This window comes from Hemitrygon akajei, chromosome 6, assembly GCF_048418815.1.
Source record: "Hemitrygon akajei chromosome 6, sHemAka1.3, whole genome shotgun sequence".
In the NCBI taxonomy this organism is placed as follows: domain Eukaryota; kingdom Metazoa; phylum Chordata; class Chondrichthyes; order Myliobatiformes; family Dasyatidae; genus Hemitrygon; species Hemitrygon akajei.
In genome coordinates this window covers 91,665,388-91,787,283 of record NC_133129.1, presented here as the reverse complement: position 1 = coordinate 91,787,283, position 121,896 = coordinate 91,665,388, and the positions used below count along the sequence as shown (strand labels likewise).

The 121,896-nt window shown below is 45.3% G+C and overlaps 3 protein-coding genes across 4 annotated transcripts; 2 read left to right on the top strand and 1 right to left on the bottom strand.

The window, feature by feature from the left end:
- Window positions 1–7,780: 7,780 nt before the first annotated feature.
- On the bottom strand, window positions 7,781–28,239 carry LOC140729268 (E3 ubiquitin-protein ligase RNF217-like). Its single transcript, XM_073048849.1, has 4 exons — window positions 28,086–28,239; window positions 16,925–17,007; window positions 14,756–14,905; window positions 7,781–8,921 (listed from the first exon to the last, which is right to left on the bottom strand). Exons 1-4 carry the CDS (start codon window positions 28,123–28,125, stop codon window positions 8,454–8,456), a joined length of 741 nt encoding a protein of 246 aa, XP_072904950.1. The 5' UTR covers window positions 28,126–28,239; the 3' UTR covers window positions 7,781–8,453.
- Window positions 28,240–43,594: 15,355 nt separating this feature from the next.
- Window positions 43,595–84,438, top strand: slc25a11 (solute carrier family 25 member 11). Its single transcript, XM_073048848.1, has 8 exons — window positions 43,595–43,723; window positions 60,008–60,160; window positions 63,250–63,456; window positions 67,002–67,092; window positions 72,135–72,225; window positions 74,084–74,183; window positions 76,396–76,447; window positions 77,018–84,438. Exons 1-8 carry the CDS (start codon window positions 43,659–43,661, stop codon window positions 77,171–77,173), a joined length of 915 nt encoding a protein of 304 aa, XP_072904949.1. The 5' UTR covers window positions 43,595–43,658; the 3' UTR covers window positions 77,174–84,438.
- Window positions 84,439–87,918: 3,480 nt separating this feature from the next.
- LOC140729266 (uncharacterized) lies at window positions 87,919–100,784 on the top strand. 2 transcript variants are annotated; one of them, XM_073048847.1, is made up of 2 exons: window positions 87,919–88,111; window positions 95,026–100,784. In XM_073048847.1, exon 2 carries the CDS (start codon window positions 95,028–95,030, stop codon window positions 98,940–98,942), a length of 3,915 nt encoding a protein of 1,304 aa, XP_072904948.1. In that variant the 5' UTR covers window positions 87,919–88,111; window positions 95,026–95,027; the 3' UTR covers window positions 98,943–100,784. The 2 variants fall into 2 exon arrangements, with proteins under 2 accessions (XP_072904948.1, XP_072904947.1); XM_073048846.1 differs by lacking the exon at window positions 87,919–88,111 and adding an exon at window positions 92,100–92,413.
- Window positions 100,785–121,896: the final 21,112 nt, after the last annotated feature.

The window sequence follows — 121,896 nt, the reverse complement described above, 5'->3', positions numbered from 1 at the left end:
GTTCCTATTGATGATGATGTAAAGATCATAACCAGAGGCTCAGAAATCTCCTCCCTCACTTCCCACTGTAGCCAAGGGTATATCTCATCCGGACCCAGTGACTTACCTAACTTAATGTCTTTCCAAAACCCCAGCACATCCTCTTTCTTACACTCAAGTGTTTCAGTCCTCTGTAATATTTTGAAGTTACAAAACATAACACTCTGTTGTTAAACAGGGAGGTGGTTCTGTACCCACCACCACTCTTCCAACACCGCACGAGGGTTGTTGGCTTAACTTTTAGGTTACAGGAGTTCCAGGAACCAAGAATCTATTTGAGGTGGTGCAAGAAAGCCTCACTGACTGAGAGCTAATACTCATGAAGGGCAAAATCCTATTTATATAAGCACGACTGTAATGTACACTTCCCCAGAGCCTCTCATAGCCTGAATTTTTTCCTCTTGTCATTTTATCCTGTCATCATCATAAGACAGAGTTAGGCCCTTCAGCCCATTGAGTCTGCTCCACTATTCAATCACGGCTGATTTATTTTCCCTCTCAAGTCCGTTGTCCTGTCTTCTCCCTGTAACCTTTGACAGTACATCCTCATCCCTCCCCGACTCCTCAACCCTCCCAGACTGGCGTTTAGGGCAGCAATGGAGTTCCTCCATCTCTGGCGGAGTTCAGGGCTTCCTCTCGGTTTTCACTGTCAGTCATGCAAGTCCCAGGTGGAGACTCAGGAATACCATCACACTCAGCTGTAGGTGATGCACCATCAATAACTCTCTGAGACGTGAGGTGAGATATCGGCTTTTATTGACTGGAAGAAAGAACAAGCAGCAATTGACCACCATGCTACATCCTGGAGACTGAGGGCTGGGCTCAGGCCTCAATCACCTTTATACCGGGGTCAGTGGGAGAAGCCACGGTCAGTGGGAGGAGCCACAGGAGCAGTCAGCGGGGGTGGGGGGAGGGAACGTGTCCAGACAGGTATATGTAGTTCACCACATTCACCCCCCCTTTGTTTTAAAAGAGAGTCCCCATGGGGCGAAGTTTCTTACAAGTATATTTACAGGTTAAGTCTATCAGGTGGTTGAATCTGTCGCTGCGATCTACGTAGCACCGGCTGTGATTGCACAGGTGCCGGTGGTGATTGCACCGGAGACGGTGGTTGTGCTGGTTCCGGCCTAACTGGAGGTGTCAGCCCACTAGGTGTCAGTGATCCCTCATGCGTGTGCGAGGCGCCTGGTATATGCGCGTGCGAGACACCCGGTATAGTAGTGTCGTGAGGAGTCTGTGTAGGGCTCGGTGTGCGTGGTGTCACCTTGGGTACAGGGTTCATAGTTACCGTGGAGTGTTCGGGGTAGTGGTCTGCTGCTCCTGTGGGCGCCAGGTCACGGACGGAGACTGTGTCCTCCCGCCCATCAGGTAAGACCACGTAAGCATGTAGTAGGTGAACCCTGTTGACCAGCGGGGAGTATTTATTGCTCCTCACATGTTTCCGGAGCAGCACTGGCCCCGGGGACGTCAGCCAAGCTGGTAGGGTGGTCCCAGTGACAGACTTCCTGGGAAAAGAGAATAGGCGCTCATGAGGGGTGGCATTGGTGGACGTACATAACAGGGAGCGGATAGAGTGGAGTGCCTCGGGGAGGACCTCCTGCCAGCGAGAGACCGGCAACCCTTTTGACTTAAGGGCTAAAAGTGTGGCCTTCCACACAGTGGCATTCTCCCTCTCCATCTGTCCATTTCCCCGGGGATTATAGCTCGTGGTCCTACTAGTAGCAATGCCCCTAGCCAGCAGGTACTGGCGCAGCTCATCACTCATAAACGAGGACCCTCTATCACTGTGGATATAGCAGGGATATCCGAACAGAGTGAAGAGCTGGCACAGGGCTTTTATGATGGACGTGACAGTGGTGTCGGGGCAGGGGATGGCAAAGGGGAACCGTGAGTACTCGTCGATAATGTTGAGAAAGTAGACATTGCGGTCGGTGGAGGGAAGGGGGCCCTTAAAGTCAACACTCAGTCGCTCAAAGGGGCGGGTGGCATTGATAAGTTGTGCCTTTTCAGGACGGTAGAAGTGCGGTTTGCACTCAGCGCAGACTTGGCAGTCCCTGGTCATCGTCCTGATGTCCTCCAGGGAGTACGGCAGGTTCTGGGCTTTCATGAAATGGTAAAATCGGGTGACCCCTGGGTGGCAAAGATGTGCGTAGAGGGCATATAGCTGGTCGAGCTGTGCGCTGGCACACGCTCCCCGGGATAGGGCATCAGGGGTCTCATTGAGCCTTCCAGGCCGGTACAGGGTGTCATAGTTGTAGGTGGAGAGTTCTATTCTCCACTGCAAAATTTTGTCATTTTTGATTTTGCCCCGCTGTTGGTTGCTGAACATGAACGCAACCGAGCGCTGGTCGGTCAGCAAGGTGAACCTTTTGCCAGCGAGATAGTGCCTCCAGTGCCTAATAGCTTCCACTATGGCCTGGGCTTCTTTCTCCACCGTGGAGTGCCGAATTTCAGGGCCTTGAAGGGTACGAGAGAAGAATGCTACTGGCCTGCCTGCCTGATTGAGGGTAGCAGCCAGCGCGAAGTCGGAGGCGTCACTCTCTACTTGGAAGGGAATGGTCTCGTCCACCGCATGCATCGTTGCTTTGACAATGTCCCCTTTAATGCGGCTGAAGGCTGCGCGGGCCTCGGCAGAGAGGGGAAATGTGGTAGACTTGACCAGGGGGCGGGCCTTGTCTGCGTAATGGGGGACCCATTGGGCATAATAGGAAAAGAAGCCTAGGCACCGTCTGAGGGCTTTGAGGGTGGTGGGAAGAGGGAGCTCTAACAGGGGGCGCATATGGTCGGGATCAGGCCAATGACCCCGTTTTCCACGACATACCCAAGGATAGCGAGTCGGGTGATTCCGAACACACACTTGTCCCTGTTATAAGTAAGGTTCAGGGCTTTGGCCACTTGGAAAAATCGTTGGAGGTTGGTGTTGTGATCCGACCAGTCGTGACCACAGATGGTGATATTATCCAGATAGGGAAATGTGGCCTTCAGTTGGCACTGGTCCACCATCCGGTCCATTTCCCTCTGGAAGACAGAGACACCATTTGTGACACCAAAGGGGACGCGCAGGAAGTGATAGAGCCTGCCGCCCGCCTCGAAGGCGGAGTAGGGGCGGTCCTCCGGGTGGATGGGGAGCTGGTGATAAGCAGATTTCAGATCTATTGTCGAGTACACCTTGTACTAAGCTATCTGGTTGACCATATCCGCGATGCGGGGTAGGGGGTACGCGTCAAGCTGCGTGAACCTATTAATGGTCTGGCTATAGTCCACGACCATCCTATTTTTCTGCCCGGTCCGAACAACAACCACCTGGGCCCTCCAAGGACTTGTGCTTGGCTCAATGATCCCCTCCCTGAGCAGCCGCTGCACCTCTGACTGAATGAAGGCCCTGTCCCCCGCGCTGTACCTCCTGCTTTTAGTTGCCACAGGTTTACAGTCGGGGGTCAGGTTGGCGAACAGCGGTGGGGGAGGGATCTTGAGGGTGGAGTGGCTGCAAGTGGTGTCAGTAGCGCAGCTGTTGGCATGGTGCTGGGTGGGATGTGTGGGTCGGTGTGTGTGTGTGTGGTCAGTAGCGGGGTATGTGACGAAGTCCCACAAAACTGAGGATTCCTGACAGTGAGTGGTGGGAGGGGCCTGTCATATGCCATAGTCACACTTTCGAGGTGGCTCTGGAAGTCCAGCCCCAATAGTACAGGCGCGCACAGTTGAGGCATGACCAGTAGCGCAAAGTTCCGATATTCTGTGCCCTGCACCACCAATGTCGCTACACAACCCACCCGGATGTCTGTGGAATACGACCCAGAAGCCATGGTGACCCTCTGGCTTACTGGCCGTGTCACGAGTCCGCAGCGTTGCACCGTGTCCGGGTCAATAAAACTCTCAGTGCTGCCCGTGTCAAACAGGCAGCTAGTCCTGTGCCCCTCCACCAGGATGTCCATCATTGACCTTGCAAGCTGGTGTGGGGCGCTTTGGTCGAGGGTTACGGAGGCCAGAGTTGAACCGCCGTCTTGGTGCCCGGTAAGCACCGGTGGGTCGGGGGCGGGGCGAGGTGGCGCCAACAAAGATGGCGGCCCCCATGCCTCGCACGAGGCGGGCAGGCAAGATGGCGGCGACCAAGATGGCGGCCCCCATGCCTCACACGCAGCGCTGCCCGACCCCGCTCGTGGTTCAGACTTACAGACCTTGGCGAAATGGCCCTTCTTCCCGCAGCTGGAGCAGGTCGCTTCTCGGGCCGGGCAGCGTTTTCGGGGGTGCTTTTCGAGTCCGCAGAAGTAACATTGCGCGGACTTGCGACTGGCAGCAGCTGTGGTCGGGTTTGGGGAGTTCGTGGAATCACGACTGGCAGTGGCGCTGGCGAATTCGCTCGCGGGAACTGGCGGTGGTGGGGTCTGAGGTGTCCACGGAACCGGCAGGGGGTCGCGCGCCTGGACAGCATCAGCATTGTGCAGAGCAGCCTCCAGCGTGTCAGCAGTCTCGATCGCCAAGCGTAAGGTAAGATCGGCATTTTCCAGCAGTCGCTGGAGCACATACACTGACCTGATCCCCGTAACGAAGGCGTCTCATACTAGCAGCTCCACATGTTGTTCCGCTGTCAGAGCTTTGCAGTCGCAAGTTCGGATGAGTGTCTGAAGGGCTCGGAGAAACGCAGGGCTCGTCTCATCGAGTCGCTGTCACCGCGTCGCTAAGCGATGTCTTGCGTAGACGGTGTTCACCGGCCGCAGGTACTGTCTTTTGAGGGTGTCCAGTGCCCCTTGGTAGGTCGGCAGGTCCCTGATAAGTGAGTAAACTTTCGGGGTGACCCTCGAGAGGAGAATTCTGTGCATAATAGTGGGCTCAGTCGCACGAACCTCCTCCAAGTATGATTGGAAGCATGCAAGCCAGAGTTCAAAGGCAAGAGCTGCTTCTGGAGTTTGGGGGTCCAAATCTAATTTTTCCAGACATAAAATACTTTCCATGTTTTAAAACTTCCAGTCAATAAAATTGATGCACCATCAATAACTCTCTTGAGACGGGAGGTGAGATATCAGCTTTTATTGACTGGAAGAAAGAACAAGCAGCAATTGACCACCACACAACATATAACCATATAACCATATAACAATCACAGCACGGAAACAGGCCATTCCGGCCCTCCTAGTCCGTGCCGAACTCTTAATCTCACCTAGTCCCACCTACCCGCACTCAGCCCATAACCCTCCACTCCTTTCCTATCCATATACCTATCCAATTTTACCTTAAATGACACAACTGAACTGGCCTCTACTACTTCTACAGGAAGCTCATTCCACACAGCTATCACTCTCTGAGTAAAGAAATACCCCCTCGTGTTTCCCTTAAACTTTTGCCCCCTAACTCTCAAATCATGTCCTCTCGTTTGAATCTCCCCTACTCTCAATGGAAACAGCCTATTCACGTCAACTCTATCTATCCCTCTCAACATTTTAAATACCTCGATCAAATCCCCCCTCAACCTTCTACGCTCCAATGAATAGAGACCTAACTTGTTCAACCTTTCTCTGTAACTTAAGTGCTGAAACCCAGGTAACATCCTAGTAAATCGTCTCTGCACTCTCTCTAATTTATTGATATCTTTCCTATAATTCGGTGACCAGAACTGTACACAATATTCCAAATTTGGCCTTACCAATGCCTTGTACAATTTTAACATTACATCCCAACTTCTGTACTCAATGCTCTGATTTATAAAGGCCAGCGTTCCAAAAGCCTTCTTCACCACCCTATCTACATGAGACTCCACCTTCAGGGAACTATGCACTGTTATTCCTAGATCTCTCTGTTCCACTGCATTCCTCAATGCCCTACCATTTACCCTGTATGTTCTATTTGGATTATTCCTGCCAAAATGCCATCCTGGAGTCTGAGGGAGGAGTAGTGTCTCCAATCGCCTTTATACCGGGGTCTGTGGGAGGAGCCACGGTCAGTGGAAGGAGCCACAGGAGCAGTCAGCGGGGTGGGGGGGGGGGGGGGTGTCCAGACAGGTATATGTCGTTCACCACAGAAGGATTCTTCATTGCTGTTTCCAGAACAGTTTTGTTTGACCAGTCAGGGTTGTTAGCACTGAGCTGAACCCCCGAACCTGGAGGACCGGTGGACCACTCTTAGTCTGGCCTCTACCCTTTGACTTGTTTGGCATGGGTGACCCTACCAAGAGCCAAAGCATAAAGCCCTGACTCCTGCCAACATGGCTCTCTGGGTCACTGAGGCACATAAGCTCCCAATCCTTCAACAAGGTGTGGTCCTCTTGGAGGCATGACTTATTGGCTTATTGTTAATACTCTGCACCCACCACAAGCAACACAATCCACTAATCATAAATATATCACTGTGTTACAGTGCAAAGTCCTGATGGAAAATCTGTCAAGTGGAGGTTTGAAGCCAGGAGGATCAAAGAAGAGCGACCGGCAGCAACCTTGTGTTTCAGGTTTATATTCTTTATTTATCGCATGTACATTGCTGTGTCATTGCATTAATAACCAACGCAACCTAAGGATGTGCTGGGGACAGCCGCCAGTGCTGCCACACATCCCAGCACCAACATATCATGTCCACAAGTGCCTTTGAGGAAGACGATTGAGGATTTAGACCCAGTGATCATGAAGGACTAGGAGACCTCGGGTTTCTCAAGCGCTGTAGGCGCAGCCTGGATGGGAATTGACCGCTGCATTCGAGCAGGCTTCATCATCCTGTTACGAACCCCGTAACTGGGTCACTTACCAGCAAAGATAGAGAGGTCCACTGAAGTCTGATGGTACTATTTTTAAATGTTTTTATTTTTAAAGGGGCACAAAAGTAAGGTTAATACAAACATTCAGATAATATACGTCGTTAATACTCAATCTAAAGCGCGGGTATAGTAGTAATCAACAATAAGAAGTAGCTCTATCGTTTGTCTAGGGGTAAAAATATTGTCCGATGGAAATATAAAAGTCTCGCCAGTTCATGGAGGCTTTTAGCCGTTTCAGGGACCGCTGGGTGTTCACGGGTTGGAGAGAGAAAATAAACTGGCCAGCCTTCTGGACTCAAAAGCGTTGAATCGGGAACGTGAGTTCCCCGTTGTCAGTTCGGAATCCTTTTTGGGGTTATCAGCCACGCGTGTCACAAGCTAGGGGAACCGAATCACAAGTGACTCTCGAACAGCTTCCCTTCCTTACGGGAGCGATGAGCGATGGTGTCTCCGTCTGGTGCGTCGCTGGAGTACCGCCTCCTGCAGTCTCCTTTTTATCATGGCTGGCAGATTTGTAAATGTCAATCAAGGTAGGGTGATTCAATCTCCACACCACATTGCTCGAGGGTGTCCATGTCCCTGATAGCTGGCACGTACTATAGAGTTGCAATTCACACAGGTGCCTCTACGAACAATGGTCAAATCCGTTGCATTGTCTCTCATTTCCTGGGTCCAAGACCCGAATTAATAGCGATCTTGCGATTCTCCAGAAGGAGGGGGCTGGTCCCGTACCCTTCGGCCCCTCAGAGCCATGGTACATTCATAACAATCCAAACAGTGTCAAGCTTTCCTCAGTGCAGAGCTCCAGGCAAGTGGACAGTGCTCCTCATCACTACTGATGGTGCCTTGTGGATGGGGAGAAGCTCTGGTTGCTCAGGAGGTGAGTCACTCACTGTGGGACTCCCACCCTCAGACCTGCTCTTCTGGCAACTGGCACATTTGAGTTTCCGATTTCCACCCCCCCCCCCCACACCACTACCCTCACACTGACCCAAACCCCACCCCTCAGCTCCATAAGACAGAGTTAGGCCATTCAGCCCATTGAGTCTGCTCCACTATTCAATCATGGCTGATTTATTTTCCCTCTCATCCATTGTCATGCGTTCTCCCTGTAACCTTTGACGGTACATCCTCATCCCTCACCTCTCTGATTCCTCACCCATCCCAGACTCTTCATCCCACCCCAACTCCTCTCTCCCCAACTCCTCACCTCTTCCCAACTCATCACTCCTCTCCAACTCTTCATCTCAACTCCTCACCTCTCCCAAGCTCATTACCCTTCTGATTCCTCACCCTTCCCTGACTCAGCACCACTCCCAGACTCCTCACCTCTTCCCGACTCCTCACCTCTTTCCAACTCATCACTCCTCTCCAACTCCTCACCCCTCCCCAACTCCTCATCCCTCCCTGACTCTTCACCCTACCCAGGTCATCACCCCAACTGTACCAGTTACCCATCAGTCCAATCTCACACTAGCCAAGTCACACCCTCCACCAGTACCTCTTCACCCCTCTCCCACTCCCATCAGTGATAATCCTATCCCCACACTCACCTGCTCATGGTGCCCCCACTGCCCACCATGGCGTCTGCGCTGGGGATGTGGGGACTGCAGGACCTCGGGTTACAGGAGACATGGGAAGGAAGAGCCGGTGGTGAGGGGGTGCTGAGAAGGGTTCAGTGGATGGGGAGGGGAGATGCATCTGATTCTGAGGCAAACGTCTGCCTTGCTGCCTTGGGCTTGTCACACCTTGCCCGGTGGTACCAGTTGGGCTGGGCGCTGTAGCAGGCATTGAAGCTTTCGAGGCAGCGGAAGCAGAAGCGGTTGGTGCAGTTCCTGCAGGTGACGTACTTGCAGCCTCCGCTGTGTGCTACCAGGGCCTTGCATTGTGGGCAGGCCCGAATGGAGGGGCAGCCGTTCACCGTCAGGGCAGGGTTCAAAATCTCCTCACAGCACTGGAGCAGGGCCACAATGTGGCAAGATTCGTTTGCACAGCTGTCCCCTTGCCACGAGCCTCCCTTCCACTTCCTCAGGCAAGCCCAGCAGAACTGGAAGGCCTCCCCCTTCGTCTCCGAGCAGAATGGACACTTCATGCAGAGGTTCGTCAGGTCCAGCCTCTGCAGTAGGGATTTGCAACCCGGGCACTGTGAGAGCAAGAGATGATGTTGCATAAGAACATGAGATCTAGGAGCAGGAGTCGGCCATTTGGCCCATCAAGCCTGCTCCACCTTTCAATAAGATGGTTCAATGGTTCCATTTTAATATCAGAAAATGTATACAGTATACAACCTGAAATTCTTACTCTTCACAGACATTCATGAAAAAGAAAAAACCCAAAGAATGAATGACAGAAAAACGTTAGAACCCCAGTGGCTGGTCTGGCCACCTACATGCCTTATCCCATAACCATCCATTCCCCCTTTATACAAAAATCTAACTAACTGCATCTTAAATATGTTTAACGAGGAAGCATCCACTCCCTCTCTGGGCAGAGAATTCCACATGTTCACTATTCTTTGGGAAAAGCAGTTCAAGGATCAAGAATCAATCTTATTCACCATCAATTGGGATGGTATTAGGAATTTGCTGTGGTGTGTTGGTGTGAAAGCAACACCATTCAACAATTATAAAGAATTATATAAAAATAAAGTTGGTGGTGTAATGTACAGATTGTAATGTCAAAACAGCAAGCTGTTGGACTCCCCTCTCTGTGGCAGGAGTGATGCTTCTCCCTCCCTCACCAGTGAGGGATATTGAACTGCTGGGGTTTCTGATGGACTCTAAGTGATGGTCTCTTTGCTGTTACTTGCTTGGTGGGTGGTGGTGGGGGGTGCTGAGGCTTTCTGCTGGAATAAGTGGGGAGGTGGGGAGCACTGATGCTTCGCTGCTGCTTGTCCGTGGAAGGAAAGAGGGGCTCTAACACTTTTCTGTCATTCGTTCTTCAGGTCTTTTTCTGCTTTGTGGATAGAAACATAGAAAACCTACAGCACAATACAGGCCCTTCAGCCCTCAAAGCTGTGCTGAACATGAGAAATTACCTCAGGTTACCCATACCCTCTATTTTTCTGAGCTCCATATACCTATCCAAAAGTCTCTTAAAAGACCCTATCGTATCCGCCTCCACCACCGCCGCTGGCAGCCCATTCCACGCACTCACCACTCTCTGAGTAAAGAACTCACCCCTGATATCTCCTCTGCACCTACTTCCATGCATCTTAAAACTGTGCCCTCTCGTGCTAGCCATTTCAGCCCTGGGGAAAAGCCTCTGACTATCCACACGATCAATACCTCTCATCATCTTCTACACCTCTATCAGGTCACCTCTCATCCTCCAAGGAGAAAAGTCCAAGTTCACTCAACTCATTCTCATAAGGCATGCTCCCCAATCCAGGCAACATCCTTGTAAATCTCCTCTGCACCCTTTCTATGGTTTCTACATCCTTCCTGTAGTGAGGCAACCAGAACTGAGCACAGTATTCCAAGTGGGGTCTGACCAGGGTCCTATATAGCTGCAACATTACCTCTCGGCTCCTAAACTCAATCCCATGATTGATGAAGGCTAATGCACCGTATGCTTTTTTAACTACTGAGTCAACCTGCACAGTAGCCTTAATTGTCCTGTGGACTCGGACCCCAATATCCCTCTGATCCTCCACACTGCCAAGAGTCTTACCATTAATACTATATTCTGTCATCATATTTGACCTACCAAAATGAACCACCTCACACTTATCTGGATGGAATGCCATCTGCCACTTCTCAGCCCAGTTCTGCATCCTATCAATGTCCCACTGTAACCTCTGACAGCCCTCCACACTGTCCACAACACCTCCAACCTTTGTGTCATCAGCAAATTTACTAACCCATCCCTCCACTTCTTCATCCAGGTCATCTATAAAAATCACGAAGATTAGGGGTCCCAGAACAGATCCCTGAGGCACTCCACTGGTGACTGAACTGCATGCAGAATATGACCCGTCTACAACCACTCTTTGCCTTCTGTGGGCGAGCCAGTTCTGGATCCACAAAGCAATTTCCCCTTGGATCCCACGCCTCCTTACTTTCTCAATAAGCCTGGCATGGGGTACCTTATCAAATGTCTTGCTGAAATCCATATACACTACATCTATATCTACTGCTCTACCAGATGTCTGTGAAGAGTAAGAATTTCAGGTTGTTTATCATATGTATTCTTTGACATTAAATGGAACCACCGAACCTTTGAAAATATGCATAAATACAAAAATACCAGCAGGTGGGATGAATAAGAGTGAAGGAAATGTCTCCGATGGGTTGAAACCAATAGATTTTTCCTCATCAAAATCTGGTTTATTCTCACTGACATATGTTGTGAACTTTGTTGTTTTTATGCATGTAATACATAAACTATACTACAAGTTATAATAAGATGTTTTTAAGTGTAAGAAGAGAGCAAAATGGTGAGGCAGTATTCATGAGACCATTCAGAAATCTGACACTGGAGGGGAAGAAGCTGTTCCTAAAACATTGAGGTTGGGTCTTGAGGCTCCTGTACCTCCTCACTGGGAGAAGGGCATGTCCTGGGAGGTTCATGTCTTTGGTAATGGATGCTGCCTTTTTGAGGCACTGCTTTCAAAGATGTCCTCGATGTTGGGAGATTAGAGCCCATGATTAAGCTAGCAGAGTCTACAACCCGTAATCTCCATCCTAAATCTACTCCCCTGAACCTTGAGGATATGTCCCATAGTATAGTCTCACCTACCAGTGAAAGCAACTTCTGTAAATGTGTAGTGAAGGGATGCATCACAGCCTGATATGGAAACACCAATCCCTTTGAACGGATAAAAAGTCGTGGTCCAGTACATCGAGAGTAAAGCCCTCCCATCTATTGAGTACATCTATGTGAAACACTGTCACAGGAAAGCAGCATCAATCCCCACCACCCAGGTCATGCTGTTCTCACTGCTGCCATCAGGTAGGATCTTCAGGGCTCACACCACCAGGTTCTAGAACAGTTACTACTCCTCAACCTTCAAGCTCTTGAACAAGTGGGAATAACTGCACTCAACTTCACTTGCCCCATCTTTGTAATGTTCCTACAATCAATGGACTCACTCTCAAGGACCCTTCATCTCATGTTCTCATTATTTATTGCTAATTATTTGGTTGTTGTGTTTGCACTCTGGTTGAACGCCCTAGTTGGGCAGTCTTTCATTGAACCTGTTATAGAATTAGTATTCTATAGATTTGTTGAGTAAGCCCACAAGAAAGTGAATCTCAGGGTTATATGTGGTGACATATATGTTCTTTGATAATAAAATTTACTTTGATCTTAGAACTTCTGAACTTTCCTGCCTCTATCTTATCCATTCCTTCCATAATTTTATTTGTTTCTATAAGATTCCCTTTCATTCTTCTGAATTCCAGTGAGTATAGTACCAGGCAACTCAATCTCTCCTCATGGGCTAATCCCCTCCATCTTCATAATCAACCCGCTAAACCTCCTTTGCACTGCCTCCAAAACCAGTCTATCTTTCCTCAAGTAAGGAGACCAGAACTGGATGCAGTACTCCAGCTGCGGCCTCACCAGTATCCTGTTCAGTTGCATCGTAACCTCCCTGCTCTTTTGATCAATAAAAATACGAGGCTAGAGGCTAAAATCATCAGCCATTGTCTCTTTTTTTGGTTAAGGCAGGTATAATAATGCCATTTAAAAGGAGCTTGGTAGCACAGAGGTTAGCACGATTCTTTATAGTACAGGTGACCCAGGTTCAATTCCTGCTGCTGCCTGTAAGGAGTTTGTATGTTCTTCCCGTGACCATGTGGGTTTCCTCCCACAGTCCAAAAACATATCAGTTGCTAGATTAATTGGTCATAGAATGGCTCAGAGGGATATGGTGAAACACAGGCAAAATGTGCTAGTGTTGACCCTGGTTGGTGTGAACAAGTTGGGCCAAGGAGTCTGTGTCATGCTGCATGACACTTTAACTCTATAAACAGAAAATACTGTAAAACAGTCGGCAAGTTGGGCATCTGTGGAAAGAGAGAAACAGAGATAATGTTCCAAAAGTAATTTGTCTTGACCATAAAGTAAGAAAACAAGTTAGTGGAAATAATTCAGATAATGTATAGCTTGGGTTGAGTTGTTCTCTGATCTTGGCAATTTATTTGCGAACATTTTATCGCCATGCAGAGACACCATCAGTGCTTTGTTGATTGCAATGTGTCCCCCAGATGCTTGGCCTTTATATACTTTTCAATCAGCTGGTTGGACGTCATTCCAGAAACTCAGTTGTGATGTGGGGAGGAAAATCTTGTCACTGATTGACTGTGGCGATCTCTGTTCATTGTGGTCTGGAATTTTGCCCACATCAGCTCATAAACAGTATCGAGGTCAACGTGTTTGTCAACAGAATTGGTCACAGAAAACCACTCTTCTAGGGATTCCCTTGCATGCCACTTGCGCCATGACGTTCACTGATGCACAGACTAACTTATGCCCCTCCCGATCTTCATGGGTAGAGATGAGGGAGAATTGGTCATGCCGCCTTACAGGCAATTGATGTTCATGGATCCTTGTAGATAGTTTTCTGTTAGACAATGTGATCTACAAATTCCAATGTGGGGACCTCAACAAATATTACGTCAGCCAAACTGGGAGAAAACCACCCACAAGGACAGTTGATAGAGAAGTCTATAAAGGCCAAGCATTTGGAAGACACACTACAATCAACAGCGCACTGATGGCGTCTCCTTGCTTGGTGACGAAATGTTTGCAAGTAAATTGTCAAGATCAGAGATCAATTCAACACAAAACAAGTTCGTTTTCAGAGAGGCTCGGGTGGGACAAATAGTACAAAGGAAAATAGGGTGAGACTAAAAGAGTTAATGTAGTTGTTTCTTAGTTTGTATTTGTGTTTCAAATATGGGATCATAGTCTATCTTCTTATTTGTATCCCTCTATTTTCTGGGTGTGTCCCAGCTATTTGCAACACCTAACTCAGACAAGGAGTTCAGCAAAGTTGTATTATATTTAATCTTGTTTGGGTCACGCTGGGGTGAGTTGGTAAGTTTGCAGATGACACGAAGGTTGGAGATAGTGTTAAGGTTGTCATGGGTTACAACAGGATATAAATAGGAAGCAGAGCTGCATGAAGAATTGGCAAGGATCATTTTGCATTTTCCCCTCCCCCTCCTACTTTCAAATCTCTTACTATCTTTCCTTTCAGTTAGTCCTGACGAAGGGTCTCAGCCCGAAACGTTGACAGTGTTTCTCCCTATAGATGCTGCCTAGCCTGCTGCATTCCACCAGCATTTTGTGTGTGTTGCTTGTTAAGAAGGCTTATGGTTAAGAAGGTCTTCATTATTTGGGAGGGCTGTAAGGTAATGTAAATCAGTAAATCTGGTTAGACCACATTTAAAGCAATGTGTTCCGTTGTATTCACCTCATTTTAAGCAGGATGTGGAAGCTTTAGAGAGGGTGCAGAGGAGATTTATCAGAATACTGCCTGGATTAGAGAGTATGTCGTATGAGGATAGGTTGAGTGAGCCAGGGTATTTTTAGCTGGAGTGAAGGAGGATGAGAGGTAATTCGATAAAGGTGTACAAGATGGTAAGAGTGGACAGTTGGCACCTTTTTCGCAAGGAGGCAATGGCTAATATGAGAGGGCGTAATCTTAAGGTGACTGGAGGGAAGTATAGGGGAATGTCAGAGGTAAGTTTTTTCCACAGTGATAAATGCGTCAAATGTGTTGGGGTGACGATAGAGACAGATACATTAGAGGCATTTATGTGACTCTTAGACAGGCATATTATTCAAAGAAGAATGGAAGGCTTGATGGGAAGGAAGAAGTAGATCTCAGAGTAGGTTAGAAGGTCAGCACAACATCGTGCACTGAAGGGTCTGGTACTATGTTCTATGTATGATAAGCCAAATGGCCTATTTCTACACTGTACGTGACAATGTCCCCATTGAACCTGCCTCTCAATGTGCTATTACCTTCTTGTAAGTGTCAGTAATTCTACTCATCATCTGTGAAAGCTTCTTCTCGTAGAGAAGCTGGTCCCTCTTTGTCAGTAAATGAAGAGACCGCACCTCCTGCCATGCCCAGACCTGCCCGCACTTTGGGCAAGTGATGTCGGTTTCTCCCTGCGGAGAGAGAGAGACAGAGTAGTGAGTCTTAGGGGAGTCTCTGATGAGCAAATCCTCGCCCACGGCCACTCCATAGCATCCAACCACAACAACAAAACACTGCATTTGTATAGTGCTTTTAATGCCATGAAACATCTCATGTTCCCTTGCAGAACCTGCCCCTACATTCAGTCAGTCATCATTTATTTATTTATTTGGTTATTTGTTGATTGATTGAGATGCACCGAGGAATAAACCCTCCCTGCCCTTCAAGCTGTGCCGCCCAGCAGTTCTCCGATTGAACCCTGGCCTAATCACGGGACAATTTACAATGACCAAATAATCTACCAGCCGGTAGTGGGAGGAAACTGGATAAAATCCACGCTTACAGGCAGAGGTGGGAGTTAAACCTGTACTGTAAAACACCGTGTAAAACTCCACACTACCATGCCAAAGTTGATGGGGCAGGTGCTCAAAGTGGTGCATTTAAGTGAGGAAGGGAGGTTGAGAGTTTCTAGGAAGGAATTGCTGAGCTCAAGGCCCGGGCAGTGTTGATTAAATTCAGGAGATCCAGAAGAATCTGGAACTGAGGGGTACAGAGATCCCGGGAGGTCTGCAGGGTGTTGGGTAGCTGGAAACGGGGTGGAGGTAGCTGCTGGGCACATACAAGTCAATGGAGAATTTCAAAATTGAGATGATTTTCAACCATGCTTCGGTGATAAAGAAATGGGTGATAGTGAATTTTAAAACCTGTAGATCTGGAAATCTGAAATAAAAACAGAAAATTTTCTAAAACTACTCAGCAGGTCAGAGAACATCTGTGGAGCAAGATACAGGGTGAGAGTTGGGGTTAAGGTTAGAGAAGGATGAATGGGAATTTTAGAAATTTCCCTCTGTAGAGAGAAAATACATAGTTAAGCAACACACACAAAATGCTAGAGGAACAGCAGATCAGACAGCATCTATGGAAATGAATAAACAGTCGATGTTTAAGGCTGAGACCTTTTGTCAGGACTGGAAAGAAAGGGAGAAGTCAGAGTAAGAAGGTGGAGGGATAGGAAGAAGAAGTACAAAGTGGCAGGTGACAGGTGAAAACAGGAGACGGGGAGGGTGTGAAATAAAGAGCTGGGAAGTTGATTGGTGAAAGAGATAACGGGCTGGAGAAGAGGGAATCTGACAGGAGAGGACAGAAGACCATGGAAGAAAGAGAAGGGAGAGGAGAATCTGAGGAAAGTAATAGCCGGGTAAGAAGAGGTGAGAGGAAAACGAGAATGGGGAATAGTGAAGGAGAGGAGGAGAGGCAATTACCAGAAGCTTGAGAAATTAATGTTCACGCCATCAGGTTGGAGGCTACCCTGATGGAATACAAGATGTTGTTTCTCCAACCTGAATGTGGCCTCATCATGGCAGTAGAGGAGGACATGGACTGACGTGTTGGAATGGGAATGGAAAGCATAATTGAAATGTGTGGCCACCAGAACATCCCGCTTTTTGTGGCAGACGGAGCGTAGGTGCTCAGCGAAGCAGTCTCCCAATCTATGTTAGATCTCATGACACAGGAGGCCACACCGGAAGCACCAGATACAGTATATGACCCCAACAGACTCACAGGTGAAATGTTGCATCATCTGGAAGGACCGTTTGGGGCCCTGAATGGTAATGAGGAAGGAGGTGTAGGAGCAGGCGTGGCCCTTATTCTGCTTGCAAGGATAAGCGCGAGGAAGGAAATCGGTGGGGAGGAACGAGTGGACAAGGAAGTTGCATAGGGAGTGATCCCTACAGAAAGCAGAAATGGGGAGGCTGTAGGGAAAGATGTGCTTGGTGGTGGGATGCGGAGGTTACGGATAATTATGTGCTGGATGCGGAGGCCTGTGGGGTGGTAGGTGACCTGGTTAGAGTTGGGTTCGAGTTAGAGATGTGTTGGTAGTTTCCTTTTGGCTTTCATTATTGTCAGTCACGCAAGTCCCAGTAGTGATGTCCAGTCGTGGGGACAATTGCGTACAGAAATTAAAGGACCAGAAATGAGAGATGACCTACCGTTGCCAGACGGCTTTTCACATTTTGCCTTAACTGTCTTGACCAATGGAAGTGTTCACACAGGGTCCTCGTCTGTTGAATGCCTGTCGAACAGAAAACATTTTATATTCCAACATTTTTCTCTCTTTTTGCATTGGGAACATCAAAAGCAACAACTTGCACTTACATAGCATGCACTACGTTGTAAGAACATCCTAGGAGGTAAAGATGGTCATTAAATAGATGACTACCCTAAATCTTGGTCCAAAAAAAAATCAGGTCAGAAAGACACAGGAGGGAGGTTTGGGATAGAGTTCTAGAGCTTGTTCAAGTTCAGGGTTAATTATATTTCAACCATACATAAATACCCATGAATACAGCCAAACAAAACAGCATTACTTTGGGGCCAAGGTGTAAGACATAGTACCAACAGTTACAAACAGCACAAGGACACGTATCATATTTAAGCTAGCAAGCACCTATAAGATATCAGAAAAATCCAGTCACACAGAAATATATAGAGTTCAAGACCCTGAGTCCATGAATGTTTCAGCAGACTGCAGTGGAATACAATACAGCTTATCTTCTGCCAAATGAACCCTAGGGAACAGCACTGACTCCAACTGGGACATCGTACCACAGCACCTCCAGTAGCGTGCACTGACTCTGACGATTCTCTCCTGAGCAGCTGTAAACAGGCGACGCCGCGGTTAGAGGCCTAATTCTCACAAAGACCAAAGCCACACAGCTCCCCTGCCACTCGCCAGTAAATCACTGAATGTGACGTGCAGAATTCCAGATTAACTATGTCCAGCAGGGTCATGCAATCACAAGAAAGCTGACTAAGACGGTCACTCACTGTTTAACTTCATACTGCCTTCACACACCCACCCGTCTGATGCTGCTCTCTTGCAGGCAGCAGCATGATCCACACCAAGTCCAGCTCCTTCAATTTCTCCACCAACGGGCAACTTGCTGGTGGGGTAAACCTGCAGTACTTATAGTTTTTAATGTCCAGCAAGGTCTTGTGATGGTGCCTGTGTACACTCCCTCGGTCGACATCTTCTGAACAGGCCACAGAACTACTTACTTCACTTCTTTTATGTCTTTCACATCTGTTTTTTTTCATCTTGAACGTGCTTTGGGAGCCTGTGATTTGTAGTTTGGAGATTGTCTGAATGATCCATCACTTTGCTGCCTCTGAGAGGATTCCAGGGGGCAATGTTCAACTCCGTTTCACCAACTAAAGCTTCGGTTGCTCGCCGACTAAAGCGACGAGAGAGATTGAAACATCGAGGCGAATGTGGAAGGTGAGCTGGTGGGATTGCTCTGCCGGAGAGGGCAGACTGGATGATCTGCCGCTGAGCCCGGTGGTTGTTACCGAGGCTTTTTCTGTGTTTTCGATATGGATATGGCTGTGGACTATGGACTTCTTTTCAGTCTTATTGTTTTTTTATATTCTGTGTTTTTCACCTGATCTTTCTTGTTTTTTTTTGTATGGGGGTGATTTGAGGATTGAAGATCATGTTGCTGTTCTTTTTTTCTGTCTGGAGAAGAATAGCTTCAGAGTTGTATGCTTTGATAATAAGTGAACTATTTGATCATGAAAACTATATTTAAAAAGGACAATAACACCTTTGGTTAACCCTGTAAAAGGCACTACAATCGATCGCGCCACCATCTTAGCATAGGGATCTAGGCAAGCTCTACAGTCCTCAGGGTTGGTAGCACAACTAGCTCCCGGCCAAGTCAATTTTCAGTTGCATTGTGATGGAATAAACAGTACCATATGATGAAATTTTGAGGGATTGAACTTCAAATACCACTGAGAAAGTCCTCATGGTGCTTCCGAAGTCAGCGGCTCTTCTTTCGTGTTTACTCTTATGTATAGGCAACACTGCAGGCAACTTCTCAAATCTGGGCCACAGTGTCACGAGTGGTGGGAAGCTGCCACTGTGACATAGCGAAATGAAATGGGGAACGTTGACATAGCTGATAAAGGGTAAATGCAAAAGTGAGCAGAGGAAATGTTTCTAGAGAAGTCTAAGGCTCAATATCCTAGTTAAAGACATGGATTCCTATTGTGGAGTGATTGAACTTGAATGTGCCTTGGAGACCAGAAATAATAATAATAAATAAATAAATACCAAGAAAATGAGATGAAGAGTCGTTGAAAGTGGTTGGGGGAACATCTCAGTGATGGGGCAAGTGAAGTTATCCCCTTTGGTTCAAGAGCCTGATAGCTGAGGGGTAATACCTGTTCCTGAACCTGGTGGTGTGAGTCCTGAGGCTTCTGTACCTTCTTCTAGGGACTTAAAGACAGATATGAGACTTTTATTGTTGAGGTGTTGCCCAATTGATAACAGATATTATCATCTGGGGTATTGTGTCACAAACTTCTGCTCTATGAGCATTATTAACTCTTGTCACAATACTTGGAAACACTTTTGTATTTATCATTGTCAGTTGCTATGTCAACATTCCCTATTTAATTTTGCTGTAAGACCATAAGACATTATGGTCTCTGAATTAGGCCATTCAGCCCATCAAGTCTGCTCCAGCATTCCATCATGGCTGATCCCAGATCCCACTCACCTGCCTTCTATCCATATCCTTTGACTCCCTGACTGATCAGGAAACTATCAACTTCCACCATTATATACTCACAGACTTGGCCTCCACCGCAGTCTGTGGCAGAGCATTCCACAGATTCACTACTCTCTGGCTAAAAAAATTCTTTTTTATCCCTGTTCTAAAAGGTCGCCCCTCAGTTTTGAGGCTGTGGCCTCTGGATACCCCCACCATAGGAAACATCCTCCCCACATCCACCCTATCTAGTCCTATCAACATTCCGAAAGGATTCAGCGAGATCTCCACACATTCTTCTAAACTCCAGTGAGTACTGGTCCAGAGTTGCTAAATGCTCATCATATGTTAACCCCTTCATTTCTGGAATCATCCTCATGAACCTCCATTGGACTCTCTCCAATAACAACACATCAGGCCAAAACTGTTGACTATACTCCAAGTGCGGCCTGACTAGTGTCTTATAAATGCCCAGCTTTATCTCCTAGCTTCCTCTGATCCCATGTCACCTCTTTCCAAAGATGTAATTCCATCTCTTACCAACAGAACCACACCACCACCCATGCCTTTGATGTTAAGCTCCCAACTATGGCCTTCTTTCAGCCATAACTCAGTGATACACACAAATGCATACTGGCTAATCTCTAATTGCGCCACGAGTTCATCCACCTTATTCCAAATGCTGTTTGCATTTAAATACAGTACCTTCAGTCCTGCATCCTTCACCCTTTTGAATTTTGCCTCTGTGGCACAATTTAACTCTTTGCTTTGTCTGCATTTGTACCCAATCATTGCCTTGTCCTTCCTTACACCCATGTTACACCCATCATCTAATTGTAAACCTGCTGGCTCATCCTCAGCTCTATCTTACTGTTTGCCATCCCCCTGCCATATTAGTTTAAATCGCTCCCAACAACTCTAGTAAACCTGCCCGCAAGAATATGTCAACTATCACAACGTAGTTGCACTCTCCCGTCATTTGCTGGCACTGTGGGATATAACCTGCAATCAGAGTCAGAATCAGGTTTAAAATCACCGGCATATGTTGTGAAATTTGTTGTCTTTGCAGCAGCAGTACAATGCAATACATAATAATTGGGAAAAACAGAATACAGTAAATATATATCTAACATAGATTATTTAAATAAGCAGTGCAAAAATGAAAATGAAGTAGTGAAGTGGTGTTCATGGGCTCAATGTCCATTCAGAAATCGGATGACAGAGGGGACGAAGCTGTTCCTGAATCATTGAGTGTGTGTCTTCAGGCTCCTGTACCTCCTCCCTGATGGCAGCAATGAGAGAAAGGCACGACCTGGGTGGTGGGGGCCCTTAATGATGGATGTTGCCTTTTTGAGGGATCATTCCTTGAAGATGTCCTGGATACTATGGAGGCTAGTGCCCATGATGGAGCTGACTGAGTTTACAACTCTCTGTAGCCTATTTTGATCCTGCACAGTAGCCGCCACCCCCCATACCAGATGGTGATGCAGCCAGTTAGAACGCTCTCCATGCTATATCAATAGAAATTTTCGAGCTTGTTTTTGGAGACATGCCAAATCTTCTCAAACTCCTAATGAAATATAGCCGCTGTGGTGAAGTCTTTGTAGCTGCACCAATATGTTGGGTCCGCTTACATCCTCAGAGATACTGACACCCAGGAATTTAAAATTGCTCACTCTTGACACTTCTAATCCCTCGATGAGGACTGGTGTGTGTTCCCTCAACTTACCTTTTCTGAAGTCCACAATCAGCTCTTTGGTCTTACTGATGTTGAGTGCAAGGTTGTTGCTATGACACCACTCAACTAGCTGCTGTAGGCCCTCTCGTCACCATCTGAAATTCTGCCAACAATAGCTGTATCGTCAACAAGTTTATAGATGCCACTTGAGCTGTGCCTAGCCACACAGAGAGAGTGGGGAATTGGACTAAACACACTGTTGCCCCATTAAATCTGAACATCAAAGTCTCCGTCGTTACAATGATTGTCAACAACTCTGCAAGAACTGAGCAGCATTTGGAGGCAAATACTTCAGAAATTTAGTCACAGCTTTTTTATTCAATACAGGTACTCCTGCTATAGCATACGTTTCCATCACAACACACTTGATGTATTAGTGAACACTATGCATATTAGGCTGACAGAATTAGTTATAACTTGAATTCCGTGGGAAACTAGAGTTACTTTGGAAATTCAAAATCAGAATCAGGTCTATTTTCACTGACATACGGATGTCATGAAATTTGTTGTTTTGTGGCAGCAGTACGTTATAACACATAAAAATTACTGTAAGTTACAAAAATAAATTGTGCAAAAGACATAAATGAGGTAGTACTCATGGATTCATGGACCATTCAGAAATCTGACGCCTGGGGGGGGGGGGGGGGGGAGGAGAAGTTACCAGCGTGCTTTCTCTGTGATTGCATCAATATTTTGGGCTCAGAATAGATCCTCTGAAATGTTGACACCCAGAATCTTGAAACTGCTCACCATTTCAATCTGCTGACCCCTCCCTGAGGGCTGGTGTGTGTTCTTCCCACTTCCCCTTCTGAAGTCAACATGTAAGAGTGATGAAGATGAGTGCTTGTTACGTCGCTGGCATTTAGGGCAGAGATGAAGGTCCTCCATCTCTGTCCATCTTCTCCAAGGTGTGGTTCAGAGTCCTTATTTCTGCTCCTACGGTATGGCGCAAAGTTACCTAATAGCCTCCTCTCGGTTTTCACTACTGTCAGCCACACAAGTCCCGGGTGGAAATTCAGGAATACAGGTATAGAAAGATTCTTCAGAGTCAGAATCAGAATTAGGTTTATTATCACCGGCATGTGACGTGAAATTTGTCAACTTAGCAGCAGTAGTTCAATGCAAACATAATATAGAAGAGAGAAATCAATCAATCAATCAATTACACTCTACATATATTGAATAGATTAAAAAAGTGCAAAAAACAGAAATATTGTATATTTAAAAAGTGATGCAGTGTCCAAAGGTTCAATGTCCATTTCGGAATCGGATGGCAGAGGGGAAGAAGCTGTTCCTGAATCACTGAGTGTGTGCCTTCAGGCTTCTGTACCTCCTCCCTGATGGTAACAGTGAGAAAAGGGCATGCCCTGGGTGCTGGAGGTCCTTAATAATGGATGCTGCCTTTCTGAGACACGGCTCCCTGAAGATGTCCTGGGTTCTTTGTAGGCTGGTACCTAAGATGGAGCTGACTAGATTTACAACCTCCTGCAGCTTCTTTCAGTCCTGTGCAGTAGCCACACCACCCCCCCCCCCCCCCCACCCACCATACCAGAGTGTGATGCAGCCTGTCAGAATGCTCTACACAGTATACTCTATATCGATATGTTGGGACCAGGTTAGATCCTCAGAGATCTTGACACTCAGGAACTTGAAACTGCTCACTCTCTCCACTTCTGATCCATCCTCGATTTGACCAAACCCCACCCCTCTGTTTATCTCTGAATTTCTTAAGTGACACTAATGTGCCTCTTTCTCAACTACTTCCTCTGACAGTTTGTTCCATTCAGATCACACTGCTGCCTGCAAGGAGTTTGTACGCTCTCCCCGTGACCGTGAGTTTCCTCCAGGAGCTCCAGTTTCCTCCCACAATCCAAAGATGTACTAGTTGGTAGGTTAATTGGTCATTTGTAAATTATTCCATGATTGAGCTAGGATTAAATCGAGGGACTGCTGGGCAGTGCAGCTCAGAGTAGGAAGGGCCCATTCTCTCTATAGAGAAGTTATTTCTCAGGTCCCTTTCAAACCTTTCTCCTCTCACCCTGAAACTTTGCCCCTATCACAGGGAAATGTCTATTACCATCCACCTTATCCCTGCCTATTTTTAGACATTTCTGTAAGTTTGCCCCCTCATTCGTCTACATGCCAAGCAATAAAAACCAACCTCTCTCTTTACTTCAGATTCTCTAGTCCTGGCAACTCATAAATCTTCACAGCAGTCTTGGCAATATCTTCGTCACCACAGAACAACCAGTATGGTACAACTGAAAAACACCTCAATATGGAGTTGATTCCATTCCCAACCATTTCCAGGTCAAGTCATACCAGTTGTGCACTTTAACTGGGTTATCCTATTGTCCTCGGAGCCCTCGCATTATCTTTGCGTCAGTGGCCCACATGATGATATCCCTTAGGAGCATTGCAGGAAATTGTGGAGAGGAATAAACAGTCACCGTTTGGGCTGAGACCCTTCATTAGAGCTGGACAGGAAGTGGGAAGAAGCCAGAGCCTCGTCCACCTTGTACAAGTAGCCAGCTTGTACAACTTCTATTCCTAACCATCCACCCACATTCATACTCTGGCTTCTGCCTTCTTCCTTTCCGGTCCTGATGAAGAATCTCAGCCTGAAACATTGACTGCTTACTCATCTCCATAGATGCTGCCTGACCTCCAACATTTTGTGTATGTTGCTCAAGACTTGAAGATCATTAAGTCCCCATCACCCAGGGCATGCCTCCTTCTCATCAGGGAAGAGGTGCAGGAACCTGAAAACACTCACTCAATGATTCAGCACCAACTCCTTCCCATCTACCATCCGATTCCTCGATGCACAATGAATTCATGAACACTACCTCACTATTTTCCTTATCTTTTTGGCACTAATGTTTTAATTTTTAACAACCTACTTCATATCGTAATTTATATTTTTACTATTATATATTGCAGTGTACTGCTGCTGCGAAGCAATGGATTTCACAACATGTGCCAGTGATATCAAACCTGATTCTGATTCTCCTTCCTGGCCAGAGTCACAGGGAAGTACAGCACAGAAACAGGCCCTTTGGCAAAACCACTTAAACTGCCTGCTCCCATTGAACTACTTCGGGACCTTATCCCGACTGTTCATGTACCTATCCAAACTTCCTTAAACATCAAAATCAAGCTTGCATGCACCACTTGTAGAACACCTCGGAACAGTCGGACAGAGTGAACAGTCCTCCTGACTTGTATACGACAGACTGCTGTCCAACTATCACAATTTCATCATCCCTTATTTCCTGTCAAGAGTAGGAAAACCCCCAGGTGTTTTTTATTTCTCCCACAACCTCTCTCAATGAATATGCCCTTCCTGGTTTAAATGAACTAATCAGGCTTTAAACTTAGTCTCTTCCTGATTACTCAAACACAATAGTTGCATTCCTAAGGATCATCATTATTATGAGTCATATGACATTGAACAATCATGGTATTTCCATGATTATGACGGTTCTTGGCTATTTTTTTCTACAGAAGTGATTTTCCATTGTCTTCTGGGCAGTGTCTTTACAAGACGGGTGACCCCAGCCACTATCAATACTCCTCAGAGATTGGATGCCTGGTGGCAGTGGTCACATAACCAGGACTTATGGTATATACCAGCTACTCATTATTCCATCCACTCATAGGACCATCATGGCTTCACATGAGTCAGGGTGGGGGTGGGGGGCTAAGCAGGTGCTACACCTTGCCTAAGGGTGACCTACAGGCTAGTGGAGGGAAGGAACTTCTTACACCTCCTTTGGTAGAGATGTATCTTTACACTGTCACCTAAATTTCCTAAGAAACCTTGCATGATGGAATTTGATCTGTTTTAACAGATCACGTCTAGTTGACTTCAAAGCACAGATTTGAATAGGATTTCCTAATCATGGTGTGTTATAATCAATAAATTCTATGTTTTGCAAATACAGTCTGCCCTCCTTATCCACGGGGGATTGGTTCCAGGACCTCCACGGATACCAAAAAACGCGGATGCTCAAGTCCCTTATATAAAGTGGCATAGTATTTGCATATAACCTATACACGTCCTCCCGTATACTTTAAACCATCTCTAGATTACTTATAATACCTAATACAATGTAAGTGCTATGTAAATAGTTGTTATACTGTAATGTTTAGGGAATATTGACAAGGAAAAAAACTGTACATGTTCCTCTCGCTCACAACACAAGCAGCAAACGAACAAGACGCGAGGCGAACAATGATCAAACGAGTAAAACTTTTAATCATCTCTAGATTACAGAATTTATAACACCTAATACAATGGAAATGCTACGTAAATAGTTGTTACACTGTCTTGTTTAGGGAATATTGACAAGAAAAAAAACTGCATGTTCCTCTCGCTCACAACACAAGCAGCAAATGAACGAGACGCGAGGCAAACAATGATCAAACAACGAGTAAAACTGGTAATACCTGTAGTTGTTACGCCATCCCTTACTAGCCTTAAACTCTTTTCTCTCGCTCTCATCAACCCCGTCACAGTAGTGCTCATAGGGACTAAGAGCTTTTTCACGTATAATTTGGCCATCGACAGGGATACGCTTCTGCGACATGTCCTGTAGCCACACACGTAATGCTTTCTCAGTCTTCGCAAGCACTTTATCATGAACCAGTGAGACCATTTTTGCCATTGTAGGGGCAGCACTAACACTTCCACGAATTTCAGCTTCTTTCTGCTTTATTGTGCGAATGTTCGATTCGTTCTTACCGACCTTGCGGCCCACCTCGGAAAGCGACATGCCACTTTTCAAAAGATCTAATATTTCTACCTTCTCGGCGAGAGATAGCACTTAACACTCCCTCTTAGCCTTTGAGGAATTGCTTTGACCACCTAATTGCTTGTTAGGAGCCATTAGTTTTTCACAGGAACAAAGTAGCGAACGAATGAGACGCGAGGCGAACAATGCTTGAACAACAAGTGCTGGAAGAGCACTTCCGGGTTTTCTGGATTCGCGGTTGGTTGAATTCGCGCATGCGGAACTCGCGGATAAGGAAGGGCTGACTGTGGTATTCCCTAGTCCAGGGGTGGCAGACCTTTTTGAGAATATGTGCCCAATTTGGTGATAATCTTCTTTAAAAAATCTATGCATTGCCATAATAATTTTCTTTTCTGGAAAAGTGTTCATAACGAAAGGAGCATACTTTAGCCATGATTCTTTCACAAATTCACCATCACCAAGTCATTTGCTGCCTCATTTGGCAGTAAAGATTATCATTATGTATCTTCTATATGATAGGTGAAATTTAAAGAATGGAAGGGTGGCTCTGCATGCTATATTTCAACAAAATTTTTGTGTGTGCCATCTTGGGCTTGCCACCCCTGTCCTAATCCATCAATTGTGCTATAACCACACTGTAATCTGGAAATACAGGACATGACTCAATGGAAGTTTGAAGAACAGCACCTCGTCTTCTGCCTGAGCACATTACAGCCTTCCAGAGTCAATGAATTAAACAACGGTCCTCACGGACTATAGGCTTGTAAAAGCTTTCTCACCACCAGTCTCCTCAAGGGTGACTGAGGATGACGAGCATTAAATCCCCATGTGCTGGTATTGGAATCATCCACAAATGTCTGAAGCTTCTACTTGACCATCCCCCGACAGCAACCAATTGGAGCACAGGTCATTGGAAGCTCACTAACACAACAGAAAGCAATCTCACACACATGAACACGTGAAAGCTCAACACATTTAACCATGGTTACTGTGTTGTTATAAGCACACCCACTAACACGCATGACAGAATGAGTCAATTGCAAACTGATCGTTTTCTCTCCTTACATAAGCACTTACTCTCCACCCACCGGAAAAAGCAGGATATTCTGGTAGCCACTCATTTCAATTCTACTTCCCATTCCAACATGCCAGTCCACGGCCTCCTCTACTGCACTGATGAGGCCACACTCAGGTTTGAGGAGTAACACCTTATTTTCTGTCTGGCTAGTCTCCAACCTGATGGTATGAACATTGATACCTTGAACTTCTGGTAATTTCCCCCTCCCCCACTCTCCTTCACCATGCCCCATCCCTGTTTCCTTTTCTCAGCTTATCTCCTTACCTCCTTAGCTCATCACCTCCCTCGGGTTCTCCTCCACCCTTCCCTTTCTTCCATGGTCTTCTAACCTCTCCTATCAGATTCCACCTTCTCCAGCCCATTTCTGTACCTCTTTCACCAAACTACATCCCAGCTCTTTATTTTATCCCCTCCCCCGGTTTCACCTATCACCTGCCTCCTTGCCCTTCTTCCTCCCCTTCTCCCACCTTCTTACTCTGACTTCTCTTTCTCGATGAAGAGTCTTGGCCCAAAACATCGACTGTTTACTCTTTTCTACAGATGCTGAGTTCCTCCAGCACTTTGTGTGTGTTGCTTTTTCTCCCCTTTCTGTTGACCACTCAAGCAGGAAGTCCAAAGTTAGCTTTAACATGCTCTGAGGCCTGGTGGATTTGGATCAGGGCAGTGATATCCCTCATCAAAGGCAGCCATGACCGGTTATTCATGGATTGAAGGATCTTCCCTGACTCCACACCACAACACTCCCAAGATTTCTGCACTCCTCCAATTCCGGATTCTTGGACATTCCTGATTTTAAATCAGCCCACCACTGCCTTCCTGTCAGAACTTGAAACTCCCGAATTCATTCTCTACCCCTCTCTGCCTCCCTGTCCCTTTATCCTGCTTTTAAACCTTCTTCAGCTCTTACAAAGCTGCAGTAACTCACTTTCGGCTCAGGGATGTAAAAGTCGCATAAAACAGCAAAACCGAACTAGGAACTTCGCTTCTGCTGGGATTGGATTGGCAGATTGGAAAGCCACATACCTGTAGCCGACACAGCATTATGAGTGACACGGAGTTCCATTTCACAGTACTAGGACCGAGCTGTTTAACCTCCAACAGGCTTCAGCCTCCCTTTTAAGGAGCCTTTGGTTTCACTTTTACTTTTGCCATTGGTATCATGCCAGATTCGGTGATGAATTTCAAACTGAGCAAGAATTAAAGGCAAACCTGACAGTTCCCTACCTTCTGAAGCAAAAGCCTGTGAGGCTTCAGATCCCAACTCGGAGATTTCAGTGCAGAAACTGAGATGAAACGGGTGTTGTGCTGAAAGGGATGTGCCTTTCAGATGAAATGTCAAAGTACTTGCTTGTGTGCACTTCCTGCTCTCGTGATGAACCAGCTGGTCTCCAGAGATTATGACAATGTGTACAAGATGTCCCTGGGCAATGTGTCAGTATTTACAGTGGGACCCCGGTGAGTGTGTCAGTGTTTATAGGGGGTCCCAGGGAGTGGGTCAAGATTTACAGGGATCCTGGGGAATGTGTCAGTATTTACAAGAGGTCTCAGTGAGTGTGTCAGTATTTACAGGGGGTTCCCATGGAGTGTGTCAGTATTTACAGGGGTTCCCGGGTAGTGTGTCTGTATTTACAGGGGGTCCCGGGGAGTGTGTCAGTATTTACAGGGGTCCCGGGGAGTGTGTCTGTATTTACAGGGGGTCCCAGGGAGTGTGTCAGTATTTACAGGGGGTCCCAGGGAGTGTGTCAGTATTTACAGGGGTCCTGGGGAGTGTGTCTGTATTTACAAGGGGTCCCGGGGAGTGTGTCAGTATTTACAGGGGTCCCGGGGAGTGTGTCTGTATTTACAGGGGGTCCCGGGGAGTGTGTCAGTATTTACAGGGGGTCCCGGGGAGTGTGTCAGTATTTACAGGGGGTCCTGGGGAGTGTGTCAGTATTTACAGGGGTCCCGGGGAGTGTGTCTGTATTTACAGGGGGTCCTGGGGAGTGTGTCAGTATTTACAGGGGTCCCGGGGAGTGTGTCTGTATTTACAGGGGGTCCTGGGGAGTGTGTCAGTATTTACAGGGGTCCCGGGGAATAAGTGAGTGTGTCAGTATTTACAGGGGGTTCCCAGGGAGTGTGTCAGTATTTACAGGGGTTCCCGGGTAGTGTGTCTGTATTTACAAGGGGTTTCCAGGGAGTGTGTCAGTATTTCCAGGGGTCCCGGGGAGTGTGTCTGTATTTACAGGGGGTCCTGGGGAGTGTGTCAGTATTTACAAGGGATCTCAGTGAGTGTGTCAGTATTTACAGGGGGTTCCCAGGGAGTGTGTCAGTATTTACAAGGGATCTCAGTGAGTGTGTCAGTATTTACAGGGGGTTCCCAGGGAGTGTGTCAGTATTTACAGGGGGTCCTGGGGAGTGTGTCTGTATTTACAGGGGGTCCTGGGGAGTGTGTCAGTATTTACAAGGGATCTCAGTGAGTGTGTCAGTATTTACAGGGGGTTCCCAGGGAGTGTGTCAGTATTTACAGGGGGTCCTGGGGAGTGTGTCAGTATTTACAAGGGATCTCAGTGAGTGTGTCAGTATTTACAGGGGGTTCCCAGGGAGTGTGTCAGTATTTACAGGGGGTCCTGGGGAGTGTGTCAGTATTTCCAGGGGGTCCCGGGGAGTGTGTCTGTATTTACAGGGGGTCCTGGGGAGTGTGTCAGTATTTACAGGGGTCTCGGGGAGTGTGTCTGTATTTACAGGGGGTCTTGGGGAGTGTGTCGGTATTTACAGGGGGTCCCAGTGAATGTGTCAGTGTTTACGGGAGATGCTGGGGAGTTGTCAGTATTCACAGGGGATCCCAGGGAAAATGTCAGTATTTACAAGGGGTTCCGGGGTGTGTTTCAGTGTTTACCGGGAGTCTCAGGGAATATGTCAGTATTTACAGTATTGAAAGGAGAATGTCAGTACTTACAGAGGTGTCTAGGGAGTGGCAGTATTTACAGGGCAGTGCTGGTAACTACCTGTGGTCACCGAGTATGTGACATTATCATGCAGGTTACTGGAGATGGCCTCAGTATTTACTGGAGATCCCCTCATTGCCTCAGTATTTGAAGGGGATTCCTAGCCGTGTGTCTACTTAATGGGGAATTTACAAGTGCCTGTCATCCATTTCTTCACCACAAACATCCTGTCAGTGTGAGGAGCAGAGGAGCATGTCACAACGGCCCTGCGGCTGTTGCAGAGTATCTCAATCTGCAACACATTGAGTCAAACCGCACAGGGTCCATACTGACTGACACCCTCATCTCAGCTAGTCCCACTTGTCTGTGTTTGACCCACGTTCCTCTAAAACTGACCTAGCTGAGCAAGTACCTTCTGCAGTCCAGAATCAGTTGTTTGGCCTCATCGATGTTAAGTGCAAAGTTGAGCCACGACACCACTCAACCAGCTCAGTCCTTCATGTCTCACGATATCCTTGTGTATCTTCTCTGCACTCTTTCAGCAGGGTGGCCCCAACTGAACACGTATGCCAAATATGGCCTCACCAACATCTTTTTGCTGTTGTTCAGTCGGTAGGTCGAGTCCGACTCTTCATGACCTCATGGACTCCTGCACACCAAGTCTTCTTGTTGGAAACTGCCTCTCGAAGATCCCCAAGGCTCATATACATTGTCTGAGTAATATTATCTATCCATCATAGCCTCTGTCATCCTCTGCTTCTTTTACCTTCTGTTTTACCTAACATGAGAGTCTTCTCCAAGGAAACCTGACTTCTCATGATGTGGCCAAAATATCTGAGCTTTTGTCTCATAATCAAGCCTCCTAATGAGCAGTCTGGCTGCACTTCTTCAAGTACTGACTTGCTGGATCTTCTTGCTGTCCAATGAACTCTTAACACTTTCTTCCAGCAACCAAGTTCAAAGGCATTGATTCTTTTGTGTTCAACTTTACTAATAATCCAGCTCTCACAGCCATACATCCCAACTGGAAATACCATAGACTTGACGATATGGATCTTCGTAGACAATGTTACATCTCTCCTCTTCAGTATTTTATCTACATTTGCCATTGCTGCCCTCCCCATAAGTAAGTGCCATTTAATTTTGTGGCTGCAGTTGCCAATTATAGCAAGGTAGGGAAAGGAAGAGGAAGGCAGTAGTGATAGGGGACTTTATAGTCAGAGGGTCAGACAGGCAATTCTGTGAATGCAGGAAAGAAACTTGGATGGCCTCCCAGGTGCCAGGGTCCGGGATGTTTCAGATCGCGTCCAGGATAGCTGCAGTGGGAGGGGGAACAGCCAGAGGTCGTGGTACATATTGGTACCAACAACATAGGTAGAAAAAGGGAAGAGGTCCTGAAAACACAACACAGGGAGCTTAGAAAGAAGTTGAGAAGCAGGACTGCAAAGGTAGTAATCTCCTGATTACTGCTTGTGCCACACAACAGTGAGAATAGGAATTAGATGAGATGGAGAATAAATGCGTGGTTTAGGGATTGGAACAGGGGGCGGGGATTCAGATTTCTGGATCATTGGGACCTCTTTTGGGGCAGGTGTGACCTGTACAAAAAGGATGGGTTGCACTTGAATCCCAGGGGGACCAATATCCTGGTGGGGAGGTTTGCTAAGGCTACTGGGGAGAGTTTAAACTAGAATTGTCGGAGGGGTGGGTGGGAACTGAACTGAAGAGACTGGGGAAGAGGCGGCTGGCTCACAAATAGAGAAAGCTAGGAGATAGTGCAAGAGGGAGGATAGGCAGGTGATAGAGAAGGGATGTGCTCAGATGGATGGTTTGAAATGTGTCTATTTTAACGCAGGGAGTGTTGTGAACAAAGCGGATGAGTTTAGAGCATGGATCAGTACTTGGAGATATGATGTGGTGGCCATTACAGAGACTTGGATGGCTCAGGGGCAGGATTGGTTACTTCAAGTGCCAGGTTTTAGATGTTTCAGAAAGGACAGGGAGGGAGGTAAAAGAGGTGGGGACATGGCACTGTTGATCGGAGATAGTGTCATAGCTGCAGAAAAGGTGGACACCATGGAGGGAGTCTCTGTGAGTGGAGATTAGGAACAGGAAGGGGTCAATAAATTTACTGGGTGTTTTTTTATAGGCAGCCCAATAGTAACAGGCATATCAAGGAGCAGATAGGGAAACAGATCCTGGAAAGGTGTAATAATAACAGAGTTGTTGTGATGGGAGATTTTAATTTCCTAAATATCGATTGGCATCTTCCTAGAGCAAGGGGTTTAGATGGGGTGGAGTTTGTTAGGTGTGATCAGGAAGGTTTCTTGTCACAATATGTAGATAAGCCTACAAGAGGAGAGGCTATACTTGATTTGGTACTGGGAAATGAACCTGGTCAGGTGTCAGATCTCTCAGTGGGACAGCATTTTGGAGATAATGATCATAATTCTATCTCCTTTACAATAGCATTGGAGAGAGATAGGAACAGACAAGTTAGAAAAGCATTTAATTGGAGTAAGGGGAATTATGAGGCTATCAGGAAATTGGAACCTTAAATTGGAAACAGATGTTCTCAGGGAAAAGTACGGAAGAAATGTGGCAAATGTTCAGGGAATATTTGTGTGGAGTTCTGTATAGGTACGTTCCAATGAGACAGAGAAGTTATGGTAGAGTACAGGAACCGTGGTGTACAAAGGCTGTAATAAATCTAGTCAAGAAGAGAAGAAAAGTTTACAAAAGGTTCAGAGAGCTAGGTAATGTTAGAGATCTAGAAGATTATAAGGCTAACAGGAAGGAGTTTAAATAGGAAATTAGGAGAGCCAGAAGGGAAATAGCAGAGGTACTTAATGAATACTTTGCTTCAGTATTCACTATGGAAAAGGATTTTGGTGATAGTAGTGATGACTTGCAGCAGACTGAAAAGATTGAGCATGTAGATATTAAGAAAGAGGATGTGCTGGAGCTTTTGGAAAGCATCAAGTTGGATAAGTCGCCGGGACCGGATGAGATGTACCCCAGGCTACTGTGGGAGGTGACAGAGGAGATTGCTGAGCCTCTGGCGATGATCTTTGCATCATCAGTGGGGATGGGAGAGGTTCCGAAGGATTGGAGGGTTGCGAATGTTGTTCCTTTATTCAAGAAAGGGAGTAGAGATAGTCCAGGAAATTATAGACCAGTGTGTCTTGCCTCAGTGGTTGGTAAGTTGATGGAGAAGATCCTGAGAGGCAGGATTTATTTTTTTTTATTAGTTTTTTCTATACATTTTACAAATTAAAAAACCCCAAATTACAATAAGGAACATTGATACAGTGCAAAATTAAGCATACAATGACAATATGCTACAAAGGAAGAGAATTTAACAAAAAAGCACCTAAATTAAAGACAAGTAAACTTAGTACCCTCCCCAAGCCCCACAACACAAAAAAAAACACTCCAGACCAACCACAACACAATATAGAGAATATAAATCAGGACAATCAAACTTCCAGACTGTGAATACACTTAGCAACAGAGGATAATAATGCCTACTACCAGAAAAAAAAAGGGAGCTGAAAGCAAGGGACCGAAAAGAAGAGAAAAAAAACGAAAAAAAAACCCTAGTCAAGAGGAAGGTTATGAAAGTACTCGATAAAAGGTCCCCAGACCTTATGGAACTTTAGATCCGAATTAAGAACTGAGTAATGAATTTTTTCGAGGTCCAAGCAGGCCATAATGTCGTTAAGCCATTGAGCATGGGTGGGCGGGGCAACATCTCTCCATCTAAGGAGGATCAAGCGTCTAGCCAGGAGAGAGGCAAAGGATAATATTCGGCATTTGGTCGGACTCAGACGTAAATCTGTCTCGCCCCAGAAACCGAACAAAGCAATTAAGGGGTTTGGTTCTAGGTGCTGATTCAGAATATACGATAACGTAGTGAAGACATCTTTCCAAAATTTCTCCAAGCTAGGACAGAACCAGTACATATGAATGAGAGAGGCCACGCCCCTCTTGCATTTATCACAGAGTGGACTAATGTTAGGGTAGAATCGAGATAGTTTAGATTTAGACATATGGGCTCTATGAACGATCTTAAACTGTAAAAGGGAATGGCGCGCACAAAGAGAGGTTGAGTTAACAGATTTGAGAATCAAGTCCCAGCTCTCATCAGATAAGGAGGTATTTAAATCCTGCTCCCAGGCCATTTTAATTTTGTCCACAGGGGCCCGTCGTAAGGCTGCTAATTTATCTCGGATAATTGATCTTAAACCTTTACCTAGTGGATTAATGGAAAGAAATAAGTCCATAGCATTTTTCGCAGGCATTTCAGGAAAGTTAGGAATTAAAGGAGCAATAAAGTGTCTAATTTGGAGATATCTAAAAAAATGAGCATTGGGCAGATTGAACTTTACAGAGAGCTGCTGAAAGGAAGCGAAGCGATTATCAATGAAAAGATCTTCAAAATGTCTAATGCCCTTCCTATACCAAACATGGAATGCTGAATCGTACGTAGTAGGTAAAAAAAGGTGATTATGTACGGAGAGGCAGGATTTATGAACATTTGGAGAGGTATAATATGATTAGGAGTAGTCAGCATGGCTTTGTCAATGGCAGGTCGTGCCTTACGAGCCTGATTGAATTTTTTGAGGATGTGACTCAGCACATTGATGAAGGTAGAGACATAGATGTAATGTATATGGATTTCAGCAAGGCATTTGATAAGGTACCCCATGCAAGGCTTATTGGGAAAGTAAGGAGGCATGGGATCCAAGGGGACATTGCTTTGTGGATCCAGAACTGGCTTGCCCAGAGAAGGCAAAGAGTGGTTGTAGATGGGCCATATTCTGCATGGAGGTCAATCACCAGTGGAGCAGTGCCAGTTTAACCTAGAAGCAAAAGTAGCATATGCTACGGGCCCCACATTTTCGAGGGCCCTGCACTAAATGCTTGTAAGCTGCAGTCTGGTGAAATCAGCATCACTCCGTATTCTCACGATGATCTGGCAACACTGTTGTTTTCATGTTGGGGAGCTGCACGCTGTGTGCAGGCGTGTGTTGGCTCCTTGCTGTGTTGTGGTGACCGTTGTGCTATCTGCCACGCTCCCAAGCCTCTGCAGCGTGCACTGTTACGCCGCTGGAGGGTGCGCCGCCGCGGTGAGCCTGCGACAAGGGATGTGCGACTCAACAGTTTTATGTGATTCAGTTCATGATTCCCCTTTTTTTTCCTGATTTTATGTAGTTCGAACCAGCCCAGGAGCATAGAAGATAGGATTAGACTGTGAGTTTCAACCTGTATTTCCCAATTGAAATGACTTTGAATAAGCAACTAAACAAATAATTTTGAGAACACTATTCCTAGTTGGTTGGTGAGTGCATGTGATCCACACACGCTCGTAGCCACAACAGTCACATAAATTTATTATTGTTCACTAGTCTTTGTTGATACCGCTACTTAGCTTTTTGTAACATAAACTATTTGCTTTTAAGTGCATATTTCATTAATTTTTTTCCATTGCAGATAGCAATGAGCAATAGAGCCAGAGATATTGGACATCATTATGCTTCTGGAAGTGCAAAACGTAAAGCGAAGGAAGAAAAAAAAAGAGACCAACTTGTGATATTAAAAACACATACGTTTTCAGACTATTTTGATGTTCATGGAGATGGTGATGGTGCTATAATGGCTGAAGCTGGAAATATAAGAACAACTAGTACTAGTGGGGCAGAAGGCATGATACAGCAACAACCAGCATCTATTGAACGCGAAAGAACAAGTGGTGGTTGTCTCTCAGGGTCCGAGAAAGACTAAACATTGTGCAGTCAGCTGTGGATATGCATATGGCTTTGGAGGCCGAAGGCTGAAGCACACATGCGGTTGCAGGTTGGACATGGAATGGCGATTGTTGGAACAGGTGCATACACAGATTTGTGGTGTCGGTCTCGTGCTGCTGCAAGGCGCTGATTTTGGTCATCCTCAAAGTCAGATGCAGCTTTTCTGGTCAGGGCGCACCATGCAGCCCTGTCCGCTGCAGACCCCTCAAGTTGTCGAGGCTGGAGGTCTGACCATTTGATGTACGATTTCAAATTGTCTTTGAATCTTTTTTTGGGGCAGCCCTGATTGCAACTGCCATGCTCAAGCTCACCGTAGAGCAGCTGCCTGGGGATTCTTGTTTCACCCATGTGGATTACATGGCCAGTCCAGCGTAGCTGGGCCTGGAGGATCCTTGCCTCAGTGCTTGTGCTGTTGGCTCTGTTAAGGACTTCCTGGTTGGTGATTCGGTCCTGCCATCGAATCCTCATGATCGACCGCAGAGAGTGCATGTGAAACTGCTCCAGCTGTTTGTTGTGCCTGTGGTAGGGTCCAGGTTTCGCAGCCGTACAGGAGAGAGGTGAGGACCACAGCCTTGTACACCTTGAGCTTGGTTGAAAGCTGAATGTCCTTGTGCTCCAGAACTTTGACACAGAGTTTCCCGAGTGCCTGGCTGACTTTCTGGATCCTTGCTATGACCTCTTTGTCAAGGGATCCATCACTGGAGATGGTCCTTCCTAGATACTTGAAGCTCTCCACATTCTTCAGGACAGTGCCATCGATGGTGATGCATGGCTGAGGAGGGTAACTGCTTGGTGCAGGTTGTAGGAGAACTTCTGTCTTACTAAGGCTGATTGTCAGGCTGAACAGCTTTGAGGCAGCGGAGAACTTGTCGACAACCGCCTGCAGGTGGTTCTTCTGGTGGGCCATGAGGGCACAGTCATCAGCAAACAGGGCTTCAGTGATAAGCCTCCTCAACGTTTTGGTCTTTGCAGCAAGGCATCTCAGGTCAAATATCGATCCATCTAGGTGATATCTTATGTAAATACCCAGGTCTAGGTTCTTAACAGCACACTTCAGCATCTGGGTGAAGAAGAGGTTGAAGAGCACTGGTGCTAGAACGCACCCTTGCTTCACGCCATTTGGGATGTTGAAAGTCGCAGATGGGGAACCATCTGAGAACACTTCTCCTGTCATGCCACCGTGAAGCAGGCGGGTGAGTGTAGTGAATTTCTACGGGCAGCCAAGCTTTCCAAGGATGATCCACAGCGTGTTTCTGTTGACCGTGTCAAGCGCCTTCATCAGATCAATGAAGACAGAGTATAATGTCATGTTCTGTTCCAGGCACTTCTCCTGTATCTGTCTCACTGCGAAGATCATGTCAACAGTGCTGCGTTCGGGAAGAAAACTGCATCGTGACTCGGGAAGGTTCTCTTCTGACACTGTTGGAATCAATCTATCGAGGATGATGCAGGCAAGGATTTTTCCAGCAATGGAAAGTAGTAAGATGCCTCTGAAGTTCCTGTAGTCGATCCTTGAACCTTTATTTTTGTAGAGGGCAATCATCGTTGCATCTCTGAGGTCAGGGGGCATCTCTTCTTCTTCCCAAATGGTAGTCAGGGTTCTGTGGAAAGCCTCAAGTGATTCCTTGCTGATTGCCTTGTACAGTTCAGCAGGTATTCCATCCTTGCCGGGTGCCTTGCCACCGCTCATCTGCGTGATAGCCTTCTTGACTTCATCTATCGAGGGAGGATCATCTAGTTCCTCGTGAATAGGCTGTTGGGGGATTTGGTCCAGAGCAGACTGGTCAACCAATGAAGGGCGGTTCAGAAGCTGGCTGAAATAGTCATGGTTCCGGTTGGCCGTTCCCCATTAACAATTCTTTCTCCCTGATCATGCCCCAATTTCAGTCAATTGCTGCTAGTTACCCAATAATCGTACACCTGGCTTTCATCAGAAACTGGGAAACAAATACGAGGACGACTCTATCACAGGTTGCCAGTTCGTTGGTCAATTCTCGTGTGATACTTCATTCCCTGTTCCGATTAGAACCATTAGTTCTAAGTTCCGCTCTAGTTTCTAGAGAGTCCCTGTGAATCCCGTCTCCTTGTCAAGATCCCTCTGGTTTCCTGCTCTACGTTCGGGTCTATGTCAGCCTCCCCAACTGAGCTGACATGCACTTGGGTTTTCCTCCATCGCCCGCGTGTAACAGAAGTGCTCTTTCTATCTGTGTTGGATGCTCTCTTTGTCCTTTAACAGTGTGGTTCCATCAGCTGACAATTGTGGAGATGAACCAGATCTTGAGGGGCTGAAGATCATCTTGATGGAGTTGAGGAGCAGCTTTGAGGTTGTTGATGTCAGCGAAGCATTGCACCTCTTCAGTTTTCCTATCCCACCACAGGTCGTGCATCTTGCGAATTTCCCGTTGGGCATGGACCTGAAGGGACTTGAACCGCTCTTTTTTGGGAATGGAGCTTGGATCATTTTGTCAGTCCATGAATGCTTTGTTCTTCCTGGTCAGGAAATCTTTGATGGCACTGTCATTCTTGTCGAACCAATCTTGGTGGTTCTGGTCCTTGGGGCCAAGGACTGATTTTGCTGTCTCCGTCACCATCTCTCTAGACTGATTCCACTTCTGGGTTGGCCCACAATTTAGTGGTCCGTTGCCAGACTGTTTCTCATCAAGGGTGGTCTGGAACTTGCGAAGATACAGCGGCTCTTGGAGTCTGGTGGTGTTAAAAGCTGTTCTGTTGAACTTAGGGCGCTTGGGATAGTGGGGAGCAATACGTAGCTTTAATGTGGTGCAGACAAGCCTGTGGTCAGTCCAGCACTCCGCTCCTTGCATGGCTCTGGTGATGAGGACATCCTGGATGTCTCAGTGATGTACTATAACGTAGTCAATCATGTGCCAATGTTTGGATCTTGGGTGCATCCATGTTGTCTTGTATTTATTCGCCAGCCTGAACACTGTTTCAGACATTGAGCAAAAAGCCAAAAATCTGACTGTGTGAAGATTATCAACAACAAACTCGAAGATAACACAAGCAAAATCATGCGTATGATGATTTCAGTGATTCCAGCACTCTAGATCCACTTGTTGAATCTCAAACACCTTCTCCGAAGTTTAAAAGCCGAACATTTCTTGCCATTATTGACAGCTTGCTTTCTGCCCTGTAAAAAAGACAGAAAGCTTATCTAAAGGTGAATGGTGTTATCAGTTACTGTTGTTTACATCTGAAGAGATTGTAAAGAGGTCATCAAATCTTATTAAATCATAACTGGAAGATCTGGAAGAAAGTCTTGCTGAAGAATTTGTGGAGCTTACTGAACTGTTGAAAACCGATCTTGCTTCCCATATTGGTGCCAAACAAGACCTTATAGAGTTTCAGTTGTATCATTTGATAACTTACAATTCTTTGGAGTTAGGTTTTCCAAATGTAGAAAATGCCTTGCGCATCTATTTGTCACTCATGGTTACCAAATGCAGTGGAGAATGTTCATTTTCAAACTGAAAAGGATTAAAAATGAACTAAGGAGCACCATGGGTCAAAACAGATTGAACAATCTCACTCCAATGAGCATTGAACATAAACTTCTGCGTGAAATAGACATTTCCAGCATCATCAACAAATTTGCTCATGCTAAATCTAGAAAATATAACTTTTAAATTGTAGTTTTGTTACTTTTGACATTTGAAATTAATACCTACATGTAAGTACCTGTAATACTATTACTCAAGTGTCAGACGTTTGTCGTATTATCTGGCAGTATAGCAAATGAAAAAATGGAATTACTTTACTATGCAAGTAAATAATTTATGTTTTAATACTTACATGCATTTTTAAAATTTAGGGCCCCTTTATAACATATGCTACAGGCTCCGCACTAGCTTAATCCGGCCCTGCAGTGGAGTGCCTCAGGGATCTGTTCTGGGACCCTTACTCTTCATGATTTTTATAAATGACCTGGATGAGGAAGTGGAGGGATGGGTTAGTAAGTTTGCTGATGACACAAAGGTTGGGGGTGTTGTGGATAGTGCGGAGGGCTGTCAGAGGTTACAGCGGGACATTGATAGGATGCAAACTGGGCTGAGAAGTGGCAGATGGAGTTCAATCCAAATAAGAGTGGAGTGGTTCATTTTGGTAGGTCAAATATAATGGCAGAATATAGTATTAATGGTAAGACTCTTGGCAGTGTGGAGGATCAGAGGGATCTTGGGGTCCGAGTCCATAGGACGCTCAAAGCAGCTGCGCAGGTTGACTCTATGGTTAAGAAGGCGTATGGTGTATTGGATTTCATCAATCATGGAAGTCAATTTAGGAGCCGAGAGGTAATGTTGCAGCTATATAGGACCCTGGTCAGATCCCACTTGGAGTACTGTGCTTAGTTCTGGTTGCCTCACTACAGGAAGGATGTAGAAGCCATAGAAAGGGTGCAGAGATTTACAAGGATGTTGCCTAGATTGGGGAGCATGCCTTATGAGAATAGGTTGAGTGAACTCGGCCTTTTCTCCTTGGAGAGACGGAAGATGAGAATTGACCTGGTAGAGGTGTATAAGATGATGAGAGGCATTGATCCTATGGATAGTCAGAGGCTTTTTCCCAGGGCTGAAATTGTTGCCACAAGAGGACACAGGTTTAATGTGCTGGGAAGTAGATACAGAGGAGATGTCAGGGGTAAATTGGTAAGTTTTTTACTCAGAGGGTGGTGAGTGCGTGAAATGGGCTTCCGGCAATGGTGGTGGAGGCAAATACGATAGGGTCTTTTAAGAGACTTTTGAATAGGTATATGGAGCTTAGAAAAATAGAGGGCTATGGGTAAGCCTAGTAATTTCTAAGGTAGGGACATATTCGGCACAACTTTGTAGGCCTAAGGGCCTGTATTATGCTGTAGGGTTTCTATGTTAAATCTTTGAACCAAGAAAGACAAAATCCGTCACTGTTTCCGCTTCCTTTCCATTTATTACCACAGAGTTAATAGTGTTGGTTGACATAATCTTGGTTTTCTTAATATTGAGCAACAAGCCAGCTTTTGAACTTTCTTCTTTCACTTTGAAACATCCTCAGATCCTCCTCACTTTCAGTCACCAGAGTAGTACCATCTGCGTATCTGAGGTTGTTAATATTTCATCCGGCAATTTTGATTCCAACATTTGAGTCCTCTAGACTAGCATTCCTCATGATGTGTTCAGCATATAGATTAAATAACTAGGATGATGGCATTCAACCTTGTACTGTTTTCCCAATCTTGAACCTTTTACAACTGCATTATAGCATCCCAACCTCTATACGCCATCTCCTGACTGTTGAAACATTGTGTCCCAAAGTCTTCAAGATAAAAATCATGAGCTTATCTTTATTTGCCGCACGAACATCAAAACGTAGTGAAATGCATTGTTTGTGTCAAATCAAATCAGATTAGATTGTGCTGGGCATCCTGCGAGTGTCACCAACATAGCATGCCTACAATTCACTAACCCTAACAGTGTGTCTTTGGAATGTGGGAAGAAACCGGAGCACCTGGACGAAACCTGTGCAGTCATGAAGAGAACATACAACTGACAGTAGTGGGATTCAAACCTCAGTCTTACAGTTGATCTGTAAAGCGATGCGCTAACCGCAATGCTACCATGTTGCCCCACTATAGTCACAGAAAAGTACAGGACAGGTAGACTCTTCAGCCATCTTATCCATGCCGAAACATTTAAACTACCTAGTCCCATCGATTTGCACCCAGACCGTAGCCCTCTGTACCTCTACCATCCATGTACCTATCCAAACTTCTCTTAAACATCAAAATCGAACTTGCATGCACTACTTGTGGTGGCAGCTCGTTCCACACCCTCACAACCCTCTGATTGAAGAGGTTTCCCCTCGTGTTCCTCTTAAACTTTTCACCTTTCACTCTTAAACCATGACTTCTTAGTTGTAGTCTTACCCAACTGCAGTGGAAAATGCCTGCTTGCATTTATCCTATCTTTACCCCTCATAATTTTGTATACCTATATCAAATCTCAACCTAATCTTTTACGTTCCAAGGAATAAAGTTCTAACCTATTCAATCTTTCCACATAACTCAGTTCTCCAGTACCAACATTCTTGTAAATTTTCTCTGCAATCTTTCAACCTTGTTTATATCTTTCCTGTAGTTAGTCAAGTCAGGCCTCTTTTTATTGTCATTTCGACCATAAACTGCTGGTACAGTACACAGTAAAAACGAAACAATGTTCCTCCAGGACCATGGTGCTACATGAAACAACACAAACTACACTGGACTATGTGAGATAACTCAAGGCTACACTAGACTACATAAAACAACACAAAAACTATACTAGACTACAGACCTACACAGGACTACATAAAATGCACAAAACAGTGCAGGGCAGTACAATAATTAATAAATAAAATAATTAATAAACAAGACAATAGGCACTAGGCAACCAAAAGTACACTCAATTCACCAAATTAGGCCTCACTAATGTCTTACACAACTTCAGTCTAACATCCTATCTCCAGTACCCAGTGCTTTGATTTATGAAGGCCAATACGTCAAAAGCTTTCTTTATGACCCTATCTACCTGTGCTGTCACTTTCAATGAATTCCATGTTCCCAGATCCCTTTGTTCTACCGCAGTCCTCAGTGCCCTACCATTGTGTAAGACCTACCCTGTTTAGTCCTACCAAAGTGCATTATCTCACACTTGAGTCCATTAAACACCACTCTCTATTTGCAGTGACACTTTCAGATCAGAACTGTTTATTAAATTGTCCCTGCAAAAAAATTCTTGCCTAAGAATTTGTTTCTGCAAATATCTTTCTCTTCCCATTCACAATCCCAAAGGGCTTCTAGTCAGTTAATTCTATTGTTGTACTGAATGTAGGAAATACAACTTAAATTGAGGACCTGAGCTAGAAGGAAAGGTTAAACAGGTTAGGACTTTATTCTCTGGAGCTCAGGAGAATGAGGGGGAACCTTACAAAAATTTAACAGGGGTTATAGATACGGTGAATAAATGCCACTCGCACAAAATGCTGGAGGAACTCAGCAGGCCAAGCAGCAGCTATGGAAAAAAGTAAAGTCAATGTTTTGGGCCAAAATCCTTCAGCAGGACTACCTGGCCCGATGAGTTCCCCCAGCATTTTGTGTGCGTTGCTCAGATTTTCTTGTTTATGGTGAATACATTCAGACTTTTCACCTTCAGGTTTGAGAACAAGCCGTCACAGGTTTAGGGTGAAAGGTGAAATATTTAAGGGGGAAACAGAGGGGAAACTTCTTCACTCAGAGACAGGTGGGAAAATCAGAATTTCACCAAGGAGTTGCCCCTGAGGCAGTCGCCACAGTAGCCCACCTCAGCACCCTTCCTCCTGCAGCGAGGTGCCACTTTAGCATCCCTCCCTGCTGTGGCAGCCACTCCCCTCAGGTGGAACCCACAGCGCGCCTCAGCTTTCTTCCTCCCTCCCTCCGAGGAAGACACCTCAGCTGCCTCCTTCCCTTTCGCCCTCCTGAGGCAAAATGTCACATGGCGCATCTCAGCTCCCCGTGTCCTGAGGCAGACGCCATACGGTATGCCTCAGCATCCTTCTTTCTGAGGGACACCACACGGTGTCAGGTCCCTCCCTCCGTCCTGAGATGAACATCATATCGCATACCTCGGCACCCTCCTGCCTGATATGGACATCACACGGCGCGCCTCAGCACCCTTCCCCCGAGGGAGATGCCACATGGCGCCTCAGCGCTCTCCTGCCTTCCTCCAATCACGTTCTCAGACTCAGCCCGTTGCCCCTGCCCACGCCCCGCCCGGCGCGCACGCACACTCCCACGCTCACGACGACCCTCCTTCCGAGCGTGCGCGTGCCCGCCCCGAGTCACCTTGGTGAACGTGGAAATGGCGGCGGAGAAGCGGCGAACTTCCCCGAAGGCTATAAAATTCCTCTTCGGGGGGCTGGCGGGGTAACGTAACCCAGCGTTAAGAGGCGGCTTTAAGCCGCAGACGTGTAGAATAAAAGTTGTCATGGGGTGGGGGTGGGAGACTTGCCGGGTTTCATTGACTCTCACTCCATGCCTCCCCATCCCCGGGACCTCTCCTCGCTCCTTCACCAGGCCGGCGCTGCAGCCCCGCTCCCTTACCTCTCTAATGGAGAATTTAATTCTCATCACCGTCTTTTACTTTCAACAGTTGTTCTAAATTAACCGGTCCCTGCAGTGCTGTTAGTCCAGAGTTCAGCAGAATTATCTCCGAGATTATATTTAAATTTGCAATTATTTAACTTGCATTATGTCTCTTATATGGAAAGATTAAGTTGCTACTAAAATCTAGGGCACCGTGTTAAGATTTTATCTTGCAAGATGGTTCTGTATCTGAAAGGTTATTTATTGGCTTTTCTGTTGAGGCATGCAGTTCATTAAGAATTATGCTTGTAATTAGAGAAAAATATTTTTGTCGCTACATTATGAATTCAGTACGAATCAACATTCAAATAATTTGCTTTTTTGTCTATATGAAAAAAGTCATAACTTTACAATTAGAAATCTTTAGTGTATTAAGAATTTAATATGCATTAATTTTTATACTGGAAAGGTTTATTAATTTGTTATTAGAAATGGATACAGTGCACTGAGTTTAACCTGCAGTATTTTTATGGATAGAAATATATTTGCATTAACAAATTATTATACAAGTGTCTTACATAATATATCCTCGTGTTTTGATTTTGTTGAGAACAATAAGAATTTAATTTTTGCTGTAAAATTTGCACTCATTTAAGCACATTGTTATAATTTCTGTAATTATTAATATTCTGCATACTAGTGTATTCAAACTATTCCAAATTGAGGTGGAATTACTGCACATTTTGCCTCTCCTAGTTTCACAGTGCTTTCCTATTCATGTGAACAAGTCACTTGGAGAAAGCTACATGATTCTCTGTCATTAACTGACATTTATAAGGCAACTGTTTATTGAAATCCTGCTCCAAGGACTTGGAACACATAGAAGGAGGAATGCGCACATCTAGACCTTGACTGACATTTAGTCAGACGTGACTGAGGTAGTCTTATTCGGTCAAAAATGCAGTCTTCTGGTGGAACATTTAACTTGTCTAAACAACAAAAAATGGTGTAAGTATTCAGCAGGTCAAGTAGCAACTTTGGAGTGAAAGAGTTAATGTTTCAGGCCTGGGACCCTTTGAGATTTTTCTGGTACATTTTGTTATTATTTTAGATTTCCAGGTGGATGTAGAAGAATCTTGACAATTAGAGAGAAAAAAGATTATTTATTTGTGTTGAGATGCATTCCAGCGTGCTCGGGGCGGGCATGCACACACACGGAAGGAGGGACGTTACCCAGTTACACCCATGTGACCAATTCACCTACTAACCTGTCTGTACAACCTACTAACCTGTATGGACTGTGGGAGGAAACCCATACTGCCTTGGGCAGAAGGACAAACTCCTTACAGGCAGCAGAGGAAATGAATACTAGTTACTGATGATGTAATACTGTTAAACTAACCCGCAGATCCTTCCTGGCACTAGTAAAACAAAATCAGATTTATATTCTGTCTGGGTAGCCTCCATCCTAATGGCATGAGCATTGATTTCTTGAACTTCTGGTAGTTCCCCCACCTTCACCATCCATTCCCCATTCCTGTTTCCCTCTCTCACCTTATCTGCTCACCTGCCCATTACCTCTCTTGGGTGCTCCTCCTCCTTCCCTTTCTTCTATGGTCTTCTGTCGTTTCTTAAACAGAGTCCTCTTCTCCAGTCCTTTATCTCTTTCTCTAATCAACTTCCCAGCTCTTCACTTCACCTCCCCCCCACCTTCTTACTCTGACTTCTCCCCTTCCTTTCTAGTCTCGACCCAAAATCTTCGACTGTTTACTCTTTTCTACAGATGCTGCCTGACCTGCTGAGCATTTTGCATGTGTTGCTTTATAATCTGATAGTTGTTTTGCGGCAGCAGCACAGTGCAAAGACATTAAGTTACCGTACATTACAAAAATATAGTTCAAAATAAAGAGAGAGCGCTGAGAAATCTGATGGCAGAGGGAAGAAGCCATTTTTGTATTGAGTATGGGTCTCCTGGAAAGAGATGCAGCTAAGTATTTGACACCTCAATTCATGATAGATTCAGTAATTCACTATTCCATTGAGTGAATCCGGGGCATTAAACAGCCCCCCTTCCCCTCTGTTTTACTCAATGCAAACCAATCCAGGATGATCCACTGGTGACTCTGTTTTGCTATATTCTCCATAAATGAATGTGTTACCTGTTGGGGGAAGCAGTGATATCCATCTGTAGCAGTCCAAATAAAAGACCTACCCAATCTAATCCAGCTTTGATTTATCCCTGCAAGTCACAATTTTTTGAGTTCATATTGCAATACAGTTTAAACGTAATGAGGGTTTCAGTCTCTGTTACTCATTCAGCCACGGAGTTACAGAATGCTTATTTTTCATTCTGTTCATTGCAGGACTGTATGCAACCTTTGACCTTGCCCTCAGATCTATCTAACCATCCCTCCTACATAGCCCTCCACTTTTCTGTCATCCATGTGCTGCCTATTTAAGAGTTTCCTAAATTTCTGGATGTAACTGAGTGTCAGCTAAGAATTCATCTATGCTAAATGCGGCTTTCATATCTTTCCACGGAGGGCTGCTGAGTATTTCCAGCATGTTTTGCTTTTAGAACTGTTTAATGTTCCACTTTCGAGGTCAGCTAACTTGCCGCTTTGACTGCTAGCACTTCCTCAATACCACACTGAGTGTGTACAGCCTCAGTGAATGTCTAGATGTGCCTTCAGTCACCACTGCCTGATCTCTGCTGTACACTGAGTTCTCTTCCTACTTGAACTTCTCCTTACTTTCCAAAGGCAAGATGAATCTTGTGAAACTCTAGCAATGAGTGGAGAGCTGGTTGGTATTCAATCCACTGGCAAATTGGATCTTCAGCTTTGCTTCAAATGTCAAGGTCAAATAGCTTTCTGTAGAAAGGTGTCTTAGGACAGCAATAATTTATTTCTCCAATCTCCTCCCTCTCTTTTTACTTTCCCCATTCTGGTTACTTTCTCATCCCCTTCTCATTTGTCCATCACCTTCCTCTGTTGCCCCTCCTCTTTCTCCCATGACCCTCTCCGATTAAATTTCTCCTTAAGTCCTTTACCTCTTCCACTTATCACCTCCCAGCTTCTTACTTCATGCCCCTCCCCCACCCACTCATTGGGTCTCACCTACCACCTGTCAGCTTGTCTTCCCCCTCCCCCCCCCCCCCGCTTATTCTGGCTTCTGCCCTCTTCCCAGTTCTGATGAAGGGTATCAGCCCGAAACATTGATTGATTATTCTTCTCGCTAGATGCTGCCTGACTTGCTGAGTTCCTGAAGCATTTTGTGTGTGTTGCTCAAGATTTCCAACATCTGCAGAATCTCTATTTATACTTATCTTTCTTTGCCTGCTTTCCAAGCTACAGACAAAATGAGGGTGATTCTCTCAAGGCACTTAAGGTCTTGTGGATAGAGACAGATAATCTGCTTGCTCTGTGGGTGGCACAGTGACAGCTCGTGGAGCCGTTGACTCACAGCCCCCAGAAAACTGGGTTTGATCCTGACTGGCATGTTGCCTATGTAGAGTTCGCCAGTTCTCCCTGTGACTGCATGGCTTTCAGCCAAGTGCTTTAGCTTGCTTCCACATCCCAAAGAATAGCTGGTTGGTAAGTAAATTGGTCACTGTTATTGCCCCTCGTGTGCAAGTGGATGGCAGAATCTGAAGAGAGTTGATGGGAGCTGCCCCTAGATCCAGAGAGCAGAATAGAGGCATAATGGTTAGTGGAATACTCTAAGGAGGCAGCAAGCAGGAGATTGGGGTTCAATTCAATTTAGCTGTTTATAAGAAGAGCGTACATCTACCCCGTGACCTCGAGGGTTTCCTTCTACGTTTCAAACTCTTATTGGGTTGGGGTTAGTGAGTTGTGGGCATGCTATGTTGTGGTGACACTTGTAGGCTGCCCAGCACAATCCTCACTGATTTGATTGGACAAAAACAATGCATTTGGATGTACATGTGACAGATTATTTATTGAATTTCAGTGCGGCACAAGCCCCTCTGGCACTTCAAGCTGCACCGCCCAGCAACCCCCAATATGACCTCAGCCTAATCACGGGACAATTTACAATGATCAGTTAACCTACCAACCAGTAGTTTGTGGACTTTGGGAGGAAACCCATATAGTCACGGGGAGGATGTAGGAACTCCTTATAGACAGCGGTGGGAAACCTAATCTTTAACTTTAGAATGTGGGGAGAATACTGTAAGACCGTAACCATGGGAGCAGAATCAGGTCATTCAGCTCATTGAGTCTGTTCTGTCGTTCATTCATTTTTCCCTCTTGACCCCATTCTCCTGCCTTTTCTCTGAAACCTTTGACACTCTTACTAATCAAGAACCTACCAACCTCCACTTTAAATATTCCCAATAACTTGGCCTCCACAGATTCACCACTCTCTGGCTAAAGACATTCCTCTCTATTCCCCTGCCAAGCTAGCTTAAGCCTTCCTCAACAGGTCTAGCAATAGTGTGTTTGGCAGAAGATAACATACCTAGACTTTTGGACTAGATCTTTGAAGGTCTCACACATGAACTGTGGCATTGACCATGGTTCAAAGTCTGAGTCAATGTTTGCTTCACAAAGAAACTAGTGACATAGCTTAAACCATGCCCCCTAGGAAAATGTGATTGCTGACTTCATCAGTTAGAGTCACCATTGAATTGTAGAATCACACAGTTCTGAAATGGGTTCTTCCAGTCCACCTTGCCCATGCTAACTGTGATACCTAGCTGCACAAATGACTTCCCGTTACACTGCTGGTGTATAGGGCAGCAATTAAGGTCCTCCATCTCTGTCCTTGGCTACACACAGATATAGAAGGATTCTTCATTGCTGTTTCCATAACAATTTTGTTTGGCCAGTCAGGGTTGTTAGACCTGAGCTGAACCCATCCCCCCACAAACCTGGGGAAGCAGTGGACTGCACTTAGTCTAGCCTCTACCCTTTGACATGTTTGGCATGGATGACCCTATCATGAGCTAAAGCATAAAGCACTGACCCCCGCCAACATAGCTCCCCAGGTCACTGAGGCACACAAGCCTCCAAACCCTACGACAAAGATGTACTCTTTGAAGATCTGCATAGATTGCTGGTGATCATTATGTGTACAATGTCTTTCAGAGAAGCCAGGACAAGGTGAGGAACTCCATCTGGAATCCAGTAGCAGTTTTGGGAGTGTGTTATGGGGCAATGTAGAGAGAATCTTACATCATATCTAACCTGCCCAGTGGGTGTGTGATGGGACAATGCAGAGGAAGCTTTACTTTGTAGCTTCTGCTGTCCCTGCCCTGGGAGTGTGTGACCAGACAGTGTAAAGGGAGCTTCTTTCTGAATTTAACCCTTGCTGTGCTTGCCCCGGGAGTGTGGAAAATGGTGTAAAGGGAGCTTCACTCTGAATCTAACCCCTGTTATTCCTGCCCTGGGAGTGTGTGATGGGACAGTGTAAAGGGAGCTTCACTCTGAATCTAACCCCTGTTATTCCTGCCCTGGGAGTGTGTGACAGAACAGTGTAAAGGGAATTGTATTGAACCAAGGCAAAATATGAAAAATGCTGGACGAACTCAGCAGGTCAGGCAGCATCAATGTTTCGACCTGACACATTGACTGTTTATTCATTTCTATAGGGGGCAGGAAATTGGAGGCTTAAATTGGAAACAGATGTTCTCAGGGGAAAGTACGGAAGAAATGTGGCAAATATTCAGGGGATATTTGTGTAGAGTTCTGTATACGTACGTTCCAATGAGACAGGGAAGTTATGGTAGGGTACAGGAACCGTGGTGTACAAAGGCTGTAAAATCAAGTCAAGAACAGAAGAAAAGCTTACAAAAGGTTCAGAGAGCTAGGTAATGTTAGATATCTAGAAGATTATAAGGCTACTAGGAAGGAGCTTAGGAAGGAAATTAGGAGAGCCAGAAGGGACGATGAGAAGGCCTTGGTGGGCAGAATTAAGGAAAACCCCAAGGCATTCTACAAGTATGTGAACAGCAGGAGGATAAGACGTGGAAGAATAGGACCTATCAAGTGTGACAGTGGGAAAGTGTGTATGGAACCGGAGGAAATAACAGAGGTACTTAATGAATACTTTACTTCATTATTCACTATGCAGAAAGATCTTAGTGTTTGTAGTGATGACTTGCAGCAGACTGAAAAGATTGAGCATGTAGATAATAATAAAGGGGATGTGCTGGAGCTTTTGGAAAGCATCAAGTTGGATAAGTCGCTAGGACCGGACGAAATGTACCCCATTTGGGAGGTGAGGGAGCAGATTGCTGAGCCTCTGGTGATGATCTTTGCATCATCAATGGGGATGGGAGAGGTTCCGGAGGATTATAGGGTTGCGGATGTTGTTCCTTTATTCAAGAAAGGGAGTAGAGATAGCCCAGGAAATTATAGACCAGTGTGTCTTACCTCAGTGGTTGGTAAGTTGATGGAGAAGATCCTCTCTTTCAATCTTTTTATTAATATTTAGAATATTATGAATGAGATACAATTCAAATAATGGTAAGGGATTACAAATATATAGACTCCCATTATACATAAAGAAATACATAAACAATGAATACAGCATAAGTAAGTTTCCCAAAACATAAACCATATAGTATATATATGAACAAGGTAAGTTTAGATATTCCATAATATATAGTATAAAAAAGAGAAAAAAAAAATCTATCTAAGAAAGTTAGCTAATCTACTAATCTAGTATCAAGAAAAAGAAAAAAAAAAACAAAAAAGAAAAAAAAAACTAAAAAAAACTTTTAAAAAAGAGGGAAAAAAAAGGGCTGTTCATAGTATCTCACGAGCATACATATACATCAATGACGTCAACTCCGATCCTCTCAACATACATACGATTAAAGCTGAAAAAAAACCGATAAGCCTGGCACAGGGCCATTACATCATATGAAAATATTGAATAAATGGTCTCCATATCTTTTCAAATTTAATAGAAGTATCAAATACAGCACTTCTAATTTTTTCTAAATTTAGACATAACATAGTTTGAGAAAGCCAATGAAATACCGTGGGAGGATTAATTTCCTTCCAATTCAACAAAATAGATCTTCTAGCCATCAAAGTGAGAAAAGCAATCATTCGACAGGCGGAAGGAGATAAGTGAAGTAAGTCCATCATCGGTAAACCAAAAATTGCGGTAATAGGATGGGGTTGTAAATCAATGTTCAATACCGCCGAAATAATATCAAAAATATCTTTCCAATATTTTCTCAAAAGTGGACATGACCAAAACATATGAGTTAAAGAAGCGATTTCTAATTGACATCTGTCACAAATAGGGTTTATATGAGAATAAAAATGAGCTAATTTATCCTTGGACATATGGGCCCTATGTACAACCTTAAATTGTAATAATGAATGTTTGGCACATATAGATGATGTATTAACTAATTTAAGAATTCTATCCCAATTCTCAATAGGAATAATAAGATTAAGTTCTCTTTCCCAATCATTTTTGGTCTTATCAAAGGGCACTGAACGTATCTTCATAATTATATTATAAAGTTTTGATATAAGCCCTTTTTGAAAAGGGTTTAATTCAAACAAACTTTCCAAAGTATCTGAAGACAGAGAATTTGGGAACGAAGGAAGTACCGTACTTAAAAAATGCCTAACCTGTAAGTATCTAAAAAAATGAAATCTAGGCAAATTATATTTATTAGCTAGTTGCTCAAAGGACATAAAACAGTTGTCCAAAAATAAGTCGGAAAATCTTAATAATCCCTTAGTTTTCCAAACCAAAAAAGCATGATCTATAATTGAGGGGTGGAAAAAACAATTAGATACAATAGGACTATTTAACACGAATTGAGTCAACCCGAAAAATTTCCGAAATTGAAACCATATACGTAAGGTATATTTAACTATCGGGTTGTCAATTCGCTTCGGCAATTTAGAAAGAGCAAAAGGGAGAGATGTCCCTAAGATAGAACCCAGAGCATAAGCAGAAACCGATTTGGTTTCCAAACTCACCCAATGAGGGCCAAAAGGACCATCCCATTCTTTCAACCAACATATCAAATATCTAATATTAACTGCCCAATAATAAAATCTGAAATTGGGTAATGCCAACCCACCATCCTTCTTTGTCTTCTGTAAGTATATTTTACCTAACCTGGGATTTTTATTCTGCCATATATATGAAGAAATTTTTGAATCAACATTAGTAAAAAAGGATTTCGGAATAAAAATTGGTACTGCTTGAAAAACATATAAAAATTTAGGTAAAATAACCATCTTAATAGCATTAATCCTACCTATCAGAGATAAAGATAATGGTGACCACTTAGTAAACAAACCTTTAATCTGATCAATTAAGGGTAAAAAATTAAACCGAAATAATTCTTTATGGTTTTTGGTAATTTTAATCCCTAAATAAGTAAAAGAATCATTAGCTAATTTAAAAGGTAAAATACCATAATTTGGGACCTGTCTATTCAAAGGAAACAATTCACTCTTATTAAGATTTAACTTATATCCAGAAAACTCACTAAATTGAGCCAACAATGATAAGACTGCTGGAATAGATTTCTCAGGATTAGAGATGAATAATAATAAATCGTCTGCATATAAAGATACCTTATGAATATCTGTTCCACGATTAATACCCAAAATATCCTGTGATTCTCTGATGGCAATTGCCAAAGGTTCTAAAGCGATGTTAAATAGTAATGGACTAAGAGGACAACCTTGTCTAGTGCCCCGAAATAAACGAAAAAATGGAGATCTTTGATTATTAGTAAACACCGAGGCTACTGGAGTTTGATATATCAGTTTAATCCAAGAAATGAAGGTCGGACTGAAATTAAACTTCTCCAACACATAAAATAAGTAAGGCCATTCAACTCTATCAAATGCTTTTTCCGCATCTAATGAAATAACACATTCTGAAGTATTATGTGAAGGAGTATAAACAATATTCAATAATCTCCTAACATTGAAAAAAGAATAGCGATTTTTAATAAAACCGGTTTGGTCTTCCGAAATAATTTGGGGTAATACCTTCTCCAACCTAGAAGCCAGCAACTTGGAAAAAATCTTAGAATCCACATTCAATAAAGATATTGGTCTGTAGGATGCACAATCAGTAGGGTCTTTATCTTTCTTCAGTATTAAAGAAATGGAAGCTCTATAAAAAGATTGTGGCAACTTCCCCAATCTAATTGCTTCTTCAAAAACCTTGCATAGCCAAGGAGATAGTGTATCAGAAAAACATTTAAAAAATTCTACTGTATACCCATCTGGACCTGGTGCTTTCCCAGAATTCATTGTGGAAATAACCCCTTTAATTTCCGCATCCGTAAACGGAGTATCTATTACTGAAAGAACATCAGATGATAGTTTTGGAAAATTCAATTTCCCGAGAAAATCACACATGGTATTATGATCCTGAGAGAATTCAGATTTATACAGGGAGGTATAAAAGTCTTGAAAAGACTTATTTATGTCATCATGGTTAACTGTCAAATCCCCATTCTGCTGTCGAACCTTAGTAATCTGGCGTTTAACTGAAACATTCTTCAGCTGACTAGCTAACAATTTTCCTGATTTATCACTATGTATATAGAAATCAGATCTGGTTTTCATTAATTGATTTTCTATCGGAGATGTAAGTAATAAACTATGTTCCATTTGAAGTTCAACCCTTTGTTTATAAAGTTCCATGCTAGGAGTAGTCGAATATTTCTTGTCAATCTCTTTAATTTTATCAACCAGTAAAAGAGTTTCCTTCTTAATGCGTTTTCTCAGACCAGCAGAATACGAGATAATCTGTCCACGTATATACGCTTTTAAAGTGTCCCAAAGTGTTCCGCATGAGATATCCTCCGTGGAATTAGTTGAAAAGAAGAAATCAATCTGTTCCTTCATAAATTTAATAAAGTCCGGTTCTTGCAATAAGGTAGAGTCAAATCGCCATTGTCTAGCATTTAAAGCTGTATCCGTAAAATTAATAGAAAGTTTTAATGGAGCATGGTCAGAAATAGCTATAATATCATAATTACAACCAATTACTGATGGAATAAAACAAGAGTCAATAAAAAAATAATCAATTCTCGAATAGGAGTGATAAACATGTGAGAAAAAAGAAAACTCTTTGTCATTAGGATGACGAAATCTCCAAATATCAAAAACTCCATTATCAGTCAAAAAGGAGTTAATGCAAGTGGCCGACTTATTGGGTAGAGTCTGAATAGGTGTAGATTTGTCCATCAAAGGAATTAAACAACAATTAAAGTCACCACCCATTATTAACTTATATTCATTTAAATTAGGTAAAGAAGTAAATAAGGACTTAAAAAAGTCAGGACAATCCACATTCGGGGCATAAACATTAACCATAGCAACCTTTTTATTACCGAGTAAACCCGTAATTAACAAAAATCTACCATTCGGATCCGAAAGGATATCGTGTTGAACAAATGCAATAGAGGAGTCAATAAAAATTGAAACTCCCTTAACTTTGGCATTCGAATTCGAATGATACTGTTGACCCCGCCAAGACCTAAAAAAGCGATATTTGTCCTCCTTCCTCACATGAGTTTCTTGTACAAAAATAATATGAGCATTAAGTCTTTGGAATACTTTGAAAATCTTCTTTCGTTTAATCGGATGGTTTAATCCATTAGTATTCCAAGACACAAAGTTAATGGTTTGAGCCATGTTTCTAAAGTCATCCCTTTGGTATATAAAGGGTTAACCATGTTATAAACTCATGCATCCGGAAGAGGGACAAAAATAAAGAGCGGACCCGGAAGTGACGACATCGTAGACATATTTGTAGTTCAAGAACAGCCCAAGTAAAAAAACTAAAACAAATTGATAAGAGAAAAATTAAAAAAGAAAACAGACCAACCCCCACCCCCGTATGAAAAAGAAAAAAAGCCAAAATATGGCTAGAAAAAAGAAAAAATGAAACTAACTCTACCCCCATATCAGCGGCAGACCACTCCGTGTTTAACGGATATATATAAAAAACCACCTGAACTTTAAGAATTATGATCGCAGTACTAAAAACTGCGCTTCTTAATATGCTGAGTTGTAAAGAAAAAGGGAATAAAATCATTAAAAGTTTATAAATCGGGTTATAACCCAAACAAATCAAGAAGTATTTAAACTATGATAAGCGATGCATTATAGGAAGAAGACGAAAAAAGAAACAATAACGCCATCTTAAACTAAACCAATACTTTGCAAAAAACCATTATCTTGATATTAAACAAAAAATTCACTTCGAAAGGTTAAAAATATACCTTCAAGGGAACAAAAATAATAGACAAAAATATAGTATAGTAGTTAAAGTGTATAAGACAGAGCGATTAATATAACGAAAACACACTTTAACTTAAATATGAAGTATAGGATAAACCTACACCAATAACCAGAGACTAACCCTGGTTTAAGAAATCGAAAACCATCTTTCACGATCAGAATCACTCATTTAATGGAGAGTAGTAACTGTATCAGTAGGGAAGTTCTCCTCCAAATACTTTTTCGCTTCAAAGGTAGACAAAAATACTTTACGCGGAGCATTCGGGGGGGAGATCCTGAGCTTCGCCGGGTATAAGAGCGCAGGTTTTAAATTTTTCTCATAACATTCAGACATCAGAGGTTTAAAAAGCAGCCTTTTTTCATAACTTCTGGGCTGAAATCTTGCACCAAACGAAAACAATAATCACGAAATTTAATCATCCCAGCCCTTCGAGCTTCACGAATGAGTTGTTCTTTATCGTGTACGTAATGAAATCGGACGATTACCACCGGGGGCTTATCTGAAACCGTCGGTGATTGACTCCAAATTCTATGTGCTCGGTCAAGTAGCGGAGGGTTTACTGGAAAAACCGACGGAAACGCATCTTTTAGAAATTGAGCAAAGTATTTCGAAGGATCGCCTTGTTCTATGCCGTCTGGGAGACCAAGTATGCGTAGGTTCTGTCTTCTGGACCGATTCTCCAAATCGACACTCTTGGCTTTAAGTGTCTCCACCAGTTTAATAGTCGAAATTAAATCCTGTTGCAATTTTTCAATTGTCAAATCTCGTTTCCGCGCTTCTTCTTGCAGCAATGTGATAAGCGCTTGCTGCTGGTTAATTACTGAATCCGTCTTAACCATATAATCTTGAAAAACCTTTATATCTCGTTGAAAAGCCTGACGTTGTTCCTCAAATTTTTTATCCAAAAGCTCCATAAGCAGTTCATAAGTTAACTCAGTGCGTTGCGGTTGAGCTGGCTTCTTTCCATTACCGTTCGGGTTTCGCCCCGGTTCTCGTCCTTTGGATCTAAGAGCCATTTCTGTTTGCATATCTTCCAAAATTCACAATAAAATCTTAACAATAAGCCCGAGAAAGTAGCAAAAGTCTTTTGGTGTAGGTAACAATAAGTTGAATAAGGGTGATCAAAGGTTAAAAAAAGTAAAGATTATGGAGCGGATCTGAAACAGTACTCACTCCATGAGCATCTCCTGCTGACCTGTCGATGGAGAAGATCCTGAGAGGCAGTATTTATGAACATTTGGAAAGGTATAATATGATTAGGAGTAGTCAGCATGGCTTTGTCAAGGGTAGGTTGTGCCTTAGGAGCCTGATTGAATTTTTTGAGGATGTGACTAAACACATTGATAAAGGAAGAGCAGTAGATGTAGTGTATATGGATTTCGGCAAGGCATTTGATAAGGTACCCCATGCAAGGCTTACTGAGAAAGTAAGGAGGCATGGGATCCAAGGGGACATTGCTTTGTGGATCTAGAACTGGCTTGCCCATAGAAGGCAAAGAGTGGTTGTAGACGAGTCATATTCTGCATGGAGGTCGGTCACCAGTGGAGTGCCTCAGGGATCTGTTCTGGGACCCCTTCTCTTAGTGATTTTTATAAATGACTTGGATGAGGAAGTGGAGGGATGGGTTAGTAAGTTTGCTGATGACTCAAAGGTTGGAGGTATTGTGGATAGTGTGGAAGGCTGTCAGAGGTTACAGCAGGACATTGATAGGATGCAAAACTGGACTCAGAAGTGGCTGATGGAGTTCAACCCAGATAAGTGTGCAGTGGTTCATTTTGGTAGGTCAAATATAATGGCAGAATATATTATTAATGGTAAGACTAGGTAGTGTGGAGGATCAGAGGGATCTTGGGGTCCGAGTCCATAGGACACTCAAAGCATCTGCGCAGGTTGACTCTGTGGTTAAGAAGGCGTATGGTATATTGGCCTTCATCAATCGTGGAATTGAATTTAGGAGCCGAGAGGTAATGTTGCAGCTATATAGGACCCTGGTCAGATCCCACTTGGAGTACTGTGCTCAGTTCTGGTTGCCTCACCACAGGAAGGATGTGGAAGCCATAGAAAGGGTGCAGAGGAGATTTACAAGGATGGTGCCTGGATTGGGGAGCATGCCTTATGAGAATAGTTAGAACTTGGCCTTTTCTCCTTAGAGTGAAGGAGGATGAGAGGTGACCTGATAGAGGTGTATAAGGTGATGAGAGGCATTGATCATGCAAATAGTCAGAGGCTTTTTCCCAGGGCTGAAATGATTGCCGCAAGAAGACACAGATTTAAGGTGTAGGTACAGAGGAGATGTGAGGGGTAAGTTTTTTACTCAGAGAGTGGTGAGTGTGTGGAATGGGCTGCTGGCAACATGGTGAAAGCGGATACAGTAGGGTCTTTTAAGAGACTTTCAGATAGGTACATGGAGCTTAGTAAAATAGAGGGCTATAGGTAAGCCTAGTAATTTCTAAGGTAGGGACATGTTCGGCACAACTTTGTAGGTCGAAGAGCCTGTATTGTGCTGTAGGTTTTCTGTGTTTCTATAGATGCTGCCTGATCTGCTGAGTTCCTCCTGTATTTGTGTGTTTTTCCTTGGATTTCAGGCATCTGCAGATTATCTTGTTTTGGGGATCTCTGTATTGAACCAGTGCCGTCCCATCCTCTGGGTGTTTATTGTTACAACATTGACAGACTTAAAATAACTAAACCTCTCCTGGGCCGCTGTCATCTTTCACTGTTTGGAAACCTGAGCTCATCCACAATACACCTGTTGTTATCCTATTTCTCAGCAACCTCTGTTAACCTGTCACCCCTGTTTTTTGACCTACATTTGTATGAGGAAGCTCTCATCCTCCTCAACGTTCCTCATATCCTAACTTCTGCTACCTACCTTCCTCCAGTTCTGTTCTGTAGTATGTGTAGATTATTAATGGTGGTTGAATAATAAACATTATTGTTACTATCCGGAGTTGGAATTGATTGTGTGCACACTAAACAAATTGCATCTTGGCTGTTGAATCACTAGGTATAACACAACAACACCTGATAACCATGCTTTACACCACACAGAAACCAATTGCAAGGGGCATCATTGTGTGTTTCGCTTTGACTTAACAAAATAATTTATTTTCGCCACTTACAAGTATTTCTTTTACCTATTATTCTGAAAAAGAGCTAGAAGAGTCATGATGAGCTGAATGGACTCCTGTACCATGACTTTGCGGCTATAAAATTTGCCCAGGGATATTTCAGCTCTTCACCAGGAGTAACATAGAATAGTTTGTTCGTTCGTTATGTGTCGTGTCATATATAACGTAGGCGATCATGGTCTTTCCATGATTATAATTTTTCTAGGCAAATGTTTCTACAGAAACGGTTTGCCATTGCCTTTCTCTGTTCAGTGTCTTTATAAGAGGGGTGACCCCAGCCATTATCAATACTCTTCAGAGTTTGTCTGCCTGGCATCAGTGCTTGCATAACCAGGACTTGCGATGTGTACCAGCTGCTCATACACCCATTCACCACCTGCTTCTATGGCTTTACATGACCCTGATCAGGTGGAGAATGGCTAAGTAGGTGCTACACTTTGCCCAAGGGTGATCTGCAGGCTAGAGGAGGGAAAGAGTGCCTTACACCTCCTTCGGTAGAGATGTATCCCCACCTCGCTACCCATACAGCACAGGAACAGGCTCTTTGGCCCACTGTGTTGTGCTGTACCAATTAATTAGTAATTAAATAGTCAACTAAACTAATCCCTTCTTATATCCTTATTTACCTCACATTTATGCTCCTATCTAAACCTCTCCTAAAAATCCCTAATATGTTTGCCTCTACCACCATCTCAGGCAGTGCATTCCAAGCACCCACCCCTCTGTGTAAAAACAAATTGTCCCTCACATTTCTTTTGAACCTGTCCCCCTCTCACCTTTAATGCATGCCCTCTGGTATTAGACACTTCAACCCTGGAAAAAAGATGCTGTCTCTCTTCTCTCAATATGCCCCTCATGATCTTATAAACCTCTATCAGATCTCCCCTCAGCTTCCACTGCTCCAGAGAAAGTGTCCAACCTCTCTTAATAGCACATGCCTTCTAATCCAGGAAGCATTCTGGTAATCCTCTTCTGCACCCTCTTCAACATCCTTCCTGTAGTACGATGACCTGAACTGTACGCAGTACTCTAGATGTGACCTAACTAGAGTTTTATAAAGGAGCAAGCATGACTTAATTTGTCTGCCCAATCTCATCAGGTCAAATACAAAGCAGCATGAACAGGAGACAGACTGGGAGAGGGCATCTCATTTCCCGTCAAAGCTTAAGGGGACTTACAAGATTTCTTATTTGCTCCAGACATTCTGTCAGTTGGTTGCTCCAAAAAAAGAGCAGAGCTTTTTTCTGTATTAGGCATGCACTGTAGCTGACCTCAGAGAAATTGTCTAGTGATTACAGTAGCAACATAAGATAAAGGAGTGGAATTAGGCCATTTGGGCCATCATCTGGTCTGCTCAGACCATAGCTGATCTATTTTCCTTCTCTGACCTAATCTCCTGCCTTCTTCCCATATCCTTTCATGCCCTGACTAATCAAGAATCTATCAACGTCTGCCTTAAATAAGCCCATTGACTTGGCCTCCACAGCTGCCTATGGCAATGAATTCTACAGATTCACTACTCTCTAGCTAAAGGGATTCCTCATCTCCATTTTAAATGGACGTTCCTCTATTCAGAGGCTGTGTCCTCTGGTCTTAGACTCCCCCACTATAGGAAATATTTTATAATCTCCAGTACTGATGTATCCCTCTGCTTGATGAGCTCAGACAGCAGGATTCCTCTTCTATGAAAGGCTAAGTGAGTGTGCACTTTATCTTTTAGGATGGGGGCCACGTTCTTCGTCCAGCCACTGGACTTGGTGAAAAACCGTATGCAGCTAAGTGGGCAGGGAGCCCGAACAAAGGAGTACAAGACCAGCTTTCATGCCGTGAGCAGCATTCTGAGAGCTGAGGGGATCAGTGGAATCTACACCGGGTGAGTTGAGGCATTTAGCACTTATGGAAGCGTGTCAGTGCTGTCTGTAAACTCATCTCCCTGGATATTGTTACCTCTCACCTTGTTGAAATATTAGCTTCTGTTGCCTTCAAAGTTAGTACCTTTTCAATAACTCCCAACAGGTTGCTCCCTGCTTGTTAAATCACGAGGGCCAACACAACAAAACCAATCTCCTCCTTCTCATCCACATCTATTAAAGCTAATTGTGCAAAATGCTGTCAGTTAAAGTAATTCAAAGTAGATTTACTTCCCAGTACCTGTAATTCTGTAAAAGACCTAGCAGAGTCGTGATGATGTGCTGAATGGTCTCCTGTGTCACACCTTTGATTCTATAAGTTTCCACAAGGACAAACTATCAGTTCTTCACCAGCGAGGTAACCTGTGACAGATTTCCACTGGGATTATCTCCTGAGACCCACCTGTTACTGGAACCTCAAAGGTTCATTTATTATCAAAGTATACAACTCTAATATTCTTCTTCTCCAGATAGCCATGAAACAAAGAAAAGAAGGGCAACATGATCAGTAACACCCAAATCCTTCCTCCACGCGCAAAAAAAATCAAGAAAGACCTGGTGAAAAACATAGAATAAAAAAACCCATACGACTGAAAAAAGTCCACAGTCCAAGCCTACATACAATTGCAGAAAACCTGGACAAACTTCTCCCTCTCCATAGCAGAGCAATCTCACTAGCAATAAAAAGACAGTCTCCCCTCTCCATATCAGGGCAACCTCATCAGCGATAAAAAGGCAGTCCCCCCTCTCTGTGGCAGAGAGATCTCACCAGCAGTAAATCAATTGGAATGTCGTCAGTTCCTGTCCTGTTCATGGATGGTGATGCTGAGGGGTTCGGAGTACTGGCAGACTGGCATTCTTGTGGTATTTAGTAGAGTGCTGAAAACTCCAAATCTTGGGCCCCGGAAAGTGAGGATTGTCCTGCAGCACTGTGGCTTATCCTCCATTGTAATGCCTGCCTCTGGTAAAATCAGCCAACTTGGCACAAGCACCTTCCTGTTGGGGAACCAACTCAGTTGCCATCAGGAAGATGGTTTGTAATTGTCACATGTACTAGGATGCAGTGACGAAGAGCTTTTGTTTGTGTTCCATCCAGACAGATCATGAGTATATTGAACACACGTATATAACTAGGGTGCCTAAGACTTTAGCACAGTACTGTAATTTTATGTATTGCACTGTACTCTGCCACAAAAAAATCATATATGTGAGTGATGATAAAGCTGATTCTGATATGGGTCTCTGTTGTGGACTGTTAGTGGGAAGGGGGCAGGGAGGGGGTGATCATGGTTGGGAAAAGGGGAGAGGAGAGGGCACCGGAAGCACCAGAGAGACATTCTGTAATTATCAATAAACCAATTGTTTAGAATTAAATGACCTTGCCTGGTGTCTCAGGGCTGGATGTGTATCTGCACCCGTGCCAATACCCCCCCCCCCCCCTCACCCTGGCACTGCTTCTCTGCCACCTGCCCCACACCCCTCCCACAGTGCTTCACCCTTACCATTCACAACATCCTTTGCTCCTGCCAGTTTTCCAAACTCGTTCTCCGTGGAACGTGGACAAATACAGTATTGTGCAAAAGGAAAACAGCAGAGTACACAATGTGATGTTATTCTTACAAAGTGCATTACTGGTAGGCAAATAAGATGGACGTGACAAAGTAGATTGAGAGATCAAGAGTTCATCTTTATCAATGAGATCTGTTCCAGTCTTTTAGCAACAAGATAAAATCTGTCCTTGAGTTTGGTGGTACATGTTCTCAAGTGTTTGCGTGTTCTGCCCAAGGGAAGTGGGGGAAGAGAGAATGATCAGGGTGGGAGAAGTCCCTGGTTATGCTGGCTGCTTCCCCAAGGTAGCAAGAAGTGTTGGAAACAACTGTTTTTAAAAAAATATATTTTTATAAGACTAATTAATATAAGACTAAAGTTTTAGTTTAATCATTTGTACTTTAACAAACTCGTGTATTTTTCACAGTACAGTATGTGGTTGTATGTCCCCACTTACTGGCAGAAAGCGGTATAGCAATTAAACTAATAGTTTATCACCTTCCTCATTTTTCATTTGTCAAGAATCAGCACATTGTCTACATGATATAATTGTGTAACCAGTGATCGGTTTATTTCATCTAAGGAATGTTTCTTACTTGGATTATAAAAATGATGGATTTTTCAGAGGTACCATCTTTTATCTTTGCTTGCTTTGTTACTCAATCATTTCCACTTCGTTTCTCGTTCATTACTTAATTTGCTTAGTATTTGAATGGTTGTTAATACTTTAAAGTAAACAATCATTAAGAATTAAGACTGCTCGCCATTCTTGATTCCCAGAAGGACCCTAAGGATCAGAAAATAGCAAGATCCAACAAGTGAGTCCAAGGAGGGGAGGCTGGTATGCGTGATGAACTGGGCTGTGTCCACAACTCTGCAACTTCTTCTGGTCTCAGGCAGAGTTGTTGCCATACCAGGTTGTGATGTATCCAGATAGGATGTTTTCTATTGCCGTATGTGTAAAAGCTGGTGAGAGTCATTGGGTGAGTTTCCTGAGCCTTCTCAGGAAGTAGAGGTGCTGGTGTGCTTCTCTTGGCCATAGCATCTACATGGTTGTTGAAGACAACTGACCACCCAGGCCATGCTGTTTTCTTGCTGTTGTCATCAGGTAGAAGGTGCAAGTGTCTCAGGGCTTGTACCGCCAGGTTCAAGAACAATTACTACCCCTCACCCATTAGGCTCTTGAACAGTAGAGGATAACTACACTCATCCTATTTCTAATTTTCCCCACAACGAATGGTTTCACTTTAAGGACTCTTTATCTTGTTATTTTATGCTCTTGTTATTGATTGCTATTTATTTATATTTGCATAGTTTGTTGTCCTTTGATTCTGCTTGTAGTTACTGTTCTATAAATTTGCTAAGTATGCTCGCAGGAAAAAATCTCAGGGATGTATGTGGTGGCATATATATATTCTGAACTTTGAACTTTGAAACACTTGTCTTTGTTCAGGCAGTGACATCACAGTGCTTCTTCCTCACTGCCCCTCTCTGTCCCATACAGTCTGTCTGCTGGCTTGCTGCGCCAGGCCACGTACACAACCACCCGCTTGGGCATCTACACCATCCTCTTCGAGAAGCTCACCAAGGCTGATGGGACGCCGCCCAACTTCTTCATCAAAGCTGGAATCGGGATGACGGCAGGTGCAATAGGTGCCTTCGTGGGGACGCCTGCTGAGGTATCACTGATCAGGATGACTGCTGACGGCAGGTAGGTGCCTGAAATTAGCTACATAGCTTGTAGTTCAAACCAATGAATGCTAAGAATAGATTTGATAGTGGGTGGCACAGAGGCACACCTGGTAGAGCTGCCACTTCACGACTCCAGAGACGCAGTTTGATCCCAACCTCTGGCACTGTGGGTGTGTGTGGAGTTTGTGCGCTTCCCTGTGGCCAAGATGGTTTATCCCGGGTGTTCTGGTTTCCTCCCACATGCCAAAGACATGCAGATTGATAGGTTATTGCCTCTACTGTATGGATGAGTATTAGATTCCCATAGAGCCCTGCTGCTTAGAAACGGGCCCTTTGTCTCAACTGGCTCATACCGACCTGCTAGTCCCAGTTACCTTAGATAGGTCAATAACCCTCCCAATCCCCACCCCTCCATATACTTAACCAAATGCCTCTTAAATGTTGCAGTTGTATCCGTCTCAACCCCTGCCTCTAGCAGCTCGTTCCAGGCACACACTACCCACTAAAGCAGGGGTTCCCAATCTTTTTAATGCCATGAACCCCTCCATTAACTGAGGGATCCGCAGACTCCAGGTTAGGAACCCCTGCTCTAAAGTGACCTCTTGGGTCTCTTTTAAATGTCTCCTAACTTAACTTGTACATGTGCCCATCCACCTTATCCATTAACATTAAGATTTTATAAACTACTCTGAGGTCACCCCTCATTCCCTTACACCCCAAGGGATAAAGATCCTGTGTGGCCAAACTCTCCCTATGACTCAGGTCCTCCAGTGCAGGCAGCATTCTAGTAAATCCTGTGTCCTCTTCAGCATGACAATGTCTTTCCTGTAACAGGGTGACTAAAACCGTCCACAGTACTCCAAGTGCCATCTCAGCAACGACTTATATAACTGCAGTATAATACCCCTACTCATCAATTTGATGCCCTGACTGATGGACAGCATGCTAACCACCTTCTTCACCGCCTTGTCTACTTGTGCGGCAAAATGGCACTTGAACTCCCAGATCCCTCTGTTCCCCAGTCAGTGCCCTGCCATTCACAGTTCAGGTTCCCCCGCAATCCGAAGGTAGAGCGTTCCTATGAAACTGTAATCCGAAATGTCGTAAAGCGAAGAAGCAATTACCATTAATTTATATGGGAAAAATTTTTGAGCGTTCCCAGACCCAAAAAAATAATCTACCAAATCAAAGCAAATAACACATAAAACCTAAAATAACACGAACATATAGTAAAAGCAGGAATGATATGATAAATTTACACCCGATATAAAGTAGAAATATTGTAGGTACGGTGTAGTTTCACTTATCAAACTCGGGAAGGCAGCGAGCCAAAATCAGTTTGGAGAAAAAAAAATCGGCACATACACTCATACGCAAGTACATGCATGCGCAAACAACTGCCTGCACAAGGCTTCATGGTCATTGTAGTCTTTCTTGGGGTAAACACACATATAAAGCGAGCGTCTTTTTTTCGTAAAAGCAAAAATCCTCTTTGGTTAGTGAAAACAGGTACTAATGTAAGTCTTTTGTAACAGCGAGTTGTCGTAAAGCGAACGTTCGAAAAGCGGGGGCCACCTGTATTGGTTCTAATCCTGGTTTGAATGTTCAAAATGCATCACCTCACACTTAGCTAAGTTAAAAATCATTTGGCATTCCACAACCCATCTCCCTAACTGATTGAGATATTTGTAATTCACACAAATTGATGAGAATGTGGAGGGAATTTGGGGAGGAGGCACAGTAACATAGTATTTATCATACACAATTACAGCACCAGCAACCTGCTGCTGTCTGTAAGGACCTTGTACTTTCTCCCCATTATCGTATGGGTTTTATCTGGGTGGTCCGGTTTCCTCCCACATTCCAAAGATATATGGGTTAGTAGGTTAATTGGTCACATGGGTGTAATTGGGTGGTGCAGGCCCATTGAGCCAGAGGATCTATTATTTCTAAATAATGAAATAAGATAATGTGGGATTACTGTGAGAATATTTGGAGTATTATGAGGAATTTGAGCCTGTTATCTGAGAAAGGATGTGCTGTCATTGGAGAGGGTCTGGAGGAGGTTCACATAAATGATCCTGGGAATGAAAGGGTTAATGTAAGAGGAGTGTTTGATCACACAGGGCCTGTAGTTGCTGCAGTTTAGAAGAATGAAAGGGGATCTTATCGAAACCTATTGAATATTAAAAGGCCGAGCTAGAATGGCCATGTTTCCAATAATGGGGGAGTCCAGAGAGCAAAACCTCAATAGAAGGACACCTTTTTAGAACAGAGGTGAGAAGGAATTTCTTCCAAGGGTGGTGAATCTGTGGAATTCATTGCCACAGATGGCTGTGGAGGCCAAATCATTGGGTATATTTAAAGTGGAGGTTGATAGTTTCTTAATTAATCAGGGTGTCAAACATTATGGGAGAAGGTGTGAGAACGGATTTGAGAGGGATAATAAATCAGTCATGACAGAACGACAGAGCAGACTCGATGGCCAAATAGCCTAATTCTGCTCCAATGTCTTATGGTCTTACTGGCTAATGTACATTGAAGTGTTCCTCACGGAGTGGCCAGTTAACCCATCACATCTGTGCAGTAAAAGACATTATCTAATTTACCATTTGGCTTTAATCTGTCACTTTATAGATGCAGGTGTCATCTAAGACAAAGGTATCCTTTTCCAACACCTTTCAGGCAGTGAACTTCAGATCATCTCCCTTTGCTGAGTGTGGGAGAGAGAAATGTTCTCAGATTCACTCTATCCTTCTACAAATTAGCTCTCTTCCTCTGGAAAGTCTCAGACCCCCATGATCATCAATGTTGATAATTTCTTTCCTCCAACTGATGCTGCTCTTCTTGCTGAAGTCCTCCAGCAGTGTGTTGGTTGCTCGATGGGCCAAATGGCCTAAATCTGCTCCTATATCTTATGGTCTAAACCCTAAGGAGGGAAGCAAGATTAAATTAAGGTCCATTTTTAGCAAATGTAGAATCCTGTAGATTGTTGGTCCTTTCTTAACGCCATAATTTTTTATTGTCTGGACTACGCACTTGCAAAAGGGATCCAAAAGTACGAAGATCAAAGCTTTTATCATTAAGTTGGTGAAAACAGGGGTTACCAATATCTCCCCTCTTTTGGGTCATGGGAACACTGAATAGACTGGAAGTTGTTTCTTAAAGCAAGATGAGATCACAGTAATCTTTTAACTAACAAAAGGATTTTCAGTAGGATTGATGTGGAGATGATGGTGTGAGAGAGCAAAGCCGGAGTTAATTAAATATATATAATCCTGATGAAAGGTCTTGGGCCAAAACATCAGCTGTTTATTCCTTTCCATGGATGCTGCATGACCTGCTGAGATCCTCCAGCATTCTGTATGTGTTGCTCTGGATTTCCAGCATCTGTAGAATATGTGTTAATATACAAATCCATTTGGGAACTTGGAAGTTCTTTTCTCATCAGCATTGGATAACCAAGTATAATCTTGTGCAGAAGTGTATAGTCATGCAGGCCATAGCTGTGATAGGTTTTATCCAGACTTAATTTTAATTGTTGAACATGTCCTTTCTCTCTAGGTTGCCTGTCTCAGAACGTAGGGGCTACAAAAACGTGTTCAACGCACTCTTTCGCATTACCCGCGAGGAGGGGCTCTTCACACTCTGGCGAGTAAGTTCTCACCAAGGAGCACATCTCATCTACAAGGGTTAATGCCAAATAGAACGTGCATTGCAGTTTCACTGGGATGAGCCCAGAACTATGGATGATGGTGGCAGGGTGAGGGGCTGGGCCATTCAAAGGTGAGATGAAGGACTTCTTCAATGAAAATGTAGTGGATCTTTGGAATTCTGTTGCCCAGAGAATTGTAGATGCTCAGCAATCATGTACTGATTTACTTATTGAGATGCAGTGCAAAATAGGTTCTTCTGGCCCTTCCAGCCGCACCACCAAATAATCCCCTGATTTAATCCTAGCCTAATCTTGGGACAGTTTATAATGACCAATTAACCAAAAAACCAGTATGTCTTTGGACTGTGGGAAGAAACCTGAACTCCTGGAAGAAGCCCACGCCATCACACGGAGAATGTACAAACTCCTCACACGCAGCGATGGGAATTGAACCAAGGTTGCTGGTTCTGTAAAGCGTTGTGCTAACCACAACACTACTATGCTGTCCCAAGATTAAGATAAGTAGGAATTTGGGAATCAGATCTTTGCATCATGCAAAGTGTTGCAGGACAAGTAGATAAAACAGTTAAGAAGGCATGTAAGACCATAAAATATTGGGACAGAATTGGTCAGCTTCACCCATTAAGTCTGCTGTGCTATTCAATCATGGCTAATTTATTTTCCCTCTCAACCCCATTCTCCTGCATTCTCCCCATAACCTTTGACATCTTTACTAATCAATCTATTAACCTCTGCCTTAAATATACCCAATGACTTGACCTCCTCAGCCATTTGCAGCAACACATTTCATAGACTCACCACCCTCTGGCAAAAGAAATTCCTCCTCATCTCTGTTCTAAAGGCTGCGTCCTGTGGTCCTAGACTCCACTGTAGGAAACATTCTCTCCACCTTCATTCCATCTTGGCCTTTCAATATATATTTACTTCTTGAGATACAACATGTATCTTCGAGCCATGTCACATGGCAACCCATCCATTTAACCTTAGCTTAATTGTGGGATGATTTACAATGACCAATTAACCTACCAATTGAAATGTCTTTGGACAGTGGGAGGAAACCAGAGCACCCAGAAGAAACCCACACAGTTCAGTAGATTTCAGTGAGATCACCCATCCATTCTTCTAAACTCCAGCAAATAGAGGACCAGAGACATTAAATGTGCCTCATATGTTAACCCTTCATTCCTGGGATCATTCTTGTGAACCTTCTCTAGATCCTACTCAGTTACACCATATTGGCCAAGACAGGAAAGCAGACTTGTAGGGGTGAATGGCCTCATGCTCCTTGCACCTTTACATACTTCACCTGAAACCAATTCATTAAGCACTCTCAAAAGAATTTTGAGGAGGTGGTCCTGCTGTAAGTTAAAGACCTCCTTCTGCCCCCAAAGTCACAATTCAGAGACATCATGATCCTTTTAACTAGTGCTCTAAAGGAGGCTGGTTTATTGGTTTACTGCTGTCACATGTACCTGGATAGTGAAAAGCTTGTGTTTTGTGTGTAATTCTGCCATTATGCCACACATAATTACATTATGATAACAAAAAGAAAACAATACAGTATGTAATGTTACATTTTAAAATAAAGTGCAGAGCAGATAGACAAATAAAGTAGATTGGAAGATTTAAGAGTTGAAGAGTTCATCTTTTGCTTATGGGAGATTCGTTCAAGAATGTTGAGGCTTTGGAGAGGGTGCAGGAGAGGTTTACCAGGATGCCGCCTGGTTTAGAGGGCATCTGCTATAAAGAGAAGTTGAACAAACTGGTTGTTTTCTCTGGAGTGCCAGAGGCTGAGGAGAGACCTGATGAAGGTTTTAAGATTATGAGATGCATCAATAGAGTAGACAGGGAGTTTCTGTTTCCCAGGGTAGAATGTCTAATACCAGAGGGCATGCATTGAAGGTAAGAAGAGGATATGAGGTATTTTTTTTAACTTATAGAGTGGTGGATTCCTGGTATGGTAGGAGAGGCAAATACATTAGAGGCTTTTGAAAGATAGGGGAAAATACATTACAAGCTCTTAAAATGCGCATAGATATGTGGAAGATGAAGGGATTTGGACATTGGGGGGATTAGTTTTCGGGTTCTATTGATTTATTTCTTGGCTGGTTTGGCACATCATCGTGGGTTGAAGGGTCTGTTCCTGTGCTGTATTTTTTATGTTAATCTGGGATAGAAGCTGTCCTTGGATCTGGTGTTTCAAGTGCTCGGGCCAAAATGAAGGCAACTATTTTAAAAATTAAAACTTTTGACATAATTAATTTTATCCCCGAGTTGTAGAGTTGCTGACATCTCGCCCCGGGGCACTTTGTCATTTGCTATTTAATTAGTAGGCATGATTGGGTAGGGTGGAGGAGTCCTTACATAGGTAGCTGTGGCAAAGCTAGTTCCAACAGTGCACGGGGCCCAGAGTAGGGTGATATTATTTTAACATTAGAACTAGGGTGCTCAAGAAGTGATTCATACAAGTCAATCCCTGCACACCAAGCCTGGCAATTCATTGATGTTAAAGATTACTCTCTCTTTCTCTTGAGGGTGGGGGAGAGTTTGCCATTGATTCTTGAGTCAGAGAACGCTTCTTTGGAGCTCAGAAGGTTGAGGGGGGACTTGATAGAGGTATTTAAAATTATGAGGGGGATAGATAGAGTTGATGTGGATAGGCTTTTTCCATTGAGAGTAGGGGAGATTCAAACAGAAGGACATGAGTTGAGAGTTAAGGGGCAAAAGTTTAGGGGTAACACGAGGGGGAATTTCTTTACTCAGAGAGTGGTAGCTGTGTGAAACGAGCTTCCAGTAGAACTGGTAGAGGCAGGTTTGATTTTGTCATTTAAATTAAAATTGGGTAGGTATATGGACAGGAAAGGAATGGAGGGTTATGGGCTGGGTGCAGGTCGGTGGGACGAGGTGAGAGTAAGCGTTCGGCACGGACTAGAAGGGCCGAGATGGCCTGTTTCCTTGCTGTAATTGTTATATGGTTATGGTTATTATAGCCTGTTCCCAGGTAATGAATAAGTTCAGTTTTTACAGAAACTCCCAAGTGAATTTTGTTCTGTAGATTGAAGGTTACTGCTTGTTATGCTGCTGGTATTTAGAGCAGCAATGAAGGTCCTCCGAATCTGTCTGTCCTTGGCACACAGATGTAGGATTCTTCATTGCTGTTTCCATAACAAATTCTTTTGACCAGACAGGTTTGTTGGTCCTGAGTTGAGCCCCTGAACCTGGAGGACCAGTGGACCCTTCTTAGTCTGACCTCTACCCTTTGACCTGTTTGACATGGGTGACCCTACCAAGAGCCAAAGCATAAAGCCCTGACTCCAGTCAACATAGCTCTCCGGGTCATTGAGGCACGCAAGCCTCCAAACCCTGACAAGGATGTGGTCCTTTTGGAGGTGTAGGTTGGAAAGTACACAAAAAAATCACTATTGCTATGAATGACATCTAAACTACAGAAGCTGACAAGAAAGAACAATTACAAAAATTAGTCCCATGTTTCGTAAGAATGGATGTGTACATATATTGGACTTTTGATTTAATATTATGGGAACTTGTTCATATGTAGGGATAAACGTAAGTTGGGCTTCATAAATGAGTTGGCCTGTGGAATCATCGGTTGTTTAAAGGTAAGGAGAGCTATGGATCCCAGCAAGTTAATGGAACAGATGTTGAACAGTACTGATGTAATTGAATACCATAGTCCAAGTGGTCTACTGGCTTCGAGTACTTTCTCTCACCACATGCTGGGAAGCTCCCAGGAATTAAACTACTTAAACCCTGCCAAGATGTGGGCATGCTATGTTGGCAAAGGAAGTGTGATGACACTTGAGGGCTACCCCCAACACAAGCCTCGGACTGTGTTAAAAAGTTCAAAGTAAATTTATGTAGATGTGCTTGATGGTTGGGGGGGCTTTACCCCTGATGTACCTGGCCATATCCAGTACCTTTTGTATAGATTTTCAGTTCTAAGGCATCAGTGCTTCTGTACCAGACCATGATGCAGCCAGTCAATATACATCTACAGAAGTTTGCCAAAGCTTTAGTTGTCATGCTGAATCTCTGCAGTCTCATAAGGTGCTGCGTACTTCCTTTACAATTGCACTTAAGTCAAACACAACTTGACGATTGACAGAGCATGGTACCAGTGAAATAGCAATGATCTGTGTGCAAGGTAATGGCACTAAGTTTACAGCACAGAAACACCTCAACAGGTCCAGGCCAGTGTTAACTCTCCATGCCCCACACATCCTACTTCATCCCATCCTATTAATATAGCCTGCTAGTTCGTGAATGTATCTAATCTTGTGTTAAATGCATCTAAGCTATTCAACAATTGCATGTGCCCACTTTGATCCTCACAAAATTATAAAGTCATCAGTCCTTCAGTGACCACCAGGTGTGTCATTCCTTTTTAGTATCTTGGGAAGCTCTTAAGTAGCTGGGCATGTCGATAATGAGGCTGTTCTTGTCATCTCTTGACAGTGCTTGGGTGGTGATTCTGCAGTAGTAGCCTTCAGTCACCAAAAGATTGATAACGTAAACACTGGGAAGAGAAAACTGCACTGTAACTTCAGACGGGGTGGCTTAGTGAGTCATGCTCCCTCTTTTTTCAAGTCAGTGGCTTGAGTGGGGGCAGTCAACACCCCCCACCCCTGACAGAAGTCTGAGCTGAAAAGTGTAGCCAGCTGCTCTAGGGCTATGAGACCAGACTGCTGTCTTCCAGGTGAGGTGTTAAACTGTGACCCTCCTCACTAAATGAAAGTAAACAAGAAGAAATTAGGTAAAGGGCACACGAAGCCATCACTAGTCACTCAGTAACAATAAACATCAGTCAATCCTCACATTTGTAACATTTCTGTTCATGGGAGCTTGCTGTTTATCTACTGGCTGACATGTTTTGTACACTACCACACAATGATGGGTTTTTATGGGCATGAAATTTGATAGAGTATTCTAAAATTGTGTGAGGTACTAAAGATGTGCAATTCATTCATTCATTCTCTCACCTGTTGTTTTCTTTCCCCCAGGGTTGTGTTCCAACGATGGCACGAGCTGTGGTGGTGAATGCAGCCCAACTGGCTTCCTACTCTCAGTCTAAGCAGTTCCTTTTGGGTCTAGGTGAGATATCTTCCTCTGTACGGCATGGCTCTTGCTCTCTCTGGCAGTGAGAAGCCCTTGTTGTGATAGAATTGCTGTCTCACAGTGCCAGCCACCTAGGTTAGTTCCTGACCTCTGGCACTGTCTGTGGGTTTCCCCCAGGTGCTCCAGTTTCCTCCCACATCCCAAACACATGCAGGGTGGGTGAGTTAGTTTGCCACTGTAAATTGCCCCTAGCGTGTGAGTGAGTGTGGATCTAGGAGGAGTCGATGAGAATGTAGGAAGAACAGAAAACTGGATTGATGGAGGATTAATACGGAATGTGTGCTTGATGGTCGGGTCTGAGTTGATCAGCCAAAGGACTGATTTAAGTGATGCTTCTCTCTGATGTGATCCCATGTATTGAGTACCAGTTTGTACCAAGCTTGGCTGTGGCATAGTGCTGTCCCTGGTTCCCATGGAAGGTGGGTGGTGGAACGAAGTACGATGATTTTATATTCTTTGTCTACTGGCTTCTCGGACAAATATTCTGTTTAAGCTTAGTGGCTCCAAACTAGCCCTTAGTCCACATGCTACTTCACCGGTTCTCTTGTGAGCACCTCACTTACTCCCAAGTAGTTAATGGTAAACATTGGAAACAGAACGTGGTGGAAATGCTCAGCTTGTTGGGCAGCAATCTGGGATGAGGTGAAGAGTTCATGTTTCAGGTTATTGGACTTTCATCTCAAACCTGAAATGTCAACTCTGTTTTTCTCACTCTGCCAATGGCTGCCTGGCCTGCTGATTGTCTGCCTTTATTGCTAATTCACATCAGGTGCAGTGTTTTTTTTTACTCCTTTCAGCGACAGCATTGCTAGAAAGATCCCAAACCTCTCTGTCCTTCATATCTTTGCTGAAAACCTCTCCTTTTAATCAAACCGCCAATCATTTGTCTTAAAGATGGCAGGTAGGGCCAAGCCAGAGGAAATTCTAGTGGAGACTGGCGGCTGTCCTGCTGTGCAAGTCGTTCATCTGCCCCTCGGTATAGGGGCAGAAGACTAATTGAATATTCTAGTTGCTAGTTCCCTGTGAAATTTTCCTCAGGAGAGCAATTTTATCTTGTCTTAATATTGTTCATTTATTCGTTATATGCTGTGTCGTATGACATGGGTGATCATGGTCTTTCCATGACCATGGTTGTTCTTGGTAAAATTTCCACAGAAGTGGATTGTCATTGCCTTCTTCTGGGCAGTGTCTTTACAAAACAGGTGACCCCAGCCATTATTAATACTCTTCAGAGATAGTCTGCCTTGCGTCAGTGCTTGCATTAACAGGACTTGTGATATACACCAGCTGCTCATAAGACCATCCACCATCTGTGCCCATGGCTTCACATGACCCTGATCGGGGGGAGTTAAGCAGGTCCTACACCCTGCCACCTTTAATATCATATATGGATTTATAAACACAGAAAGTGCCTTATGATATTTTATTATGTTAGAGAGGTTTTATAAGTACATTGTTAGTTTGACAGTGATTGGAAAATCTCTCTGAGCAGCTCAAGTATTGTACCATTTGCTGCAAAGAGATTTGAATCCTCAAATACAGAAAAATAGATGGACACAGAAAAGACAAGAGATTCTTCAGATGCTGGAATTGCAGAGTAAAACACTCAAAATACTGTAAGAATTCAGTGGGTCAGGCTGCATCTATGGAGAGAAATAAACAGTCAACGTTTCAGGCCGAGACTCTTCATCAGGACTGGTGTTGTAGAAGCTGGTTAGAGGTCTGACAAGTTATTCCAAAGAAATATATGGTCATTTTATATGTTACCAGATTCAGTGTTTTGTACTGAATGGTGAAGCATTTCTGAATCATGCTTTTTTTTTTGTGAACCTAGGTTACTTCAGCGATAACATCCTTTGCCATTTCTGTGCCAGTATGATCAGCGGGCTCGTGACGACAGCCGCCTCCATGCCAGTTGACATCGCCAAAACTAGGTGACAAAATTAGCTTATGTTCCTAAAGCGATCGAAGGTGCCAAGATCACTCTCTGCACAACTTGTTTACTTCAGATACGACATCAGTTTGAATTGTTGGATTTTTGCTTATTTTCTGATCCTTAGGATTCTTTCAGGAGTCAGGAATGATGAGCAGTCTTAATTCCAAGATTTCAGTTTACTTTAAAGAACAAACAATCATACAAATACTAAGCAAATTAAATAAAGAGCTGAGAAACAATGCTAAAGGTATAAAGAAGAGGCCAAAATGGCACCTCTGAAAAATCTAATACTTTTGTAAGTAAGAGGAATAAACTACTTAATAGACTACATAATTAAAACAATTACATCATGTGGGTAATATGCTACTTAGCCAATGAAAAATGAGAAAGGTGATAAACCATTAGTTTAGCTACTATATCGCTTTCTGCCAGTAAGGGAGCTGAACTACCACGTAAGTGACAAATACATAAATTTGTTGAAAAGTACAAATCTTATAAAAAGTGTTACTAAAAAATAACAGTGGTTTCCAACAGTATTGTCCATTCTGTGGGAGGGTGTGATGGCACATTGTAGTCAGTGAATCATAGAATCATAGATTGACGCAGCCCTTCGATCCAACTTGTTCCTGCTGACCATAATGTCTATCAGCTAATACCATTTGCCTATCTTTTTTCCATTTCCCTCTAGGCCAAGGGTTCCCAACCTTTTTTTTATGCCATGGACCAGTCCTATTAAGCAAGGGGTCCATGGAATTCAGGCTGGGAACGCATGCTCTCTGCCTTTTCTATTCATGTGCTTGTACAAACATTGTAATTGCAACTTCCTCTGGCAGCTTGTTCCACATACAGCCATCTATGGGGGAAAAAGTCACCCCTTGAAGTCTGTTAAAATTTTCCCCTCACCTTAAGTCTATACCTTGTAGCATTAGACTCTCCTATCCTGGGAAATGGGGTGACGGGGTGGAACTACGTCACTTGCAAAGCTGCTCCTTCCCTCCACTACTCCACTAGCCTGCAGGTCAGTCTTGGGCAAGGTGTAACACCTGCTTAGCCCCCCCCCGACCAACTGATCAGAGTCACATAAAGCCACGCGAACAGTGGCAGATGGTCGTATGAGCAGCCGGTGCATTTCACAAGTCCTGGTTATGCGATCACTGACGCTAGGCAGACAATCTCTGAAGAGTATTGATAATGGCTGGGGTCACCTGCCTTGTAAAGACACTGCTGAGAAAAGTGAAATGGCAAACCACTTCTAGAGTTAAAATTGCCAAAAACTGTCATGGTCATGGATAGACATTTGCCTACGTCATACAACACAGCACATAATGCTGCTGATGATGATTTGGAAAAAGGACTGTGACTCCTTACCTACGCCCTTTGTGTTTTTGTGTATGCCCCTCAGCCTCCTACACTCCAGGGGAAAACAATCTGACCTCTTACAGCTCAAGCCTTCCAGTCCAGTAATGTCCTCGTTAATCTTTTCTGGACCCTTTCCAGCCTAATGACAACTTTCCTATAGCTGGGTGACTAGAACTACACACAAATAGGCCCTTCAGCCCATTGACTCCATGATAAACATCCACCACCCATTTACAGTAATCCCATTTTTTTATTCCCTGCATATTCCCATCAAACTCCTACCAGATTCTACTATTCACTTACACACTAGAGCAGGGGTTCTCAATGAGTCAGGAAGCATCTATGGAGAGGAATAAATGGTCAATGTTTAGGGTCAAGAACCTTCATCAGGACTGGATAGAAAGGGGGCAAGAGTTTCCTCCATCATTTGTATGTGTGCTTGTTGTTCTGTTTTCCACCATCTGCAGAATCGCCGGTGTTTAAAAGCCAGCCCAAACTGCTATAGAAGTAGAAGCAGAATGAAAATAAATATACGGTTAGAGATGGGAGAGCGAACAGGAGAGGAAGGTCAAGCTGGAGTAAAATATGTTCTGATTGTGGATCGTCTACTATGGAAGGCATCTTCACTAAGACTTCTCAGGGTCTTTCCAAAATCCAAGAACTTGGTAGTAAAGATATTTCACAGCCACCTCTGGGTAGTCCTTGTTGGGCAATCGGGGTTGAGAGGGTTTATTTTTATATCAGTGTATTTTAATACTTTGTTCACCCCTCCCTTCCCTCAGCCTCTCTTCTCCCCTTCTGTTTAAGCTGGAGATTGCAGGGAAGTTAAAGTTATCTTGTTTACTTCACAGGATTCAAAATATGCGGATGATCGATGGCAAACCAGAGTACAGGAATGGATTGGTGAGGCACCCTGTTTTATTCTCATTGACATCACAGTCGGGAGTGAGGGTTTATACAGGACTTGGACAGTAACACACACAAAATGTGGGAGGCAACATCTATGGAAAATAATAAACAGTTGATGTTTCAGGCGGAGACCCTTCATAAGGACCTGAAGAAGGGTCTTGGCTCAAATTGTCGACTGTTTATTCTTTTCCATAGATGTTGCCTTACCTGCTGAGTTCCCCCAGCATTTTGTATGTGTTGCTTTGGACTTACAGCATCTACAGACTTTCTTGTGTTTGGGATTGGACAATAACTATTGATTCAACACTGTATCTACCATAGTCCTTAGATTTTGTTCTTGAAGGGACTGACCGGCTTGATTCTGATAGACTGTTTCTAGAGCCAGGAGGCATTGTTGTGTCTGAGAGTGAAGAGGCTGGTGTTTGGAATTCTTCCAAGGGTGGTGGATACTCATGTTGTTAGGCACAAAGGGTAATGGACACATAGTGGGAAAGCAGGGTTGACAAGATCAGCAAGGGTTAAGTCCCAGCTCTGAGTTTCTTTTGTTTCTCATTTGTCTCCCAGGACGTCCTCTTAAAGGTCACCCGACACGAGGGTGTCTTCAGCCTCTGGAAGGGTTTCACTCCCTACTACGCACGCTTGGGTCCACACACGGTCCTCACCTTCATCTTCCTGGAGCAGATGAACAAATATTACAAGCTCTACTTCTTGGATAAATAATATGGTGACTCCTTTAGCCTCTGCTGCCAGGGGTTTAAACAATGTGTGAGTGGAGGGGTGGGTTAGGAGGACAACACATAACCAGATCTACTATTGACCAATCAAAAGGTTAGGTTGATATTTTACTTTGCCTGAATGTCAGGGGTTAGAAGCCCGTTGTCTGTGTGGTTATGAGAATGTGAACAAGAGTGCACTGTCCTTTGCCCTGGGGAAACACTCCATTCCCTGAGCACAGTTCAAAGATGCATGGCCCATCTGTCCCTTAAACCTTTTTGAACTTTCAGTTACATCATGGGTAATTTGCCTCAATGCTCCAATCCTTAATTAACATCATCAGATTATCATATTGCTGTTTGTGGGAGCTTGCTGAGCACAAAATGGTTGACTCATTGGCAGTGGGACATATTGGGACATTCAAAAGTTGTGAAAGTTTAGGCTTTTATCCCTGCTGAAACACTCTCATCAGTCCCAAAGTTCCAAACTTAACCCCAGGTTCCCTGATCCCCAGACCCCTCATCCCACCCTAGTCTCAACAGCTTCTTCAGATACCTGATAGACTCTTGATGGGGAATTGCTTCCTGATGCCTTCATTAACAACTTGAGCAGATCGGTTACTGTAACATTATTACAGTGCCAGAATCCAGGTTCAATTCCTTCTGCTATCTGTAAGAAGTTTGCACATTCTCCCTGTGACCACATGAGTTTCCTCTGGGTGTTCCAGTTCCTTCCCACATTTCAAAGACATGCTGGTTAATAGGTTAATACATCTCATGAGTATAATTGTAAAACACAGGCTTGTTGGGCTGGAAAGGCCTGTTACCACCCTGTATCTCTTTAAAAAAACACTTAACTCTCACTAATCATGCCTCCCCTTGTTCTAGCCCTTCCATTCAAAGGGATCTCCCAGGACTAGGCTCCTTTGAGGATGAGAATTGGAGATGTATTGGGAAGGAACCCTTGTTGTCTGAACTCTTAGGTCTTGGCCTACACAGTGGAGGTGAGGAGCAAAGGAGGTAGAGTTTTGGAAAGTTGTTTATTCTACCATAGTGGATATTTACAGGGATCCCATCTCCTGTTCCCATTGTGAAAATTGATGCAGTAGCCAGTCACCCAGTCTTGACTTGTACTGAGACCCTCCGTCCCCACCGTCATGTAGACTTGTACAGAAACAGGCCCTTCAGCCCATCTTGTACATGCCAACCATTTTGCCCATCTACACTAATCCCGTTTGTCTGCTTTTGCTTGCCTGAATCCTTGGACTGGTGGTCAAACAGGCCAAAGACTTATGTCTTTGTTCCGAAGCCTACCATTGGGTTGGGCAAGTTGGGGGTAGTGGTGGTGGTGGAGGGGTTGGTAAGGAATGAATGTCACCCCCTTTTCCACTGCTCACCACTCTGGCTCAAGATAGCAAGCTTAAGCAACATCACACTGGTGCCACTACACCAGCCTGTTGTAAATGTTTGATCGTTCCCAGGCTTTCATCCCCTTCCAGTTATTCTCTGCCTGGACACACAAACTACAAGTGTAGTGGGTTTACAATCAATTCCTGCTCTACTGCACAGTTCACTGAGGTTTGTGCTTGGGAGTACAGGTCCTCCCCCTCACCTATTAACAAAGAGATAGTCTCTGAAGAACTCATTATTATGCAAGTTTCTACAGCAGGAGGTATGCCGAACAGTTAACTTGCATGACAGATGTTACAAAAGAAGGTCTTTGATCTCCTCCTACCCAAGGTGTAGTAAATCAAGTTGTACTTGTTTTAACAAGTCAATCATTGCCAAGTGGATGAGCTCAGGTCCTCAAGAGATTACAGTCGGCCCTCCTTATCCGCGAGGGAATGGTTCCGGGACCCCTCGTGGATACCAAAAAATGCGGATGCTCAAGTCCCTTATTCAACCTGTCTCAATGCGGTGGACATTAGGACCCAGCGGCGGAGCTCTGAATCCACAGTGTTTCTGTTCACGAAAATAATCACAATCACGATTGAAAATAAAGTGGAAATAATAAAGCAGTTGGAAAGAGGTGAAACGCCATCAGTCATTGGAAAAGTGTTAGGTTACAGTTGGTCAACGTTCGGAACAATTTTAAAGGATAAAGGCCCTGCCCCGATGAAAGCTACAATTATTACTAAGCAATGCAGTGGTTTAATTATTGGGTTTTGGGGTTTAGATCCTCCACATCAACCAGGCACAGATGGAGAGCGCACTCGGGAGTGATCTGTCACTGGTTCGAACTCGGGAACCACCATTCCCAAGCCTGGCGCTGAAACATATGTTCTTAAGTGTTTTATATGCATAGAAAGGTAAAATATATACTAAGACAAACGTTTGACTGATGCTAAATAATACCGGATGTACCTGTTCCGACTTACTAAGTAAGAGAACTTAGGATTTTTTTTCAATCCAGATCCACGGTAACCTACGCACATCCTCCCATATACTTTAAATAGTCTCTAGATTACTTATAATACCTAATACAATGTAAATGCTATGTAAAATAGTTGTTATACTGCATTGTTTAGGGAATAATGACAAGGAAAAAAAGTCTGTACATGCTCGAACAACAAGTGCTAGAAGAGCACTTGCGGGTTTTCTGGATTCGTGGTTGGTTGTATTCGCGCATGTGGAACTCGCGGATAAGGAGGGCCAACTGTACTTACTGCCCATTATGCCACTGACATGTAGGGCAGCAATGAAGATCCTCCATCGCTGTCTGTCCATATCTTCCCACATACATATAGAATCCAGCCAACATAGTTCTCCAGGTTATTGAAGCACACAAGCCTCAAGCCCTACTCCAGTGTTGTGGTCCATTTGGAGGTCAAGAGCTTCACTAGCTTATTTCACAGATCCCTCTCCACTGGCCTTATCTAAAAGACTGTTAAATGTTACTGGCTGTTATAGACCTGTGTTTCAAAGGCACGTCAAGCAGATGTTTTCCCTGCCCTTCATTGCAGCTAACAAAACCCTCGAGAAGCAACAAATTGAATTAGAGAAAACCTTTTGCTGCAGTAAAGGTTTAAATAATCATTCCCTTACTTCATTTTCCCTAAATGTTGCTAGAACTAAGCAGCTTGAGTTATGTAGGGAGACTGGATAAGTTGAGGCTTTTTTCCCCTCTAGAGCATAAGAGGCTGAGGGGGTGACCTTCTAGAGCAAGGGTGCACAGCCTTATTTATGCCATGGACCCCAACCATTAACTGAAGGGTCCGTGGATCCCATTGGATCCACTGCTCCAGACATCTGGCACTTAGCTCCTGGTAGGGTCAGCCATGGCGGTAAGGTCAAGAGGGAGGTTCCAGACAAAGAGCAATTCAGGCAAGATCTCAGCAGTGGAGCTGGCAGAAGATGATGACACATCACAACTAGTGAAGGCTGAGGAAGGCTACAGCAATGATATCTTGCATTCTATGTCACTGAACCCTAACCTTAATCTGTCAAAGACCATGTGGCAGCTGCTCATGCATCAACCTCCCCATGTTAAACAAAGTCACACAGAGGCGTTCTTCATTAAGGGAATTCACCATAACATCACAGATATGTGGATCCTGGATCAGCCTCTACTGCCACCTGGGACCCACCAATAGAACATCATACTCAACTCTACTAGTAATACTAAAATTTCATTAAGTCATGAGGGGCTTAGATGAGGTGAATTGACACAGTCTTTTCCTTAGGTCAATGACAGCAATAGATTTAAGGTGAGAGTAGTGAATTTTTAAGGTTACCTGGGGAATAACTTTCCACCAAGGGGTTGATGGGTTCTGGAACAAGCTGCCAGAGGAGGCTGTAGAGGCAAGTACAACTGAAAGCAGGCAAATAGGACCAGCTCAGTGAGGTCCCCTTGGCTGAACAAGTTGAACCTCACTATGTTTGAACCGATGAAAAAAGACTGGATTTACCCAAATTGCTCTTTTCAGTCCAACCTTCAGTAGGTCTCTGATGTCAATACTTGCCCATCCTGGGCAGCCAGAAATGATAGGGCTTACCTGAATCTGCTCCTTTTATACTCTCTCTCCAGACCTTTGGTAGTGCTGTAACACTGATACTCACCATGCCTGAGCCGCAGAAAAAGACCAGATTTACCCAGATCTCCTATTTCTATCTTCTCACTCCAACCTTCAATAGGCCCCTGATGCTGACACTTACACCTTCTCATATTGTATAAGTCGATGGCTTCTAACCAAAGCAGAGCAGATAGGTGGTGTGGACGTACAGTTTCTTTAGTGAGTGTGTGTGTCATTGTGTCTAGGGGATGGAATGGTGGGGTGGGGGCAACCTAGGAAAGGAAGGAGCTGCAACAGCAGAGCAGGTGGTGGAGATGGCAGAGTTTTCCATTTAAGGTTCTTTTATTTTGTAGGGCATGCATCAGCCAAACTCTTCATCTCACATCGGGGGTTAGCGACATGGTGCCTGACGCAAGGCACAGGTTGGAATCGGTCACTGCAATGTACGAGCGTTTCTGTAAGTTTAAACAGCAGGCGGGTCACATCATATTGGAGAAGTCAAAATTACTTGGAATAGTATCCTCCAAGTAAAGCGCAATGGCAAAGGCCATCAAAAGTTAGATATGCTAACAACATATTTACATTAGTTTAATATATGTAAACCATTCAAATAGACATGAAGATACCTTAACCCACAAATACCGCTAATGGTACCATTGGAAGCTTCTACCATCACAACATTTACCCAAGGGATTCAAAGGCTGAACTTGTTTAGGAGTCAACATCCCTTGTATCAACATCTTCCTATAAGTCTGGCCTAACTTGTGTGCTGGCTGTATTGATCACACTGTGCTTCTCAGCGATGGAGGATCTGGGATTTGAGAGTCACTCCAGGCATTTGAAACCATCATTCAGTCGTTCCTGCACCACAGGATTACTGTGTTGGCAAAGGTATCTTATCAACTGTGAAGATGGACTGAGCTTCCCATCTGCCCTTTCAGTTGGATGGAAAGGAACTCATGATGTTATGGAAGAAGAGCAAGAGCAGGTTTTCTCCAGTATCTGGGCTGATAATTAATCCTCAAACAACATCACTATCTTTTCATCAGAAATTACTGTGCACAAATTACCTGCCACAGTTCGCTTCGTGTGACAGACAGGAATAGGTCTTTGTTAGCTATGATGCACTTTGAGGTAAAGAAAGGACTGCATAAATGTAAGTTCTTCCACATGCATTTTGGTTTGGCACAGAAAACTGCTGTAGGGACAAGACGTTTCAGATTGACTGATACTAAGACAGGAGCAGAATTAGGCCATTTGGCGCATTGACTGGTTCACCATTCCATCATCTATGGAAAAGAGTAAATAGTGGACATTTCAGGCCGCGGTCCTGAAGAAGGGTCTCAGTCTGAAGTGTAAACTGTTTACTCTTCAATAGAGGCTACCTGGCCGGCTGAGTTCTTCCTGCATTTGATGTGTTTTGCTTGAATTTCCAACATCTGCAGTTTTTCTTTGGTTTATTCTGATTTATTATCCCACTCAACCCCATTTTCCTGCTTTCTCCCCATAACTTTTGAGGCCCTTACTAATCAAGAGCCTATCAACCTACACTTTAGATATACCCAGAAACAAGGTCTCGACAGTTACCTGTTGCAATGAATTCCACAGATTCACCACCTTCTGGCTAAAGAAATTCCTCCTGATCTCTGTTCTAAAGGCACATCATTCTATTCTGAGGCTGTGCCCTCTGGTCCTAGACTTTCCCACTATAGGAAACATGCTCTACATGTCCACTCTAGGACGTTCAACATTCGATAGGTTTCAGTGAGATCCTGCGCATTCTTTTAAATACCAGTGAGTACAAGCCCAGAGTCATCAAACAGTCCTTGTACATTAACTCTTTCATTTCCAGGATCATTCTCATGAACCACCTCTGGACTCTCCAATGCCAGCACATCCTTTCTTAGATGAGGATCCCAAAACTGCTCATGAAACTTCAACTGCAGGCTGACTAATGCCTTGCAATGCCTCAAAGATGCAGGGTCTCAACCAGAAACATCAGTCTTCCCTTCAACTCCACAGATGCTGCTCGACCTGCTGAGTCCCTCCAGTAGTAGTTGCTTTGCTCCAAACTTCCGCACTTGTCTCTTGTGTGTCTCTTAGATTTGGTTGCTGAGCTGCCCTGGTTCTCTACCATCTGGTAACCCCCAAGATGAATGTGTTCCATAGGAGGTCACCCTATTTGCTATGGTATTACACACCTTCATTTTCTTGTGTTCTACATAAACGCTCCAGGTTACTAATAAAGTGCTTTACTGTACCCCAGGAGGGGCATAGCGAACTGAATGGGGTGAGTTGGGAAAATTCCTTCCTACTCTGTGCACCTCCATTCGCACCATCCAAAATCAGACAACAGGTTTGTGACAACAGGTTGATGAGTTAAGAGAGGGCTGGATCCTTGTCTTGAGAAGAAGCTATTATTCTGACTGCCAAGATTGTGTGTAGAAGAGTGATTATTTATCAGAGGAGTAGAGACTGAAGAATGGGTTCTGGGATGTTAAATTGTTTTATTATTGTTACATATACTGAGTACAGTGAAAATCTTGCATATCAGATTGATTATTACAGTAGTGGATTGAGGCTGTACAAGGTAAGACAATATAACAAAATGCAGAATAAGGTGTTACAGTTACAGGGAAATTGCATTGCAGGTAGACAATAAGGTACAAGGCCGTGTCAAGGCAGACTGCCAGGTCAAGAGTTCATCTTATCGTAGTAGAGGACCGTTCAAATGTCTTAGAAAAGAGATAGATGCTTTCCTTGAGTCTGCTGGTAAATACTTTCAGACTTAACTGCTCCCCTGTGGGAGAGGGGAGAGAATGTTGCCCTAGTCATTAACTTTGTTAACGATGCAGCAAGCATTGAAAATGGTCATCAGTATCTGTGAATATGTGAAAGAACTTAATGCTAGGTCATGGTCTTGAACCTTATCTCTGTTCCTCCATGAGTACTGCCTCGTGAACTGCGTATTTCCAGTATTTTTGTTGAATATTTTCAGCACTTTGCGATATCACTCCTCAACTTTTGACTCTTCCCCCACCACCATCCATCATTGTTAATTTTCAAACTATTGTATTTCTCTGTCTGGGAGAGTTCCAAGTGAAAATTCTGTACTGCTGCCCATGTTCCCTCTTATCTACAAGAGGTGCCGTGGACATTTTTAAGCTAATAGTGATATTAGATCTTGTGACATTTGATTACACAATAAATGAATGACTTGGAAGGAAAATATTTACAAATAAATTAAATATTGCTTCAATGTGTCAACTTTCTATGGTACTTTGCAGTTGTTCAATGTTGGCAATCTATGTTGTGGAATGGGATTGATGGAGTGTCATAGCGTAATACAGCACAGAAACAGGCTCAGCTTCATGCCAGCTAGGATGCCCACTTAAGCTACTCCCATTTGCCCATGTTTGGCTAATAACTCAAACGTCCCTTAAATGTTATTGCACCTGCCTCACTGGCAGCTCGTGCCATATATGACCCACATGTTTCTTCCCTCTCTTTTTCCACTACTTACTTATTTATTTTTAATTGTAATTTATCATTTTTTATTATTATGTACTGCTGCCACAAAGCAACAAATTTCACGACATCTTGCCAGCAATATTAAATCTAATTCTGAAGATGCTGCTCCTCATGGCCCTTTTAAATCTTCTCTGCTTCGCTTTCAAGCTACACCTAGTTTTTTTAATTGTTTCCCTGTGGAACAAGACTGAATCCATTCACCGTCAGTCTCTCTGTCGTTCATTTTATATAACTGTTTAAGGATAGCAGTCTCCTATGCTTCAAAGAATAAAGACCTTAGCCTCCAATGTCTCCCTAAAGCTTGGGATGTTGAGTCCTGGTGACATTATCCTTCCAATTTGGGTCTTTCCTATAACAGGATGACTAAAGCTGTATATTGTACTCCAAATGTCTTGTTAACTGCAACATAACATCCAGCTCTTATACTCAATGGCCTGACTGTTGAAGGGTAGAGTGCCAAGCACCAGCTTCACAGGCCTATCTACCTGTGATACTATTTTCAGTGAGCTCAATACTTGTGCCCCTCAGGACCTTACCGTTTATATCCTACCTTGGTTATCCTTGCCAGACTGCAACACCTGGCACTTGTCTGACTTGAAAGCCATTTGCCAGTTCTTGGTCCACTTACCTAGCTGATCAAGTTCTCTTAATTCCTTATCATTTTCTTTGCTGTCTCGGATAATGCTATCTGAAAACTCAGGAGCTGTCTCCTAACTTCATCAGGGACTTAGCCCAAAATGTCGACTGTTTATTCTTTCCCGTAGATGCTGCCTGGCCTGCTGAGTGTTTCACATATTTTGTGTGTGTGGCTTGGATACCTAGAATGAGTAGGCTTATTTGGTATTACCTCCCACATCCCCATTACCTTGAAAGGATAAGAGCAGCAGACACAGGGGAGCACTGCTGGTTACATGCCACCCTTAACCAAAAAAACCTATTGACCATTCCGTCATCATGGCTGTGCCACAACCTTAGTGTTCTCTGTCTGACACCAGGATCAGCTTTATTGCACAGCTCAGGTTAATGGCTCCCTAATGCCTTCACAGGACGAAGCAGTGAATTAGTTCCAAACTGTCCCAGTGAGTGACAAATGATTAAAACACCTCTCCATCCTCTGCTCCACAGATAGATGCAGTTACCACAGGTGATAGGATGTCTCAAAACCTGGATTAGTAGTGCAAATTTGCTCTATGTGAGGAACAGGGCTGAAGATCAGGTTATGAAGACAGACTCTGGATCTTTATTCTGCTGGGGGAACTAGGAAATTCATCTTCAGTGTCCAGAAACCACAAATGTGAAATGGAGCTCGCCTATTAAGTCCAGTGTGTATTTACGATGGTCACAGCATCAGGAAACATCTACCTCTTTCCCTAACCCTTGTCCTGTTGCAGCCTCGCCTTGGATTAAGGACAAACTATTCACCATATATGTTTACATCTATTAGGTATTCGCTGTAGTGTGTTCACACAACATTCAGCAATTATAAAGGAGTATATAAAAATAAATATAGAGGGTTAAGGATGGATATAGTATAAAATGTGCATACGTATATACATAAATACCAACGTAATTTATCAACCCAATACATCACAGGTGTAATGTGAACAAAGTCACCAGAGAGAGGCTGAAGTTAGTGGATACAGAAGTGGTTCGACCCAGTAGTACATGATATTTTATACGCTAAAGATCAAAGGACAATTCTGTATTTACAATATATCTACAATGCTTCCTTTGACTTACACACAACTTCCACACCTCCTCCTTCGCACTTACACTCCTTGCATACCCAAAATGAATGTTAATCAGCATAGTCTGGTTTTTCAATTAACTGGTGTCCATAGCTTAAGGAGCCTATGGTCCAGGGCTGCATTTTAAATTTAATCTACAGTTCACAATCGGGTCTAAAGATTGTTTGCTGAAGTTAATATTTTGCTATATACCCTAAATCCAGAACAAGCCCTAACAATGGGTAAAGCCCTCCTGATTATTGAGCACAAACAACTGAACCACTGTTGTAGAAAAGCAGCATCCATCATCAGAGATTGCCGCCACCCAGGCCATCCTCTCTTCTCACTGTTGCCGTCAGGTAGAAGGTACAAGAGCCTCGGGACTCACACCACCAGGTTCAAGAACAGTTACTACCCCTCAACCATCAGGATCTTGAACAAAAGAGGATAACTACACTCACTTGCCCATCCATTGATGTTTCCACAATCAATTATCTCACTTTAAGGACTCTTTATCTCATCATCTCATGTTCACTTTCTTTATTGCTGTTTATTTATAATTGCATAATTTGTTGTCTCTTACACTCTGGTTGATCTTTCATTGATCCTGTTATAGTTACTATTCTATAGATTTGCTGAGTATGCACACAGGAAAATTAATCTCATGGTTATATATGGTGACATATGTACTTTGATCATAAAATTAACTGAACTATTTACAATATAAGCAGCATTATAAAGAGTGGTTTGAAGTGCTTACAGTGCAGTAGCATGATGGGGTAAAAGATCATGGGAGAGGGGCTAACTAGAGTGGCTAATCAGATTAACTGCCTGGGGGAAGAAAAGTTAGTGTGAAATTTTTAATAGCCCTCTAGCACTTTCCAAAAGAGAGTTTTTTTAAAAAGGCAGTTTGCAGGGTGGGTAGTGTCCACAATTACTTTTCCCACTGCCCATTTGTCCTGGACACATACTAGTCCTGCAGTGATGGTAGACTGCAGCCAAAACTCATATCTTGTATAATTCCTCCTCCTCCTCCTCCTGGTAAAAAAACAGTTTTCCCTCCCCTCCTCTTCCATTCCCCACTCTGGCCTCTAATGTCTTATACAATTTCAACATAACGTCCTATTTCCTGTACTCAGGAAGACCAATGAGCCAAAAGCTTTCTTTACAACTCTATCTACCTGTGATGCCACTTTCAATCAATTATGGACCTGTATTCCCACATGCTTTGTTCCATCACACACCTCACTGCCCTTCTGTTCACTGTGTAAGACCTACCCTGTCTGGTCCTACTGAGTGCAAAACCTAGCACTTGTCTGCATTAAATTCCATCTGCCATTTTTCCAGTTGATGCAGATGTTTCTTTAATAACAGAGCCACTTGGTTTTTTTTGATATTGTATGTTTTGGAAACAAAATTCTTTATGGTACTGCTGCAGAGAATTGCCTGCTATTTGACTGATAAGTCTTTCACACTTCCTGTTCTACAAAGAAGATGCTGAGGAGTGTTTTCCGCTTGTCAATCTTGTAAAAGGACACTTTTGTCTGGAAAGTCATGCATTTGTCCTGGCTTCAGTTGTGAAAACACCAGCATAAGTGCACATACTTCACAGTTGGCATTACAAGGAAGCATTTGTGAAATAATTGAGAACACCCCCATTGGAGGACATACTTGGTAAGTTTGAATGCGTTCTATGTTTTTGTTTACATTGGCTCCTTGTAAGGAAGGTGGTTATTGGGAATCATTCAGTGCTGGGTTGGCTGTATGTGGTATCACACACTTCTGACACCTTTAGAATTAAAAGCACAAGAGATTCTGCAGATGCTGGAAATCCAGAGTAACACACACAAAATGCTGGAGGGACTCAGCAGGGTCAGGGAACAACTATGGAAAGGAATAGAGTTGATGCTTTGGGCCAGGACCCTTCAACAGAACTCAGCCCAAAATGTTGACTCTTTACTCCTTGCCATAGATGCTGTCTGACCTGCTGAGTTCCTCCAGTATTTTGTGTGTGTAATTCAGATGGATGTCACCCTCTTGAGGCACAACCAGTTGGAGATGTCCTTGATGGTGGGAGGGTTGTGAATGTGATGGAGCAGGTTGAGTCTACAACCCTCTCCAGCCTCTCTGGATCCTGTGCATTGAATCCGCCATAGCAGGCAGTGGTTCAGTCAGAATGCTTTTCACTGTTCGCTGGAAATTTGCAAGTCTTTAGTGACATACCAAATCTCCTCAAACTCCTAATAAAAGTATGGTCACTGGTGTGCCACCTTCATGGTTCCATCAATGTGCTGGGCCCAGGATAGATCCTCTGAGATGTTGACACCCACAAACATGAAGCTGCTTGCCCTCTTCTCTACCAACCACTCAATGAGGACTTCCTGAAGTCCACAGTCAATTCCATTGTCTAATTGATGTTGAGTGCAAGGTTCTTACTGTGACACCAGACAAACAGCCTGCTTACTCAAGCACTACTCTATCCAGTTCCTGCAAGCCTCCTCATCACCATCTGAGGTTCTGCCAACAACAGTGGTGTCAACAGCAAATTCAGAGAAGGCATTTGAGCTATGTCTAGCCAGACAGCCTATTAGTCCAAAACTAGAGGACATAGATTTAAGAGTAGAGGGGAAATATTTAAAAGGGACCTGAAGGGCAACTTCTTTACACAGAGGATGGTTCAGATATGGAACAAGCTACCAAAGGAAGTAACATTAACAACAGTTAAAATACATTTAAATGAGTGTGGATGGGAAAGGTTTAGAGGGTAATAAGATTAGCTTAAATGGGCATTTTGCTCAGCATGGGCAAGTTGGGCTGAAGGGCCTGTTTCTGAGCAGTATAACTCCATGATTAATTCAGTGCAGACAAACACAGACAATGGAATTCATTGCCACAGACAGCTATGGAGGCCAAGTTACTTGGTCTATTTAAAACAAAAGTTGATGGGTTCTTGATTAGGAAGGGCATCAAAGGTTACGGGAAGAAGACAGAAGATTGGGTTGAGAGAGATAAATCAGCCATGATGGAATAGCGGAGCATAGTTGTTGGGCTGAATGGCCCAATTCTGCTCCTATGTCTTATGGCCTTATTACTCTGTCCCTACCAATTCACCAGTTTAAGAAAACCAGTGCATTAAAGCTCCAGTAATCTGCTGTTGGACTAGTCAAACCCCCAATGGTTCAGCATCTGACAGGCAATGTTTACTCTGTTCCAACTCCACTCACTGGGTCCCAGTTCCCATAGTCCCCCTCCATTCACCGTGAACCCCGTTACCATATCCCTTTGAACTTAGCTGCTTCACTGGAAGACATATAAAACTGCAACAATTTTTTAATTAAAAAGCAAATTTTAAATGTCTTTAATATCTAATAATCTGGAAGATCAGCAATAAAGGTCCTAAGGATGTTGGTTTATTTGATGTTTATTTATTTACGAGATACAGTGTGGATTAGGCCCTTCCAGCCCTTCAGCCCATGCTGCCCAGCAACCCCCAACTTAACCTTAGCCTAATCACAGGATAATTTACGATGACCAATTAACCTACTAACCAGTATGTCTTTGGACTGTGGGAGGAAACTGGAGCACTTGGAGAAAACCCATGCATTCCACAAGGAGGATGTCCGAAATTAACTCTGGTGTCCCGAGTTGTAATAGTGTTGCACTAACTGCTACGCTATGATAAACTGTAAGATACAGGAGCAGAATTAGGCCATTTGGCCCATTGTGTCTGCTCTGGCATTTCATTTTGGCCGAACCATTTTCTCTCTCAGCCCCAATCTCCTGCCTTCTCCCTGTATCCCTGCATGTCTTGACTAATCAAGAATCTATCAAGTTCCACTTTAAATATACCCAATGACTTTGCCTCCACACCCACTGTGGCAACAAATCCCACAGATTCACCACTCTTTGGCTCAAGAAATTCCTCTTCATATCCGTTCTAAAAAGACACCCCTGTATTCTGAGGTTGTGTCCTATGGTTTTAGACTTCCCCAGCGTAAGAAACATCCTCTCCACATCCACTCTATCAAGGCCTTTCAGTATTCCATTCAAGTCAAATCAAGTCAAGTTTATTGTCATTTAACTATATGCATGTATACAGTCAAAAAGCAGCATAATACACATAACACACACTAACTTATGCAAGGATAAAATCTACACATGAATCACATAAATAACAAACACATAAGTAACAAATGGAGGTGCATAAATTAAATATTGTAAGGTACAGAACAGATTAAATGGTGACACTTTGAATGTGATTCACTAGGGTGTTCAGAAGCCTAATGGGCTGGGGGGGAGGGGGGAATCTGTTCCCATCCTGACTGTTCTTATGTATCGGAGTCTCCTGCCTGATAGTAGAAAGTCAAAGAGGATTCTGGATGGATGGGTGGGGTCCTGAATAATACTAAGGGCCTTGCATACTACCGCGGTGCCCAGTGACTAGTTCCCTCATGGGAGACTCATCCAGTAGATTAAGATGCATAGGAATCTATGGTGAATTTGCAATTTGGAGTCAGAAATGGCTTGTTTATAGGAGACAGAGTAGTGGTCGAAGGGAATTATTCTAGTTGGAGGCCTGTAATTGGTAGTGTTCTGCAGGGACCAGCACTGGGACCTCTGCTATTGGGAGTTTTCCTGTACCTATCACACCTGTGGCTGACCTGAAACAGTTTGCAGCCAAGTTGTTATAAAGAGCATAGAGCATCTTTCTGTACACAGCATGTTCCCACAACACTCCAGTCCAACAATAATGGTTTCACGTGTCTTTCTTAGTAGTGTGGTCGTCTGTTTGCTGAGGCATTGATGGTGACTGGCACATCAGGGCTGGCTGCAATCTTAATAAGGAGCTGGACAACAGCTTTTCCCCATCAGTCAGGGACAACAGAACAAGGAAACAGGCCCTCAATCCCATTTTATTCCCCCAACATTCTCATCGGTTCCTCCCACCCCACCCCCAAATTTTACCACTCAATCTCACACCAGCGAACCCACATTAACCAGGAGGAAAACAGGAGCTGCCGGGGAAAAGCTATGTGGTCACAGGGAGACCATGCAAATTCCACGGACAAACTACAAAGCTGCAGAGATGCCAGAGGTTGGGATCGAACCGGTGTCTCTAGAACTGTGAGGCAGCGGCTCCACCAGCTAAACCATCAGAGTTAAGCAGAACTCTAAGAGACTGGCTGCTTTTCCTGTCTCTGACAGCAATGAAACAGAACATCCTGCCGAGTAGAGATAGTGTCTGTCACTACTGTGACAGGGAGAACGTTCCACAAACAAGAGCAAGTCCAAAACACTACTGGCTCCTTATCGAACTTGCAAACAGTCCGAGCAACATGAAATGCTGAGATGTGGAGCAGAAAGACAATCTACTGCAGGAACTCAGTGGGTCAGGAAGCATATGTGGTGGGAAATGACACTAACTATTTGTGTTGAGTGTGGCACGTGGCCAAGTGGTTAAGCTGTTGGACTAGCGATCTGAAGGTCGTGAGTTCAAGCCCCGGCCGAGGCAACGTGTTGTGTCCTTGAACCACACATAATTACACATTGCTCCAGTCCACCCAGCTGAAAATGGGTACTGGAAAAATGCTGGGGGTTAACCTCGCGACAGACTGGTGTCTCGTACTCTCAGTCGCTTCACGCCAAGGAAACCGGCCTAAACACTGGCCTGATGAGCCTGTAAGGCTCGGGACAGACTTAAAATTTTGTGTTGAAACCCCACTTCGAGACAGAGAGTTTGGAAGAGAGAGAGAGCGGGTATCAAGAGGTGAGGGGGAGAGTTGCGATCGGAACTGGCAGCTGATAGGTGAATCTAGGCAAGAAGGAGGTGGGTTGAGCAGGAGCTGTCACGCGATAGGTGGAAGGGGTCATAGGCAGTTGGATCCAAGTGGGACAGGCAGATCGCGCCAGAGGCTGTAAGGTGGTAGTGGAGCACAAAGAGCTGCGGGAGGTGGAATCTTATGGGAGAGAACGATGGTGAGTGTAAGTGAACATGGGAGAGAAGGTGGGCAGAGTGGAGCGAATTGCAAACAAGAGGATGTCTGGGTGATTCCAAACCAGGGATTCTCAAACACGAGACTCCCTGTCCTGATGAAAACACTTCTCCAGTCTTGTTGAAGGGTCTCGGCCCCAAATGTAGACTGTTTACTCTTTTCCACAGATGTGTCCTGGCCTGCTGAGTGGCAGGGGTTCTCAATCCTTTTCGTGTGCCATGGACCCTTACCACTAACCGAGGGGTAAATGGATTTACTCAGACCCTCTCCTGTAACTCACGCAGGCAAACGCGGCGCGCGTAACTTAAACAGTACAAGGTCGTACGAGAAAACCGCGGTTACCAATAAACAGCAGGAAAAACTTAAAGAAACGATTAACCAGTAAAACAAGCCACAATTATATTGAAATGAAATAGAACACAGGTCTGGGGCGCTCGGAGGCCTCTCACTGATCTAAAGGGTTCATAACAGGACCCACCCACCTCCCCACTTGTGGCCGGGGCAATCAGAATGGCAGTCGTGAAAATCAATTATCAATTCAGGATCCAAAATGGCCCGAGAAGGAACCTAGTACCTTGCCTCTGTACTATGTCCTTCCCCATACACCAAATATTGTATTTTGCCACAAACCAAGCGGGAGTCCAAAATGTCACGAACTGTGCAAACCGTTTGTCCATCATTAATACCGGGAAGTGCTGTGACTCTCTTTTGCTAAGTACCTTCAGCAAGTCCGAATATTCTGGAGGCACTGTAGACAATTGGGTTGACTTAGAGTCCAGTTCTGATGAGTCACAAGGCAATTCGGGACTTACCATGAAATATAGGAGCAGTATTTGTCTGTCTGTCTCTCTCTCTCTCTCCCTCTCTCTCTCTCTTCCCCTCCCTCTCTCTCCCTTCCCCCTCTCTCCCCTCCCTCTCTCTCTCCCTCCCCCTCCCTCTCCCCCTCTCTCCCTGACCCCTCTCTCTCCCTCTCTCCCCCTAATAAAAGGGGAGAGAGGTGCCATACAACAAGAGGGGAGAAAAACAAAACAATAATTTAAAAAACTCGCTGATTGTGATGTTAAAGTCTGACTCAAGAATCGGCAGCAAACTCTCCCCCACCAGCAGGAGAAAGAGAGTGAGAATGCGCAATTCACCGAGTACAGAGGTCTTCACCAGCTGATTCACTGTACCCGATGTTCCGTTTTCTCGAGAGATGCTTCAGTTGGTGACACAGGCTTGGAATCGGCTCATCCGCAGAGCCTCGGAACCCCAAAAGCGCGCTCGTCTTCGAGGCCGCACCCTTGGGATATCGAAAAATAGCCGTTCAGTGAGACCCAGAAGTGGGTATCATCACTGTAAAGAACTGCAGTTTGAGTGCAGTTGCAGGTCAAGGGCACTGACAGAACCCCATCCACCCTAAAAAGGGAAAAAAACGAGACATTAAAGGTAGAAATTAAGTTGTATCCGCAGATGAGCTCGAAAAAGCTGCTTTCTAGCGCCATGGTAGCTCCTCCTCTGTTCTAAGTCTCTCCATGTTCCAAGCGCTCTCAGCAACCAAAGTGTAGAATTCTGTAGGGTATTCCAGCACAGACTGCATATCCTGACATTGATGGAAGAGCCTGTTGACTGCCTGCTGACCATCAGTGTGTCTACTTGAAGCAGGTGGGCAAATCTTTCTCTTCTAAAGAAATGAGATGATGTACGCCAACTTACTTCAATCTCAAGGCCCCAGGAAGACTTGGAGTTGCAATCAGGGGCTGGTAGGTTTAACTATTCTTCAGTGGAGTTAAGGGAATCCAGGGCAGGACGCAAAGGTGAGTGCTCAGAACTAGAACTAACCTCAAAAGGACGTAAGTCTCGCCTGGGAAAGACTCAACAGAACTTCTGCAGTGAGGTTAGTATCTCCCAACAGCTTCTCCCTGACAGGCCAACACCATACGTAATTGATCCAATGATGCTAGTATCTGCTGGAACAAATGTTAATGCTGTCCAACTACTCTTTTGGAAGGTCAATGTCGTGATCAAACCACGTTAGGTCCATGAAGGCTGAGACTTGCTCTAATGATGGACTCAAGCTATTGAATCCAGGTGTGGAGTAATGGGAAACTCGAGTATAAAGCACTGACAGGAGTTTATTCAATGAAGGTACGTGGGTCACTTGGAACCTCACTATGGAAACGATAGTTTGAGATTGAGCCACGAATACTCAGCGTGTGTAACTTAAGTAGTGCAAGGCCACATGGGAGATCTGCAGTTGCCGATAAACTGCACAAAATGAAAACTTCAAGGAGCAATTAACAGGCAAAATAAACCACAATTAGGTAAACTACCAATATTATAGTGAAGGTGAGCACTGAGTTCTCGGGCCCTTCAGGACCTACCGCGGATGCAAAGGGTTCATGACATCTCCTGGCACTGGAAAATATTCAAAGAGGTTCTGCGAGAATGAAAGGGTGGAAGTACGAGGAGTACTTGACGGCTCGGGGCCTGTTCTCATAGGACTCACTCTGCCCTAAGACATGAAACAACCAGGATTTGACATAAATTTAAGGTAATTGATAGGGCAACAGCTATTTGTTGGCCAACTGTAATAATACTTCTCTTTTCTTTTAGACATGTGGCAGTCAAGGATACAGTACCTGTTGACTTTCTGCTGTCTCTACACAATGGTGACTAGCCTGATATCTGCTCCATGTATTCAATACAACGACTTAGAAGGAAAGGTGGCAACGAACTGCAGCAACCGATCTCTTGACTCCATCCCTCTGTCCCTCCCGACAGATACCGAGGTCCTCCTATTGAGTTTCAACAACATCACCTCTGTCTCCTTAAGCTCCTTTACAAACCTCACTAAGCTCCATGACCTTGACCTCTCAAACAACCAAATTAGACACTTGCACAGTGATTACCCCCTCTCAGTTCAGAAACTGGATCTCTCGTCTAACGCCTTAACCACACTTCCTGATTTCACGAAGTTGCCTCTCCTCAGGAAGTTGTTCCTTGATGTCAACGAAATATCAGCTCTCCCGGAGGGAGCATTTGCGCCCTTGATCAACCTGGAAGACCTCAGCATCAAAGGGAATGTCGTCATTTCCATTCCTGACCACATCTTTGACCCACTGGAGAAGCTTCGATATCTCATCCTCTCTGCAAACAAAATCGAGGAATTCCCGAAGGATGCACTGGGCATGTTGGAAGAATTGCAGTATTTTGACATCTCAAACAACAAACTAAGAACAATCCCTCAAGACTTCTTTGAAAACAACGCGCTTTTTTATGTGTACCTGCACGATAATCCCTGGGACTGTGAGTGCAGTGCAGTGAGGTATTTGAAGGGATGGATTGATGAAAACGACGGGAATATATACAAAAATGAGGGGGAACCGGACTCAGAGACGGTGGTTTGTGCAACTCCCACCACTTGGCAGGGGACTCCAATTATTAATATCCCGGATGACCAGATCTGTCCCAGTGTGACAATAGAAGTGATGACTCTGAGAACCACTGTTGATGAAACTCCAACCACATTTGACACTCTTTTCCATCAAACGTCTCCACACCAGGAGATCTGTGCTCAATACATTGACTTAGAAGGAAAGGTGGGAATGAACTGCAGCCATCGATCTCTTGACTCTGTCCCTCCCTCCCTCCCGAGAGACACCGAGGTCCTTCTATTGAGTTTCAACAACATCACCTCTGTCTCCTTAAGCTCCTTTACAAACCTCACTAAGCTCCATGACCTTGACCTCTCAAACAACCAAATCAGACACTTGCACACTGATTACCCCCTCTCAGTTCAGAAACTGGATCTCTCGTCTAACGCCTTAACCACACTTCCTGATTTCACGAAGTTGCCTCTCCTCAGGAAGTTGGTCCTTGATGTCAACGAAATATCAACTCTCCCGGAGAGAGCATTTGCGCCCTTGGTCAACCTGGAAGACCTCAGCATTAAAGGGAATGTCATCGTTTCCATTCCTGACCACATCTTTGACCCACTGGAGAAGCTTCGATATCTCATCCTCTCTGCAAACAAAATTGAGGAATTCCCGAAGGATGCACTGGGCAGGTTGAAAGAATTGCAGTTTTTTGACATCTCAAACAACAAACTAAGAACAATCCCTCAAGACTTCTTTGAAAACAACGTGCTTTTTTATGTGTACCTGCACGATAATCCCTGGGACTGTGAGTGCAGCGCGGTGAGGTATTTGAAGGGATGGATTGATAAAAACGATGGGAATATATACAAAAATGAGGGGGAACCGGACTCAGAGACAGTGGTTTGTGCAACTCCCACCACTTGGCAGGGAACTCCAATTATTAATATCACGGCTGACCAGATCTGTCCCAGTGTGACAACAGAAGTGATGACTCTGAGAACCACTGTTGATGAAACTCCAACCACATTTGACACTCTTTTCCATCAAACGTCTCCACACCAGGAGATCTGTGCTCAATACATTGACTTAGAAGGAAAGGTGGGAATGAACTGCAGCCATCGATCTCTTGACTCTGTCCCTCCCTCCCTCCCGAGAGACACCGAGGTCCTTCTATTGAGTTTCAACAACATCACCTCTGTCTCCTTAAGCTCCTTTACAAACCTCACTAAGCTCCATGACCTTGACCTCTCAAACAACCAAATCAGACACTTGCACACTGACTACCCCCTCTCAGTTCAGAAACTGGATCTCTCGTCTAATGCCTTAACCACACTTCCTGATTTCACGAAGTTGCCTCTCCTCAGGAAGTTGGTCCTTGATGTCAACGAAATATCAACTCTCCCGGAGAGAGCATTTGCACCCTTGGTCAACCTGGAAGACCTCAGCATTAAAGGGAATGTCATCGTTTCCATTCCTGACCACATCTTTGACCCACTGGAGAAGCTTCGATATCTCATCCTCTCTGCAAACAAAATTGAGGAATTCCCGAAGGATGCACTGGGCAGGTTGAAAGAATTGCAGTTTTTTGACATCTCAAACAACAAACTAAGAACAATCCCTCAAGACTTCTTTGAAAACAACGTGCTTTTTTATGTGTACCTACACGATAATCCCTGGGACTGTGAGTGCAGCGCGGTGAGGTATTTGAAGGGATGGATTGATAAAAACGATGGGAATATATACAAAAATGAGGGGGAACCGGACTCAGAGACAGTGGTTTGTGCAACTCCCACCACTTGGCAGGGAACTCCAATTATTAATATCACGGCTGACCAGATCTGTCCCAGTGTGACAACAGAAGTGATGACTCTGAGAACCACTGTTGATGAAACTCCAACCACATTTGACACTCTTTTCCATCAAACGTCTCCACACCAGGAGTTCTGTGCTCAATACGACTTAAGAGGAAAGGTGGCAACGAACTGCAGCAACCGATCTCTTGACTCCATCCCTCTGTCCCTCCCGACAGATACCGAGGTCCTCCTATTGAGTTTCAACAACATCACCTCTGTCTCCTTAAGCTCCTTTACAAACCTCACTAAGCTCCATGACCTTGACCTTTCAAACAACCAAATTAGACACTTGCACACTGATTACCCCCTCTCAGTTCAGAAACTGGATCTCTCGTCTAACGCCTTAACCACACTTCCTGATTTCACGAAGTTGCCTCTCCTCAGGAAGTTGGTCCTTGATGTCAACGAAATATCAACTCTCCCGGAGGGAGCATTTGCGCCCTTGATCAACCTGGAAGACCTCAGCATCAAAGGGAATGTCATCGTTTCCATTCCTGACCACATCTTTGACCCACTGGAGAAGCTTCAACATCTCACCCTCTCTGCGAACAAAATCAAGGAATTCCCCAAGGATGCGCTAAGTAGAATGGTAATTCTGGAAACTTTTGATATCTCATCTAATGTATTAAGAACAATCCCTCAAGGCCTTTTTGAAAACCAGAGTCTTCTTCATGTCCTCCTTTATGACAACCCTTGGGACTGTGATTGCTCTATCCATTACATGGTTGAATGGATTAATGTCAACAGGGACAAGGTGTACAGCCATGCTGGTGTCAATGACAGCACTTCAGTGACCTGTAAAGCCCCCCCAGATCTAGACGGTAGACCTCTGATACACATTGCCATCGGGCAAATTTGTGCAGTCACCACCTCTGTAACCTCAGCACCTGTGAGCACTCCAGCAGCACCCAGCAACCCCAGCACCACCAACACCTTCATCAGGTTGGGAAGAAGATCAGGGCTGCTGGAATTTCTCCGACGGTTGGGACGGAACTGCCTGCTGCTCTTCACCCTGCTCTGCCTCTCGCTTGGCCTGGTCCTCTTTGAGATCTCCGCCCTCTCCTTCTACGTCCTCAGGTTCCACCGGAGACTCTACCGTCCCCTGAGGCAGTTGTCCCGACGGAGCTGGTACATCAGGCTGGTCCGCTACAGCCTGATTCTCCCCTACTTACAGCAGATCTATCCTCCGCCAAGAGCTGCCTTCAGCCCGGATGCCACAGAGGCCTCCCCGCTAGAGGAAGAGGAGTGGACCAGTAATGCGACCGAGGCTGCTGGAGATGCATTCACTAGCTTCCTCTAAACAGATCTGGGGCAAAGGAATGCTTTGGGATTGAAAGCTTTCAGTTTTATAAGGTTTATTTGTATACATGCAAATGGAGTTAGGCCCACCTTCATTATGCACCAAATATTGCACATTATATGTATCAACTGGATTATTATTTCCCCACACATGTTCCCCCTCCTGTTCTATATCGCCATATTCAGTATAATATTGCCATATTGTAATTTTATAGAGAAGATATTGGGGCGATGGTAGTGTAGTGGTTAGCGCAATGCTTTACAATACCAGGGTCCTGGGTTCAATTCCTGCTGCTGCCTGTAAGGAGTCTGTAAGTCCTCCCCGTCACCTCACGGGTTTCCTCCAGATGCTCTGCTTTCCTGCCACAGTCCAACGATGTACCAGTTGTCAGCATCATTGTAAATTGTCCCGTGTTTAGTCTAAGGTGATTTGCACATTCTCTCTGCATCACAGAGATTCCCCTGGGTTCTTTCCACATCTAGACCGCACATCAGGGCTGTCCCATCAGCCAATGGGTGCTCCTGATGAGGATGAGATGGCTCACAGAGAGCAGACATATTCACGGACCAGTCATACTCACTTTTTGTTGCAATAGCTTCCAATACAAATAAGTGTAAGGCGATGCATTTTGGAAAGTCAAACATGTGTAGGGCAGACCAGAGGGCCCTAGGAATAAATGCACATGGTTCACTGGTCTGCGCCACAGGTGAAAAGGGGGTTTAGCATGTCGCTGTTTTATCGGTCATAGCACCAATTGTTTACGACATTATGTTGCTGTTGCAGAAGTTGTTGGTGAGACCACACTTGGAGAATTGTGTACAGTTCTGGTCACCCCGTTATAGGAAAGACATAGTTAAACTGGAAAGGGTGCAGAGATGATTTATGAGATGTTGGCAGGACTGGGTGTAGTTGGTAGACCTGAGTTATAGGAAGGTAGGCCAAGATAAGTCTTTATTCCTTGCAACATAGGAGAACTCAGGGCAACCTACTGAAGGAGTTTAAAATTGTGGGTGACATCGATAGGTGGATGGTATCAGTCTTTCCCCAGGGTAGAAGAGTCAAAAACTAGGAGGGCAAAGAGCTGGCACGGGTGGGAGATGTTCTAAAAGGGACCAGAAGGGCACTCATTTCTTTGAGGGTGGTTAGGTTATGGAATGAACTGTTAAAGAAAGTGGTTGAGGCATCATTTAAGAAGCACTTGGACAGGTACTTGAAGGAGTGCGGTTTGGAAAGGTATGGGCCGAGCGCTGGGAATTTGAACTACAGGGTGATGTGGACTGGTTGCATGAATGGGCTTGATTCCCCGCTCTGTTACTCTATGTCTCTTTGGGTAGAGCATGGAAAAAGAGCATTCGGCCCATCCTATCCATGGTGGAGTCATGTAGGCGCATCTCCCCAATGCCAACCACCAACCCTTTTCCCCTCGGCCTTGCAATTCCTCCTCTAATATAAAGTCGCCCAATTCCCCTTGAAGGCCAGGACTGAAACCTGCCTCTGAGACCTGTCACAGCCTCAGCTTTAGACCCGTTTATCAGTGGTTTTTTATTCCACACTTGGCTGATAAGCCTACTGTGTGGTATCAGAGAGAAAACTGCCTGAAAGTCCATGCCTTATTTGTCTTAATTTCTTCAACCTCATCAACAAAGCGTACTATATTATTGGCGAAATGCAACTTGCCCACAACTGATCGGTGCCAGCTGTCATTAGGGGACAGGAGGCTGGACCCAATTGCAGGACGCAGGCACTGAAGTACTAGGGCAGGACGGGAACAACTAAACGATAGACAAGATGTGGTGACCGTGGTGTGCGTGAGGGACGTGACATTCAAGGTGATGCTGGGGTTCCGGGAGAGTCTTAGAGTTCAGGCAAGGCGGATCTCAGAGTTCAGGCAAGGCAGGATCCTGGAGTTCAGGCAAGGCAGGATCCTGGAGTTCAGGCAAGGCAGGATCCTGGAGTTCAGGCAAGGCGGATCCTGGAGTTCAGGCAAGGCAGGATCCTGGAGTTCAGGCAAGGCAGGATCCCGGAGTTCAGGCAAGGCAGGATCCCGGAGTTCAGGCAAGGCAGGATCCTGGAGTTCAGGCAAGGCAGATCCTGGAGTTCAGGCAAGGCAGGATCCTGGAGTTCAGGCAAGGCAGGATCCCAGAGTTCAGGCAAGGCAGGATCTTGGAGTTCAGGCAAGGCAGAATCCTGGAGTTCAGGCAAGGCAGATCCCAGAGTTCAGGCAAGGCAGGATCTTGGAGTTCAGGCAAGGCAGGATCCTGGAGTTCAGGCAAGGCGGATCCTGGAGTTCAGGCAAGGCGGATCCTGGAGTTCAGGCAAGGCAGGATCCTGGAGTTCAGGCAAGGCAGATCCCAGAGTTCAGGCAAGGCAGGATCCCGGAGTTCAGGCAAGGCAGGATCCCGGAGTTCAGGCAAGGCAGGATCCTGGAGTTCAGGCAAGGCAGGATCCTGGAGTTCAGGCAAGGCAGGATCCTGGAGTTCAGGCAAGGCAGGATCCCAGAGTTCAGGCAATGCAGGATCTTGGAGTTCAGGCAAGGCAGGATCCTGGAGTTCAGGCAAGGCAGATCCCAGAGTTCAGGCAAGGCAGGATCTTGGAGTTCAGGCAATGCAGGATCTTGGAGTTCAGGCAAGGCAGGATCCTGGAGTTCAGGCAAGGCAGATCCCAGAGTTCAGGCAAGGCAGGATCTTGGAGTTCAGGCAAGGCAGGATCTTGGAGTTCAGGCAAGGCTGGATCCCGGAGTTCAGGCAAGGCAGGATCCTGGAGTTCAGGCAAGGCAGGATCCTGGAGTTCAGGCAAGGCAGGATCCTGGAGTTCAGGCAAGGCAGGATCTTGGAGTTCACTGGGCAGGCCGCATAACTCCTGGGCAGGGCCTGGACCACTCAGGCAGGAACACGGGGGCCTGAGCAGGTCATGGGGCACCTGGGTAGGTTGCAGAGCACAACCCGTCAGCAGCGAGGGATGCAAAGGGGCAGCAGCAGTCTGGCCACGCTTGCCCAACAGAGGCAAGGGATAGGAAGGGAACTAGGTCCAGGGTGACTGCCAGACTCACTCAAAGAACTCGTCTTTAATGAGGGGAACTCCAAGCCAGGGCAACTGGAGGAACAGGATAGGCAGGACAACCCACCAACTCCACTCAGTCCCAGAGCCCCTTATATACACCGCCAGCCGATGGGCATTAGGTGCACCTCCTTGAGCCCCAACAAGCCACAATGATTCACAGGTGTGACCAATTGGGCTCAAGGGCGAAAGGAGAGATGGCTACAAGACCCAGAGTCCGGAGTCCGCGAACTGGATCAAGACCGGGAATGCGGGCTCCGGACCAGACCATAACACCAGCGTTCCTTTAATTTCCTCCAAGAGACTATGAATCCTGCTGGGATAAGTGTGTCTACAATCTTTCCCACTCCTGACCTCCTTGTATATCCCTGGACTGTTCTGAACAAAGTAACAACTATCACTTCCCTGTGCTCCAATACCAACCCTGTATCCATAGAGATGGTCATTTTTCCTCATGCTTCACTCATTCCCAGAAGGGATCCCAAATGGCATAGGTGTAAACATCATCAATAACTTGTCCTGGTTCAACCACGTGGATGATGCAACCAAGAAAGCGCAACAAAGCTTCTACTTCTTCGGAAGGTTAAAGGACGATTGTGTGTTCCTGACACCATCACCAAGTTTTACAGATGTTGCGCAGAAAGTATCCTGTCCCGATGCATCGTGGCTCGGTAAATCATCTGCTCTGCCCATGATCACTAGAAACTGCAGAGTCGTTGACACAATCTGTCCATCACAAGAAGCAGCCTCCCCTCCTACACTTCCCGCTGCTTCGAGTAAGCAGTCAACACAATAACCCGCTTCCCCATCCCGGGAATTCCATCTCCTTCCCTCTTCCATCAGGCAGAAGATACAAAAGCTTGAGATGACGTTTCGCGCATTGGCCTTCATTAAGTCAGGAGATTGAGGTCAAGAGCTGCAAGGACATGTTGAGCTCTATAAAAACTCCGCTCAGTTGTGATCTATTGTGTTCAGTTCAGTTCGCCTCATGATAGGAAGGATGTGGAAGCTTTATAGAGGGTGCCGGGGAGATTTACCAGGATGCTGCCTGGATGGGCAACCATGTGTTATGAGGGAAGGCTGAGCGAGCTGGAGCTTTTCTCTCTGTAGTGAAGGAGGATGAGAGGATACTGGATAAAGATGTACACCATGATAACAGGCATAGATCGAGTGGAGAGCCAGCAGCTTTATCCCAGAAATCATTAAGGGAGGGGGAGAAGCAAAATATCAAAGTGATTGGAGGAAAATATAAGAGGAGTGTAGAGGTATGTCTTTTACAGAGAGTTTGGTGGGTGTGTGTATCAAAATGCCAGGGGTTGTGGTAGAGACAGATACATTAAGGGCATTTAAGACACTCTTAGATAGGCACGTGGGTGCTAGAAAATGGAGGGGTATGTAGGAGGGAAAGGTTAGATCATCTTAAGGTGGGTTAAAAGGTTGGCACAACATCATGGGCCGAAGGGCCTGTACTGAGCTGTAATGATCCATGTTCTAACAAGAACCACCAAGCTCAAGGGAGCCCCCTGTTATTTCGGAATCAGGGCAACTGGAATCCATCAATGTTGGGCACTTACGCGAGAGGCCGCAGACACTGAGTGCAAACAAAATTCATCAACAAAGCACTTTTAGCTTAGTTGAACTATTGCAAAGCGACAGCACCGTTCTGATATTAAACGTATTATATTCATTAAAAGCTGTTTCCTTGCTTCTCTACATTCCTACGTAAAATTATATTTTTGTTCAGCTTCAAGCGTTCTTTCAGAACCACAAAGTCAATTCTTAGGAAGCAACACTTTCGGGAAAAAAACCTCGTTGTCCAGTGTTATTAGACCCCTGCGCGATAAAGAGGAATTCCTGATGTCTATGAAGCTCCTCGGTCGTCCAGGTCAGTGTATAATCAAGCAGTAGTCAATCAAGGCAAGCTGCAACAAATCAAGTTGTACAGCAAGTCCAGTTGCCTTGATTGACTACTGCTTGATATGCGCTCCTGATCTCTCAATCTGCCTTGCGTCCTCTGCCGGCACTGCACCTCCTCTGGAACTGTAACACTGCACTTCACTGCAGAGAAAAATGCTGGAGGACCTCAGCAGATAGAGGGATCTCGGCACGACTGCCTATTCATTTTCAGAGATGCTGCCTGATCTGCTGAGTTCCTCCAGCTCTTTGTGTGTGTTGCTTTGGATTTCCAGCACCTGCAGAATCTCTCGTGTTACTGATTGACTGAACTCTGCCTTCTGCGCTACCGTACTACCCCGACGAGCTTATGGATGAAATGATCTGTCTGGGTGGCACTTCAACAGAAGCTCCTCGCTGCACCTGTGACAATGATAAACCAATTCTCGACTCATTCTGGTTCTGCTGTCTAGTTTGCTTTGTACATTCCGTAGAGGGACGTGGGCCTCGCAAGGAATCACCCGTCCCCAGCTGCCCCGAGAAAGTGCCCTGTGGAGCCTCTGCAGTCCTTGAGGGGTGGGTACACCCGCAGTGCTGATCGGGTGAGAGCGCCAGGATATCGACCCAGTGCCGGTGAAGGAACGGATGGCAGAAAAGGAGCACCAAGGGAGACAGGTGGCGCGGGTGCTGACTTACCCAGCCCTGAGACACCAGGCAAGAAGCATTTGATTCCAAGCGATTGGTTTATTGACCATTACAGATCATTATGGGACCCAACCATGAATACCCTCTCCTTGCCCCCTTCCGTCTCTCAGCCCCCAATAGAGACCCATGTCAGGATCAGGACATCATTCACATATGCCAGGAGTTTTTTGCGTCAGCAGTACAGTGCAATACATAAAATTAATCCAGTACTGTGCAAACGTCTCAGGCACCCTAGCTGTCTACATGCCCAAGACTTTAAAACAATCCTGTATGTGGCTCAATCTCCACATGTCTGTCGTGTATCGGTCTGTGACACCACCCCCGGCAGCGTGTTACAGGCATCCACCCCTCCCTGTTGATAATGCTTCCAACAAATCTGCACAATTTGTTCCTGTTCAGTGAACTTCCTTAACCTTGAGAGAAATTTCGTTTCTGACCCCGCCCCCTCCACCACTTCCCCGTGATTACATCTACACTCAGCGGCAACTTTATTAGATACCTCCTGTACCTCTTTCAGCGGTCACTGAGTGTGTGTTCGTCGTCTTCTGCCGGTGTAGGCCACCCATCCACTTCAATGTTCGACGTGTTATCTGCTCGGAGATGCTCTTCCGCACAGCACTGTTGTAACGAGTTACTGTCGCCTTCCTGTCAGCTTGAACCAGTCTGGCCATTCACCTCTGACCTCGCTCATTAACAAGGCATTTTCACCCACAGAACTGCCTTTCACTGGCTGACCTTGTTTGTCCCTCACCACATTGTCTAATCTCCAGAGAGTATTGTGTGTGAAAATCCCAGGAGATCAGCAGTTTCTCTGACCACCCCGCCTGGCACCAAAAATCAGGCCACAGTCAAAGTCACTGCGATCACATTTCTTCCCTGTTGTGTATTGGACAGTTCAGCAATATTTGAGTTTGATTACACATTCCGGTCCTGTTAAATTATATGTCACGTGTTATATGTGTGTGGAGGCGCGAATTGTGCTGCCACGTGACATGCGAGCGCCTCGCTTAAAGTGAACACGAACTGAGACCCTCATTTCGGTCTCCAGTGTCCTCTTTGAATCAGCTTCATGTTTTGAAGTTAAGGAACATAACATTCCCCATTTCGATGTTCGGTCTGAACCTCTTGGCCAGGTCTGCATGCCTTTTTGCACTGAGTTCCTGCCACATTGATTGGCTGTTGAGATATTTTCATGTTGGCCAGGTGTAACGGTGCCCTAACAGAGAGGCCGGTCCGAGAGAGAGAGAGAGAGAGACCCCCGGGCTCTTCGGCCATCAGCCTTGGAGTTATGACCCCGCAGGACCCACTGACCCCTTACAACTCACCGCTGTGACTATCGGACTGTCCCGTGACCCGCTGCCCTGTGTGTGACTGCCCTATCTCAGCTTCCCTCTCCAAACACGAGTCCCCTTTTTAAAACTGTCAGCGAGCGGATGTACTTTGAGCCTCCGGCTGCGAGAGGCGGGGACTCTTGTGGGGTGAGAGCAGTCAGACAGACGCCCTCGTTGTTTTCCCACAGCGCTGAGGTGGACAGGGGCACAGAGTCCGCTCCACGGTCCCTGCGGAGTCCCAGCCCAAAGGCCGCTGGCCATGGCAATCTGGCTGTCCCTCTGCTTTTCTTCCATCGCGCTGGCTTTCGACGGTAGGTTTAAAGATGCAATTTATCCAGCACAATGTGTCGATTCCCAGTCGTACAGGGTCTATGGCGCATCGGGATAGAGGCGCTGCATCACGGATCCCGACGCGCGCGTTTGTGTTTTCACACACTCCCAGTGTCAGACACAGAGTGAAGCTCCCTCTACACTGTCCCATCACACACTCCCAGGGTCAGACACAGAGTGAAGCTCCCTCTACGCTGTCCCATCGCACACTCCCAGGGTCAGACACAGAGTGAAGGTCCCTCTACACTATCCCATCACACACTCCCATGGTCAGACACAGAGTGAAACTCCCTCCACACCGTCCCATCACACACTCCCAGGGTCAGACACAGAGTGAAGCTCCCTCTACACTGTCCCATCACACACTCCCAGGGTCAGACACAGAGTGAAACTCCCTCCACACAGTCCCATCACACACTCCCGGGGTCAGACACAGAGTGAAGGTCCCCCTACACTATCCCATCACACACACCCAGGGTCAGACACAGAGTGAAGCTCTCTCTACACTGTCCCATCACACACTCCCAGGGTCAGACACAGAGTGAAGCTCCGTCTGCACCGTCCCATCACACACTCCCAGGGTCAGACACAGAGTGAAGCTCCCTCCACACTGTCCCATCACACACTCCCAGGATCAGACACAGAGTGGAGCTGTTCTGAATGCGCTGGGAGAAATCGAGGAAAAACTGCTGTATTAAGGTCGTGAGTTATTTGGAGTTGGTTTGAAACATCTCTTGGACATCTAAGTGAGCGGCTGGTTTAGTGTGGAAGGTTCGTTTGGAGTTTTTCTGCCAGTTTGGACGGGGTTCGTTGACGGCTGCGAACTGCGTAGCACCCTGCTGTGGCCGCTGGGACATAGAAACAATATGCCGGACCGGTCTCCAGAGAGTCGCAGGCCTTCGGGGAGTTATGCCAAGCCGGCTGCCTCTCCAGCCTTGGACAACGCCCTGTTTCGGTTGGTGAAAGTGGAACGCGGGGTGCAATGTATATTGCGAACTGGAACTACCTTGGAAAAGTGCGCGGAGGCTATGGAGGACTTGTTGGGGAGAGATGGTGTTTTGGCCACTGAGAAAGAGTTCGGGAAGGCAGTGTTTCATCTGAGGAATGATGAGTTGGAGCATCGGGCCCTCAGTAGGGGAATCGCGGTGGAGAACATCTTTTTCCAGATGGAGCTAGTGACAACTCCCACACAACGCATCGTCCTCGGTCACGTAAAGCCTTTCATCCCCAACGAGGACCTGCTTCCCGCACTAGCACGCTTGGGGCAAGTACGGTCAGAAATAACTGCCATCAGGCACAAATTCAGGAGACGCACCCTCCGGACCGTAATCTCTTTCCGGCGACATGTATTCATGCAGCTGGAAAGGGAGGACGAAGTTGAGGGCCGGTTTACTGTCCGGCACGAGGGGGTAGAATATCAGGTGTATTGGAGCTCTGAGCGCCCACGATGCCATGCGTGCGGGGAGGTGGGGCACTTTCGGAGGGACTGTCCTAGCACCCGAAAACCCAGGGAGTCCACTTCGGGAACTAGTGCCCCAGCTACCTCTGCCCCTGATCCGATTCCTGCTCCTACACCTGTGCCGGTCCCTGCTCCTGCCCCTGACCCTGTCTCTAACCCTGTCCCTGTTCCTACGTCTGTTCCAGTCTCTGCTCCTACCCCTGTGGTTCAGGCGAGTGATCCTGAGGCTACGTGCAGGGAGGTTCAGGCGAGGGACGGGCTGGAGCCTGTGCGGGGAAGGAAAGTGAGGAAGAAATCCAAACACATGAAGAAGTCGGCCCCCGAGACCGCAGAGCTCACGTCCATTTGCCCTGAAGTGGAGCGGGAGGCTCGGGGAAGTGCACAGTCGGACGGGGTGATGGAAGCGGAGAGGAACACTCCATCGTGAATCCCGCACCTGTGTGCTCCTCCGGCTTGAAGAGGAGAAGGGAATGTTCCCCCAAGAGGGCAGAGAATGTAGATGTGGGAGAGTCCCAGAAAGAGGTGGGAATCCGGGTGGAAGGTGTGTCTAACCCTGAATCCCCGGATGTAGCCACCAGTCCTGTGGTAGGTGGTGTGGTTGTGCAGGAAGCTAGTGCTGGGCCTGTTTGCACAACTAAAACAGACCTGGAGCCCTCCACCCAGGACTTAGCAGTAAGCGCCTCCCTGGAGGCAAGTGTATTAAACAGTATGAGCGGAGAGGAGACCAAGCTCTCTCACTGTCAGCATCAGGCTGCCGGTGAATCCCTTGGACCAGAGCTGCTGGGGTCCCCTTCATACCTGTCTCCTGGGGAGGGTGATATAACCTGCATGCCGACCCCATCAACTAATGGCCTGCAGGGAGTCCCTGGGGATTTTCCCTCCATCGTCGTAACTGTGGATAAGACTGATGTGACGGTGGAGCGGGAAGGTATGAGGGAGGTACCCGCTGCGCAGTGTGGGTTACAAGTGCAGCCCCCTTATACAACACACGAGGAGGAAGATGGGGGATCTGTCTGCTGTGAAGGGTTGGAGGGAGAATCTTTTGATAGCGAGACAATGGACATCCTCACCCCTCCTGAGAAATCCCCATTGATACCAGTGGAGGAGATCAGAGAGTTTACTCACTCCTCTGTGGGTGCAAAGCATCGGCCTAAACTGGCCTCGCTCCGCTGGCCTAGCATGCCGAGGCTGGTGAAGTCCCTGCGAGTCATCCTCGGATGGAAGGGGAAGGGGAAGAGGAATGCTGTGTCAGGGAATGACAGATGGCAGCTGAAATCCTTCCTGGATGACCTGGTGAGGGACATCAGGGTGAAAAGCAGCCTCGCTCCTTCGGGAGATGGTGGGTCACAGGGTAGTGATGGTAGCAGTCGGGCCCGGAAAGCAAAGAATATTCTTGGTTTTCTTCGGGATAGTGCGGCTGAGGGCGCCACCGCTCTCAGTGAGAAGGGGACTGGTGCAGAGGTTAGTGTGCTCCCGACATGAAACTTACCATAGCTAGTCTTAATGTAAACAATAGCAGGGGCTCTCTCCGCAGATATAACAATCTCTCAGTCCTCAGGGATGGGAGATACGCGGTGAGTTTCCTGCAGGAAACCCATACCACCCCGGGGGACGAGTCCGCTTGGCTCCTGGAGTGGCAGGGTGGGGTCTACATGAGTCACCTTAGCTCCAACTTTAGCGGAGTCGCGATCCTATTGGCCCCAACCTTCCGGCCAGAAATCGTAGGAGTCCAAGATGTTGTGCCCGGCCGTCTGCTCCACCTGGCTGTGCGCCTCGATGGAGTACCGCTGCATTTTATCAACATGTATGCTCCGAGGCGCGGGGTGATGCAGACGCGCCTATTCTGTCAGCTGTCCACCTTGCTGAGTTCCATCGATCCTGGGGACAGCGACATCCTCGGGGGAGACTTCAACTGTACCCTCGAGGTGGAGGACCGCTCGGGCCTCCAACGCGACCCGGCATCGGCGAAAAGGTTAAAGGAGCTAGTCGGCTCCTTTGACTTGGTGGACAGCTGGCGGAATCTTCACCCCGACTCTAGCGCCTTCTCCAGAAGATCTAGAGAGGGGGGTTCCCGGATAGACCGCCTGTATATCTCTCGGGCTTATGTCTCCCGCGTGTCGGCGTCCTCCATGCGGCTGGTGTCGTGCTCGGATCATCACCTTGTGTGGATGGAATTTACTCCTCTGCACCCTCGGATGGGATCCGGGTATTGGCACTTTAACAACCGGCTGCTGGAGGACAGCCGATTCCGGGATTCATTCCGAGCGTTCTGGGCCACCTGGAGAGAGAGACGGAGAGAGTTCTCTCCGTACGCGACTGGCGGCTCTCCGCCTCAGGACACAGCATTCCTCTTCCCCTTCCCCTTCCCCTTCTGTCTGAGGATGATTCACAGGGACTTCCCCAGCCTCGGCATGCTAGGCCAGCGAAGCGAGGCTAGTTTAGGCCGATGCTTTGCACCCACAGAGGAGTGAATGAACTCTCTGATCTCCTCCACAGGTATCAATGGGGATTTCTCAGGAGGGGTGAGGATGTCCATTGTCTCGCTATCAAAAGATTCTCCCTCCAACCCCTCACAGCAGACAGATCCCCCATCTTCCTCCTCGTGTGTTGTATAAGGGGGCTGCACTTGTAACCCACACTGCGCAGCGGGTACCTCCCTCATACCTTCCCGCTCCACCTTCACATCAGTCTTATCCACAGTTACGACGATGGAGGGAAAATCCCCAGGGACTCCCTGCAGGCCATTAGTTGATGGGGTCGGCATGCAGGTTATATCACCCTCCCCAGGAGACAGGTATGAAGGGGACCCCAGCAGCTCTGGTCCAAGGGATTCACCGGCAGCCTGATGCTGACAGTGAGAGAGCTTGGTCTCCTCTCCGGTCATACTGTTTAATACATTTGCCTCCAGGGAGGCGCTTACTGCTAAGTCCTGGGTGGAGGGCTCCAGGTATGTTTTAGTTGTGCAAACAGGCCCAGCACTAGCTTCCTGCACAACCACACCACCTACCACAGGACTGGTGGCTATATCCGGGGATTCAGGGTTCGACACAACTTCCACCCGGATTCCCACCCCTTTCTGGGACTCTCCCGCATCTACATTCCCTGCCCTCTTGGGGGAACATTCCCTTCTCCTCTTCAAGCGGGAGGAGCACACAGGTGCTGGATTCACGATGGAGTGTTCCTCTCCGCTTCCAACACCCCGTCCGACTGTGCACTTCCCCGAGCCTCCCGCTCCACTTCAGGGCAAATGGGCGTGAGCTCTGCGGTCTCGGGGGCCGACTTCTTCATCTGTTTGGATTTCTTCCTCGCATTCCTTCCCCGCACAGGCTCCACCCCGTCCCTGGCTTGAACCTCCCTGCACGTAGCCTCAGGATCACTCGCCTGAACCACAGGGGCAGGAGCAGAGACTGGAACAGACGTAGGAACAGGGACAGGGTCAGGGGCAGGAGCAGGGGACGGCACAGGTGTAGGAGCAGGAATGGGATCAGGGGCAGAGGTAGCTGGGGCACTAGTTCCCGAAGTGGACTCCCTGGGTTTTCGGGTGCTAGGACAGTCCCTCCGAAAGTGCCCCACCTTCCCGCACGCATGGCACCGTGGGCGCTCAGAGCTCCAATACACCTGATAATCTACCCCCTCGTGCCGGACAGTAAACCGGCCCTCAACTTCGTCCTCCCTTTCCAGCTGCATGAATACCTGTCGCCGGAAAGAGATTACGGTACGGAGGGTGTGTGCTGCCTTTATGGCATTTGTTTAGTTTATTATATTTTCGCTTTAGTAATTCGTTTATTATCGTTTTCGAGTTAAAGTTAAGATTGTTTAAAGTAAATTCGTTGTCTGTGATACATCGCGGCATGCGATGACGTCACACCCGGTTACGCCGCGTCCTGTGGGAAAATACCGGTTTGGAGAAACGGGACGGAGGGGGCTCATGTGTGTGCAGGATCAGCGCGAGAAAAGTTTTCTTTCTACGCACTAGAAACATCATAGAAGCAACGCCGTAAGTTCATGAGATCATCGATATGTTGAATTTAAAATGTTAACGCTGATTCTGTTAAAAGTAATGACGGTTGATAAAGTTTATCTTTTTGTTATTTAAAGAGTTGCGGATAGTTTGTGTTGAAGTGTATTTAAAGCAGTCGATGGCGTAGGTAGATTCTGACTGTATGTTGCACTTTAATGCAATATAGTTGTTGTAGTTTTACTTTTGCAAGTATTTATGATGTAAATGTGATATCAAGAAGGAAACAAATACTGTATATATTTTGTATTGTTTTATCAACAGTTTTCACCATACGTTAATGTGGAAGAGTGAACAGTAAATGGTTAATCTTACTGGGACCACCTCATTGACTGGTTTAAGCTTGGTGTTTAGTTCAGAGTTCTTTTACACCTGTGCGAGAACACTACTGAATTTGTGCCTGATGAAAGTTATTTCTGACCGTACTTGCCCCAAGCGTGCTAGTGCGGGAAGCAGGTCCTCGTTGGGGATGAAAGGCTTTACGTGACCGAGGACGATGCGTTGTGTGGGAGCTGTCACTAGCTCTATCTGTAAAAAGATGTTTTCCACCGTGATCCCCCTACTGAGGGCCCGATGCACCGACTCATCATTCCTCAGATAAAAAACACTGCCTTCCCGAACTCTTTCTCAGTGGCCAAAACACCATCTCTCCCCAACAAGTCCTCCATAGCCTCCGCGCACTTTTCCAGGGTAGTTCCAGGATGCAAAATACATTGCACCCTGCGTTCCACTTTCACCGACCGAAACAGGGCGTTGTCCGAGGCTGGAGAGGCAGCCGCCTTTGCATAACTCCCCGAAGGCCTGCGACTCCCTGGAGACCGGTCCGGCATGTTGCTTCTATGTCCAAATCGAGAATGATACAGTGGTGGTGCTGCTTATAAAGTCCTGGAGCGAGTTGAGTAACTGGCTGGAATACCTTGCTGGCTCAGTGCCAGAAATTCCAACGCCAGGAAAGGCTCCGTTAGTCCTGCTGAACTTCCAGGCTGTGAGAGGTCGAGACGTCTCAAACGATGCTTCGGCTCCTACACTGAACGAGAAACCCGACGATAAAGATGGAAGGAGGTTGTCCTGATGTCAGTGGGGGAACAACGGCGTTTGTCTCTGGTTTTTAGAGTGAAACGGCTTCCTGGCGAGTTGCCAGCGGCCACAGCAGGGTGCTACGCAGTTCGCAGCCGTCAACGAAACCAGTCCAAACTGGCAGAAAAACTCCAAACGAAGCTTCCACACTAAACCAGCCGCTCACTTAGATGTCCAAGATATGTTTCAAACCAACTCCATGTAACTCACGATCTTAATACAGCAGTTTTTCCTCGATTTCTCCTAGCACATTTAGAACAGCTCCACTCTGTGTCTGACCCCGGGAGTGTCTGATGGGACAGTGCAGAGGGAGCTTCACTCTGTGTCTGACCCCGGGAGTGTGTGATGGGACAGTGTGGAGGGAGCTTCACTCTGTGTCTGACCCCGGGAGTGTGTGATGGGACAGTGCAGAGGGAGCTTCACTCTGTGTCTGACCCTGGGAGTGTGTGATGGGACAGTGTAGAGAGAGCTTCACTCTGTGTCTGACCCTGGGAGTGTGTGATGGGACAGTGCAGAGGGAGCTTCACTCTGTGTCTGACCCTGGGAGTGTGTGATGGGACAGTGTAGAGAGAGCTTCACTCTGTGTCTGAACTTTTTTTTTACAAAATCCTTTATTATAAATATTGGTGCTATACAATATATACAAAACAGAGGCAAACACATTTACTTCACTACAAATAGACACTAGACATTACACCAAAATGTTGCCATCTCTATCAACAATGGCATTTACATCCTGCGGAGCCCAACGGTCCCGAAACTCCTCTAAGGTCACCGTGGACTGCATGAGTTCCTTTTCAATATTCACCCGATTACGAACATATCCCCCTAACAGGCAAAATAAACCACAATTAGGTAAACTACCAATATTCAAGTGAAGTTGAGCATGGAGTTCTTGGGCCCTTGAGGACCTACCGCGGATGCAAAGGGTTCATGACATCTCCTGGCATTGAAAATATTCAAAGAGGTTCTGCAAGAATGAAAGGGTGGAAGTACGAGGAGTACTTGACGGCTCGGGGCCTGTTCTCATAGGACTCACTCTGCCCTAAGACATGAAACAACCAGGATTTGACATAAATTTAAGGTAATTGATAGGGCAACAGCTATTTGTTGGCCAACTGTAATAATACTTCTCTTTTCTTTTAGACATGTGGCAGTCAAGGATACAGTACCTGTTGACTTTCTGCTGTCTCTACACAATGGTGACTAGCCTGATATCTGCTCCATGTATTCAATACAACGACTTAGAAGGAAAGGTGGCAACGAACTGCAGCAACCGATCTCTTGACTCCATCCCTCTGTCCCTCCCGACAGATACCGAGGTCCTCCAATTGAGTTTCAACAACATCACCTCTGTCTCCTTAAGCTCCTTTACAAACCTCACTAAGCTCCATGACCTTGACCTCTCAAACAACCAAATTAGACACTTGCACAGTGATTACCCCCTCTCAGTTCAGAAATTGGATTTCTCGTCTAACGCCTTAACCACACTTCCTGATTTCACGAAGTTGCCTCTCCTCAGGAAGTTGGTCCTTGATGGCAACGAAATATCAGCTCTCCCGGAGGGAGCATTTGCACCCTTGATCAACCTGGAAGACCTCAGCATCAAAGGGAATGTCATCGTTTCCATTCCTGACCACATCTTTGACCCACTGGAGAAGCTTCGATATCTCATCCTCTCTGCAAACAAAATCGAGGAATTCCCGAAGGTTGCACTGGGCAGGTTGGAAGAATTGCAGTTTCTTGACATCTCAAACAACAAACTAAGAACAATCCCTCAAGACTTCTTTGAAAACAACGTGCTTTTTTATGTGTACCTGCACGATAATCCCTGGGACTGTGAGTGCAGCGCGGTGAGGTATTTGAAGGGATGGATTGATGAAAACGACGGGAATATATACAAAAATGAGGGGGAACCGGACTCAGAGACAGTGGTTTGTGCAACTCCCACCACTTGGCAGGGGACTCCAATTATTAATATCCCGGATGACCAGATCTGTCCCAGTGTGACAACAGAAGTGATGACTCTGAGAACCACTGTTGATGAAACTCCAACCACATTTGACACTCTTTTCCATCAAACGTCTCCACACCAGGAGTTCTGTGCTCAATACATTGACTTAGAAGGAAAGGTGACAACGAACTGCAGCAACCAATCTCTTGACTCCATCCCTCTGTCCCTCCCGACAGATACCGAGGTCCTCCAATTGAGTTTCAACAACATCACCTCTGTCTCCTTAAGCTCCTTTACAAAGCTCACTAAGCTCCATAACCTTGACCTCTCAAACAACCAAATTAGACACTTGCACAGTGATTACCCCCTCTCAGTTCAGAAATTGGATCTCTCGTCTAACGCCTTAACCACACTTCCTGATTTCACGAAGTTGCCTCTCCTCAGGAAGTTGGTCCTTGATGTCAACGAAATATCAGCTCTCCCGGAGGGAGCATTTGCACCCTTGATCAACCTGGAAGACCTCAGCATCAAAGGGAATGTCATCGTTTCCATTCCTGACCACATCTTTGACCCACTGGAGAAGCTTCGATATCTCATCCTCTCTGCAAACAAAATCGAGGAATTCCCGAAGGTTGCACTGGGCAGGTTGGAAGAATTTCAGTTTCTTGACATCTCAAACAACAAACTAAGAACAATCCCTCAAGACTTCTTTGAAAACAACGTGCTTTTTTATGTGTACCTGCACGATAATCCCTGGGACTGTGAGTGCAGCGCGGTGAGGTATTTGAAGGGATGGATTGATGAAAACGATGGGAATATATACAAAAATGGGGGGGAACCGGACTCAGAGACAGTGGTTTGTGCAACTCCCACCACTTGGCAGGGGACTCCAATTATTAATATCCCGGATGACCAGATCTGTCCCAGTGTGACAACAGAAGTGATGACTCTGAGAACCACTGTTGATGAAACTCCAACCACATTTAACACTCTTTTCCATCAAACGTCTCCACACCAGGAGTTCTGTGCTCAATACATTGACTTAGAAGGAAAGGTGACAACGAACTGCAGCAACCAATCTCTTGACTCCATCCCTCTGTCCCTCCCGACAGATACCGAGGTCCTCCAATTGAGTTTCAACAACATCACCTCTGTCTCCTTAAGCTCCTTTACAAACCTCACTAAGCTCCATGACCTTGACCTCTCAAACAACCAAATTAGACACTTGCACAGTGATTACCCCCTCTCAGTTCAGAAACTGGATCTCTCGTCTAACGCCTTAACCACACTTCCTGATTTCACGAAGTTGCCTCTCCTCAGGAAGTTGTTCCTTGATGTCAACGAAATATCAGCTCTCCCGGAGGGAGCATTTGCGCCCTTGATCAACCTGGAAGACCTCAGCATCAAAGGGAATGTCATCGTTTCCATTCCTGACCACATCTTTGACCCACTGGAGAAGCTTCGATATCTCATCCTCTCTGCAAACAAAATCGAGGAATTCCCGAAGGTTGCACTGGGCAGGTTGGAAGAATTACAGTTTCTTGACATCTCAAACAACAAACTAAGAACAATCCCTCAAGACTTCTTTGAAAACAATGTGCTTTTTTATGTTTACCTGTACGATAATCCCTGGGACTGTGAGTGCAGTGCAGTGAGGTATTTGAAGGGATGGATTGATGAAAACGACGGGAATATATACAAAAATGAGGGGGAACCGGACTCAGAGACGGTGGTTTGTGCAACTCCCACCACTTGGCAGGGGACTCCAATTATTAATATCCCGGCTGACCAGATCTGTCCCAGTGTGACAACAGAAGTGATGACTCTGAGAACCACTGTTGATGAAACTCCAACCACATTTGACACTCTTTTCCATCAAACGTCTCCACACCAGGAGTTCTGTGCTCAATACATTGACTTAGAAGGAAAGGTAACAACGAACTGCAGCAACCGATCTCTTGACTCTGTCCCTCCCTCCCTCCCAACAGATACCGAGGTCCTCCTATTGAGTTTCAACAACATCACCTCTGTCTCCTTAAGCTCCTTTACAAACCTCACTAAGCTCCATGACCTTGACCTCTCAAACAACCAAATTAGACACTTGCACACTGATTACCCCCTCTCAGTTCAGAAACTGGATCTCTCGACAAACGCCTTAACCACACTTCCTGATTTCACGAAGTTGCCTCTCCTCAGGAAGTTGTTCCTTGATGTCAATGAAATATCAACTCTCCCGGAGGGAGCATTTGCGCCCTTGATCAACCTGGAAGACCTCAGCATCAAAGGGAATGTCATCGTTTCCATTCCTGACCACATCTTTGACCCACTGGAGAAGCTTCGATATCTCATCCTCTCTGCAAACAAAATCGAGGAATTCCCGAAGGATGCACTGGGCAGGTTGGAAGAATTGCAGTTTTTTGACATCTCAAACAACAAACTAAGAACAATCCCTCAAGACTTCTTTGAAAACAACGTGCTTTTTTATGTGTACCTGCATGATAATCCCTGGGACTGTGAGTGCAGTGTGGTGAGGTATTTGAAGGGATGGATTGATGAAAACGACGGGAATATATACAAAAATGAGGGGGAACCTGACTCAGAGACAGTGGTTTGTGCAACTCCCACCACTTGGCAGGGAACTCCAATTATTAATATCCCTGCCCACCCGATCTGTCCCAGTGTGACAACAGAAGTGATGACTCTGAGAGGCTTGGTGTAAGAAACTCTGACCACATTCCACATACTATTCCTGTAAACGTCTCCACACCAGGAGTTCTGTGCTCAATACATTGACTTAGAAGGAAAGGTGGGAATGAACTGCAGCCATCGATCTCTTGACTCTGTCCCTCCCTCCCTCCCGAGAGACACCGAGGTCCTTCTATTGAGTTTCAACAACATCACCTCTGTCTCCTTAAGCTCCTTTACAAACCTCACTAAGCTCCATGACCTTGACCTCTCAAACAACCAAATTAGACACTTGCACAGTGATTACCCCCTCTCAGTTCAGAAACTGGATCTCTCGTCTAACGCCTTAACCACACTTCCTGATTTCACGAAGTTGCCTCTCCTCAGGAAGTTGTTCCTTGATGTCAACGAAATATCAGCTCTCCCGGAGGGAGCATTTGCGCCCTTGATCAACCTGGAAGACCTCAGCATCAAAGGGAATGTCATCGTTTCCATTCCTGACCACATCTTTGACCCACTGGAGAAGCTTCGATATCTCATCCTCTCTGCAAACAAAATCGAGGAATTCCCGAAGGTTGCACTGGGCAGGTTGGAAGAATTACAGTTTCTTGACATCTCAAACAACAAACTAAGAACAATCCCTCAAGACTTCTTTGAAAACAATGTGCTTTTTTATGTTTACCTGTACGATAATCCCTGGGACTGTGAGTGCAGTGCAGTGAGGTATTTGAAGGGATGGATTGATGAAAACGACGGGAATATATACAAAAATGAGGGGGAACCGGACTCAGAGACGGTGGTTTGTGCAACTCCCACCACTTGGCAGGGGACTCCAATTATTAATATCCCGGCTGACCAGATCTGTCCCAGTGTGACAACAGAAGTGATGACTCTGAGAACCACTGTTGATGAAACTCCAACCACATTTGACACTCTTTTCCATCAAACGTCTCCACACCAGGAGTTCTGTGCTCAATACATTGACTTAGAAGGAAAGGTAACAACGAACTGCAGCAACCGATCTCTTGACTCTGTCCCTCCCTCCCTCCCAACAGATACCGAGGTCCTCCTATTGAGTTTCAACAACATCACCTCTGTCTCCTTAAGCTCCTTTACAAACCTCACTAAGCTCCATGACCTTGACCTCTCAAACAACCAAATTAGACACTTGCACACTGATTACCCCCTCTCAGTTCAGAAACTGGATCTCTCGACAAACGCCTTAACCACACTTCCTGATTTCACGAAGTTGCCTCTCCTCAGGAAGTTGTTCCTTGATGTCAATGAAATATCAACTCTCCCGGAGGGAGCATTTGCGCCCTTGATCAACCTGGAAGACCTCAGCATCAAAGGGAATGTCATCGTTTCCATTCCTGACCACATCTTTGACCCACTGGAGAAGCTTCGATATCTCATCCTCTCTGCAAACAAAATCGAGGAATTCCCGAAGGATGCACTGGGCAGGTTGGAAGAATTGCAGTTTTTTGACATCTCAAACAACAAACTAAGAACAATCCCTCAAGACTTCTTTGAAAACAACGTGCTTTTTTATGTGTACCTGCATGATAATCCCTGGGACTGTGAGTGCAGTGTGGTGAGGTATTTGAAGGGATGGATTGATGAAAACGACGGGAATATATACAAAAATGAGGGGGAACCTGACTCAGAGACAGTGGTTTGTGCAACTCCCACCACTTGGCAGGGAACTCCAATTATTAATATCCCTGCCCACCCGATCTGTCCCAGTGTGACAACAGAAGTGATGACTCTGAGAGGCTTGGTGTAAGAAACTCTGACCACATTCCACATACTATTCCTGTAAACGTCTCCACACCAGGAGTTCTGTGCTCAATACATTGACTTAGAAGGAAAGGTGGGAATGAACTGCAGCCATCGATCTCTTGACTCTGTCCCTCCCTCCCTCCCGAGAGACACCGAGGTCCTTCTATTGAGTTTCAACAACATCACCTCTGTCTCCTTAAGCTCCTTTACAAACCTCACTAAGCTCCATGACCTTGACCTCTCAAACAACCAAATTAGACACTTGCACAGTGATTACCCCCTCTCAGTTCAGAAACTGGATCTCTCGTCTAACGCCTTAACCACACTTCCTGATTTCACGAAGTTGCCTCTCCTCAGGAAGTTGGTCCTTGATGTCAACGAAATATCAACTCTCCCGGAGGGAGCATTTGCGCCCTTGATCAACCTGGAAGACCTCAGCATCAAAGGGAATGTCATCGTTTCCATTCCTGACCACATCTTTGACCCACTGGAGAAGCTTCGATATCTCATCCTCTCTGCAAACAAAATCGAGGAATTCCTGAAGGATGCACTGGGCAGGTTGGAAGAATTGCAGTTTTTTGACATCTCAAACAACAAACTAAGAACAATCCCTCAAGACTTCTTTGAAAACAACGTGCTTTTTTATGTGTACCTGCACGATAATCCCTGGGACTGTGAGTGCAGCACGGTGAGGTATTTGAAGGGATGGATTGATGAAAACGACGGGAATTTCTCAATACAAAATTTCTCCGACAGTTAGGACGGAACTGCCTGCTGCTCTTCACCCTGCTCTGCCTCTCGCTTGGCCTGGTCCTCTTTGAGATCTCCGCCCTCTCCTTCTACATCCTCAGGTTCCACCGGAGACTCTACCGTCCCCTGAGGCAGTTGTCCCGACGGAGCTGGTACATCAGGCTGGTCCGCTACAGCCTGTTTCTCCCCGACTTACAGCAGATCTATCCTCCGCCAAGAGCTGCCTTCAGCCCGGATGCCACAGAGGCCTCCCCGCTAGAGGAAGAGGAGTGGACCAGTATTGCGACCGAGGCTGCTGGAGATGCATTCACTAGCTTCCTCTAAACAGATCTGGGGCAAAGGAACGCTTTGGGATTGAAAGCTTTCAGTTTTATAAGGTTTATTTGTATACATGCAAATGGAGTTAGGCCCACCTTCATTATGCACCAAATATTGCACATTATATGTATCAACTGGATTATTATTTCCCCACACATGTTCCCCCTCCTGTTCTATATCGCCATATTCAGTATAATATTGCCATATTGTAATTTTATAGAGAAGATATTGGGGCGATGGTAGTGTAGTGGTTAGCACAATGCTTTACAATACCAGGGTCCTGGGTTCAATTCCTGCTGCTGCTTGTAAGGAGTCTGTAAGTCCTCCCCATCACCACATGGGTTTCCTCCAGATGCTCTGCTTTCCTGCCACAGTCCAAGGACGTACCAGTTGTCAGCATCATTGTAAATTGTCCCGTGTTTAGTCTAAGGTGATTTGCACATTCTCTCTGCATCACAGAGATTCCCCTGGGTTCTTTCCACATCTAGACCGCACATTAGGGCTGTCCCATCAGCCAATGGGTGCTCCTGATGAGGATGAGATGGCTCACAGAGAGCAGACATATTCACGGACCAGTCATACTCACTTTTTGTTGCAATAGCTTCCAATACAAATAAGTGTAAGGCGATGCATTTTGGAAAGTCAAACATGTGTAGGGCAGACCAGAGGGCCCTAGGAATAAATGCACATGGTTCACTGGTCTGCGCCACAGGTGAAAAGGGGGTTTAGCATGTCGCTGTTTTATCGGTCATAGCACCAATTGTTTACGACATTATGTTGCTGTTGTAGAAGTTGTTGGTGAGACCACACTTGGAGAATTGTGTACAGTTCTGGTCACCCCGTTATAGGAAAGACATAGTTAAACTGGAAAGGGTGCAGAGATGATTTATGAGATGTTGGCAGGACTGGGTGTAGTTGGTAGACCTGAGTTATAGGAAGGTAGGCCAAGATAAGTCTTTATTCCTTGCAACATAGGAGAACTCAGGGCAACCTACTGAAGGAGTTTAAAATTGTGGGTGACATCGATAGGTGGATGGTATCAGTCTTTCCCCAGGGTAGAAGAGTCAAAAACTAGGAGGGCAAAGAGCTGGCACGAGTGGGAGATGTTCTAAAAGGGACCAGAAGGGCACTCATTTCTTTGAGGGTGGTTAGGTTATGGAATGAACTGTTAAAGAAAGTGGTTGAGGCATCATTTAAGAAGCACTTGGACAGGTACTTGAAGGAGTGCGGTTTGGAAAGGTATGGGCCGAGCGCTGGGAATTTGAACTACAGGGTGATGTGGACTGGTTGCATGAATGGGCTTGATTCCCTGCTCTGTTACTCTATGTCTCTTTGGGTAGAGCATGGAAAAAGAGCATTCGGCCCATCCTATCCATGGTGGAGTCATGTAGGCGCATCTCCCCAATGCCAACCACCAACCCTTTTCCCCTCGGCCTTGCAATTCCTCCTCTAATATAAAGTCGCCCAATTCCCCTTGAAGGCCAGGACTGAAACCTGCCTCTGAGACCTGTCACAGCCTCAGCTTTAGACCCGTTTATCAGTGGTTTTTTATTCCACACTTGGCTGATAAGCCTACTGTGTGGTATCAGAGAGAA

Coding starts and splice junctions, on each gene's coding strand:
- slc25a11 (XM_073048848.1), top strand. CDS start 43,659: ATGGCGGCGGAGAAGCGGCGAACTTCCCCGAAGGCTATAAAATTCCTC. Junction 63,457..67,001: donor AGGATGACTGCTGACGGCAG/GTAGGTGCCTGA, acceptor CTTTCTCTCTAG/GTTGCCTGTCTCAGAACGTA. Junction 76,448..77,017: donor CAGAGTACAGGAATGGATTG/GTGAGGCACCCT, acceptor TTTGTCTCCCAG/GACGTCCTCTTAAAGGTCAC.
- LOC140729268 (XM_073048849.1), bottom strand. CDS start 28,125: ATGGAACTCCGTGTCACTCATAATGCTGTGTCGGCTACAG. Junction 17,008..28,085: donor TAATGCTGTGTCGGCTACAG/GTATGTGGCTTT, acceptor TCTGTTCGACAG/GCATTCAACAGACGAGGACC. Junction 14,906..16,924: donor TGAAAAGCCGTCTGGCAACG/GTAGGTCATCTC, acceptor CTCTCTCCGCAG/GGAGAAACCGACATCACTTG.